Below are 144,179 nucleotides of genomic sequence, written 5' to 3'. Positions count from 1 at the left end.
TCCAATTACTTGCATTCCCAGGTTGTTTTCGAGTTTAGATCAGTTATTACTTGGTCTTGTAGAACATAAAAATAAAGTGTTCTCTATGTATCAGCCCCTTTTTAAAGAATGTCCCTTTGTCGCAGGTAGAGCCACTGCTGCCAGCAGGCGTCCATAGCCTCGACAGGGTTACCTATTATCCAGGAATGATCCTTTATCCTGCCTCAGTTTCTTGCAACTTTTTCAGAAGAATTATACCTTTCTTAATGCTTTTTTTTTTTTTTTTTTTAAATAAATCCTCAAAAGAACAATGTCTTGGTTTGGTGGCCAAATTATGACACAGTCATTCACTTGATTTATACTTTTGCTGAACAAGCTGGCTCGTGATGAGACCCCTTGTCTTTTGATCGCAACAATCTTGAGTCGTTGCCCTGTTTTGGTAGACAGTTTTGGCAAAGTCAGCAAGTTATAATATCTGTGATCATGATAAGTCGGCTCATGATGAGACCTCTTATTCTTCAAGATATAGCATCCTTTCGGGTTATTCTCCTGAATCGTTGCATTCTTCTTCAGCAGGGAGGAAGTCAAATTCTCTTTCCTTAAGAAAGTTCTGGACGACAATGATAGGGCTATTTTTGATAATGGTTGTTTTCACAGAGAACCTTTATTCTAATATTGATACCTTTTATTGTGCTGATCTAACATGAATTCCTCACTGAGATAGCTTTCTTTAAAATTTTCTGGGTTTGAATTCTAACACCATCTTTCGGGTTAAAGATCTATTGACAATAAAGACCGAATTCCCACAAGCTTAGTTGTTCACAAGAGCCGAAATTCCAAAATCTTTAACAGAGACAGGGTTTCTTTCGCAAACGTCAAATATTGCTTTGCCAGAACAAACTTTTATTTGGGAGAGGCAACTATTCTCTGGGGTTATGTAGAGAATATAACTAACTTTGCCTATCAATTATTGGAAGCAAAACTAATAACCTAGCTAAACTACTCCTACTCCTATTCTAATTATGTGCAGGAAATAGCTAAGAGAAATGGTATTTCCAGTGGAACCAACGATTCATTATTATTCCTAGTCGCATAGATTGCCTAAGCATAAAAAAAATGAATCGAATTCCCCATGGATAGGACTTGTTGTTTAAGGGATAAGGAATCATGAATCCAGTTGGAATCTTGTTTGATTTTATTTCCTTGTGATAGGTTTCTTCCAACTGAATACCTATCGGATCGCAGAAATTGGGATGAATTTCTTTTGTGAATGGGTGATCTTTCGATGGAAAGGACAGCAAGCCAATCCGTGAGATATGTTCTTTGATTTTGGTGGCTTGTGACCCGTCGATTGTTAATTCTGAGTGTTTAGCGATCTCGTTTGAAATGAAAGTTTTTATACATAAATCGCCAAAATCTAATCTATCAAAATTTTGGAGTTTTAAAGAGAGATTCGATTTCGTACACAAAGAAAATAAGTGAGAAAGAAAAGATTGGGTAGCTGTATATACAGTGGGGTCGCACGTCTGGGAGTTATCTGTAACCTTCTGCTTTTCACAAGAACTGGTCGGGTTCTGTGAATCAGGATTTGAATGATGATTGCGATCGGGGATGGAGATCTCCTCTGGATATGAATCGTAGATAGGAGCATCGTTGTGAATAGTAAAATCATCCAAATGGGATTTTGCTTTGAGATGAGGGTCAGACATAGCAGTTTCTGATCTAAGATGTTTCTTATAACCAGACCCTAGTTGAGTTACTTGCGACAATTCAATATCATCATAAATATCAAAGCAACTATCACGAAAGATTTTACAATTTTCCCTAGGTTCCTCTTTTTCATTATATGTTTTTAGACAAGGGAGATGAGGCAGCTCTTGTTTGATATGAATCGTAGACTGTGATATAGTGGTCTCTTTATTTTGGAAACCCAGTGATGTCTCGTTTGAATAGCCCTCTGTTGGAATAGACTTGATACTATGAGGGAGAAGATTGTCATTACAAAAAACATCGGGGTAAAGAGAAAAATGTCGATCTGGAACAATGTATTTAAAATCATCAAACAAATCTCATTCATCAGATTCACAATAAGCATCGGGCTTTAGATCGTACCTTTTTGCGTCGATACTTTTCGAAAGAGAAACAGTAGGTGGATCTAACCTTGGCACCAGGAGTTGTTGATTTGAAATGATGTTGTCTGACTTTACATTAAAGTCAACTTCTGATGTCAGGGCACCTTCCCCTTCAGTACTTTCGCCTGTGTTTTCTGATGTTAGAGCATGCAAAACTCCTAGGCTAAATTATGTCTGATCAGGTATAGGAGGTGGGAAACACTCATCATAATCTGAAGATTCTTCATCTGTGAGTTCATCTTCAAGATCATATTGTAGACATTTAAGATGAAATCGTATATTGAAATCCCTTACGGGCTCGTCTTGTTTCTGCAGATGGTCGATCTCATCGTATACCTGGTCGTATTCGTAGCAATCAAATTCCAAGATGAAAGCTCTAACGAGTTGGTCCCAGCTGTGGACTGATGCAGCGGGGAGTTTTCTGCACCATTTCCTAGCTTCTGCTGTGAATGTGAGAGTGAAAATCCTACATAAAACGCCTTTGTCAATTTTCTGAATATCAGCACTAGAGACTCTATGGATGAACTGTAAGGCGTGATGAAATGAAGAAGAATTATTCTCGCCATTAAATTTTACCTGAGATAATAGTGTTACCACGTCCGGTGGAGTGTTGGAAGATGTAGGAAGCTGGATGCAACTCCAAATGGGAATTCTGTGAGTAGACATCCTTTTCCAGGACTTCTAGTTTTAAACATGTCCCAACAGACAATATGCTCAGGCCCTCCTTCTAGCGCCAGAAATGTTGAGGGCCCCGAGGTCGGGTCAACAACAAGGGGGATACCCACCCGGTCCGGAACCTGGTTAGCGGCTCCTTGCCCGTTTGGAGTAGCGGGTCCGACTGGGGATAACGGGACCAGTTTCCCGATGTATGGGATGTGTATGTGTGTGTATGTGGAATTTTAGTAGGTTACTTCTAAGAAATGTTCTAAAAGACTACTGTAAATTTATCTTACAAACTTGAGCCTAAATTACCATAATCAAATGAAAATAACACACAGAATTTACATTAACCCGGGATGTTTCTTTTTGTCATGCGATCTAGAGGATTTCTAACAGCAGCTGGTAATAAAGATCATTCAACTGATATCAGAATATAAATCAATAAAGATAACCATTCTGCATAAGAAGTTAGACAGAGCGGTTGTGAACAACACATCGCATAATTAAATCATTCGCATATTAAACATGAATAGACAAATCCACCGTACAGAAGTGCCAAATGATAACTTATATATTCATACATTAACATGCAAACAATATCAGCTGTATATCGTTTTAAGAATACAAGCAGAAATTAATCAAGAGATAAAAGTACCATTTGAAGACTAATTCTTACCCATAGACTTCAAACAATAACGATCTACCTCTACTTGCTTCTAACATCTACCAAGAGTACAGAAGTGCAACATCAGTAGCAGACATAAGAATGCAAACATAAATAAATCACGATCCTTCCATTCATCAAAACCTCCTCTGAGGGTGCAGAAGTGCATGTTCTGAGGACAAGTTTTTGACAAATATCTGGACCCTTCTCCAATGAAATGAGAAGGGTTGAAATACTACTATCTAATCCTAATAATAGTATTATTACAAAATTTTAGGATACGGCTCTCAAATGACCGTCCTTTTTCTAATTCTGTAAAACAAAAAGAAAAACAACTTTCTAATTTGAAATTACTTCTTAATCTGGTCTCTGAAATTGCAGTTTTCAAGCATGGGCTTGAGAAGAGTCGGTTGGTCGACTTCTGTGCTTAATTGGGCTGTGAAAACGGCATCCATAAGAGCTGGCGCTACTTTCTCGGCCGCGTTCATGATACACCTTACTATCATGCATTGGCTGTGGGGCTTAACTAAGTAAGTCCAGTAACTTTCCCAGTTTAGCCTCGATAATGCCCGGATTGTCTCCCCATTTGCCTGTGCTTTCTGCTTCCATTCAGCCTCCAGTTGCGATGCGATTGGTAGGTACCCTGGAGTGGATTCTGAAACTAAGTTGGCCCTGTGTAAATTTTCATTTACACAGTCGATAAGTATGTTCGCCTGCGTAGCCGCTGACTCTGCTGTCTGCTCCGCCTTTGTGATTTGCTTGTCCCACTTGTTAAAGAGCAGTTCTTTATGATTTTCATTAATCTTGGGTGCCCCTGCTCTTTTCCCTTCCTCGTCATTTTGCCAAGCCAGATACTCTGTTACTCTTTTGTTGGCCTGGTCATAGTCGTTCCGTAATTCCACCACCTGGCTGGTGATCTTGTCGCTTATTTCACAAAACTCCCTCCATTGTGATATTTTGCACACCATTTCCTCCTGTTGCTGTGACAATTGGTCGTTCAAGTCGATGGACTCTGAAATAAACTCTGTCAGCTTCGGTTCATCCTTATGCATTTCTTGCACCGTCTGCAGCTGTTTTTCTTTTTCTTCAATACTTCTTTGGTGGCTCACCTGCATCTGGCGAAAGCTTTCTTGTAATTCTTCAAGCTGCTTGGAGGCTTCAGCGTTCTCATTGGCTTGTCGCAACTGTTGTTGCAGCAGTTGTATTTGACTTTCACGTTCTTTTAGAAGCTATTGAACTTCAGAGGCCTTGTCGATAGTTGCAGAAGCATATGCTCCCACAATTTGAGACAATTTCGCGAGATTTTCTGTTGGATTGTTATTCGGGTCTTTCCACAAGACATCTAGGTGTTCAGCATTCTGAGCCAGTGCATTTTCAAGCTTCCTTTTCTTTCTTTGTCTCCTCACAACTGCCTTGTGCTGTGGACTGTAAAATATGTCCAGTGGAGGGATTTCTTCTACGTCGAGTAGAAGTTCTGAGGATGGAGCGATAGGGAGATGCTCCGTCTCTACGGTACCACTGACTATGGTTGAGAAGACCTCTTGCACCACCTGAGTATTGCTCACAGGTGTTTGCGGGACTTGGCCTTCAAGATTTATCAGTTCATTGAAGGTCTCCCATTCTTTATCCATTTCTGCTGTAACCAGAGGTGCTTCAGTGACGGGAGGGGGAATTCCTCTTGGTGGCGAGACGGCAACTTGCTGCTGAGCCATTGAACTTGACTGAGTCGTGTCTTTGATTGTTTCTTCGTTCTTGTCTTCTTTGTGGACAGACTCTTCAGGATCTGGAGATATTTCTTTTACGGCACTGGAATCAGATTTGGAGGCGTTGGAGTGTTCACTGAGGCTGACGCTCGGAGTTGGTTCTCTGGTGGCCACTCGCAGTCTTTCCAGGGGAATGTTAGCCAGCCTTCTTTCTCTATACAACTTGAATTTCTGGAGGTTGTCTGGGGACAACCTTGACTGAGCTTCTTGCAAAACTTCTTTGATCGAGTTCTTACTCTGAAAGAGGTCGTCAAACGGATCTTTCTGTCCAGAGAACACACTTATCCTGACGCTAGTTGTAAATTCCTGGGCGACTTTATTTGGGTCGAATGGCCTTGGTGGGAGTTTAAATAGCTGGAGACACGTCACATTCTCCACCTCACCAAAAGCGTGTCCCACATCGAATAAAGAGAAGGCCCCACATGTGACGGGGAATGGAGGCCAAATGGCCTTCTTTTTGTTCTTTAGGTCCTTAGTTAAACCACCTTCAGAACAAGTCTGATAAGCGATCTCTCGGGCCAACAATTTATCTGGGATGTACAAGGGTAGGACATGAGGAGGTACTGTGCTTCCAAAAACTCGAATGTAGGTAAACCATTCTTCTCCAAACCATCTTGCTACGAAGGTGATGTCGTTTTGTGCTTCGGGAGAGCATCTCGGAGGGTCTTTATCATATGTCATTCTATGGATGGGCAGTATGAGCCCGTGGCAAATCTGGTAAAAATGGGGGGCAAACTAAGAATCCCACAAGAATTTATGGTAGACATGAATGGGTAATGGGTCATGGGTAGTCCATTGCCAGCCCATAGTGGGGAATTTAGACACATAACAGATAGAGTCCATTATGTAGGCAGACATATAAAAAGGGGGATAAAACCTTTGGCAGAAGGATCTTTTAGAACGATAGTGAAGAATGGCCGTGTATAGAGTGTCAGAAAGGATTTTGGCCCAATCTATTACCTCGGAGTTAGTCGCAGCATCAATTAACGATAGCCATTCAGATGGAAATTTATTGATATCGGGCTTACCGAATAGCCTACAGAGCATGGCTGCAGCAAAACAATACGGAGAAGTAAGGGAACCGCTACTATACATACCGTTCTTATCTTTCTTCAGTGGTTCATCCCTTTTCGACCATTCTTTGGTAGTGTCTGGTAGGTCCGGATTCTCTGCTGCGAACTTCCTAACAAAATCTGCATTGTAGATCGTTTGAGGTTCGGGAAGGTGATACATGAGCTTCAGGTCTTGAGCCGCGAACGATCCTACGAGCCCATGTCCTTTAACTTTGAATTGCCTATGATGCAGCTCTGCGTCATCTAAAATCCACTTGATCATGTCTGTATACGGTAGGATCTTCGGCCTTGATGCTATTCTGTGGAGGAAAGAGCACGCTAGATCTTCCAGGGATGCTTCTGAAGAGCGTGGTGCATCTGTGACAACAGCAGTTGCCTTGATTATTCTAGGGTTCTCTTCCTCCAACAGTCTATACATGCCTTCCCATGTGGAAATTCCTGCATCTTTATTGCATGCAGTATCTGTGTAAAGGGGCGCCATCTCCTTGGTCTTTTCTCTTGTTTCTGAGCTCTGAGCTTTGTTCTTCTTCCCCATCTTGCTTATCATTTCTGTTTGATTTTTGCCTTCGCACTTCGCTCCTGCAGGTTATGAGAGAAATGGAAAGGTTAATCAAAAAGGTGATGGGAGAGTTTTGGAATGCAAGAGAAAAATCAGATACGCCACCTTATGTGAAGTAAATCCGCATTAAGGCACGCATCTTTATGCCAGTTAATAACTGACAACTAATTCATTACTAACATTAAAAGCGCAATAATTTCCAAGTCAGGTTATAGTAAGTGGATTTTCTTTGGGTGGTGTGCCCGAAGGAGTCATATCAAGGTGCTTTTATGACTTGCCAACGCATCCTGCATGCCGCGCGATCGCAAACGGTAGCGATCGCAATATCGCATATCGCAACATCGCAGCATCGCAACATCGCGGATCGCAATGGTACCCCGCCTCATTTCTGCGATGTGCGATCGCGCCATCGCAATATCGCAAATCAGCGGACTCGTAAGCTTTTGTCTATGGATGTTAACGTATTGCGATGCGACGTGGTTTATTAATGCCGAGATGATGTGTATATTGGCCTTTAGAAGGGAAATGCGGGCGTTTCTTACCCTTTCGTGCTGCGGCCTTGAAGATTTGCTTTTATGAACACAGGTTTAGGCTTAAGTTGTCCAAGAAACCTTTCCTAAGCTGATGCTTGCAATTTCAAAAGAAATCTTTATTATTATTATTTTTCTTTTTTGAAATGTAACTAAGGGTCCCCATTCATTCTAGCATCGTGGTCGATACTAGTTTGAACAAAGGGGGGGTTGTTGCTGGCCATAACAATTGGCGATTCACTTGGGAGAACCAGTTATCTCTGCTCTTTTTCTATTGACATTTTCAGACCCTTTTCGAAAAAATTTCTCAGGGAATTCGAACTTTATTATAAAAGGATAAGGCAAATAATACTTTAAAGCGTCAATGATGTTTTGTCTTCGCCCCATTCTATTCCAATTACTTGCATTCCCAGGTTGTTTTCGAGTTTAGATCAGTTATTACTTGGTCTTGTAGAACATAAAAATAAAGTGTTCTCTATGTATCAGCCCCTTTTTAAAGAATGTCCCTTTGTCGCAGGTAGAGCCACTGCTGCCAGCAGGCGTCCATAGCCTCGACAGGGTTACCTATTATCCAGGAATGATCCTTTATCCTGCCTCAGTTTCTTGCAACTTTTTCAGAAGAATTATACCTTTCTTGATGCTTTTTTTTTTTTTTTAAATAAATCCTCAAAAGAACAATGTCTTGGTTTGGTGGCCAAATTATGACACAGTCATTCACTTGATTTATACTTTTGCTGAACAAGCTGGCTCGTGATGAGACCCCTTGTCTTTTGATCGCAACAATCTTGAGTCGTTGCCCTGTTTTGGTAGACAGTTTTGGCAAAGTCAGCAAGTTATAATATCTGTGATCATGATAAGTCGGCTCGTGATGAGACCTCTTATTCTTCGAGATATAGCATCCTTTCGGGTTATTCTCCTGAATCGTTGCATTCTTCTTCAGCAGGGAGGAAGTCAAATTCTCTTTCCTTATGAAAGTTCTGGACGACAATGATAGGGCTATTTTTGATAATGGCTGTTTTCATAGAGAACCTTTATTCTAATATTGATACCTTTTATTGTGCTGATCTAACACGAATTCCTCACTGAGATAGCTTTCTTTAAAATTTTCTGGGTTTGAATTCTAACACCATCTTCCGGGTTAAAGATCTATTGACAATAAAGACCGAATTCCCACAAGCTTAGTTGTTCACAAGAGCCGAAATTCCAAAATCTTTAACAGAGACAGGGTTTCTTTCGCAAACGTCAAATATTGCTTTGCCAGAACAAACTTTTATTTGGGAGAGGCAACTATTCTCTGGGGTTATGTAGAGAATATAACTAACTTTGCCTATCAATTATTGGAAGCAAAACTAATAACCTAGCTAAACTACTCCTACTCCTATTCTAATTATGTGCAGGAAATAGCTAAGAGAAATGGTATTTCCAGTGGAACCAACGATTCATTATTATTCCTAGTCGCATAGATTGCCTAAGCATAAAAAAATTGAATCGAATTCCCCATGGATAGGACTTGTTGTTTAAGGGATAAGGAATCATGAATCCAGTTGGAATCTTGTTTGATTTTATTTCCTTGTGATAGGTTTCTTCCAACTGAATACCTATCGGATCGCAGAAATTGGGATGAATTTCTTTTGTGAATGGGTGATCTTTCGATGGAAAGGACAGCAAGCCAATCCGTGAGATATGTTCTTCGATTTTGGTGGCTTGTGACCCGTCGATTGTTAATTCTGAGTGTTTAGCGATCTCGTTTGAAATGAAAGTTTTTATACATAAATCGCCAAAATCTAATCTATCAAAATTTTGGAGTTTTAAAGAGAGATTCGATTTCGTACACAAAGAAAATAAGTGAGAAAGAAAAGATTGGGTAGCTGTATATACAGTGGGGTTGCACGTCTAGGAGTTATCTGTAACTTTCTGCTTTTCACAAGAACTGGTCGGGTTCTGTGAATCAAGATTTGAATGATGATTGCGATCAGGGATGGAGATCTCCTCTGGATATGAATCGTAGATAGGAGCATCGTTGTGAATAGTAAAATCATCCAAATGGGATTTTGCTTTGAGATGAGGGTCAGACAGAGCAGTTTCTGATCTAAGATGTTTCTTATAACCAGACCCTAGTTGAGTTACTTGCGACAATTCAATATCATCATAAATATCAAAGCAACTATCACGAAAGATTTTACAATTTTCCCTAGGTTCCTCTTTTTCATTATATGTTTTTAGACAAGGGAGATGAGGCAGCTCTTGTTTGATATGAATCGTAGACTGTGATATAGTGGTCTCTTTATTTTGGAAACCTAGTGATGTCTCGTTTGAATAGCCATCTGTTGGAATAGACTTGATACTATGAGGGAGAAGATTGTCATTACAAAAAACATCGGGGTAAAGAGAAAAATGTCGATCTGGAACAATGTATTTAAAATCATCAAACAAATCTCATTCATCAGATTCACAATAAGCATCGGGCTTTAGATCGTACCTTTTTGCGTCGATACTTTTCAAAAGAGAAACAGTAGGTGGATCTAACCTTGGCACCAGGAGTTGTTGATTTGAAATGATGTTGTCTAACTTTACATTAAAGTCAACTTCTGATGTCAGAGCACCTTCCCCTTCAGTACTTTCGCCTGCGTTTTCTGATGTTAGAGCATGCAAAACTCCTAGGCTAAATTCTGTCTGATCAGGTACAGGAGGTGGGAAACACTCATCATAATCTGAAGATTCTTCATTTGTGAGTTCATCTTCAAGATCATATTGTAGACATTTAAGATGAAATCTAGGTTTTCCCCTCATGACAACTCCTGGAATCCACCAGCCAAGAATAAGAGAAAGGTGAATGACATTGGAAAGTGGTGTAAGTTTCATGAAACTCCCACTCACAACGCAAGCAAATGTAGCACAAAGCAGGCACTGGTGGCTGAGATAAAACACTGAGACATAGATTCATGCTCTAATTTTGAACCGAAACCTGACAAGGAAACTGATAAGGGAAGAAGATCAATCACGCATAACCCACTATGACAGTAGCCACCACAAAGCTCCGAAAGGTATAGCCTGAGAATATAGAGGAGAGGGAGTGCCTCTTCTACTCACAGATGTGGTAAAGGGTTCGTCGGTGCATTTCATCATTGACAGATCCATAAGAACTTTATCTCAGTTAAGGTCATTAAGAGGTTGAAGCTAGAAACAATTCCAGACCCACATTTGTACACCATCAGGTGGCACCACCAAATGTGAGATCTTTGTGTCAGCCAATAATGTCACTTGCCTTATAGAATCAAACCCTTTGCAAATGAGGTATTGTGCGATATTTCTCCTCTGGAATTTTGTGATGTTTTATTACCTCATCCATACCTATGGAAGCATCATGTTGTATATGAATCCAAACCTCTTTTTTTAATTATTACTTTGGGCTATAAATTGTAGAGGATACCATAGGTAGCGTGTCCTATGGAATTTTTTATATCTCTGCTAAACAATGAAATAATATCATTTCCCATACCGGGAAATTTTTCTTCCTCATGATTTGCCCTAAGAGCAAGAGGAGGATTGTGGCCACATCCAAAGCCTCAAGGAAGGGATCCCCCACATGGTAGTATCAGATGGACAAGGTCATGGAGGAGTACAAGGACACATTCACCTCATGCACAAGGGTGCCCCTAAACTGTCAGGTCAAGCACTCCATCAATTTGACCCCGAGCATGGCGCTACCCAATGGACTGATCTACTGATGCTCTATTTTAGAGAAAAATGAAATCCAGAGGAAAATTTAGGATTTTTTGTAGAAAGGGCACATCGAGTCAAGTTCATCACCGTTTGGGAGCTCGATCATGTTGGTACAGAAGAAGAATGGAAGCTGAAGTTTCTGTATTAACTATCGAGTGATGAATAATATCATTGTCCAGAATAGGTATCTAATCCAACAGATTGATGACCTTCTCGACTAGATCAATAGGGCGAAACATTTCAGTAAGATTGACTTGAAGTATGGTTATCATCAAGTACTAATTGAACCCTCTAATGTGTGGAAGACTTCCTTCAAATCCAAGTAGGGCCTTTTCGAATGGTTGGTCATGCCTTTTAGGTTGAAGAATGGATGACATATTATGGCCCTTCACCAACTTGATGGTGGTATTATATTTGGATGACATCTTGATCTTCATTCAGAGTTGGGAAGAGCACCTACACCATATTCAACAGGTCCTCCAAATGTTCCGACAACACAAATTGTGTGTCAATTTGGAGAAATGAAATTTTCTTATGAACCAGGTTCAATATCTGGGGTACATAATTGATGATAGGGGTTTGCATGTGGCCTAAGCCAAGATACAAGTTATTTGGGATTGGCTAGCCCCAACCAATCTAATAGAGCTCTGCATCTTTCTGTGTCTTGCTAATTTCTATCGCAGGTTCATGTTGGGATTCTCTCATATCATTTGACCTTTTCGTCTAGTCACCAAGGGAAGAGAGAAAGAAAATTTCCTTTGTTCTGAATCCCAATAGAAGATATTTTCTAAGTTGAAGCATTACCTCTATTCTGCACCAGTGCTCACATTACCAAACCTATAACAACCATTTGAAATTGAGATAGAGGCCTTCGATTATGCTATAGGTGCAGTTCGTACCCAACAGGGGCATCTGGTGGCATATCATAGTGAGACACTTTTAGATACTGTCCAAAATTATCCCACCTATGACAAAGAGATGTATTACATTATGCAGTCATGCCAACAATGCAATAATTACATTATGGGGATGGAAACAAACATCCACACAAACCACCAACCTCTATAATTCATATAGACATAAAGAAAGTTGTAGAATGATCGCCATAAATAATGGTCCAAATATCCGTAACAATTCCATTTGAACATTAAGTAGAAGAAGGGAAGCATTAATAATGTTGTAGACTACCTCAGTTCATCGTCAGTTATGGCACTGACCATTATCCTTGACTCTTATGGACACAAGACTTCGGGATGGCCGCATCTTTACAAGAGTGGTCCAAAATTCAACACCACATACCAGATGCTCTTGGAAGGAAAGCAAGTTCTAGAATTTCTTATCTAGGAACCACTTTTCTACCACCTGGCATACCTCTGTGTCCCTTTGAGTGAGTGTGCCAAGATGATTTTGGAGACACACTGGGTTGAAAAAACAACTGCAGTGTTGTAGAAGTATTTTTATTAGGAGAACATTCAACAAGATGTTGGGAAGTACATCATATCCTTCATTGCCTGTGCTAGTTCCCAACCTACAATGAAGAAGCAGGGCATGCATACTCTTCTTCCTACTCCTATCCAACCCAAGGAATGAATCTCCATGGATTACATGTTGAGCCTTCCTTTTACCAAGCATGGAAATGAATGTGTTTTTGTGGTCGTCAACAAATTCTTTAAGAAGGCCATTCTTGCGGCTTGAAAGAAGAGTATCACCAAAGAAGACACTACCAAACTCTTCTTTGAATGATTATGGGTACACTTTGGTATCCCATAGTCCATTATCACATATCAGAACATCTGGTTCCTAAGTACATTCTGGCCAAGCCTTTGGTCATTATTGGATACCAAGCTCACTAAGTCCATGGCCTTCCACCCCTAAACTGATGGTAAAACAAATGTCATCAACGGGATGGTCATCCACATCCTACATATGTAACACCCAAATAATCCACACACATGGGATGAAATCCTACCCTATTTCTAGCAAAACTACAACAAAGCTCTCAATACTCAACTGGCCACAACCCCTTTCAAGTGGCGTTAGGATTCCAACCACTATGTTCCATTGATGTTGCCATACCACTTGCATCTACTCAGGCAGATTAGGCTCATGTCCATTATGAATCTGACAAAGATACTAGCTTCCTTGAATGCATTCAGTTCCATGACATATTGGATGTAACCAATGCTAAGTAAAAAGAATGTCGTGATGAGCATTGGGTGCCACACAAGTTCGAGGTGAGTGACAAAGTTTGGTTACATTTGCAGAAGGAGTGCCTCACTAGGGCCTACTGCAAGCTTTGTCCACTCCGATATGGGCCTTACACCATAAAAAAGGTTGTAGGAGATAATGCTTCTGAGCTCACCATTCAATTGTTCCTTCTCCTACACCCAGTATTTAATGTGGACCGACTGGGGCCATACTTTACCCCATTGCTAGATATATCAAACATTGTTGACCAACTAACACCAAATGAGCTCAACCCAAGCTATCTCAAACATGAAATGACTGATAGGATCGTGGAAACATATATCAAAAGAAATTTCAAGTAGAAGATCCAACTATATCAAGTTTCCAAAGCAATCCAACTCCTTCACCAGGGACAGTGGCTCACCAGAAACCAGGTTCAACAAAAATTTCCTCACCTCATTAAGGTTGTGCACGCAACGGGGACCATTGATTCCTAAGGGGGGAGGAATAATCTAGGTGGATATTGGTGACCACCCACCTATTCCACCTGGACCTCCAGTTGGTTTCATTAGTTTCATTGCTTATAACGCAATTTACTATTTTTAGCAGTTTTTTCGGTCCTGAACTTCCGAAGCTATTTTTACCCCATAAAGAACGTTTTTTTGAGGTCTGCAGTAGGCCTATGGAAATAATCAAGCACTTGTGACAAGTATCATAGTACTAAGAGAGATATTTCTAACAAGGTATCGTATGTGCCAAATGGAGATCATATGACCAAGTTATGAACCTGGGTATTCTCCAACTAACCCCAACATGGCCCATAAACTCTTGGTGTTCCATCTCCTAGGATTAGTGTTTTGGTTGTTTAGGGTTTCCATTTGTTGTTAAATAATAAAAAGGCCCTTGAGCCTCAATGTAACAAAGTTCAAAGGCATGTAACGACCACATCTCTTCTTAGAGATAAGCTACCATTGCTCGAGCTAGTTTGTTTCCATTTTGCTTGTAACAATTTTTAGTACTTTCTTATTAATGAATTGAAGTTATGTTTTTGTTGTGTCTCTCTATTTATGTTCATATCTTTATTTCATTTCATTCCTTCATAAATCAAAGCGGTCTACTCTTTCTTTGTTTTTTTGTGCATGTCCCCAATGAAGTTGAGGTATAAGGAGTCAGGGCTCAAACTGGTTGAACCTTTACAAGACCAGCCTCACCAACCCCAATGATCTTCCATGGCAGAAGAAAAGAAATATTAGGGATTAGGAGATCCTTTCAAAATATTGCTCGAAGAATCCCTCGAGCTATAACAAAACCCAATGATGGACAACCTTGCCCAGATCCTTTGGCGGATGTCCACAGGTGATGCATCTTCATCCAAAAACCACTCTAGAGGAACCACTCCCTTTAAGGTACACGTCAACTTTGACATTCCCATATTTGAAGGCTAGATAGATGAAGATTTCATATATAGATTGTCAAATCTGTCAGAAGGATATTTTTCATTTCATGATTTTTCTAATAGGGAAAAGATTACTTTTGCACTCCTCAAAGTCACCCCCCATGTCCAGGAATGGTGGAAAGCCTATTGTGAGCAGAAGGACAAGAGGGAACCCTAATTATTTTCAGCTGGACCAACTTGGAATTCTTTTCAAGAGGCCATCAAGGAACAATGTTACCTTGTCAGGAGATATGAATACAGGTACATATAGTGGACAATGTTGTAGAAGTAGAAGGATCAAGATGTGCATGAGCTAACAAATCTTTTCCATACCCCATGCAAAAAGTTAGGTATCAAAGATTCTAAGAAACATCTATTGCTTAGGTACCACAATTAATTTCACAAATACATTTTGGAGGAAATGGAGTTCCTAGACATCTCCTCGCTTGGTGTAGCATATCGATATGCTACCAAGATTTAGTAGAAATTGAAGCAGAAGAACCAAAACTTTAGATCTATGAAACCAAAGTAGAGCAAAGGCGCTCCCACACCACAGATCAAAGGAGAGAACTAAGTTGTGACCCCCCATGACAACTCCTTGAAGAAACAAGCCAAGAATAATGGGAAAATGAAGAAGGACAACGACAGGCGGTGTGAGTTTCATAAAACTTCGACTCATAAAGAAAACAAATGTCGCGCTAGGCAAACGCTGGTTGTTGAGCTAAAAGACTCAGAGTTGGATGCATGCATTGATTCTGATCTTGAACCTGACAAGGGAACTTACAAGGGGAATAATATCATTGACACAAAAGCAACTGTGACGGTAACCACCACCAAGCTCCAAAATGTAGAACCTGAGGATCCAAAGGAGGGGGAGCACTTCTTCCAATCGGAGATGTGTGTAAAGGGTTTGCTGATGTATTTCATCATTGACAGTGGGAGCTAGAAGAATTTGATCTTAGCCAAGGTAATTAATATATTGAAGGTGTAAATAACATCGCACCCATAATCATACACCATTGAGTGGATCCACCAAGGGCGAGATCTCCATGTCATCTAGGAGGGTCGCCTATCTTATAGCATCAAACCCTTTGCAGATGAGGTATTGTGTGATGTTTCTCCTCTGGAATTCTGTGATGTTTATTAGGTCATCTATACCTATGGAAGCGTCATGTTGTATATGAATCCAAACCTCGTTATGTTACTATAAATTTGGGTTAGAAATTGCACATGAGTACTATAGGTAGAACCCCCTATCGCCTTTTCTTTGATATTGGCTAAAAAATGTAGTAAGATCATTTCCCAAACTAAGAAATTTGTCTTCCTCATGATTTTCCCTCATAGAAAGAGAGAGATTGCGGCCACATCCACAGCCTCCAAGTAGAGCTCCTCCACATGGCAACAGTAGATGGACAAGCTCATGGAGGAGTAAAAGTACTTCTTCACCTCACTCACAAGGGTGCCCATACATTGTTAGGTCAATCACTCCATCGATTTGACCTTAGGCACTCTACTACCCAATGGACCGATGTAACAATCCTATGTTTTCGAGAATGATGAAATGAAGAGGTAGATTTAGGAACTATTGTAGAAAGGGCACAACAGGCCAAGTTCGTCACCCTGTGGGAGCCTAATCATGTTGGTACAAAAGAAGGACATAACCTAGATGCTCTTTATTGACTATTGGGCACTAAATAAGATCATTTTCTGGAATATGTATCCAATCCCATAGATTGATGACCTTTTGCACTAGCTCAAGGGTGCCAAATATTTCAGAAATATTAATTTGAAGTTCGATTATCGACAAGTACCAATCAACACCTCATTTGTGGTAGCATATTTGAATGTCATGCCAAATTTGGGAAGAGAACCTACACCATATTCGACAGGTCCTCCAAACCCTCTGACAACACAAAGTGTGTGTCAATTTGGAGGAATGAACTTTTCGTATGACCTAGGTTCAATATTTGGGGTACATAATTGATGAGTGGGGTGTGCATGTGGACCCAACCAAGATATAAGTTATTCAGGACTGACCAACCCGAACCACTCTAATAGAGATCTGTACCTTTCTGGGTCTTGAAAACTTCTATCATAACTTCATGTTGGCAATATCTCATATCACTTGGCCTTTGAGTCAATTCACTAAGGATAGAGAAAATGAAATTTTCTTTTCATCTAAATCCCAACATAAGGCATTTTCTAAGTTGAAGCATCACCTCTTCTTTGCACTAGTGCTCACATTAGCAGCCCTACAAAAACCATTTGAAATTGAGACCGATCCTTTTAACTATGTTAATGGTGTAGTTCTTACCCAATAGTAGCATATCATAGTGAGACACTTTTAGATACTGTCCAAAAGTATCCCACTTAAGAAAAAGAGATGTATTCCATTGTACAAGCTTGCAGAAAATGGAAGCATTACATTCTAGGGAAGGAAACGATCATCCACACAGACCACTAGTCCTTGTAATTCATAAAGACACAAGGAAATTTGTAGAATGATTGCCATTAGAAATGGTCCACATATATACAACAGTTCCATTTGAGCATTAAGTACAAGAAGGGAAGCACCAATAATGTTGTAGACTAGCTCAGTCGACTACCGGTTATGGCACTGGCCACTATGCTCGACTCTTGTGGACATGAGAATTTTGGGATGGTCACATATTTACAAGAGTGATTAAGAATTCGACACCACATACCTAATGCTTCTAGAAGGTGAGAAAGTTCCAAACTTTAACCTCTTGGATGCACAGTTATGCCACCCAGGAAGCCTTTGTGTTCTTTCAATTGAGTGTTCCAAGATTATTTGGGAGGCGCACTACAGTTGGGTCACGACATATTGGGATAGAAACAACTGTGGTACTATTATAGAAGTATTTTTATTGGTCTAACCGTCATTAGGATGTTGGGAAGTGTATCAGATCCTACACTTCTTGTGCCATTACCAAACCTACAATCAATATGCAAGGCCTGTATACTCGTCTACCTACTCCTAGCTAGCCCTGAGAATCCATATATATGGATTACATGTCGGGCCTTCCTTCTACCAATCACAGGAATGAATATGTTTTCATGGGTGTCGACAGCTTCTCTAAGATGGCCATTCTAGTGGCCTGCAATAAGAGTGTCATAACAAAATCCACTTCCAAAATCTTATTTGAATGAGTATGGGTACACTTTGGGATCCCACAGTCCATTATCACAGATCAGGAGAGTAGGTTCCTAAGTACATTCTGGTCAAGCCTCTGGTCATTGTTGGATACTAAGCTCACTAAGTCCACGACCTTCCAACCCCAATCTAATTTCCAAATAGAGGTCGTCAACAAGATGGTCATGCACATCCTACGCATGTACCACTCGAAGCATCCATGCACACGATATGAAAGCCTCCCCTATTTCCATCACAACGACAAAAAATCTCTCCACAACTCTAATGAGCCTCATCATTGGGTAACTATATGGACCTTAATTCACCTCCTAGCTTAGTCAAATCAACTCTTCTCACAATTTATTACATCTTTTGATTATATTTTGTTTAATGAGATGAGTCAAAGTGAGATATTATGCCAAGTGGACTAATGTGCATTGAATGCATGTTTGTGAGAGAAAATCGTGGAATTTTGGCAAGATTAAAGGCTAAAACTCCAATGGGACAAGGAAGAGAGATTGTAGCAGATAAATCCTCCTCATTTACTCCTCCCTCATTTGAATATTCCTCCATCAATCAGACTAGCTTTGAGTACAAGCAACCAAGTCATTAAGATCAAAAGGAAGCTGAGCAAGTGACAGTCAAAGAGTTAGTTTATCTTGAGTTTGGGAGCCGAGCCTCCCTAGATTTAAGGAATTCATTGGAAACTTCAATTGTATAAATAAATAGGCCTAGACCCTCATTAGGATTCAAATTTTTGTTGTGAAAACACTACTTATTTTTGAGCTCTAGACTTGTGGAAGACATTGCTATGTAATTTCCTGTTTTGATAAGGAGAATGAGATTTTTCTTGATCCACTGCTAAGTTAAATCAGAGGCATGAATCTCTTTGGTTAGGGCCCAACCCTAGAAGGAAGGGCTCCTGTTCTTGTATATGTATGCTTAGATTTATTTCGTAGATTCATGGTTAAATTTTCCTTAGAAGAATTTCATTGCATGTAGTGTAGATTCGATTAGTTTGTTTATTAGTTTGCTTCCATTTGTGATTTACTTCAACAGTAGTTTATAAGAGATAAAGGACCATTGAAAAGCTTCCAATAGGTGTTTTGGCCTCACTTCTTCCTTCAGGGATCATGATTTGAGGAAAGGACTACTATGCAGCCCCAAAAAGACAGAATTCTACTTTCTCATAGAATTTAGAGTTTTCTGTACTTAAGCCAGCATTTGATCAATTTGCAAGAGTAGGACCTAGTCATCATTTCTTCCATCTTCAGACTTAAAATAGATCTCATCAATGATTCCATCTTATTCTGTAAGTTTTCCTCAAGCATGAAGTAGACAACTTCATTAAACTCTGTTTTCCTAGCTTAGTGAAATTCTCCTTGCTTACATGATTTTTGGGAAATTATCAATGTTTGATGCAGTGCAGGTGTTTCAAAAGTAAAGAGAGATCTGATAGCCATCAACCTCCTTCAAACTTGATCCATCCATGGTCTTTACTTTCTTTTACTAAGTCCCTCACCAATTTCATCAATTTACAAGGAAACTTCTCCAAGCATGTTGAGCAAATCCAGCCACCTTCCAACCTTTGTTTTGAGTTATGAGTGATCCTAGGAATTGTCTCACCTCATTCCATCCACCAACCACCTTCCCTAAGCCTTCCCTCACTTTTACCACCCATCATTTTTCTCTTGGCTGTCTCTTGTAGAAATACGGGGAATCCTGTAAGTTTTTAGGACATCTTATAGCTTTTCCTGTAGTGGCCTATTTTAAGGCCGAATTGAGGGAAAAGCCTCTAGGAAGCTAGACAAGGTCACCTAAGGGTATTCCAAACCTCCCAACCATCCACCAGCATTCCTAAGCCACCTGACACATCGCCAAAAGAGATTAGCCTTAACACTCTTCCATAAAAAAGATAAAAAGAAAAATAGATTTATTCTAGTCATTTACATGCACAGTAGTAATGTTTGATGTTTTGAACTTACATGCTTGGTACAAAAGAATTTCATACATGATTAACTTACCATTCTTTCTGAAGTAGAGTTTCTTAGTATTTAGTTAGAAAATCGTGTGATTTTAGCATTGGATTTTAGTCCTTTACCTTATTGCAATAGACAAGCTTTCTCTTAGAGTAGATTTCTTTTTCCCTCAGCAATAATCAAGCTTCTTCTGAATCCATAGAAGTCTGGCTTGAAAAACCCTAGTGGTTTATCGCCAGCTAAATAGTGACAAAAGGGTAGAACCATCACCTTTACTTGTGTATACAACACTATCACCTCCAAGTTTGTATGAACCCCAGGTTGATAAAGTAAAGCTGGTAGCACCAAGAGTTGCAACATTCTTGCTGCAATATTGGTGCTCATCACTTTTTGGCGTCGTTGCCAGGGAGTTGTCTTAGTAATATGTGATTATTTCTTTCTTTCTTCCATTCCTTGTTTATGATATTCTGTTATTAGTTTCATTTCTGCAAGAGTAATTTAGTTGCTTTCTTTTCCATTCTGCATTCTTTTCTTTGCTTTCCATTCTGCAAGTAACATTCCATGCAAATAGTTAGTTTTCATTCAATCATTTAATTTTCATTCAATTTGCAATTTCAATTCTGCAATCACTTTCAAAGTTTGATAAAAACTGAAAACAAAAAAAAAACATTTCTTTCATGCCTCGTAGGAAAAGGGATAACTTAGGGAAATTTTTTCCAAATAACCCCACTGCTTCAAACAGCCAACCTTCCCTCCTCTTCGATGGTTGTGAATTGGAGGAACCCTTAGGTGAGCAACCTGAAATATTTAAAGAACCTACAGGTGAAGAAGAAGAGGAAGAACCCATTCCTACCGATCCAATCTCTGAAAATAGAAATGACAGAGGAAATAGGGAAAGAGTTGAGGGTGCCTTCCCCATCGGGGAAACCAACGAGGATATTAAGATGAAGAATATAAGCCCCTCTACCCTTCCTCATTTCCATGGCCTGACCACAGAAGATCCAAACACTTTCTTGTTTGAATTTGTTGTCATATTATGAACCTATGACTACACCAATGATGAGAAGAGGTTGAAACTATTCCCATCCACTCTCAAGGATGCAACTTTGCGCTAGTTCATGGTTTTACTTGGGGATGGCATCACCACAGGCTCAGATGCAGCAAGCCTTCAAAAACAAGTATCAAGACTATTGTAGGTCTACAGACACTAAAGAGGAAATTTTTAGGATGACCTTAGGGCATGATGAATCCCTAGAGGATTATGAAGAAAGATTCCAGCTTAGCTACAAAAGGGCCAGATGCACACTTGACCCTGAGTCACTGAAGCTAGTCCTTCTTAGAGGAGTAAGGGAAGATCTTCTAGACACCCTAAACTTGTTAGCAGGAGGGGACATCTACCAGTTACCCTATGAGGATATCAAGACTATCTTTACAAACCATTCTAGGGCAGCTAGGAAAAAGGGTAGGGGTAGTCAATCTATGATTAGTCCATCCTCTTCCAATGCATCCGTCAAGGGTGAAATTGGAAACATGCTGGAGGATTTCAAGAGTGACATGCTACAAACCCTTGCCCTATAGATGGACACTATTCACATTAAGAGAAAACAGGAGGAAGAAGAGAGAGCCTTAGCCATTTTCTACCCTAGGTGCACCAGAAGGCACCCTAGGAATGAATTTCCATTGAATTCGATTGAAATATACTCAGTCTGTGAAGAAAACCACTCCACAAACAAGTGCCCTTCTCTACCTGGACTAAAAGTTGTATATCAAGGAGCTGAAGGGGTAATTGAACAACTCTACTACATAAACCAAAGGAGACCCCATGGGCCTAGGCCATACTAGCAGGGCATGTAAGGGTCATACCATGCATATTAGAACCCCAAACAGACCACATCCATTCCTTCTTAGGGACCCCCTGCTCATCCTTCCTAGTCTACACGTCCTCCTTGGTCCTTTGCACCTCAGTATCATTCCCAGCCAACCAGCCAGTCATTTCAACTATATGATCTGCCACAACCTCAGTGGAATGCACCACCCCAGGGGTGGAGGCCCCCATACAACAATGCTCCAAATTTATTACTTTCGCCACCTGCTCAACCATACCTTTTACACTTTTCTTCACCTAAACAACCCCAAATGCCTGCCCAGCCAAATCCGAACCCAAACAACAGATAGGCACAACCAGCATATAGTGGAGTGACATCCTATCCATCTTATGGTGTGGAAATTTAGGAAATCAACCTGAGATCTGGGAGAGTACTCCCAAACAACCAACCTCTACCTCCACCTAGGGAGGTGGAGGAAGAAAGATAAGAAAGCACCCTTTCCTAAGAGATTAACCCAACCACTCCAGCCCACCCCAGAAGAGACTGAACTTCTCAAAGGTTTGAAAAATATGTGTCAAAATTTCACTTCTCCAAGCTATAAAAGATGTTCCTATTTACAACAAGTTGATCAAGGAGAAGTGCTTCAAGCATCTAGGGAGGTGAAGAAGAGATGTCCCTACCATTAATGTCATTGGACAGCTTTCCAACTTAATGCTGGGGCAGGTAATATGCCCAAAGTATTTGGACCCTGGAAGCCTTATAGTAGATGTGAAGATCAATGGCACCATTGTCCAGCACACTTTGATTTATCTTGGGACTGCCATTAATGTGATGACCAAGGACACCATGCTCAATCTCAACCTCCAAGGTTCATTGAGAAAGACCACAAAAATCCTACAACTTGCAGACCACTCCACAGTGACCCTCAAGTGGATTATGGAGGATGTGATGGTCTCCATTGACTCTTGGGAATACCCTACAAATTTCCTAGTTCTCCAACCTAAGGCCAAGCTTACTGGTTACCCTCTCATCCTTCAGAGGCCCTAGCTAGCCACTGTTGATGCCTACATTAGCTACAGGGACGGAAATATGACTATCAAGAATGGGCATATCTCCAAGCAGTTAGTCCTATATCCCCCTACTCATCCATCTCTAGAGCATGACTTACCTTTATGGCTAGAAGAGGAGGAAGAAGATGAAGTTTATTTTGCCTAACTCTATACCTTAAAAACAACCATTGGGGGGGGGGGCACAACCAGATGAAGATGATTTGATTGAACACATACTCCAAAGTCCAACTCCCAGTACATTGTCCTTAGAAAAAGTAGTAAAGGAAACCTAGAACAACCATCAGATTGATCTATTCTTAACCGATTCAAACCCTATTTGTATCAAAACCATAGAATTCGGCCCTGAGAGAACTTTGAAAATCAACCCATATCTTTTTGTTCATGAAGAAGAAACGTTGTGCAACATGCTAAAGGAACACCTGGATGCCTTTCCTTGCAGTTACAAAGAAATGAAGGGAGTGCACCCCTCGGTGCGTATTCACCACATTTATATCAAAGAAGTTTGCAAACCAGTCCGGCAACCCCAAAGGAGGATGAATCCATCTCTCAAAGATATAGTCAAATAAGAACTGCAAAAGCTGCTAGATTCAGGATTCATTTACCCTATCTCCGACAGTGAGTGGGTTTCTGCTTTGGTGTTGGCTCCAAATAAAAATGGTAAGTGGAGGATTTCTATCGATTACAGAGAGTTAAACAAAGCCACAAAGAAGGACTATTTCCCTCTACCTTTCATTGACCAAGTGTTAGATGGCCTGGAAGGGAATTTTTTTTCTCTTTCCTAGATGGATTCAGCAGGTACAATCAAATCTAGATCAGCCCAGAAGACCAGGATAAAACCACCTTCACTTGTCCTTGGGGTACTTTTGCCTATAGGGTCCTTCCTTTTGGGCTATGAAATGCTCCTATCACTTTCCAAAGAGCAGTCCTGAGTATTTTTTCCGAGTTAGTCCATGATGCAATAGAGATTTATATGGATGATTTTACACCTTATGGATCTGATTTCCAGGAGGCTCTGTCCAACTTAGGTAAGGTGCTAAACAAATGCATTGAAATGAACCTGTCTCTTAGTCCCGAAAAATGTGATTTCTTGATGATTGCAGGGACTGTGCTAAGTCATTCAATATCCCAGCAAGGACTGCAGCTGGAACCAAACAAAATAGCTATCATCCAAAGGGTCCCACCTCCATAAAAGCAGAGAGATGTCATAATTTTCCTAGGGTTAGTTGGATACTATCAAAGGTTTATAAAATACTTCAACAAGTTATCTTCTCCTTTATTTGGGTTGTTGGCCAAAAACCCTGAGTTTGTATGGTTAAAAAGTTGTCAAGAGGCCCTGCACACCCTGAAGGACAAGTTATCCACTGCACTGATTCACCGAGGCCCAAATTGGGCCCTTCCTTTTCATATACATGTTGATGCCTCACATAAAGCCATAAGAGCAGCTCTAGGCTAGATAGATGAAAAATTCCCTTATGCCATTTAATTTATCAGTAAGAATCTGTCAAAGGCTGAACTGAACTACACAGTGACCGAAAAGGAGATCCTGGATGTTGTGCATTCATTGAACAAATTTAGGCATTACATTACAAGTTATCAAACATTTGTACATATTGACCATGCTGCAATCAAATATTTAATGAATAAATCTATAGTGAATTCCCGGATTATTAGATGGTTACTTTTATTACAACAGTTTGATCTACCCATTATTGATAAGCCTGGCAAGGAGAATGTTGTTACAATTTTTTTTTTCTAGATTAACTTTGTCTGTAGATGAGGAAGGAATGGTTGATGATCAGTTACCAGATGAACACTTATTCGCCATTTTAGTTCTCTCTCCATGGTTTGTTGACATAGAAAACTATTTGGTATCTGCACAATTCCCACCGAATTTGTCCTCTAAAGAGAAAAGAAAGATTGTGAGGAAGAGAACCCCATTCACTTGGATTGGGGGAAACCTCTTGAAACTAGGCCCGGATCAAATTCTGAGAAGATGTGTTAGGGAGGAGGAAGTCTTTGACATCCTTCTGACCTGTCATGATGGTCCTTTTGGAGGTCACTTTTCAGCAAAGAGGATAACATTCAAGGTGTTACAAGCTGGTTATTATTGGCCCACTCTTCATCAGGATGTGAAAATATATACTAGTTAGTGTGATCGGTGCCAAAGGATGGGAAAGCCTACTCCAAAGGATGAAATGCCTCTACAACCTCAAGTGGATTTTGAGCCATTTGACAAGTGGGGCATGGATTTCATTGGACCGATTGACCCTCCTTCCAATAAAAACTAGTACATCATTGTGTGCACTGACTATCTGACAAAGCGGGTTGAAACCAAGGCAATCAAGGCAACAACAGAGAAGTTGGTTGAGTTCTTAAGGGAAAATGTCTTTTACAAGTTTGGGTACCCTATAGAACGGGTCACTGATCAAGGTAACCAGTTTACATCCAACATGATTGATGAATTGTTAAGACAGCACAAGATCAAGCATAGGACCTCCACTCCCTATCGCCCACAAGCCAATGGGCAAGTGGAGGTGACTAAAAAAGCACTAGAGGGCATCCCAACTATTGGCTCGAGGGGGCCTGACCTAGGTTCAGTGTTATTTAACCTAACAAATCCCTACGCTACTAGCCCTTTCTGAATTAGCCCATGGACAACGGACTGAAGTCTCACCCGAAGCAGTATGGGGGGATGCTGGAACCAATTTCATGTCCTGATATGGTTGTGATGTTGTTTGATTCCCTCTATCCCTGCCTTTGAGCAGGTCGGTTTGCTCTAGGGCTTGGAAGACGAGCCCTTTCTTTCATCCTTCAATACCTCCATGAAAGGCTATGATCGACCTTCATGTAGCCCTAGGCTGCTGTTCAGGTACTTTCGCACTGCTATGGGAGTGTGTCGTGCAGATTCCCCAATTAATCTAAGTGACTTGCTTACCTTATCAAACAATTATAGGTAACATCACATAAACAGATAATCACAAATGTGTTCAATCATTCACAGTAATTGCATTCATTCGCGCATCACATAAGCATAATAAAGGAAATTCATACATAACATATCAAGATGCATTAACAGAACAAAGACATGGGAATTGCTAAATATTTTTCTTTATTGATATATTCCAAGTGTTTACAAACTCTGTCCATGCTGCGCACATAGCTGCAGGGGTCCGCGCACTCATCTGCGGACTTATAGCCTAGGCCTCTGCGCACTCAGCTGCAAAGCCTCTACCTATGCTACAACCCAAGACTTAGACTTCTTACTTCAAAGCTACAACTCTCTTACATTGTATGTCTCCAAAACTACTTAGAGATTAGCTCTTTTTATACAATCCCATGGTCTGCGGACCATGGGTAGATCTCTTACAGCCAACTTTACTTTACAAAACTAAGGGCAGACTACCCTTTATGACACATAAAACCTTCACACTCCGTGACCATAAAATGTGGAGATTTTACAATTTTATTATAAAATTTGACTCAAACATGGGCTTTTAGCCCCGAAACTGCCCTTGGGGGATCCTGTTCCTAACAGGCCCCCAACACAAACATCGTGACTCACCCTAGAGTCACTCAGTAGGTGCGGAGATCTTTGCACAAATTCCCTCCAACTCGACCCATATGAATGCTACCTCAGCCGTGCACTGAGCTGCCACCTGCTTCGCTTCTTCCATTGTTTTCTCAGTCACTGCTCCTTCGCTATTAGCCTGAAGTTTTTGTTGCATTGCTTGCAGAGTCACAAGCTTTCCTTCAATATTTCCTGTGACTACATAAGTTTCCTCCAACCCGGGCTTTAGTCTTGCCTTCAACACTACTTCCTTTTACAGCATTGCGTCCACCTTTTCCTTCAACTGCTTGGCCTCCTGCAGCTTGGCTAGCCTCTATGTCAACACGACAGTGTGTGCTATGCCCTTAACCTCATCATAGCGTTTTTGTAGCTCGCGTGCTTCCATCTCTAGCCGTTGTATATTGGGGTCCTCCTACAAGCTTGTTAGGACCTTAGATGACGACTCAAACAATTGTGTGCAGTCTGCTACTAAATTCTCCACCGCCATTATTGCCTCTGTGACAGTGGTCGCCCACTGTTCCTTTACTTCTAGTGGTGTTGAAGGCTGTGCCCTCAACTATAACATTGTAATTTGCAGGTTCAACTCCAACTAAACCCACACCATCTCAGTCTGAGTGTCACACACCCCTGTGGCCAACTTGCAGATGCGTACCTTGACTGGCTCTTCCTCTGGAATGGCCAATTCTAGGACCATTTGACATGCCTCCTCAACAACCTGCATAATCCTCCTACTTTGATTGGTCGTCTTGGTCTCATCGGCGATAGCAACATTTCTCTTTATGGCCATCTACTCATTGTTGATCCATTGTTCACTGATTACCTAGAGGGCGTGATGCTCACAGGTCCTCAGCTCTACAATCACTTTTCCAAGTCCCAATCCTCAAGCTTCAGTAGGGGCACTCATGCCAAGCATGGACTGTTGAAAACAATTTCATCCGGTAGCAAAGGGGTTTGCAGGGGAGTCTTACTCTCATCAATGTCCTTTGGGACCTTGGATTTAGGCTTGTGCAGAGGGACATACTCCAGAAACTACATAATAGGGTTTGCACCCTAGGCTTCAACTTCCTCCACTTTCGTTCCTACATCCTCATCATCCATCGGGATGTCTTCGATATCTTCCTCCTCTGGTTCTGGGTTTATATCTTTCCTTTCTCCTGTGCAGTGGGCTTTGGTGGGTTTCTCCTTGGCGATGCATGCACCAGTATGGTAGGATGCTTGCCCTTCTTATCCTTCACAGTCTCCTTAGTTGGGGTTGGCTTCGGTCTTGGCATTCTTGGTGATTTAAGGACCTTTGCCAATAATTTGGCCACTTCCAGAGAAGCTACTTCTACCTCTCTTTCCATTTCCTATCCCAGCTCCTCTACTACTTGTTCGATATTTATAATCTCAGCAGGTTCTTACAAAACGCTTTCTAACAGTGCTCATGATGTCTCTGGCAAGTTTGCAAATGTGGGAGTCTTTTTGAAAGCCTTGAAGAAGTCTCAGTCCATAGGTGTCTGAGAGCTCAACAGCTCAATACTCAAATTGCCAAGTGTTTCTTGCTGGACAACCACTTGTGATTTATAGGGCATTTCGAATTCAAATCTAACTGTTCCCCCCAAAATTGGTTGATTAATGCTGGATTGGTGGCAGATTTTCAAGGATCTGAGCCATAAATTTTGTCTTAAATGTTGGCTGCCCCACCCCATTTGACCTCACTTCTGTCGTCAAATCATGAATAGTAACTATAATGACCACTTTGTGATCAACCTACGCGATTTCTCCCTGGGTAGCACAGCTCCCTCTGTATTGTCACGGACTCGGTGACACTTCCTTGCTTTGCACCATCCTCCAATCGTGCAGCTCCCCAACTTAGGCAGTTTAGTTTATAGTCTCGTGCCTCCTTTTAGCTTCTTGGAGTGCTAAGACTGTGTTACCTTCATTTATTCAAATGGCCAGACCTTCGATGTATGGCTTCAAGTGACTACCATTCACCTTTCCTGGGAAGGGTTCTCCATTCAACTTGACTAGTTGTACTGCTCCTCCCTCAGTAATTTCCTTAATAACATAGGACACTAACCAGTGCATTCTGAACTTCCCTGGAAATTTATCAAACTTACTATCATATAAAAAATCCAGGTCATTTACCTTAAATGAGCTCAGCTTAATATGTCGATCATGTCATGCCTTTTCACGCTGCTTTTGGACCTGTTCGTGAAATCCAGTGAAAAATATCTCTTCCTCAAGTTCATCCAGTTGTTCAAGCCTTTCCTCTAGGGCTGCATGATCCATCATACCTGTGAGAGCTGTTATGCACAAAGTAGGTATGATTTATTCCATAGGCATTACTGCTTCAACGCCAGAAACAAGTTGGAAGGGGGTTTTTCCAGTCAACTTTTTGCATTTCGTTCGATAAGCCCACAATACTGCAAGTATGTGTAGGTCCCAATCACTTTGCTAAGCATTGAAAACCTTAGTTAACGCGTTTTCTAGCACTTTGTTGAATGCTTCCACAGTCTCATTAGCCTGCGGGTGATAAGGTGTGCTCTTCTGGTGGTATACCTGAAATTCCTTGGTTAGCACACTGATCGTTTCATTCAGGAAGTGCATACCATGATCACTCATCAAGATCTTTGGACAACCAAATCGCATTAGGACATGCTCAAATAGGAACTTTGCAGTAGTCATGCCCATGCAATCCTTCATGGGTTGTGCCTCTTCCCAACGAGTCAAATACTCCATCGCGGTGATAATGTACATTGCTCCCGTCTTTCCCTGGGGCTAAATGGGGCCCAAAAATTCTATCACCCATTTCTCAAAGGGTTGCAACGTCATCTAAGGATTCAAAGGCATCTCATCCCTCCGCGATGGCTTGCCAATCCTTTGACAGACATCGCACACCTTGCAATATGCTTTTGAGTCCTAATGGAGGGTTGGCCACCACAACCCTGCACGTAGAATCTTCTACACGGTCTCTCTCCCTCCATAATTTCCTCCCGCAGTGCCCCCATGAGAATCCACGAGGATGCTACTTCTTTCAAACTTAGGTACATATCATCGCAATATCTCATCAGACCCCATTTTTTATAGATGCCTAGCTATGGCAGAGAAATCTGTCGCGCGCACTACTAATTCCTTCTTCAGTTGGACAATGTATCTTTCTGGTCCAGTACCTGTCATTAGGAAATGTATTATATCCTCAAAATGACCATCCATGATGCACACTACAAATAGCTGCGTGTCAGGCAATCCCTCCTCCAAATTAGTGTGCTCTTCCCCTATTTCGATGTGCGACAGATGGTTTGGTCCTGCGTTCAATGGTCCAGTCTTCACAACAACTTCAAAATCATACTCCTGGAACAATAAGAGCCACCTGCAGATTCTCCCCCCAACACAAGCTTATTGACTAGGTACCTCAGCGCAGAGTGATTTGTATACATCTTAAAATGGCCTCCCAGCAAGTAATGCCTAAAATTATGGAGCGCATACACCATAGCTAACCCTTCGCATTCGATAGTGGTGTTAGCGCTTGGAATTCACCTAGGCTGAGATAGACAAACTCTCAAGGCTACATCAAACCATTTCACCTCGTAGCTAGCCCTACGAGGTATGAGAAGGCTCTCTCGGGTCAGATTTGATAGATCTTATAATATAATAAGCTGACCAATTAGGATCAAAGATATTAGGCTAGTAAATTGATAAGGGGGGTTGATTTAAAGATTTTTTGGGTTTTTGGTGGCAATTGGAGGGAGTGCAATTTAGGGTGCGGGGATTGGGCACAGTTTTTGCAGGTGGGTCTTTGGGGCAAGGTAGGAGTTTATGCTGATGCCTTTAGCTGAAAAAGATGATTAAGGAAGAAAGAAGAGAAACTAAAGAGGGCGAACAATGAATTCGAATCCTCTCTAGACAGTGGAAAACATAAATTTTAAACAAAATTGAAAGCTGAGCATGGCATGCATGAATTCAAACTTTATCACTTCTTTTGTTTAAATAGCAGCAAGAGATTAAGAAATGGAACACATAAACACACTTACAATAACAGTAGGAGACACACCATCAACATAATAATCCACAAGAATCCACAATGAAGTCTGCAAAATCCTGGCCTTCCTTTTCCTCAAATTGCAGAGAATACAAGTCAATAATACAATAGCACTTCTCCCTCTAGAGTCCAACCATCAAAATGAGAAAGAGAAGGCATAATATAGAAGGTCAAACCTCTTTCCCCACCTCTAGGGGTTGAGCTCAGCTTCCTAGGAGCTGTTGTAACTAATTCTAAATCAGTCACTAGATAATAGACCAGCTCAACAACTTACCTCTAAAACTTAGGAAGCTTATCTATGCATTAAATATTCACTATTTACATCAAAGAAGCTTCTAGAAGTGGTAAAGAAGAGTAAAAGTATCTAATGCCATGAAATTTACACAATAATCCATCATTTACATGCCCAAATAGTCAACCAAAGTGAAAATAGTGCTTTTCTGGCCGAACTAGTCAAAAATTGGCAAATCTGGAGGTTTTGGTCGCGCCCCTGGAAGTTCTGGTCGCGCCCCTTTGCAGCTACTTTTGAGTAGGTTCCACTGATCCAAATCAGGTGCAAGATGGCTCATTGGAAAGCTTAGCCTGTCTACTTTCCATCCCAAGTGGAATTTCTGGATTTGGTGTTGATTTGACCCCTCAAAAACCATGTCTCCCAAGGTCACTTTCTGCAACTCAAAAAGTGGGCAGAAAGTCATTTTTAAGGTGTATTTTGAGCTTTTGGAGGCTCAAAACTCAAAATTAGGCTGCCCCCAAGTACTGGTAATTTTTCTTTTTGCATGCCCTTTCCAAAAATGCCAAGTTTGCAAAATTCCGAGCAGCCCTTCAAAATGGTCTCACCCGGGGTGAGACCAAACCGTGGGCAAAACCTGTAATTTTACCAAAAATTTGCAAAATGCTCCAAAATTCTCAAAATTTTCAGATTTTGATGCTAGATCAAGGCTGATCAGTACCATGATGAGTGAGGGATGCCTCAGCCAAGATGCGGAGTGGATTTGTCCTTTTCTTCTTCTTCCGGGCCTCTGACAGCTCTCTTTGGAGAATTTTTATTCTCGCCTTGCAAACATGTAATCTTGCCCAGTAGTGTGTCTTCATGTTCCGGAGCAGCTTGTTGTCACGGTTTGCCTTGTCTAACAGTCCCTCCAAGCGCCAATTTGCTCGGATGAGCAATAACTCTCTATCCATGGGCAGTGGGTCCCCAGGCCTCCTGCGATTGATGACTCGGTCAAATCGCATCCTCCATAACTCATCCAACTCCTTCTCGGTCTCCAGCTGTTTGGTCCGCTGCTCTAAATAAGTGATAGTCCACTGAGCCATCTCAAGCTTCCGCTGCAACACAAGGTTCTCTTCCTTGAGCTCATAGAAATCTGAAGAGGAAGGAGAATGAGCATCACGACCAGTGAAATCATCATGTGCCTCGCCAACTGCCTCATCCTCAACCATGGGCTGCTTGCCCTCTCGTACTGCCTGTGCCGATGAAGAAAGCGAGGCCCCTTCCACCTGATGTGGAGATAACACTCGCTGCTCTGATGATGAAGACGAGACCTCTTCCACTAGCTGTAGAGAAAGTACTCGTCGGGCTGCTGCAAATAAGGTCCTGTGACCTCTCTGATATGTGACCCGAGGAGAAGAAGCCATGTGTCTCGGGATGCTGGTCTCGGGCTGATGTGATGGCCCTCCCTCCTCATGAACTGCCTCAGGCCCTGAATGTGGCTGTGTGAAAACATCTCGGGAGATGAAATCCGCCCAAGGGATGCCCTGCTGGCTCAGCTGATGGGAAACTATTAACTGAATAAGACCATGATGGCATAGGCTCCGGAGCTGCTGTACTGGAGTCTGTCTCCGAAAGGTAGTGGCTATCCTCTGAATGTCATGAAATAAGAATGCCGAAATGTTCATCATCCTCACTCTGGTGAAGTGCATCATCATGCGGATATGACAAGAAAATACTCGTGAGAATCTCCCCTCGCATGTGAAGTAGTGCATAATGAGTCTCATGGTGTCTATATACTCTGCTCGGAGGAACTTGATAGGAAAGTTCCTTGTCAAGTGATGCACATGGGCAGGCCTAACATATGGCTCATAGTATACCAGGTCCACCCACTTGCGCTTCGGCCACACCTCACCCACATTGGGTATCCCGGTAGCATCTGTGATAGCCTCTGGAGAAAACACAAAATTCACCCCTGCAAGGGTGACCTGCCTGTCATGGAGATGGAGGACAAACAACCGGGCCAAGTCTCTGTGATGCTGGATGTGTGACAGCCTCTCACAAAACTGAAAACAAGCCATATGCTGAAAACAAGACACTGCCAATGGGCAAGCCTGCAACTCTGTCAATGATGTGGGCTCTTCCCTCCTGTGGTGACCACCCTTGCCTCCCCTACGAGGCCTCTGCTGTATCTCAATCTCAGTAGATGATGATCGGTCATCACCTTGCTCATTAGTCTCAGTGGTTGACATGGTGTTATTGAGCAAGGTGGAATAAATAAGTCAAAATGACCGCTGCCCTGCCTGCAAAATGCTGTGAAGTATGCTGTTTTCAAGGGGAAACATCATGAGGGATATGTTAGGGGAGGGAATTTACATATAGGAAAGGGAAAAGATATATATATAAGCAGGGAATTCTGAAGGAAAACATCACATAATGCTAAACATGTCATTCCATCTTTCATCATTTGCAAATGAATACTGTATTAGGGAAATATGTTTTATGATCACCAAGGGAAAGGACAATATAGATTTTTCATCATGATGGAAGGAAGGATGTCATGGGCATAGGGGGATAAGGCAGCATCAAATATCAACATTTAACAGGCTGCTCATTACATTTTGTCTTTGAATGTCTATTAAGAGCATACTCTGTTTTTTATAACTTTTAGAATGGCCATTCAATGCTTTTGGGAAACAGTGATTTTGTATGTTTGATCACCAAGGGAGGGAAGGGTTACGGTGATAGGTTTGCAATGGAAATAGAGTATGATGTCTTGTGAGTTAGGGAGATGAGGGGATATAGAGAAATAGGTTTAAGGAGACAATAAAACCCATCACCAAAATCTGCCAAACAATTTTCATAACAGCAGTTTTTCCATGGTGCTGGCAGTTTCCATCATGCTTTACCATAGGGAATTAGGGTTTCACTATGTGCTTTGATCATAGGGAGGGACATTCAATTGCATAAGGAGTTTTAATGAAGGGAAATGCAATTGAATTAGGGTTTTAATATAAGGAATGGATAGGGAAAAACAGAGTTTTATGGATAGAGAGATGATACCATGCTAATGAGAAACCCTAACACAACAAAACTGTTTCCTTTGACAATTATGCAGCTGTATTTTTGATGAATTTTGTGATGACTTTAACACAGCTTTGAATCTTTGACATATACACAGCAAGATGACACTTTTCTTTATTTTTTATAAGGCTATGCAAATGACATTTTCACTGTTTTTACAATTTCTTATGTGCATGCCTTGTCATCACTTTTTATTTGTTTTTTTTTTATAATGTTTCTTTTTCATTTTGCTGTGTTTTTATACATGAATTGCTGTGTGTAGTAGTGCTTAGGGTTAGAGCATGATACATGGTAGAAACAGGGTTTGGAATAGGGTTCAGGAGGGGTTAGGGTTTCATGGAATTTGGGGTAGGTTTTGAGTATTTTCTTTGCAAATGAGATTAATAAAAATGACATCCTAACACCTGTGATTTTATATTGGGAAAATGAATGGAGGGACTAAGGAAAAAATTGCCTTGAAAAACAAACATACTACCTAACATTAGCATGCAAAAACATCAAGTCATTTTAACCTATTTCCTATGGATTTCCTTGCATAAAATCATGACCATAATCTTCTTTTGCAACCCCAACACCATTACACAAAACGTGGAGGAGGCATACCTTTAAAAATTGGAGTGAATTTGAGTGAATTTGAGCGTTTGGGAGAGTTTTTAGGGCGGGCAGACTTTTTGGTCGCGCAAGCTGCCAGTTTGGTCTCACCCCTCCGTTTGGTCGCGCCTGTGTAATTTAACACAGCGCGTTGGCCTTTTTTTGGTCGCGCCCCTCCGTTTGGTCGCGCAGCAGAATTACCCTTGTAATTTGCAGAATTTTGCCCGAGTTGCCTCCTCTTGCCTCTAACATGAATTTTTGACCTTCATATGCACAATAAGAGTAACTAAAGAGGGAAAATTGCTTTTATAGGTTCATTTCAAAAAAAATTTAACTTTAGAACCCACTTTCTAATGTTTCCACTTGGACATTCTTTTTTAACACTGTTTTGGAGTCATTTTGTCCTGAAATGAGCCTTTTGATGCGTTTAACTCCTTTCTTTTTGCAGGTTGACCGCCTGAGGGACTGTAGTGAAGGAACCAGGGTTATTGCCGGCACTTTTACAAATTTTTGAGAATTTCTTTATTTTTTCAAAATCCACATGACCTTGTAATTAAAAACAGTGTTTTTAAATCCAAGGCATAGAATGAGCTGTAGCTGAAGAAGATGACAATGAAACATATGTACAAAACTCCTTCCGGCTTGCTGGGCATTTACTGACCATGACTCATGACCTTAAAATGATTTTGACTCAAAACCCTAAACCTAAGACCATGGGACTTTAAGACAAAAACAAGAACAAGCCTGACTCAATTATATTGTTGTATGACCTGATCCAGCAAAGCCAAGAAGACAAAGACCAGCTCCTCCATTCAGTGTTATGGCATGCCTAGCGGGATGCAAAACTGACACTGATGAGACACCTATAAATGCATATGCAAAGAGTTATTGATCACTGATGGAGGGCTCAAGACCGACACTAACATTGGCTCCAATGGGGATGGTAGCTCCTTGGAGGTGCCAAGAACCTCAGACCTCTTGGGAGAGCAGACCAGTGCTTTATTCATTGGGCAATGGAGTCAACTAATAGAAAAAATAACCAACTCAAAAAGACTTTATTTGACTTGACTATAAACTGAAAACTTTGAAAGGACTATGACTCAAACAAACTGACTTTTTGCAGAAAATAAACAAACTGAAATCCCACACCAACCAATCTTCATGCTTGGAATTATAGCCTTCACTTCGGGCCCCAAACCAAGAATGAAAGATCAGTTCACGCTTGCTGTAGTAAAGTAAAATGATATGTACAATGAAGATGATTTAGAGCAGCATTGTTCAAACATGATATCTCTTGAGAAGCCGGCCATTCACCGACCCACCGGGACATTCATCTCCATTCAACTCCTTAAGAAGGAAAGCATTAGGACCACGATATGCAGCAATCTTAAAAGGACCTTTCCACAGATTATCAAACTTACCGTGTTTACCTTTGTCCTCGTTTCGAGCATCCCATCTCAAAACAACATCTTCTAGTTGAAAATTTTCTGATTTTGCCTTCTTATCATAAATCTTCTTGATACGTTCTTGCAGCTTCAAAGAGTTTTGGAGGACTTCTTCCCTTGTTTGCTGTAGGTGGACCATTTGACTGATTCTCCGTTGCATTGGATCCATGTCTTCTCCCGTTTCTTGGATTAACTTTGCGACTGGTACACTAAGTGATGTAGGAAAAACTGCATCAACCCCGTAAACAATCTCAAATGGCGACATTCCTATTGATCTCTTTTGGCTCACCCGATCAGCCCACAGTGCATTGACCAACTTCTTGTGCCAACTTTTCTTGTTGATCTCCAGCATCTTTTTGATAATGTTTACTAGTGATTTATTTGATGATTCGGCCAGCCCATTACCTTGCGGATGATAAGCGGTGGAGTGACCCAAACTGATATTGTACTTATAACAAAAATCCACCATCTTATTTGACTTGAAAGCAGCTGCATTATCCGTGATCAATTTGAATGGACAGCCAAAACGGGACAAGATATTAGTTTCAAGAAAGGAGATAATTACCGAGTCTGTGGCCTGTCGAGTAGGAACTGCTTCTATCCACTTGGTGAAGTAGTCGGTAGCAGTCAAAATCCATCTATGCTGCCCGGATGAAGCTGGGTGTATTTCACCAATGAAATCAAGGCCCCACTGCTGAAAAGGCGCACTAATTTCCACCGGCTTGAGTGGCAATGGCTGCAATCTTTGTTTCCCTTGAAATATTTGGCACTCATGGCAGCTCTTCACCGCTTTGTATACATCAGAAAAAAGGGATGGCCAATAGAAACCAGCTCTCAAAATCTTGTTGGCTGTAGTTTTCCAAAATAAATGACCTCCACAATCACCTTTATGGAAGTCTTCTACCGTTGTTTTCGCTTCTTCTTCAACCAAACAATTCAGTAGGATGCCTCCGGGATCTTTCCAATACAATGCTGATTTCATGATGCAAAATTTAGCGGCCTTCAATTTCAAAGTCCTTGCTTTGTTCTTTGACATTCCAGGAGGCGCGACACATTCTGAAGTACATATACTATATCAGTATACCAAGGAGAATTAATGAAAATGTCTGATACCTGAACCGCTGAATTTTCTCCTTCACCATCGGACAAGGCTGCAATCAAGTTGATGTCAAGCGCATGTAGGTTTGTTTCAGCCATTAGTTTAGCAAGTCCTTGTCCTTTAACCAGCTTGGTTGGCTTGATTTCAACATCATACTCCAAGAGAGCAGCAATCCACTTGCCTCTCCTACCTTCCGGCTCTGTTTGTACCAAGACATCCTTTACCGCTGCACTAGGAACATAAGCTAAGACATGAGAATGAAGAATATAAACCCGGAAATCTTTCAATGCTTTAATCAGGGCCAGCGCTTGTTTCTCAATGATGTTATAGTTTAATGCCCCATCTCTAATGATCCGGCTGAAAAATGCAATTGGCCTTTCAACACCCTCTCTTTTTTGCATCAAAACTGCTGCTAGTGTATGCTCGGAAGCGAAAGAAAACAATATGAAATCCTGAGTATAATCAGGGCTGATTAAGGTCGGGGCTGAAGACAAGATTACCTTGATTAAGTTGAAGGATTTGACTGCCTCCTCAGTCCATTTGATCTCGCTGTCCTTCCGAAGCATGTTAGTCATTTCTCTTAAGTGCTCTGCAAGATTAGGAATGAAGCGACGCAGAAAATTCAATTTACCATTAAAAGATTGTATCTCCTTCTTGTTTCGGGGCTGTTCTAGCTGCTGAATTGCCTCCACTCTTGCGGGATCAATACGTATACCATCTTTGGAAATGATATGTCCCAACAATTTACCTTCACTCATGGCGAAGAGACTCTTTTTTGGATTTAAAGAGATGCCATATTTTCTGCATTTTTGAAAAACTTTCGTCAAATGAAAAAGATGCTCCTCATCGGATTTAGAAAATACCGTTAAGTCATCAAGATAAACAACTAAAAATATGTCCTTTTCATTGGCAAAAGCCATGTCCATAGCTCGCTGAAATGTTGCACCTGCATTCTTTAAACCAAAAGGCATTTTAGCATAATGAAATGTTCCCCAAGGTGTAGTGAAGGCTGTCTTATCACGGTCATCCTCATGGACCAGGATCTGATTGTAGCTGGAGTATCCATCCAACAATGACATCTTGGAGGCACCTACTACTCGCTGCAATATGTGATCCATCTTTGGCAGCGGATAGTTATCTTTGAGAGATACCTTGTTCAAATTTCTAAAATCTATGCATAACCGAATCTCACCGGTTTTCTTCCTCACTGGCACTAGATTAGAAATCCAATCTGAAAAGCGAACGGGAACTATAATTCCGGATTGATAAAGTCTATTTACCTCTTTTTCAATCAAGGGCAACAACTTGGGATTGATCCTCCGCAACTTCTGCCGAAAAGGTTTCTGATTTTGTTTGATTGGAATAGTGTGTTGAATTATGCTTGTATCATAAGTCTTTAGATCTGAATAATCCCAAGCGAATACATTAGTAAATGATGACAGCAATCTAATGTATTGATTCCTTACCTTGGGTGGCAGGGCCTTCGATAATTTCACCATCTTTGGATGTTCCACTGTCCCAAGGTTGACATCTTCCACACCTTCTTCGGTTGGCATCAAAGTTGGCTTGCGAGCCACATCGTCTTGATCAAAAAGCTCTTCTAAAGGAATCAGTCCCTTTGGAATATGATTGTCTTTCAGCTGCAAAACATCCATTTGATTTATTCCTTCAGGCTCCATGTCAATTGAGATTTCTTCAAACTTTCCTTCTCCATGCAAGAAGTCTTTGATTTCCTCATCATCCTGAAAGACTTGCCAATTCCTTTGGTTGTCCGGGATTGTGGGGCGGTGTTTTACATAGATTTCAAACTTGTTACTCGAATTCATTGGTATCTTTAAATTGCTTGCTGCCTTAGCCAAAGCATCGGCAACTCCATTTTGTATCCGGGGTATGCATGTTAAAGTATGCTCTGAAAACCGCTTCAAAATATCTAGAACAGCATTGCGATAAGCCCGCATACGAGGATGTTTAGCTTGAAATTCCCCCTTTACTTGTTTGATCACTAACTCGGAGTCGCCATAAAATGCTATCTTCTTTGCTTTTAATTTCCGGAGGATTTTCAAACCAGCTATAAGGGCCTCATATTCAGCTTCATTATTTGAACAATCAAAAGCCAATTTATAAGAGCAAACTTGTACCTTAATTGGAACTTGTTTAGAGACTGAAAATGGGCTGCGGATCCATACGCCAATGCCTGCTCCATCGCTGCCCACTGCCCCGTCGAAATCCATGGTCCAAAGACCATCTTCATCATCATCCAAGGGCTGTACTTGTGATGTTGTTTCAGTCATGACTTGCTGTCCATTTATCTCAGCAATTGACTTTATGACAGCAGCCTTTTCTTTGCTTTCCGTTCTCAATACTTCTCTAACATCTTCAGCAATGCCTGGGATATCTTCTATCTGAACTAATTGACTATTTACTTCATTAAAACTATCAGCAAATAAAACATAGGACTCTAGATCTGTCTGTACATAGTTTACAGGATGATTTACCGGTTTTTCCTTGCTTGTAATCATATACTTCATCTTTTGCTCTCGATAGACTTTCCTCATTTGTCCAAACACCGGAATAGTGGCATATGAAAAGTCCAGCTGTAAAGTGCCTTTGAGTTTTGATCCCCATGACCTTGAAAGAAGCATGCCAAACCTTGGCGGAATGTCCGCTACTACCACATCCATCAAGAGATTCTTTGCGGGAATTTGATCCAAGCTAACAACTAAATCTTTAATCAGACCGATGCATCTAACTCGGCTGGAATCAAATGAGTATAGATCATGGTAGTTACGAGTTATATCAAGTCCCAACTTCTCCATTATTGCCTTGGGCATTAAATTGTGTGATGCTCCCGAATCGAACATAGCATTATGAAGCACATAATCATGAATTCTCAAGCTGATATAGAATGGCGGGACATCGCTTTCCGGTGACTCACCATTGAGAGCTGGCCCAAAGATCAATTCCGGCTGATCATCCTCCACATTAACCGCATCTAACATTGGATCAGTATTGAACATCTTAGAAATTTGTGCTCTGTAAGTAGTGTTCTTCATGACTTCAGTAAGTGGAATGGACAATTTCAATTTTGAGACTTCATTCTCAATGCTGAACGCTTGACTTCTTTCACTTTCTTTGGCCGGATTATCTCTTTTTTCTGCTCTATCTTTAGGTACATTTGATGGCTGATCCATCTTGTTTGCTGGAGCTGTTGGGGCTGATGAAGAATCCATGATTTCTTTACCTTTTCTTTGCGGAACAGCAGCACCATTCTTTGCCGCATTTTCTGCCTTCTTTTGAAGTGGATGTATAGGTACTGTTCGGTTTCTCAGCTGTCTCTCTTTGCCTTGTTGAGCTGATAAGGCATTTAGATAACCTCTTTGATATTCCTCAGACTCATCTTGAAGTGCCACATCATTAGATAGAATGTAATGCTCATCTTGAGGTGCATAAGCATTACTTACCAGCTCGTCTTCTTCTGTGATGTAAGTGGGCATGTCATCGGGAGTGAAAAAATGATTTTCTTCACCGGGACCTTCACCCTCATCTTCAGATTCTTGAGTGACATAGTTTTGCTGAAATGGGGGTTGGATCGGTTGCTGTACTACTGCCTCTTGTCCTCGTGGCTCCCGCTGTTTTATCCTATATTGGGGCTGCTGCTGTTGGCCTCTAAAGTTCGGATTTCGAACTTGTGGTTCCGGTTTGCCAAGACTGAGATTTTGGAGTGCCTTTGACATCTCTTCCATTTTCCGAATAACTTGAGAAGTGGATGCTACCTCCTCTTTGATTGTGACCTTCTTTTCCGCCTTCATTCTTGCCCTTTTGTCATTCAAATTAGCCTCCACACTGACTGCAATTTTCTGCATTTCCTCCAAAGTAGGAGGATCTCGGTCCCGCAGTGAGTAGGCCATCTCCGGATCGAAACCATCCGGGAACTTGAGCAAGGCAGATTTTCGAGAAGGCTTAAGATCATCTGGTATAGCATTATACACTGCATTGAATCTTATGATGTAGTCTTGAACGGACTCACCCGAATTTCTCTTAAGGTTGTTATATTCGGCATTGATTTGCAGCGGATCCTTTCTGATTTCCCATCTGTCCAAGAATTGTGTTTGAAGTGCTTCCAAAGAAACAATACTATTTGCTCTCAACCCTCTGAACCATTTCCGGACCTCTCCTCCAAAAGTCTGAACGAACAACCTCATGGTAACATCTTCCTCATCCAATTCATACAGATCAAAAAAGGTAGTCATCCGGTCAACATGCTGCTGAGCTGAGACACTCTGTGGAGTGCCATCAAACATTGGTATCTTGCTCTGGTAGTCAGCTGGCATGTCATGAAGGTTTGCAGGGAGAACAAGGGGAGCAAATCGGGCAGCCATGGCTCTAGGCGGGGGAGGTGGAGGAGTAGAAGGAGTATGATGAGGAGGAGGTGGAAGTATAATAACAGGGGTTGTGATAAGGGGAAGGGATGTTGGCGGAGATAAAGGTGATGATGGAGTTTGAGGTGTAGATGGAGGTGAACCAACAGGGGTATCGGGAAGTGTAACTATAGGCGAAACAGGTGAAATAGAGATGAAAGGAGGGAAAGAAGCTCGATGAGCCGTGAGGGAAGTTTGAAGATTTTCAGCTTGATCAATAGTAGACCCAATATGATCAGATATGTTTTCAATAAAATCAACAAGAGTTGAAGCATGTATACTACTTTGAAGATGCCGCAAAATATAAGATTCAACCACTTTGTTATGCCTTTCGAGGTCAATCACAGCTGCAAAGTCAGGATCAAGAACCAAAGTATCGAGTGCACTTTCAGATTTAGATTTAAACAATGACAATTCAAAATCCTCGTCGAAATCAAGATCTTCAAAATATTTTATTACAGCAGGCGATGAATTAGATCTAACAATCAATTTTGAATCAGAAGCCAGCTTGTAAATACAAATAAACGAGGAAAGGAAAAACCACTCAGCCAAATGGAAACTCTTAACTTATCATCTGAAGCTTAGAGTCCATAATGATACTGGGATAAAGATGTCAGTGAAGCGCTATGTTCACAAATCCCACGGAGATAGACTGAAGCAGCGTTTATCTACTAACGCTGATGTAAAACAAGAGCGTTTTCAAAGGCTTCTGGCGTAACTTCAGGCTCCGTCTAAGACTTATGAAACAACACACTCAATGAGCAAAGATTTAGATGTTCTTCCCCAGTATGGTCGCCAATATGTTAGCGCTTGGAATTCACCTAGGCTGAGATAGACAAACTCTCAAGGCTACATCAAACCATTTCACCTCGTAGCTAGCCCTACGAGGTATGAGAAGGCTCTCTCGGGTCAGATTTGATAGATCTTATAATATAATAAGCTGACCAATTAGGATCAAAGATATTAGGCTAGTAAATTGATAAGGGGGGTTGATTTAAAGATTTTTTGGGTTTTTGGTGGCAATTGGAGGGAGTGCAATTTAGGGTGCGGGGATTGGGCACAGTTTTTGCAGGTGGGTCTTTGGGGCAAGGTAGGAGTTTATGCTGATGCCTTTAGCTGAAAAAGATGATTAAGGAAGAAAGAAGAGAAACTAAAGAGGGCAAACAATGAATTCGAATCCTCTCTAGACAGTGGAAAACATAAATTTTAAACAAAATTGAAAGCTGAGCATGGCATGCATGAATTCAAACTTTATCACTTCTTTTGTTTAAATAGCAGCAAGAGATTAAGAAATGGAACACATAAACACACTTACAATAACAGTAGGAGACACACCATCAACATAATAATCCACAAGAATCCACAATGAAGTCTGCAAAATCCTGGCCTTCCTTTTCCTCAAATTGCAGAGAATACAAGTCAATAATACAATAGCACTTCTCCCTCTAGAGTCCAACCATCAAAATGAGAAAGAGAAGGCATAATATAGAAGGTCAAACCTCTTTCCCCACCTCTAGGGGTCGAGCTCAGCTTCCTAGGAGCTGTTGCAACTAATTCTAAATCAGTCACTAGATAATAGGCCAGCTCAACAACTTACCTCTAAAACTTAGGAAGCTTATCTATGCATTAAATATTCACTATTTACATCAAAGAAGCTTCTAGAAGTGGTAAAGAAGAGTAAAAGTATCTAATGCCATGAAATTTACACAATAATCCATCATTTACATGCCCAAATAGTCAACCAAAGTGAAAATAGTGCTTTTCTGGCCGAACTAATCAAAAATTGGCAAATCTGGAGGTTTTGGTCGCGCCCCTGGAAGTTCTGGTCGCGCCCCTTTGCAGCTACTTTTGAGTGGGTTCCACTGATCCAAATCAGGTGCAAGATGGCTCATTGGAAAGCTTAGCCTGTCTACTTTCCATCCCAAGTGGAATTTCTGGATTTGGTGTTGATTTGACCCCTCAAAAACCATTTCTCCCAAGGTCACTTTCTGCAACTCAAAAAGTGGGCAGAAAGTCATTTTTAAGGTGTATTTTGAGCTTTTGGAGGCTCAAAACTCAAAATTAGGCTGCCCCCAAGTACTGGTAATTTTTCTTTTTGCATGCCCTTTCCAAAAATGCCAAGTTTGCAAAATTCCGAGCAGCCCTTCAAAATGGTCTCACCCGGGGTGAGACCAAACCGTGGGCAAAACCTGTAATTTTACCAAAAATTTGCAAAATGCTCCAAAATTCTCAAAATTTTCAGATTTTGATGCTAGATCAAGGCTGATCAGTACCATGATGAGTGAGGGATGCCTCAGCCAAGATGCGGAGTGGATTTGTCCTTTTCTTCTTCTTCCGGGCCTCTGACAGCTCTCTTTGGAGAATTTTTATTCTCGCCTTGCAAACATGTAATCTTGCCCAGTAGTGTGTCTTCATGTTCCGGAGCAGCTTGTTGTCACGGTTTGCCTTGTCTAACAGTCCCTCCAAGCGCCAATTTGCTCGGATGAGCAATAACTCTCTATCCATGGGCAGTGGGTCCCCAGGCCTCCTGCGATTGATGACTCGGTCAAATCGCATCCTCCATAACTCATCCAACTCCTTCTCGGTCTCCAGCTGTTTGGTCCGCTGCTCTAAATAAGTGATAGTCCACTGAGCCATCTCAAGCTTCCGCTGCAACACAAGGTTCTCTTCCTTGAGCTCATAGAAATCTGAAGAGGAAGGAGAATGAGCATCACGACCAGTGAAATCATCATGTGCCTCGCCAACTGCCTCATCCTCAACCATGGGCTGCTTGCCCTCTCGTACTGCCTGTGCCGATGAAGAAAGCGAGGCCCCTTCCACCTGATGTGGAGATAACACTCGCTGCTCTGATGATGAAGACGAGACCTCTTCCACTAGCTGTAGAGAAAGTACTCGTCGGGCTGCTGCAAATAAGGTCCTGTGACCTCTCTGATATGTGACCCGAGGAGAAGAAGCCATGTGTCTCGGGATGCTGGTCTCGGGCTGATGTGATGGCCCTCCCTCCTCATGAACTGCCTCAGGCCCTGAATGTGGCTGTGTGAAAACATCTCGGGAGATGAAATCCGCCCAAGGGATGCCCTGCTGGCTCAGCTGATGGGAAACTATTAACTGAATAAGACCATGATGGCATAGGCTCCGGAGCTGCTGTACTGGAGTCTGTCTCCGAAAGGTAGTGGCTATCCTCTGAATGTCATGAAATAAGAATGCCGAAATGTTCATCATCCTCACTCTGGTGAAGTGCATCATCATGCGGATATGACAAGAAAATACTCGTGAGAATCTCCCCTCGCATGTGAAGTAGTGCATAATGAGTCTCATGGTGTCTATATACTCTGCTCGGAGGAACTTGATAGGAAAGTTCCTTGTCAAGTGATGCACATGGGCAGGCCTAACATATGGCTCATAGTATACCAGGTCCACCCACTTGCGCTTCGGCCACACCTCACCCACATTGGGTATCCCGGTAGCATCTGTGATAGCCTCTGGAGAAAACACAAAATTCACCCCTGCAAGGGTGACCTGCCTGTCATGGAGATGGAGGACAAACAACCGGGCCAAGTCTCTGTGATGCTGGATGTGTGACAGCCTCTCACAAAACTGAAAACAAGCCATATGCTGAAAACAAGACACTGCCAATGGGCAAGCCTGCAACTCTGTCAATGATGTGGGCTCTTCCCTCCTGTGGTGACCACCCTTGCCTCCCCTACGAGGCCTCTGCTGTATCTCAATCTCAGTAGATGATGATCGGTCATCACCTTGCTCATTAGTCTCAGTGGTTGACATGGTGTTATTGAGCAAGGTGGAATAAATAAGTCAAAATGACCGCTGCCCTGCCTGCAAAATGCTGTGAAGTATGCTGTTTTCAAGGGGAAACATCATGAGGGATATGTTAGGGGAGGGAATTTAGATATAGGAAAGGGAAAAAATATATATATAAGCAGGGAATTCTGAAGGAAAACATCACATAATGCTAAACATGTCATTCCATCTTTCATCATTTGCAAATGAATACTGTATTAGGGAAATATGTTTTATGATCACCAAGGGAAAGGACAATATAGATTTTTCATCATGATGGAAGGAAGGATGCATGGGCATAGGGGAATAAGGCAGCATCAAATATCAACATTTAACAGGCTGCTCATTACATTTTGTCTTTGAATGTCTATTAAGAGCATACTCTGTTTTTTATAACTTTTAGAATGGCCATTCAATGCTTTTGGGAAACAGTGATTTTGTATGTTTGATCACCAAGGGAGGGAAGGGTTACGGTGATAGGTTTGCAATGGAAATAGAGTATGATGTCTTGTGAGTTAGGGAGATGAGGGGATATAGAGAAATAGGTTTAAGGAGACAATAAAACCCATCACCAAAATCTGCCAAACAATTTTCATAACAGCAGTCTTTCCATGGTGCTGGCAGTTTCCATCATGCTTTACCATAGGGAATTAGGGTTTCACTATGTGCTTTGATCATAGGGAGGGACATTCAATTGCATAAGGAGTTTTAATGAAGGGAAATGCAATTGAATTAGGGTTTTAATATAAGGAATGGATAGGGAAAAACAGAGTTTTATGGATAGAGAGATGATACCATGCTAATGAGAAACCCTAACACAACAAAACTGTTTCCTTTGACAATTATGCAGCTGTATTTTTGATGAATTTTGTGATGACTTTAACACAGCTTTGAATCTTTGACATATACACAGCAAGATGACACTTTTCTTTATTTTTTATAAGGCTATGCAAATGACATTTTCACTGTTTTTACAATTTCTTATGTGCATGCCTTGTCATCACTTTTTATTTGTTTTTTTTTTATAATGTTTCTTTTTCATTTTGCTGTGTTTTTATACATGAATTGCTGTGTGTAGTAGTGCTTAGGGTTAGAGCATGATACATGGTAGAAACAGGGTTTGGAATAGGGTTCAGGAGGGGTTAGGGTTTCATGGAATTTGGGGTAGGTTTTGAGTATTTTCTTTGCAAATGAGATTAATAAAAATGACATCCTAACACCTGTGATTTTATATTGGGAAAATGAATGGAGGGACTAAGGAAAAAATTGCCTTGAAAAACAAACATACTACCTAACATTAGCATGCAAAAACATCAAGTCATTTTAACCTATTTCCTATGGATTTCCTTGCATAAAATCATGACCATAATCTTCTTTTGCAACCCCAACACCATTACACAAAACGTGGAGGAGGCATACCTTTAAAAATTGGAGTGAATTTGAGTGAATTTGAGCGTTTGGGAGAGTTTTTAGGGCGGGCAGACTTTTTGGTCGCGCAAGCTGCCAGTTTGGTCTCACCCCTCCGTTTGGTCGCGCCTGTGTAATTTAACACAGCGCGTTGGCCTTTTTTTGGTCGCGCCCCTCCGTTTGGTCACGCAGCAGAATTACCCTTGTAATTTGCAGAATTTTGCCCGAGTTGCCTCCTCTTGCCTCTAACATGAATTTTTGACCTTCATATGCACAATAAGAGTAACTAAAGAGGGAAAATTGCTTTTATAGGTTCATTTCAAAAAAAATTTAACTTTAGAACCCACTTTCTAATGTTTCCACTTGGACATTCTTTTTTAACACTGTTTTGGAGTCATTTTGTCCTGAAATGAGCCTTTTGATGCGTTTAACTCCTTTCTTTTTGCAGGTTGACCGCCTGAGGGACTGTAGTGAAGGAACCAGGGTTATTGCCGGCACTTTTACAAATTTTTGAGAATTTCTTTATTTTTTCAAAATCCACATGACCTTGTAATTAAAAACAGTGTTTTTAAATCCAAGGCATAGAATGAGCTGTAGCTGAAGAAGATGACAATGAAACATATGTACAAAACTCCTTCCGGCTTGCTGGGCATTTACTGACCATGACTCATGACCTTAAAATGATTTTGACTCAAAACCCTAAACCTAAGACCATGGGACTTTAAGACAAAAACAAGAACAAGCCTGACTCAATTATATTGTTGTATGACCTGATCCAGCAAAGCCAAGAAGACAAAGACCAGCTCCTCCATTCAGTGTTATGGCATGCCTAGCGGGATGCAAAACTGACACTGATGAGACACCTATAAATGCATATGCAAAGAGTTATTGATCACTGATGGAGGGCTCAAGACCGACACTAACATTGGCTCCAATGGGGATGGTAGCTCCTTGGAGGTGCCAAGAACCTCAGACCTCTTGGGAGAGCAGACCAGTGCTTTATTCATTGGGCAATGGAGTCAACTAATAGAAAAAATAACCAACTCAAAAAGACTTTATTTGACTTGACTATAAACTGAAAACTTTGAAAGGACTATGACTCAAACAAACTGACTTTTTGCAGAAAATAAACAAACTGAAATCCCACACCAACCAATCTTCATGCTTGGAATTATAGCCTTCACTTCGGGCCCCAAACCAAGAATGAAAGATCAGTTCACGCTTGCTGTAGTAAAGTAAAATGATATGTACAATGAAGATGATTTAGAGCAGCATTGTTCAAACATGATATCTCTTGAGAAGCCGGCCATTCACCGACCCACCGGGACATTCATCTCCATTCAACTCCTTAAGAAGGAAAGCATTAGGACCACGATATGCAACAATCTTAAAAGGACCTTTCCACAGATTATCAAACTTACCGTGTTTACCTTTGTCCTCGTTTCGAGCATCCCATCTCAAAACAACATCTTCTAGTTGAAAATTTTCTGATTTTGCCTTCTTATCATAAATCTTCTTGATACGTTCTTGCAGCTTCAAAGAGTTTTGGAGGACTTCTTCCCTTGTCTGCTGTAGGTGGACCATTTGACTGATTCTCCGTTGCATTGGATCCATGTCTTCTCCCGTTTCTTGGATTAACTTTGCGACTGGTACACTAAGTGATGTAGGAAAAACTGCATCAACCCCGTAAACAATCTCAAATGGCGACATTCCTATTGATCTCTTTTGGCTCACCCGATCAGCCCACAGTGCATTGACCAACTTCTTGTGCCAACTTTTCTTGTTGATCTCCAGCATCTTTTTGATAATGTTTACTAGTGATTTATTTGATGATTCGGCCAGCCCATTACCTTGCGGATGATAAGCGGTGGCGTGACCCAAACTGATATTGTACTTATAACAAAAATCCACCATCTTATTTGACTTGAAAGCAGCTGCATTATCCGTGATCAATTTGAATGGACAGCCAAAACGGGACAAGATATTAGTTTCAAGAAAGGAGATAATTACCGAGTCTGTGGCCTGTCGAGTAGGAACTGCTTCTATCCACTTGGTGAAGTAGTCGGTAGCAGTCAAAATCCATCTATGCTGCCCGGATGAAGCTGGGTGTATTTCACCAATGAAATCAAGGCCCCACTGCTGAAAAGGCGCACTAATTTCCACCGGCTTGAGTGGCAATGGCTGCAATCTTTGTTTCCCTTGAAATATTTGGCACTCATGGCAGCTCTTCACCGCTTTGTATACATCAGAAAAAAGGGATGGCCAATAGAAACCAGCTCTCAAAATCTTGTTGGCTGTAGTTTTCCAAAATAAATGACCTCCACAATCACCTTTATGGAAGTCTTCTACCGTTGTTTTCGCTTCTTCTTCAACCAAACAATTCAGTAGGATGCCTCCGAGATCTTTCCAATACAATGATGATTTCATGATGCAAAATTTAGCGGCCTTCAATTTCAAAGTCCTTGCTTTGTTCTTTGACATTCCAGGAGGCGCGGACACATTCTGAAGTACATATACTATATCAGTATACCAAGGAGAATTAATGAAAATGTCTGATACCTGAACCGCTGAATTTTCTCCTTCACCATCGGACAAGGCTGCAATCAAGTTGATGTCAAGCGCATGTAGGTTTGTTTCAGCCATTAGTTTAGCAAGTCCTTGTCCTTTAACCAGCTTGGTTGGCTTGATTTCAACATCATACTCCAAGAGAGCAGCAATCCACTTGCCTCTCCTACCTTCCGGCTTTGTTTGTACCAAGACATCCTTTACCGCTGCACTAGGAACATAAGCTAAGACATGAGAATGAAGAATATAAACCCGGAAATCTTTCAATGCTTTAATCAGGGCCAGCGCTTGTTTCTCAATGATGTTATAGTTTAATGCCCCATCTCTAATGATCCGGCTGAAAAATGCAATTGGCCTTTCAACACCCTCTCTTTTTTGCATCAAAACTGCTGCTAGTGTATGCTCGGAAGCGAAAGAAAACAATATGAAATCCTGAGTATAATCAGGGCTGATTAAGGTCGGGGCTGAAGACAAGATTACCTTGATTAAGTTGAAGGATTTGACTGCCTCCTCAGTCCATTTGATCTCGCTGTCCTTCCGAAGCATGTTAGTCATTTCTCTTAAGTGCTCTGCAAGATTAGGAATGAAGCGACGCAGAAAATTCAATTTACCATTAAAAGATTGTATCTCCTTCTTGTTTCGGGGCTGTTCTAGCTGCTGAATTGCCTCCACTCTTGCGGGATCAATACGTATACCATCTTTGGAAATGATATGTCCCAACAATTTACCTTCACACATGGCGAAGAGACTCTTTTTTGGATTTAAAGAGATGCCATATTTTCTGCATTTTTGAAAAACTTTCGTCAAATGAAAAAGATGCTCCTCATCGGATTTAGAAAATACCGTTAAGTCATCAAGATAAACAACTAAAAATATGTCCTTTTCATTGGCAAAAGCCATGTCCATAGCTCGCTGAAATGTTGCACCAGCATTCTTTAAACCAAAAGGCATTTTAGCATAATGAAATGTTCCCCAAGGTGTAGTGAAGGCTGTCTTATCACGGTCATCCTCATGGACCAGGATCTGATTGTAGCCGGAGTATCCATCCAACAATGACATCTTGGAGGCACCTACTACTCGCTGCAATATGTGATCCATCTTTGGCAGCGGATAGTTATCTTTGAGAGATACCTTGTTCAAATTTCTAAAATCTATGCATAACCGAATCTCACCGGTTTTCTTCCTCACTGGCACTAGATTAGAAATCCAATCTGAAAAGCGAACGGGAACTATAATTCCGGATTGATAAAGTATATTTACCTCTTTTTCAATCAAGGGCAACAACTTGGGATTGATCCTCCGCAACTTCTGCCGAAAAGGTTTCTGATTTTGTTTGATTGGAATAGTGTGTTGAATTATGCTTGTATCATAAGTCTTTAGATCTGAATAATCCCAAGCGAATACATTAGTAAATGATGACAGCAATCTAATGTATTGATTCCTTACCTTGGGTGGCAGGGCCTTCGATAATTTCACCATCTTTGGATGTTCCACTGTCCCAAGGTTGACATCTTCCACACCTTCTTCGGTTGGCATCAAAGTTGGCTTGCGAGCCACATCGTCTTGATCAAAAAGCTCTTCTAAAGGAATCAGTCCCTTTGGAATATGATTGTCTTTCAGCTGCAAAACATCCATTTGATTTATTCCTTCAGGCTCCATGTCAATTGAGATTTCTTCAAACTTTCCTTCTCCATGCAAGAAGTCTTTGATTTCCTCATCATCCTGAAAGACTTGCCAATTCCTTTGGTTGTCCGGGATTGTGGGGCGGTGTTTTACATAGATTTCAAACTTGTTACTCGAATTCATTGGTATCTTTAAATTGCTTGCTGCCTTAGCCAAAGCATTGGCAACTCCATTTTGTATCCGGGGTATGCATGTTAAAGTATGCTCTGAAAACCGCTTCAAAATATCTAGAACAACATTGCGATAAGCCCGCATACGAGGATGTTTAGCTTGAAATTCCCCCTTTACTTGTTTGATCACTAACTCGGAGTCGCCATAAATTGCTATCTTCTTTGCTTTTAATTTCCGGAGGATTTTCAAACCAGCTATAAGGGCCTCATATTCAGCTTCATTATTTGAACAATCAAAAGCCAATTTATAAGAGCAAACTTGTACCTTAATTGGAACTTGTTTAGAGACTGAAAATGGGCTGCGGATCCATACGCCAATGCCTGCTCCATCGCTGCCCACTGCCCCGTCGAAATCCATGGTCCAAAGACCATCTTCATCATCATCCAAGGGCTGTACTTGTGATGTTGTTTCAGTCATGACTTGCTGTCCATTTATCTCAGCAATTGACTTTATGACAGCAGCCTTTTCTTTGCTTTCCGTTCTCAATACTTCTCTAACATCTTCAGCAATGCCTGGGATATCTTCTATCTGAACTAATTGACTATTTACTTCATTAAAACTATCAGCAAATAAAACATAGGACTCTAGATCTGTCTGTACATAGTTTACAGGATGATTTACCGGTTTTTCCTTGCTTGTAATCATATACTTCATCTTTTGCTCTCGATAGACTTTCCTCATTTGTCCAAACACCGGAATAGTGGCATATGAAAAGTCCAGCTGTAAAGTGCCTTTGAGTTTTGATCCCCATGACCTTGAAAGAAGCATGCCAAACCTTGGCGGAATGTCCGCTACTACCACATCCATCAAGAGATTCTTTGCGGGAATTTGATCCAAGCTAACAACTAAATCTTTAATCAGACCGATGCATCTAACTCGGCTGGAATCAAATTAGTATAGATCATGGTAGTTACGAGTTATATCAAGTCCCAACTTCTCCATTATTGCCTTGGGCATTAAATTGTGTGATGCTCCCGAATCGAACATAGCATTATGAAGCACATAATCATGAATTCTCAAGCTGATATAGAATGGCAGGACATCGCTTTCCGGTGACTCACCATTGAGAGCTGGCCCAAAGATCAATTCCGGCTGATCATCCTCCACATTAACCGCATCTAACATTGGATCAGTATTGAACATCTTAGAAATTTGTGCTCTGTAAGTAGTGTTCTTCATGACTTCAGTAAGTGGAATGGACAATTTCAATTTTGAGACTTCATTCTCAATGCTGAACGCTTGACTTCTTTCACTTTCTTTGGCCGGATTATCTCTTTTTTCTGCTCTATCTTTAGGTACATTTGATGGCTGATCCATCTTGTTTGCTGGAGCTGTTGGGGCTGATGAAGAATCCATGATTTCTTTACCTTTTCTTTGCGGAACAGCAGCACCATTCTTTGCCGCATTTTCTGCCTTCTTTTGAAGTGGATGTATAGGTACTGTTCGGTTTCTCAGCTGTCTCTCTTTGCCTTGTTGAGCTGATAAGGCATTTAGATAACCTCTTTGATATTCCTCAGACTCATCTTGAAGTGCCACATCATTAGATAGAATGTAATGCTCATCTTGAGGTGCATAAGCATTACTTACCAGCTCGTCTTCTTCTGTGATGTAAGTGGGCATGTCATCGGGAGTGAAAAAATGATTTTCTTCACCGGGACCTTCACCCTCATCTTCAGATTCTTGAGTGACATAGTTTTGCTGAAATGGGGGTTGGATCGGTTGCTGTACTGCTGCCTCTTGTCCTCGTGGCTCCCGCTGTTTTATCCTATATTGGGGCTGCTGTTGTTGGCCTCTAAAGTTCGGATTTCGAACTTGTGGTTCCGGTTTGCCAAGACTGAGATTTTGGAGTGCCTTTGACATCTCTTCCATTTTCCGAATAACTTGAGAAGTGGATGCTACCTCCTCTTTGATTGTGACCTTCTTTTCCGCCTTCATTCTTGCCCTTTTGTCATTCAAATTAGCCTCCACACTGACTGCAATTTTCTGCATTTCCTCCAAAGTAGGAGGATCTCGGTCCCGCAGTGAGTAGGCCATCTCCGGATCGAAACCATCCGGGAACTTGAGCAAGGCAGATTTTCGAGAAGGCTTAAGATCATCTGGTATAGCATTATACACTGCATTGAATCTTATGATGTATTCAAAACTGGACCATACAGACTGCTTAGTGCTAAGGGTGCAATGCATCTCACCTATCACATGCAAAAAGTGTGATGCATACTGGAAAGCCCTTCTGTAGGGTGCGATGAGCGAGAGCAGACAAATGGCAGAAGCTGTTTGCTAGGTGGAAACCCAGAGAATCTTCTAGAAGCTGTTCATTCGACACTTGCCTCTCTAAATTCACCTAGGGATGAGTAAGAGATCATGAAATCTCCAAGTGGAACCAAGAAATATCAGAGAGATGACACTAATCAAAATCCCAGAAGCTGACTCACCCACCTGCAAACATCTATATATGGATCCCTCATCCTAGAAATCCAAAGGCTGGAATTTTGTATTTTGTAAGGAAGTGCTATTGGTTTCTCTGTGAAACATTGTATTGTTGGGTGATCTAAGCTTTCCATGAGGTGAAGAGGGCTTTCATGCTCGGAGGATGGTGCTGGGTCAGACCAATGGGTTGTAATCCTCTCTTCTACTATTTCTATCAATAAAGCTATTTGAGTTTTCCTCCATATTCTTGTGTATCTCTGAATCTTGTATTGATATATGCATTTGTATGGTTAACATACCTCTGATCCTATATTGTTTATGGTTATAGATCTCTATGCTTTGATGGTATTATGCTACTTTGACTCTACAGGTGCTCTTTGAAGTGGGACAAGTAAGGAAAGAGTGGTGAAGTTCTGTCAAAGGGGAAAGGAAATAAGCAAGGAGCCAAGCGAAAGACTGAGGTTGGTACTGTCTGCTTCTTTCTCATCTATCTCATAAAGGAAAACATGAGTGACTTTAGTTTGTTTGTTTCTAAGATAGCTACCCATCTTAGTGGGACTAGCAGCTCTAAATGGACACTAGTTTTCCAGATAACAAAATGGCGACCACACTGGGGAGCGAATAGCTTGTTTGCTTGTTTATATTTTTTTACTTTATAAACTACAGATGGAGCTTGAAGTCAAGCCAGCTAGCCTTCGAACTGCATTTGCTATGCAAGTGAAAAGTAGATCAACGCTGCTTCAATCTATCTCTAGGTTTTGTTTATAAACTGAACAACTGACTTGTAAACATCCTAAGTGCCCTGGTGGTAGCTCAAGTAACCTCATTAAATCAGCCCCTATACTTTGTGTTTACTAACTATCATTAACTCAGCCTAAATCCCTGAACTAAGCTACAAACTATGACCAAAAACCAAGTTAAAGTCTCGTCCTTGGACCATCACACTGTCTCCTTTTGATAGTCTGGATGCGTCGCACCTCCCATATGCAGTAGGTGAGATGCATTCCTGTTTCCTTGTGTTACAAGTGCGATGATCAGATAAGACTGTTTATGCCTCCACATTTTTGTTTTTTCTTCCTTCTCTTTAGCTTTATTCAGGAGTTTTGCTGTCTGTGATCAGTATACCATTGTTGAAACTCCCTTCCTTTGCATTATTCAGCCTCCATTGTACAAAGAATTGTGAATGTTTTTATGTATTTTTCGCCATTTACAATTCTCCTTTACAAAAAGTAGCTTAATTGAACTGTCGTCTTTTGATTTGGAAGTGTCGCAAGTGTCATTTTCAGTCAAAGAAAAGAATCCTACTCTTTTTAATGGTCGATTACACTGTCACTCTTGTATTTGATTTGAATTAATAGTATTTCAAGTGTCGAAAGAAGTTTTCAAATTGAAGATGAAAGTGTCATCTTAGCCTTCCTTTCGTTCTTTAAATTCAAAATCGCAGTGTTGTCTTAGCCGTCCTTTCGTTTTTTGAATTCAAAATCGCAAAGTAGTCTTCATTTCATTTTTGAATTCGAAATCACGAAGTATCGTCTTGGTCTTCCTTCTATTTTTTGAATTTGAAATCGCAAAGTGTCGTCTTCGTCTTCCTTTTGTCTTTTGAAGAGAAAATTGTTAGTACTGTCGTTTTGAGAGAAAAGATAGTTCAGATTTGTATTTAGCATTCTTTTTGTCACTCACACATTAAGAGAGCTGAAAACAAATACATGCATGTGCATTTTAATTTAGACTGCTTGTTAATTTTGATTTAGGACAGTGCATCTAGTGTGTGCTCTCTACTCTATGTTGAAAGAATTTCGATTCTCTTTCCTTAGTAGCTAGGATTTTCATTGCAAAAAGAAGAGTAAACGATTGTTTATCATCTTAGATTGCATATTTAGGAATTGCATATCTACATCACGCGGTGAACCTTAAAGGAAAACTTATTAAGAAAGATCAACTATAAAATAAATTCAATGAACATAAAAATGCTTTGGAACCTAACGCACAACATTTAGAAGTCTAGGCTAGAGACGTATTCCGGCGTCATAAAGCCTGGTAATTATCACTTTCATCGTAGGTTGGGTGATTCCTCCTCTTTGAGATGACAAGTGCCAGTACGGACTTGTGCTCCCACGTACCGTCGAGTATATATTGGGAGACCACAATAGGCTACATCCTTTATCCTTAGGAAGCTGTGTCTGCCACCCTATTGATTGCAATGCACTGAACACAGCATTCGGGAAGATTGACTGCTGTACTATAAAAATTATTCTATAGTTTTGTGATTGGTTTGGTAATCCCTTTGTCTAGATTTCCAAAGCAGTCACTTTCGTTTCTTTTCAGACTCCTTAAAAAAAACAGGTCCATCTGAGCACTTGTCACTTTAGGGTCATTAAAAATTGAAGTCGACTAGAGTCATCTTTAGCTTTTTCTTGATTCTTAAAAATTGAAAAAGCAAGTTGTGTCAAAGCGTCTAAAATTCATTTAATTCGAAATCACTTTTTCCCCTTTTTATTTGAGGTGATCAAGTAATCCACAATCGTGGAAGAAATTCAATTTAAAACCCGTCGTTCGAGGAGACTAATGAGTCAACCATCTTTGACTCCGAAAAAGAAACCCTTCCGGGCCAAGCGAACTCGTTTAATTGGGTCAATGTCTCCTGGTTTTTTTGAAACTTGTGTTTCAACATCCTCAAAGACTCTAGTTACTCCAACCATTTATGGTATCCTTGCCCCTACAGAAGAAGTTCTGCAGTCACAAGAGGACATTAGAACTGATCCTAGTGTAATGGTAAACACTTCTATTCTTGAACCGGCTCCATCTAGGGTTGATTCGGAAGGTGTCACCCCTTCAGCATCTGTCGGTGTAGAGTCCATACCTTCTTCGGCACCAGAAATATTTTACGGACCTGACAGTCTACCTCTTCCACCTGGACTGATTGCTATAGAAGAGATTACAGAGGATCTTCCATCCAGTACTCCATCTCATTTTCAAACTGGGATCCACCTATATCCTTCTACTTCAGAAGTTAGTCTCCCTTCATCACAAGTTCCTGTAGAATCGCTAGGAAGTTTTTTGGATAGACACGATATGTTTGGACAACGATCGACATCTAAGACTGTGTCGTCTGATACAGCGGTAGCAGAACCTCCTGTTGCCACTGTAAAAATGTTCACTGGTATACCATCTGTCCCAACTAGATCTCAACCGCTAGAGGAAGTTCACCCAGGGACTGTTTTGACAGTATGGTCTGTTCCTGTTTGTTCGTCTGGAATAATATCTTGAATTTCTTATGTTGAGTCTCAGCAAATTGATCCTTTGCAACAGTATCAATTTGGGCAGTCTAGTCTCCAAAGGCCAATCTTTCCTTTGAGCACTGGATTACCGCCGTATGGGGGGTAGTATGCCCTTTCATTGTTCCCTCCGGCAGAACAACCATATGAGAGTTCACAATAAAATTTGGGTCAAGTCGGAATCACATCCAGTGGTTGGGTGCCAATATTGCCTCAAAAACCAAGAGTTGTGTACTCAATGCAACCATGTCTACCTATGTCGAATATCCCCACTACAACGGCTATTGTGATGGTGTCGCAAGTACAAGCATTTCCTGTTGTATTCCAACCTCAAGTTTCTCAGGTCGTAATACAATAGCCTCTTGTCTCCATGACACAACCACAATCGCCAATTGGTGGCTCCTTAACTGGAGCGACTTAGGCTCAAACAGGTACTATTACCCCTCATCTTGGTCAAACATCTAGTATTGGGCAACAACAAATGGTTTCACAACCATGGCTGGTGCAACATCAACAACCACAATTCTAGCAAGCTTACCAAGGACCTGAGCAACAAAACTTTTCCAGTAATGGGCAGCCGTATATTCAAAACGATTATCATCAATCATATCAAAATGGTTATGCCAAGCAACCTTATCAAAGTTACCAGCATCAAATACATTGTGCTGGTATGCAAAGACCCACAGCTCAGGTGATCCCATCTTATCTTGGGTATGCTTCACCGAACCTGTATCAACAGGTGCCCTTTGTGGCAACTTTGGAGTTACCAAATCTAAATCGACTAACAAACGATCCAATTGCTTATGCCCCTGGGTGGCCGGCAATTCCTCATAAAATTCCGTCAGATATTCCTAAATTCAATGGAAATCCGGGTGAAGATCTGTCGAATCATGTGATGACCTTTCATCTATGGTGTTCGTCCAACACTCTCAATGATGATTTGATTAGGCTTCCCCTTTTTCAGCGAACGTTAACTGGTCTAACAACAAAATGGTACATTGAATTTCCTAGAGTTTCATTCGATAACTTTGGCACCCTTTCCACCACCTTTTTAACCCATTTTTAGTTAGCAATAAGGTACGAAACAGGAATGAATCTTCTTACCAATTTCAAGAAGACGACATCCACTCACATATCTAATCATATTCATGAGTGGCGACGTCATCGTAGAATGGTAAAAACATATGTTCCTAATTAGCTGATAGCTGAATGGTTTATTAAGTCATTGTTACCTTCTATTACAGAAGATGTGGCAAAGGGAGGAGTTGTCAATGAAGAGAAAGTCATTGCTCGTGCGCAATATCTAAACTTGATCTATATTGAGTCTAGCACGCTCTATGACAAAATCCCTGATGCTCCTAGACCAGAGTTTTCCGTTCCTCCTCCTCCTAAATCAAACAAAGACTCTCATGCTGACGATGGCGTGATAGGTACGACTAGCATGAAAATCACAAAGGCTACATCAAATAAAGCCTGTACAGTTTCTAGTCAAAATGCAAATGAATAACTTCTTGCCTTGGAGGTTAATGCTGTGTCAATCGACAAAGGTAAAGAATCGAAGCAACCAGGAGGCAAGAAGAAAAATAAAGGGAAAAAGAAGAAGCAGGATGAGTCATCTCCTGAAAAATCTTTTGCAAATCCTTCTGGGCAAAGGAAACCTCCTTTGGGATGTCAGATATGCGATGAGGATCATTGGATGAGAGATTGTCCACATAAAACTGAAATTAAGAAATTCTTTAAGAATTCAAAAACTTTAGCGGTATTGACTGATTCGTTTCCAAACCCAGAAACCAATCTGGTTGCTAGTGACAATGCTTCCCCATCCAAAGTGCTTATGTTGTCCATTTCAAAACAGCAAAATGATGCTTTGATATCGACAAGGAATAAAGATTACGGGAATCCATAGCTGTCGAACAACAAGGCTACTGATCAACCTAGTAATTCGACAACAACTTCGATAGAAGTTGTGCCACCCATCATTCCTGAGCTAACGATAAAGCTGCCAAAGGGAATAGTACACAAATCGACATTTAATCCTCATGCCAAGTAGCACAGAATTATAATATAGTAGAGGACCTGGCCCAATCACCATCCATTATGTCGACACTTGAGGTACTGCAAAATTGCCCCTCCCAAAAGTAGGCTCTATTATCAGAAATAGGTGGGATTGGCCCAGCGGATTCCAATCTCGTGGCCTTTAATCATAAAGGATATGAACCTCAGTTACCAGCTCAACTCCCTTTCCTCATTCAAGTGAAAGCCCTCAGCAAAATTGTTCATCGACCAATTATTGTTGAGGGGGCATCTACATGTATTATGTCAATGAGTTGCTGGAAAACTTTAGGCTCACCACCCTTGTCACGATCATCAAAAACGTTAAAAGAATTTGATGGATGGACATACACTCCATACGGGATTTTAAGTAACTTGCAAGTTGAGCTAGGGAGAAAAATAGTAGAAATTGATGTTGAAGTTATCGATGGAAACCTCGATTACAACATCCTACTGGGAAGGCCATGGATTTATGCCATGGACACTATTGTGTCAACATAATTTAGAAAGATTGCATTTCCTTTTCAAGGAGGAATTACAATTGTTGACCAACAAACCTTTTTCCCCAACAGTTCACAAATTACGGGAAGCATCCCAATGATCCACGGAAGCTCTCAGTTGCTTGAAAATATCGGAGTAGGCCTGCTAAAGGACCCTACATTGATGGGTACTTTTTCACTACCGCCTCCAAACAATCTGGCGGAAGTGGCCACAGTGGGAACTTGCAATATGGTATCTTCTATTCAAAACATGTCCGAACACGATGTGAGCATCGATCATCACCAGGTATTGCCTAGTAGAAATATTGTAGCAATCAATGTTCTCGACATGGGAGGAAAACCCAAATCAACGCTCATCGACCGTTTGGGTAGATAGGTCTAAGTAATATGGTACCTCTTCAGATCCTTGGTCGCATGTACATTCTACAAATGAAGGAATTGTTCAGTCAATGATGATAGAGGGGGCGCCATGGGAAGATTATCAACATCATTCCCATCTTTTGGATTACAACGAAGATTGCTCTAGCGACCTTAATCATCCTTTAGTTTTTGATTTTCTATCAAATACTATAAATACGGTGGATTCTGAGCAAAATCTATCCAATATTGAAGAAACTATCGCCATAAATATCTCGACCAAACCAGATGTTATAGAGAATATTCATGTCGGCAAATCTTGTTCTTCTTCAGAATTGGAAGTATATTATGCTCTCTTTTGCGAGTTCAGATATGTCTTTGCATGGTCATATGAAGAAATGCTAGGCATTGACTTGAGCATAGTTGAACATGAAATTAAGATGTATCTAGATGTCAAACCCATACGACAACGACTTCGGCAGGTGCACTCGAAGAAAGCCGTTGCCATCAAGGTAGAATTTGAAAAGCTTCTACATGCTAGTTTCATTTACCCGGTTCCTCTAACTGATTGGGTATCGAACATTGTTCCTGTGATGAAAAAGAAAGGAACGATTAGAGTGTGTGTCGATCACAAGGATGTAAATCAAGCTTGTCCAAAGGACAACTACCCTACACCCTTCATCGACCAGATAATTGATGAATGCGCCAGATGCGAAATCTTTTCATTTATGGATGGATTTTCAAGGTATAATCAAACAAATATCCACCCACGGGACCAGTTAAAGACTGCATTTATTTGTCCGTGGGGCACATTCCCGTATCGCAAGCTACCTTTTGGTTTAAAGAATGCAGGGGAAACCTTTCAGAGGGAAATGAATTATTCCTTCCATGACATCAAGAACATTGTTCAACCATACCTCGACAATCTTCCAGTTCATTCGTGAAAGCGGACCGATCATCCGCAACATTTGAGAGAAATATTTCTACGTTACTAACACTACAAGATATGACTCAATCTGCACAAGTGTGTGTTCTATGTCGGTTCTGGTCATTTACTTGGCTTTGTAGTTTCAAAGGATGGGATTCGCCTCGACCTGTGTAAGGCTCAGACAATCATCGATCTGCCTCCACCTTCAAATTTGCTTCAGATTCAGAAACTCCAAGGGAAAGAAAACTTTCTAAAGGTTATACGTGTCTGTTGAAAAAAGAAGTACCCTTCAACTGGGATCAGGTTGCGCAAGCTTCCTTTGATGCTCTAAAGGAATCCCTAATAAAATCATCATTAATGTACGCTCCTGATTATCAAAGAGACTTTAACCTGTATCTGGCTGCAGCAGATACGACCATCACAATGGTTTTAGTTCAAGAAGACAATGGAATTGAACATCCTGTCTATTATTTAAGTTGAAACTTAAATGATACAGAAAGCAAGTACACCTATGTTGAAAATCTGGCTCTCGCAGCTGTTCAAGCAATACAGAGATTTCAACACTATGTTCTCTTTCGAAAAACTACCATTTTCTCATATTGCAACCCCATGACTTACATCTTGTCGCGATAGTTGCTTGGGGGAAAATATTCTAAGTGGATAGAAATTTTTCAAGAGTTTGATCTTGAATTCGTAAAATCCAAATCAAAGAAAGCTCTGGTTTTTGTGGAGTTACTATGTGACTTCCCATCATCATCCAACGATTCAACATCGAAAGCAATAATCGTGGATGAATCTTTGTTTCTGATATCTTCAAGCGATCCATGGTATGGAGATATAATCATCTATCTCCAAACCCAAACATATAGGTCTAATACCTCTCACTCAGAACAATGACGTACTCGATACCAAGCAAAAGGCTACATGATCGTCGGTGATACACTTTACCGTCGTGGTATCGATACAGTTCTACGAAGGTGCCTCATCCATGAGGAGGCCGAAAAAGTCCTGAATGATTGTCATTCAGGTGAATGTGGTGGGCATCTATCTGGTTATGCTACGGCACAAAATATTTTACAAGCAGGATACTTCTGGCCAACAATGTTCAAGGATTGCATAACCACAGTCAGAAATTGCCATGCTTGTAAGATATTCGACCGCCAAACCAGAATACCACCCGCACCTCTGCAACCAATAGTTTCTGTTGGGCCATTCGCCAAATGGGGCATAGATTTCATGACATGTAACCCCACCTCGGCCGAGGGGCATGGGTATATCATAGTCGTAGTTGACTATTTTACGAAATGGGCCAAGGCGATGCCTACATTAAACAACAATGGCAAAACGACTGCTCTTTTCTTTTTCAATCATGTAGTCTCCAGATTCGGTGTTCCACAAGCTATAGTCACAGATCATGGATCGCATTTCTGAAATCACATGATGGTTGAATTGGCTACCAAATTAGGACTGTCCCACGACAGCTCTACTCCATATTATCCGCAAGCTAATGGGCAAGTTGAGGTGATCAACAAAGTCCTGAAGCGCATGCTGCAAAGGATGATTGGAGTCCATAAACGGAGTTGGCACCTAATCCTGTACTCAGCCTTGTGGGCATACCAAACATCGGTGAGAAATGCGACTGGGTTTACACCCTTTCAACTAGTGTATGGCTTGGAAGTGATCTTACTAGTTCAGTGCGAAATTTCGTCCCTCAAGCTCACAGTCGACTTTCTCCCCGGAACTTCAGAGGAGGAGGCTCGTTTCTTGGAATTAATCCAACTAGATGAAACCCATCGTGACGCTACCTTGGTTATCGAAGCACATAAGAAACGAGTCAAGGTGCAGTTTGACAAGAATGTGAAACCCCGTGCCTTCTTAGAAGGTGACCTGGTCTTACTTTACGACTAGGAATTTGATAAATTGGGAGCAAATAAGTTCCAGTATTTGTGGATGGGTCCCTATATTGGTAAGCAGGTATTAGCAAAAGGAGCTTGCGAGCTAGTATATTATGATGGGATTCCACTGTCACAACCCCGAAACGGGTTGTACCTTAAGCATTACTATGCTTGACTCAGCGTAGTAACCTCTTCATATGCTTTTGTTAAATTTTTGTTTTCGTTAAGAGTGATCGTTTGGTTAGGTAATCCACTTTTGCATTTTCTTACAGATGTCGAACCTATTGGAATCATTTGTTGGATACACTGACGGAGCAAGTTGTAGTACGCGGAACCTATCTTCTGCAGTCTGGGCCATCTTTGATCCAAGTGACGAGTTAGTGATTTTCAGAGGGGTATGCATTGGTCGATCGACGAACAACATCATTGAATACAACATGTTGATAGAACTCTCTGATGCCATCGTGCATGGCATACGTCGACTTGTCGTCAGGCTAGACTCACAACTTGTCATTATACAACTTATGGGCATCTATTCTGTTCAGAATCCAGCTATCTATCCTATGTTCCTAAAGGTCAAGATTTTGGAAAGACAGTTTGATTCTATTCAATATCAACACATTTCCAGAAACTTAAACACATTAACTGATTCATTAGCAAATTATGTGTTGGATAGACATTTGAAACATTGATAAAAGAAAAGAATTTCCTCAATATTTGCATCAAGATCATATAACTTAACCAAAATAAATCTCTGAAAATAAAAAATATATCTAACTGTTTATAGTTTGTACATAGTGTTCTGTGTCCAAGACAAAATCAGTCATATTACCCAAAAACTCAAAATGCAAGGGGGCACCCTAGTCTAATGGTGCTGGTGATAACAAGTCACCACTTATGCAATCATGCGTAAGAGCCTAGTCCATCAGCTCGGCATGCCAATGGTATGGCGTTGTAATCTCAGAGGCAACTCATCGGTCCTCACATCTGGAATACCAAGGGTGAGACCCTCGATCTGATCCTGCAACACTGCAAGAGTCTCAGCTACATCCAGATCACGAAGGATGGCCCTCCCTATAGCCTCTCCTGCTGGAATGGCAGCTGCTGCTCTTAGGTGCACTGTTGGTCGCACTGGCCCGATATCTGCATGAGCACATGAGTTTTGATTAGTCTTGATAAACATTTAAAAAACACAAGAACATTATAAAAGCAATAAACAGAGATATGGTCAGAAATTTTTACCTATGACACCCCACTGCTCGCCAGCTGGCAACACCAAATCTAGGTCACCTCGGAAATCCATCCCAGCATACAGACACTCGGCATAAACCATCTGATAATGGTTGAACCACTCGAAGAAGGCATCAGAGAAGGAAACCTGTGATTGACCAGCATGTCTGGCCATAAGGTCAACCCATTTCTGCATCCGTGGCTCAGTCGATGGTGGCAAACCGAGTGAAATGTACTGTGGCTGCATCAGTGGGATCTTCTCCAAGGCGAAAGCGGTCAAAATAGAACCATAGCCAAATTTCTTGGATCTTTCGTTTTTCACCTTGGTAAGATGTTCTTTTATCACTAGAATTACTGCATCACACCAGTTGAATACCTTTGGTTCGAGGCATTCCAAGGCGTACTGCATATAAGACCTGTTGACCAAGTGAAGGGCCATGCTACCAGCCAATCTAACAAAGGTGAATAAAATAGTCCTCAAGGACCGATCAGTGACATCTCAGATAATAATCTTGCCGTCCCTGCTCAGCTTAGATCCTTCTCTACAATATCGGTGAATATAATCCCTCACGGATTCACCCCCACGGGCGGAACCTGATAGTGAGAGAGGGGCACCATGCCTCGATAAACTGGTCAGGAAGTAGATGTCCTCAATATTCAAGGGATGGATTTGCCTCTAATCTGGAACACTTGGTTGGTAGGATCCCATGCATCGAGGAAATATTGCAACAAGTTGATTTGTTGCATCATGCTAGATATGCAAAAGAACTTGAGCAAGCCACAGTTCCGCAATGCAGTTACCGTACCCAGATCATGTAAGGAAACCATGTCCTCTTCTTCATGCTCACATTCACACCATGTAACAACCATTTTTCTCTGATGAATCTCTGAAAAACAAATAATAGAAGAATTAGGATCCTGATTTGGCAAAAAACAGGGAAAATTTCCATGAAAAATCAGTGCAAAAGTTTTCCTCCTTGCGCCCATCGCACCCTAACTGTGTACTGGGTGGGATGCATACTAACTAGCCAGTGGACAACCTATTATGCATCACACCTTTCGATGTATACTAGGTGCAATGGGGACAGCACGAATTGTTCAAACCCTAGAGGCTCAAAAAAGCAGGAAAACATGCTCAGAATTCAAAAAGGAAAGAATGCAATTGAAGAGCTCAGGTTTAGCTCCTACCTAGTCCAGACAGCGCTAGAAATCATCCACAGAATCTCCCGGAATCAACTGATGAAAAGCGAGGGGGAAAACACCTCCAGAGCTCCAACAATCCCAAATTCAAATGAAATGGTGAAATGAGGGGTAAAAACTACTTTTAAGTTACTATTCACGTAATTCAAGTAGGGTATTAGTTTTTTAACTCATTTTTCAAGCATGTATTCTCATTTCTAATCAGTTTGATGGAGCGATTGAACAAGTAGTACGACCGTCAAAATAACATAGTGTTAACGGTGAATCGAATATCAATGACCATTATCACGAGCAGTTTTACGCGAAGTTTAAGCTCATTAAAAAATAAACCTAGTAATGAGCATATGTTCCACCAGAGTTTAAGCTCATTAAAAAATGAACCCACCTCCAGTAAATAACCATTGCAATCGCATTATTATCATATTTTGAGACTTGGTCGTGTTCTTACCATCACCTCCACTCCTTTTTAGTCAATCATATGCCTCCATTTGATTGTTTACCCCTTTTGAGGAACAACTACAATTAGTGATCCTATTAGCCACCTTCTTTACACTGCCATGATTGAAAAAGTTCCAAACCTTACCTGGAACCAGTTTCTGTCCAAAAACATCACTCGTTCCTAAAAAAACAAGTCTCCTTTAAGCTCTTTTCATCTGACTCGTAAAATATGAAAAGATTGCCAAGCAATTAGCCTCTCTAGCTCGTTAAAGCGATCAGAAGTGTTATCCCTTCTCTAGATTTTAATCTTTTTCGACCTGAGAGATCATTACACAAAAATATCGAGCGCTTGTCTTGTTTGGCTCGTTAAAACTATCGAAAATTCATCCATTTGATATTATTTTACACTTTTTCGGACTTAAGGGATTACATTACGAAAAAGGAATATTGGAGTTTCCTTTCTTTCCTTTCTCAGACTCTCTAAAAATGAAAAGGACCAAGTTATCTTTGTCGTTAAACTCATTAAAACAATAGCGACAAACTTGTCCATGCAAGCAAGGGCGAGTTTCACTGTCACTAGACTGGTTAAAACATAGCGACGAGTTTACTCGAAGGGAAAATTATAGAATAAGCATATGTTATCCTCCTCAAGCTTGACAAAAATAAAGAGGTACTAGTCAGAAATGATTGGGGAAAAATTAGGAAGAAAACTTGAAGAAACTTTATTGGTAGCAGGTTGCTCTTGAACATGACACTTTCACTCCATCACCATGATTGAGTCGGGTTGGGTTAGTTCGCCGGTCATATTACCATTGGTCCACCGTACCATCCATTTTCTGGGGTTAATGCTACCAATCCATTTCAGTGTCACCAATATGTTCAAGAGAAGTCACTTAGAGAATTCACCAACCTAGCTTGTGTCTCATCCGTTGCAATACCTTCACGCTTCATTCTTTCATGACCGCCACCCTAAACCTTGTATCATCAGATCATTTCACCTCCACAAAATCATTTGCTCCGCTCCGTGTCGTAGATGTGGGATTCATTAATACCCTCCTACAATGAGTCACTTCTTGTCGACATCAACTCATTATCCAAGAAGTCCACCTAGGAACAACCCTTTCAGTACTTTGAAGCTTGCATGACTCAACGAAAAGTTTCTTACTTCTGGTGACAGGTTTACATTAATGGCCTTTGACCGAAAGATTTTGCATGGCGTTCGACATCAACTCATGTATTCACACCACGTGAATTGTACTACAGTACCTTGAGGGTCATTATCATTATCGATGATTCCTCTCATTCTTATTAACAACTTACATCATTGGCTGGTAATCAGGCGATGTCTTTCCATGTTCGACGCCAGAACATATTTTCACATGGATCAGCTTGTACTTCGAGCAAAGATTGAACGAGTTTTGAAGACCCCAGATCTAGTTTCATCCATCCGGGCTAGGATATATTCAAGAAAATAAAAACATCAAATGTACATCATTATTGCATAGATAATCATCCAAGCCAAAGGATGATGGCTCTACCAGAATCATTAGTCTCCCACACAGACGGTTGTCTGTCCTATGAACATGAAAATGAATTTATAAAGCTGAGCATGGGAATGCCCACCTCAGCTAGATCATGAAAATATTATGAAGATAATGTATTGTATTGTATCTTATTACAAGTCACCTTCCGGTTCGAAAAACCTTGGATCCTCATGATAAAGCATTTCACCCGACATCAAAAAGATTTACGACCTCATGCTTCAGGGGGCAACTGTTATAGACATATTTGGGCACTGCAATCCCAATCACATATGTCCATAAACCAAGGGCTTGTAAGTCCCTAAAAGTGTTGTTTCATGCCCTAAAGGAGCAAGGTCAGTTGATTACATCATCTCCCAGAAGTTCTCCCTAAAAAACTACACAGAACTGGTCAAAACTGGACCATACAGACTGCTCAGTGCTAAGGGTGTGATGCATCTCACCTACCACATGCAAAAAGTGCGATGCATGTTGGAAATCCCTTTTGTAGGGTGCAATGAGTGACAACAGACAAATGGCAGAAGCAGTTTTCTAGGTGGAAACTGAGAGAATCTTCTAGAAGCTGCTCATTCAACACTTGCCTCTCTGAATTCGCCCAGGGATGAGTAAGAGATCATGAAATCTACAAGTGGAACCAAGAACTATCAGAGAGATGACACTAATCAAAATCCCAGAAGCTGACTCAACCACCTGCAAACATATATATATATGGATCCCTCATCCTAGAGATCCAAAGGCTGGAATTTTGTATTTTGTAAGGGAGCGATGTTGGTTTCTCTGTGCAACATTGTATTGTTGGGTGATCTAAGCTTTCCATGAGGTGAAGAGGGCTTTCATGCTGGGAGGATGGCACTAGGTCAGAGCAATGGGTTGTAATCCTCTCTTCTACTATTTCTATCAATAAAGCTATTTGAGTTTTCCTCCATATTCTTGTGTATCTCTGAATCTTGTATTGATATATGCATTTGTACGGTTAATATACATATGATCCTATATTGTTTATGGTTATAGATCTCTATGCTTTGATGGTATTATGCTGCTTTGACTCTACAGGTGCTCTTTGAAGTGGTACAAGTAAGGAAAGGGTGGTGAAGTTCTGTCAAAGGGGAAAGGAAACAAGCAAGGAGCCATGCAAAAGACTGAGGTTGGTACTCTCTTCTTCTTTCTCATCTATCTCTCATAAAGGAAAACACGAGTGACTTTAGTTTGTTTGTTTCTAAGATAGCTACCCGTCTTAGTGGGACTAGCAACTCTGAATGGACAATAGTTTTCCCGATAATATCTAGGCATAGCCTTTGATAAACTTTCTGTAATATCTGGTATGTCCCAGGGTAGCGCGCAGCTACTTCATGCTCCTCGGTGCTTCCAAGTTCAATATCACTGCTATCTTTGCGGGATCTACCATCAGTCCCTATCTGCAAACCACATGCCCTAATAGGTTCCTAAAAGGAACACAAAATAGACACTTCTTTAGATTGAGCATGATGTGGTATCTTTGACTGGTATCCAGTATCAGGCGCAAACTCACTACATGGAATTTAACCAGTCTAAACACAATCCAATCATCAAAATATACCTCCAGGAACTTATGAATAAACTCCTTAAACGCAGCAACGACTATGCGCAAGGAGATCACAGGCACATTCTTCAATCCAAATGGCATTATAGTGTACTAAAAACAACCCCGCTTAGTCGCGAAGGTTGTCTTGCTCCTTTCCTCTGACGCGATTTTGATCTGGTGGTACCTAGAGAACCCTTCAGTGAAGGAATATGCTTCCTGGCCACCTACATTATCCAACACTTCATTAGTGAACAGAGTTGGGAAAGGATCATGTACACAAGCATCATTAAGATTTCTGAGATCCATGCATATCCTTATTTCATACTTCTACTTCTTTTCCCATACCACCATTGGACTTACCCAGTAATATTCTTCCATAGGTTCAATGACGCCTGCCGAGAGCATCTTGTCTAGCTCTAAGCAGACCTTCTCCTTATATTTCGGTTTGAGACGGTAAGGTCTTTTCTTAACTGGCTTCGCATCAGGCTTTAATGCGATCTTCATCATACCTAGGTCCCCGATCATCCCCTTCAAATCTGTGAACCTAGTAGGGAATAAATGCTGGTATTCGCAGAGCAATTCAGTGGCCTTATCCACCATCGCGTCATCCCAATAGTCTCCAATCTTCACGAATTTGGGTTCTACCTCTGTACCAATGTTTACTTGTTTCATTTTCAACGAAGAAGTTATATCAGGGTTCTCAATCTATGGTCCTTTAACCTCATGCTGATCTTTTATTTCCAGAATGTTTATCTTCTGCAGATCCTCGTCCTCTTCTTCAACAGTTAAATCATAACATTCTAGCGCGTCATTCAGCTGAGTAGCCCATTCAGGCTGAATCAGGTTTAAAGGATCCTGTGGTATCCTAAATATTTTTTCTTTCAACTCTTGTAGTGCTTCATCAATACTATCAAACCCATCCTCAAAACTGAATGTCATCATGAATCCTTTGCACAGGATATCCCATTCTCTTGTCCCATGGCAGAGCTCGGTTTCTACATACCAGTTCATCGGGACAATATCTAGTGTGTGATAGAACAAGTGCACCCATTCATTTTGGGGCTTTTCTCCATAAGCCTGGGTCCATTTGGCCAAATGCGCGTGTGAATCATCCTGCCCATCATACTTGTCTGTCATTCGCATCTTAGTCTTCTTGAATCATGTTCTCATCATCCTCCTGTTATAGACATATTTGGGCACTGCAACCCCAATCACATATGTCCATAAACCAAGGGCTTCTAAAACCCTAAAAGTGTTGTTTCAAACCCTAAAGGATCAAGGTCAGCTGATTACATCATTTCCCATAAGTTCTCCCTAAAAAACTACTCAGAACTGGTCAAAACTGGACCATACAGATTTCTCAGTGCTAAGGGTGTGATGCATACTGACTGCAACACTGGCCAGGTGTGATGCATACTAAAAGAGCCTTCTGTAGGGTGCGATGGGCGAGAGTAGAAAAATGGTAGAGGCAGTTTGGTAAGTGGAAACCCAGGGAATCTTCTAGAAACTTCCCCTGTGACACTTGCCTCTTTGAATTCGCCCAGGGATGAGTAAGAGATCGTGAAATCTCCTAGTGGAACCAAGAACTATCAGTGAAATGACACAAATCAAAATCCCAGAAGCTGACTCACCCACCTGCAAACATCTATATATGAATCCCTCATCCTAGAGATCTAGGAGGTTGGAATTTTGTAATTTGCAAGGAAGTGTTGTTGGTTTCACTTTGAAGACATTGTTGGGTGATCTTGCTTTGTATGAGGTGAAGAGGGCTTTACTGCTGGGAGGATGATGCTAGATCAGACAGCTTGGTTGTAATCCTCTCTTCTACTACTTCTATCAATAAAGCTATTTTAGTTTTCCTCCATATGCTTGTATATCTCTGAATCTTTTATTTGTATATGCATTTATATGTTTAATGTACATCTGATCCTACATTGTTTATGGTTATAGATCTCTATGCTTTGATGGTATTTTTATGCCTTGAATCTATAGGTGTTCTTTGAAGCAGGACAAGTGAGAAAAGAGTGGCGAAGGATCTATCAAAGGAGAGAGGAAACAAGTAAGGAGACTAGCAAAAGACTGAGGTTGGTGCTCTTTGCTTCTCTCTCATCTATCTCTCATAAAGGAAAACACAAGTAACTTTAGTTTGTTTGTTTCTAAGATAGATACCTGTCTTAGTGGGACTAGTAGCTCTGAATGGACACTAGTTTTCCAGATAACAAATTGGCGACTCCAATGGGGATCGAATAATTTGTTTGTTTTGTTAATGTTGTTTTCTTTATAAACCACAGATGGAGCCTAAAGTTAAACCAGCTAACCTTCGAACTCCTTTTGCTGTGCAACTGCAAAGTAGATCAACGCTGCTTCAGTCAATCTCCGGGTTGGTTTATGAACTGAACATCTGACTTGCAAACATCCTAAGTTCCCTGGTGGTAGCTTAGATAACCTCATTATATCAGCCCCTATACTTTGTGTTTACTAACAATCATTAGCTCAGCCTAAATCCCTGAACTTAGCTGCAAACTGTGAGTGAAAACCAAGCTTAGTCTCATCCCTGGACCATCGTACTGTCTCTCATTGGCAATCTGGATGCATCGCACCTCTTGTGTGTTGCAGGTGAGATGCATCCCGGTTTCCCTGTGTTACAGGTGCGATGATTGACTTAGACTGTTTCTACCTCCAGATTTTGGTTTTTTCTTTGTTGTCTTTAGCTTTATTCAGTAGTTTTGTTGTCTATGATCAGTACATCACTGTTGAAACCATCTTCCTTTGCATTATTTCAGCCTCCACTGATAAGGAATTGTGAATGTTTTTAATGTATTTTTCATCATTTACAGTTCTCCTGTGCAAATAGTAGCTTAATCAAAATGTTTTCTTTTGATTTGAAAGTGTCGCAAGTGTCATTTTCAGTGAAGAAAAAGAGTGTCGTATAGTCTTCCTCTTTTAGATAGTCGATTACACTTTTTCCATTGTATTTGATTTGAATTAATAGTATTTCAAGTGTTGAAAACAGTTTTAAATTTGAAATCACAAAGTGTCGTCTTAGCCTTCCTTTCGTTTCTTGAAGAGAAAATTGTTGGTATTGTCGCTTTGAAAGAATATAATTCAGATCTGTACTTAGTTTTCTTTTTGTCATTCTCACTTTAAGGAAACTGAAAAACAATACATGCACGTGCATTTGCATTTAGACTGCATGCTGAAATTTATTTAGGAAAAGTGCATCTCGTGTGTGCTCTCTACTCTATGTTGAAAGAATTTCATCTCTCTTTCCTTAGTAGCTAGGATTTTCATTGCAAAAAGAAAGTAAATGACTGTTTATCATCTTAGATTGCATATTTAGGAATTGTATATCTACATCATGCGGTGAACCTTAAAGGCAAAATTCTTAAGAAAGATCAACTATAAAATAAACCTCAATGAACATAAAAACGCTTTGGAACCTAATGCACAACATTTAGAATTCTAGGCTAGAGATGTATTCTAGCATTGTAAAGCTTGGTAACTATCACTTTCATCGTAGGTTGTGTGATTCCTCCTCTTTGAGACAAGAAGTGCGAGTACAGACTTGTGCTCCCATGTACCATCGAGTATATATTGGGAGACCACAATAGGCTACATCCTTTATCCTTAGGAATCCATGTCTGCCGCCCTATCGATCGCAATGCACTGAACACAACATTCGGGAAGATTGACTACCATACTGTAAAAGGTATTTTGCAGTTTTGCAATTGGTTTGGTAGTCCCTCTATCTAGATTTCTAGAGAAGTCACTTTCATTCCTTTTCAGACTCCTTAAAAGAAAAGGTCCATCTGAGCACTTGTCACTTCAGGCTCATTAAAAATCTAAGGCGAATAGAGTCATATTTAGCTTTTTCTCGACTCTTAAAAATTGAAAATGCAAGTTGTGTCAAAGTGTCATAAAATTTATTTTAATCAGAATAATGTCACTATTCCATTGTTGATATTAGGTTGAGGAAATGGAGTCTACCAATCAAGGATTTTCCCTTGGGAGAAATCCTAGTCCCTTCTCCTCTTGGGGGGATGTTGGTGCTCCACACATGGCCACATTGTCCCTTCCAAGACTCACAATTGGCCTGCAAGTATGGCATTTCTCGACCTCTGTTGTTCAAAACACCACAATTCCTTAGCAATCAACTCAACAACCAAATGATCCTGAAGTCACTCCGCCACCTTCTACTTCATTTGTTTCTCCCTCTCCTTCTTCCTCTTCGCTTAGTGAAACTAGTAACACTAAAAACCAAGTAACTGAGAAGAAGAAGAAAGGGAAGGAGAAGAAGAAGAAGAAGCCAACATTGAATGGCGGCAACCATGCATTATCTGGCGAAAATCTACACACTGCACCATCCAAACCTAAATCTGCATGTGTCATTTGCAAGGTATACCACTATAATCGAGATTGTCCCTGCATCCCACGGATCTTGAGGGACTAGTCTCCCTGCTTGCACAATCCGGTGTCTTCAACCTCTGACGATCACGTTGACAGCACACCATCAACTAGTGAAAATGAAGTCAATGGACAAAAAGGAAGATCTAGATTTCCTTGTAGGTTGTGTAAAGGCGATCATGCCCTCCATCGTTGTCCTTTCCTGGACGAAGCTAAAAGAGTCTTGGATAATCGTCCTGCCTCACCGTAGTGACTTCCTCCTAGATACAAGAAACTCTTGCCAAGTCCAACACTAGTTGAAAATCTGACTGACACACCTTTGTTGTTGGTCGAAGCACCTATCATTGAAGATAGACCCTTTGAGTCCACACCGGACCAAAGTCAACAGGGTCGAAATGGCAGTCAACCTAGTCTTTTCTTCGGAAGGTCCACCTTCAAATGATATAGTCACCAAAGAGGATGAGAACGACACCGTTCAAATTCTTTTCGTTAACACAGAATTCGATGAACATGGGGGAAATATACCTATTCCTTTACTGCAAGAAGGAAGTTTGTCAAAGATTTATTCGGTCATTTATTCGGTCCCTCCTCCAAGTAATCTAGTCATTTCCTTTGATTGGAATCTACTAGGGAGACCTCGCCTACCATCTAATGTACCATTCCGAATCATAATACAAGCTTACAGAATGATCATGGTTGGTACTATCATAGATGAAGGGGCTTCTGTGAGTATCCTTTCCTCAACTGCTTGGAAAGCGCTTTGTTCGCCATCGCTTCTGCCTGAGATTTGAAATCTGTTAGGCTTCAACAAAGGAACCAGTCGACCGTTAGGGATCCTTCCAAATTTGCCTATAACTTTGAGAAGGAAAACCGTTCATCTAAATGTGATGGTAGTCCAAGGGCCTCTAGATTAAAATCTACTCCTTGGGCATGACTACATTTATAGCATGGGAGCTATTGTTTCCTCACTCTTTCGAGTGATGTGTTTCCCGCATGAAGGGAAAGTGGTTCAACTCATAGACCAGCTTTCATTCCCCAGTTCAAACACAGCTACTAGTAAAATTCCATCCCTAATTGGTCTTTTTGCATAAGGAATGTCTCATCAACCTCCAGTCCGTCCACCTGATGAGTGAGAGTGATTCGGTGAATGTGACTAAACCCAGGAGGCATGCGCCCTGGTCTGCTTCCGCAGGAAAACCCCAGATATAAGGTAGGTTTCCGCGTGGGATATATGACTAGTCTGATACCCTTGTCCGTTTAGGAAAATGGATTTAGACTGGAAAGGGATTCCCCCATCAAAGGTTATGTGACTGGCACTAACAATAGCCACCTTTGTCCATTTCGATGGACATCGCCAAGGAAGTGTTTTGTCTGCTACGCGGATGGAACAATCTTGCTAATGCAAGAACTTCCGTATGGTAACCTAGAAACTCTACTTATACCTGGGGGCATGCAAACCTTTTTGCATGCAAGTGAAAAGCGACCATTTATTTTCTTAGTTTCTAGGCTCTCAACCCTTTAAACTCATAGGTTGGTCATTCCTAGCTTGCATAACAAAAGGCTTTGGAGCAAAGTTTCAAATGGGGCAAGCTCCCTAAAAAATGAACCTATCGATGAGACATCCTTATTATACGACTGGCACGAGTAGCTTTACACGAAGTTCAAGCTCGTTAAAAAATAAACCTAGCAATGAGAAAATGTTCCCTCAGAGTTTAAGCTCACTAAAAAATGAACCCACCTTCGGTAAATAATCTTTACAATCGCATAATTATCAACTTTTGAGCCTTGGTCATGTTCTTACCATCACCTCCACTCATTTTTAGCCAATCATACACCTCCATTTGATTGTTTACCCTTTTGAGGAATAGCTGCGACGAGCGATTCTATTAGCCACCTTCTTTACACTGCCATGACTGAAAAGTTCCAAACCTTACCTGGAACCAGTTGCTATCCAAAAACATCACTCGTTCCTCAAAAAACGAGTCTCCTTTAAGCTCTTTTCATCTAACTCATAAAATATGAAAAGATTGCCGAGAAATTGGCATCTCTAGCTCATTAGGGTGATCAGAATTTCCATCCCTCCTCTAGATTTTAATATTTTGGACCTGAGGGATCATTACACAAAAATATCGAGTGCTTGTCTTGTTCGACTCTTTAAAACTATCGAAAAGTCATTCCTTTCGTATTATTTTATACTTTTTCGGACTTAAGGGATTATATTATGAAAAAGGACTACTGGAGTTGCCTTTACGTCTTTTTTTAGACTCTTTAAAATTGAAAAGGACTGAGTTATCTTTGTCATTAAACTCATTAAAACAATAGCGACAAACTTGTCCATGCAGACAAGAGCAAGTTTCACTGTCACTAGGCTCATTAAAACATAGTGACAAGTTTGCCCGAAGGGAAAATTATAGAACATGCATATGTATCCCCCTCAAGCTTGACAAAAATAAAGAGGTACTGGTCAGCAATGACTGGAGAAAAAGGGAATAAAACTTGAATAACTTCATTGGTAGTAGGTCGCTCATGAACATGACACTTTCACTCCATCACCATGATTGAGTCGGGTTGGGTTATTCCTTTCACTGGTCATATCACCATTGGTCCACCATACCATCCATTTTGGGGTTAACGTGACCAATCCATTTCAGTGTCGCTGATATGTTCAAGAGAAGTCGCTCAGAGAATTCACCAACCTAGCTAATGCCTCATCTGCTGCAATACCTTAACACTGCATTCTTTCATGACCGCCACCCTGAACCTTGTATCATCAGATCGTTTTCACCTCCACAAAATCATTTGCTCTGTTCCGTGTCATAGATGTGGGATTCATTAAGGCCCTCCTACAATGAGTCACTTCTTGTTGACATCAGCTCATTATCTAAGAAATTGAATTAGGGACAACCCATTTAGTACTTTGAAGCTTGCATGCCTCAATGGCAAGTTTCTCACTTCCGGTGACAGGTTTACATCAATGGCCTTCGACCGAAAGATTTTTCATGGTGTTCGACATCGACTCATGTATTCACACCACGTAAATTGTACTGCAGTACCTTGAGGGTCATTATCATTATCGGTGATTCCTCTCACACCTGTTAACAACTTACATCATTGTCCAGTAATTAGGCGATGTCTTTCCATGTTTGACATCAGAACATCTTTTCACATGGATCGACTTGTACTTTGAGCAAAGATTGAATGAGTTTGAAGAGCTCGGATCTAGTTTCATCCATCCAAGCTACGATATATATTCAAGAAAATAAAAACATCAAGTGTACATCATAGCTGCACAAATAATCATCCAAACTAAGGGATGATGGCTCTACCAGAATCATCAGTCTTCCACACAGACGATTGTCTGTCTTATGTACATGATAATGAATTTATAAAGCTGATCATGGGAATTCCTGCCTTAGCTAGATCATGAAAATATTATGAATATAATGTATTGTATTGTATCTTATTACAGGTCACCTTCCAGTTCGAAAAACCTCGGATCCTCATGATAAAGCATTTCACCCAACATCAGAAGATTTATGACCTCATGCTTTAGGGGGCAACTGCTATAGACATATTTGGGAATTACGACCCCAATCACATATGTCCATAAACCAAGGGCCCATAAACCCCTAAAAGTGTTGTTTCAAACACTAAAGGATCAAGGTCATCTGATTACATCATTTCCCAGAAGTTCTCCCTGAAAAACTATTCAAAACTGGTCAAAACAAGACCATACAGACTACTCAGTGCTAAGGGTGCGATGCATACTAACTGTAACACTAGCCAGGTACAATGCATACTGAAAGAGCCTTCTGTAGGGTGTGATGGGCGAGATTAGACAAATGGAAAAGGCAGTTTGTTAAGTGGAAACCCAAGGAATCTTCTAGAAATTTCCCCTATGACACTTGCCTCTCTGAATTCGCCCAAGGATGAGTAAGAGATCATGAAATATCCAAGTGGAACCAAGAAATATCAGTGAAATGACACAAATCAAAATCCCAGAAGCTGACTCACCCACCTGCAAACATCTATATATGGATCCCTCATCCTAGAGATCCAGGAGGCTGGAATTTTGTAATTTGCAAGGAAGTGTTGTTGGTTTCTCTTTGAAGACATTGTTGGGTGATCTTGCTTTGTATGAGGTGAAGAGGGCTTTCATGCTGGGAGGATGATGATGGATCAAACAGCTTGGTTGTAATCCTCTCTTCTACTACTTCTATCAATAAAGCTATTTGATTTTTCCTCCATATGCTTGTATATCTCTGAATCTTGTATTTGTATATGCATTTATATGTTTAATGTACATATGATCCTACATTGATTATGGTTATATATCTCTATGCTTTGATGGTATTTTGCTACCTTGACTCTATAGGTGTTCTTTGAAGCAGGACAAGTGAGAAAAGAGTGGCAAAAGCTCTATCAAAGGAGAGAGGAAACAAGTAAGGAGACTAGCGAAAGACTGAGGTTGGTGCTCTTTGCTTCTCTCTCATCTATCCCTCATAAAGGAAAACACAAGTAACTTTAGTTTGTTTGTTTCTAAGATAACTACCCATCTTAGTGGGACTAGCAGCTCTGAATGGACACTAGTTTTCCTGATAACACCTCCTACATTCACGCCAATCATCAAAGCTTCCCTTATGTGTACCCCACCATCTTGCGGGCGTAGCACACAGTGCCTAGTCCAATGCTTAGAAGTGTTGCTTTTCTGGTACCTCTCTTTCAAATGCATCCAAAAATACATCTACCTCATTCCAGGCCATCACAAGTAGGCAGATTTCTTACCTCTAAGGACACATAGCGAAGCGATCAGGTCATCATGTTACAATTCAGCGTAGTTACTTCATGTAACCAATTCTGCCATCATTCTAACTCTTCATCGGAGTCCAAAGTGCAGGAACTCTCACGATCCCAGAAATCCGCACATCTGCAGTGAGATTCACCCAATCTTGCTCTTGCACCGTTATCTTATAGATACAGTCCAAATCATCATCACTCTCATAATCACGGACTAGTTCAGTATAACGCAATCCCTCTTCAGGATCTAGAGGTACTATTATGCATAGCGAATTCTTCTCAAAGATCATCTTTTGCTTCTTTAGATTGATTACCCCGTTCATATCAGTAGTCCAGTAAATTCCTAGGAGCGCGGGATAGGGATTGCTGTCATCCACTATCTCTATTACTTCAAAGTCAGCCAACGTGCTCGCACCTTCAATATCCACAGTCACCCCCTGCAGTCGCCCCATGGGGATGATCTTATGCTGATTGGCCATCCTTAGTTGAATTGGAGACCATTGTAGCACGGGTCTCCCCATTCGTTCCCAAGTCTGCTTTGGTAGGATGTTCACATCTGACTGTAGGTCCAAAATAACTTGATCCATTTCTTACTCTCCTATCCGCGTGGTCAGTCTCATCTCTCATCCCGTTCTTGTTTTATTCTTGCCAATCTTTCGTACTACGTGTGGCTCACCCAGTGCGGTTCCAATGCATCTATTGATGAGCTCTTGTAATGCTTTCACAAACTTACTATCGTGCAGTAACTTCATGCAAGTCTCCAAGAAGGTTGTGAGCATAGAAGGGTCCATCTCCTGATCAGGATTATCCTTGCTTCCTGAGGTGGAGGCCTCAGCAAAGCTCTTCTTAGCTTCCATGAAGGTTTCACGTGCGCGCTCCAAATCGAACTTAGCCTCCTTCACCAGAGCTTTGTGAACCCATGTACTGTCTTCTGGTTGTTTCCCCTTGTCATCTCCTATCATGATTCCACTTCTGAACACTATATTTACATTTGGATCCTCTTCACGCAGCTCAGACCTCGTCATCTGTAGGTTCTGAGTCGCAGAGGTGGTAGCGCCCCTTTGTCACGTATCCTAGCTATTAGCATAGGACAGCCTTTCGTTTCATGATCAAATAGCATGAAATACTTGCATGATGGACATGTTGGGTTAGTGCAATCACAGGCATAGTGTCCTGGTCCTCCGCAATTGTAGCAAATCAACTATCCCCGACCTCTACCATGTCCTCCCCTGCCTCAGCCTTTTCTGTGCCCCTGAAATCCTGCACATGCCATCCTTTCGCTTTGTTCAAGGGTGCATGTTTCGGCCTGAACCCTATAGGCGGGTGTTCTATCCGTCATAAACTCATAACTCCTGCAATTACACTCATCATATCCTACTGACCTACAAAATTACAGAATAGTTTTTGCAGTGTCTGTAGAAACTTTTGTAACAAGTGACAATTATTCGTGGCATGTTTTCCTACTACCTGAAAAATAGCGCACCATAATGCAGGCCCCGTGCTTGGTCTTGCTTGAGCTTATATCCCTTGACCGATCTTGCTGCTCCTTTCCGTACTTAAGCTACTTGGAAATTACCTGCACAAACAAAGAAACAAAAAAACATCAAGGCAGAGGATAATGATCTATTGCTTATAAATAACATGGAATTGAGAACATGATATACATATGAAAACATTAACCTATAACACAAGCATAAGGAAATCGTCTTGAAAACCTATTAATAAGAAGAAAGATTACAACCCATATGAGCTCGATCCAATGACACTCTTCCAATTCAATCCCTCTTCACCTCATGACAAGCAAGACACTCCAACACTATTACAATACTTGCACTCAATTCTAATCTCATATCACCAGCATCTCCTTACAACTCAATATTTTTCAGCCCCTGACCTCTTGGATGAGTGATCTATTTATAGGTGATTGAAGGAGGTTATGCCATCAATGGTGATAATGAATGCCTTTCTAAATTTATAAATCAGTTCCATAGAAGAAGGGATAGGGGATTGATGTTTCCTAATTCCCTTCCTCATCCAAATGTGATCTTAAAGGTGTAGGTGGCATTGAGAAACTTCTAGAGGTTTCCAATGGATAAGGAAACTTCAAACCCTCATGTAAGTTTGCTAAAATTCACTCAACGTAGGCCAAAGAGGGACTAAGTGCACTACATAGAACCCTACAGTGTATGGTTTGCATTGTAGTGCACCCTAATGAAGGCCTACTTGCGCTGATCTTCTTAGAGGTAGTTTTTGGATGTTTTCAGTGATGGAACTTCTTGGGAAGTGAGGCATTCTGATGACTAACTTCTTTAAGGCATGTAACAAATCTACTAGGGGTTGATGGGCCCTAATAGTATCGATCTGTAATTTGGGGTTTATGTGCCCAAGTGGATCTGCAATAGTTGCCCCCTAAAGCATGAAGTCGTAAATATATATGTCGGGTGAAATGCTTTATCATTAGGAGAGGAGGTTTCAAAACGGAAGCTGACCTGCATCAATTACAATACATATATCATGATAATTTGATCTTTTCTCATGATCTAACTGAGGGAAGGCATAACCATGCTTAGCTTATAAACTTTCATTACATGTACAAATATGGTCATCTACAGATATAGACCCATGAATGGTTGACCATTAATGTAAGGCCATTGTACATTTCATTTAGTACTCGTGAAAATATTGTAGTCTGGATGGATGAAACTATATCTAGGGTCTTCAATCTCATTCAATCTTTTGCTCAAGTACAAGTCTAACCATGTGAATAGATGTTCTGAAGTTGAACATGGAAAGACATCGTCTGATTACCAGCCAATGATGTAAGCCGTTAATAGACGCGAGAGGGATCAATAATGTTAATGATCCTCAAGGTACTATAGTACATTTTGCATGGTTTGAATAAATGATTTGATGTCGAATACCATACAAAGTCTTTTGGTCGAAGGCCATTGATGTTAACCTATTGCCGGAAGCAAGAAACCTTCCATTGATGTATGCAAGCTTCAAGGTACTGAAGGGGTGTTTCTAAGTCAACTTATTGGATGATGTGCTGATGTCGACAAGAAGTAACTTCGTCACAGGAGGGCCTTGATGTATCCCACATCTACGACGTGAAATGAGGTAAATGATTTTGGAGATGAGAATCGACTGACGACACAAGGATTAGGAATGCCGGTCATGAAAATGAAGGTTTTTGGTATTGCAAAGGATGAAGTTGAACTGAATGACTTCTCTTGAACATGTCAGCGACACTAAGATGAATTGGTAGCATTGACCCGCAACAAAGTAATGGATGGTATTATAGACCAATGGTGTGATAACCATCAAGCTTAATAACCCAACCCACATAGTCATGGTGATGAGGTGAAAGTGTCATGTTGAAGAGCGACTTGCTACCATAAAGTTTTCTTGACTTTTTCCCATTTTCCCCGGTCATTGCTGACCAGTACCTCTTTATTTTTTATCAAGCTTGAGGAGGATAACATATTCTTGTTGTATAATTTCACCCTTCAGGTGAATCCATTGCTATTTGATGCTTTAACAAGTCTAGCGAAGGTGAAACTCGCCCTTGTCTAGAAGGACAAGTTTGTCGCTATTTGATGTTTTTAACGAGTTAAACGACAAATACAAATTAGTCCTTTTCATGTTTAGAGAGTTTGAAAAGGGACGAAAAGGAAACTCCATAAGTTCTTTTTCATAAAATAATCTCTCAAGTCCGAAAAAGCATAAAATAATACAAGAGAGATATCATTTCCAATCCTTTAACGAGCTGGAATAGACAAGCGCTCGACAATCTTTTCATATTTAAAGAGTTTGAAAAGAGTTTAAAGAGGACTCCATTTTGAGGAACAAGTGGTGTCTAGGATAGCAACTGGTTCTGGTGATATTGGAACTTCTCAAAACATGTTGATTTATGTGAAGAGGCTGGCTAATAAGACCACTCATTGCAACTGTTCCTCAAAAAAGGTAAAACAACCAAGTGAAAGCATATGATCAGCCAAAGAGATGGTGATGATGGAATGAAACAACCAAGGCTCATCTAATAGAAAACGCCAATAGAATGGAAATCTCAAGGGTTAAAAATGGAAATGGGTTCATTTTTACACAATATTGAACCATAGGGAACTATGCTTGTATTTAGTTTCATGTTTACACAATCTTGAAACGAAAAACTATGCTTGGATTCATTTACATGCCCCCAGCATGATGAAAGGAAGAGTCTTCTATAACCAGATGAAAGTCACTGCGGTCAACCAGGATGGTTATCCAACACCTTTTTGGCTTTTTCCAGATAGGGACAAAGGTGAATGGGGTGATTCCCTTCACATAACCTATAGTGAAACTTAACTTTACCACTAGGTGCATGCCCCTCAAGATTTATTACATTCACCTAAGTAGACTACTCATGGCTATCGGGTGAATGGAATGAAGGTTCTTTTACGAGATCAAGTGAAAGACTCGACTGCGATTTTACGAGATATAATCAAAGACTCGACTTAGAACTTTGCTCGAGGGGACCTTGTTTAATTTTTTAATGAGCTTGACACAAGACAAGGAAATATGCTCAAATTCCTTGTTTCATTTTTTAACGAGGTTGACACACGACAAGAAACTATGCTCATATTCCTTGTTTCATTTTTTTAATGAGGTCGACACAAGACCAGGAACTATCCTCATCACCTCATGACAAGCAAGACACTCCAACACTATTACAATACTTGCACTCAATTCTAATATCATATCACCAGCATCTCCTTACAACTCAATATTTTTCGGCCCCTGACCTCTTAGATTAGTGATCTATTTATAGGTGAGTGAAGGAGGTTATGCAATCAATGGTGATAATGAATGCGTTTCTAAATTTATAAATCAGTTCCATAGAAAAAGGGATAGGAGATTGATGTTTCCTAATTCCCTTCCTCATCCAAATGCGAACTCAAAGGTGAAGGTGGCATTGAGAAACTTCTATAGGTTTCCAATGGATAAGGAATCTTCAAACCCTCATGGAAGTTTGCTCAAATTCACTCAGCGCGGGCCAAAGAGGGACCAAGTGCATTGCATAGCACCCTGTCAGTGTATGGTTTACATTGCAACGCACCCTAATGAAGGCCTATCTGCGTTGATCTTCTTAGAGGTATTTTTGGATGTTTTCAGTGATGGAACTTCTTGGGAAGTGAGGCATTTTGATGACTAACTTCTTTAGGGCATGTAACAACTGTACTAGGGGTTGATGGGCCCTAATAGTATCAATCTATAATTTGGGGTTGATGTGCCCAAATGGATCTGTAACAGCTTCCCATATAGTTTTTACAACGAAATAGAAATTGGTATGGATCCTCATTTCCCAAGCCTTTGAACAAAGGTCGCTTCACTAAATTTTCCATACTGAACTGCGGTGGAGGCAGAGGTGGTACGTGTGAAGTTGGAGGCAATGGTGGTGAAGTCAGAGGTGCTGTGGGTGGAGTTGGTATTTGCAGAAATCCTTGTCTTATTAACTGAATAGCACTTTGTGGATAAACCTTCACTATCCCTTCCTCGTCACCTTATGGAGGTGAAATCAATGGACTAGACTCCGGACCCTTTTTTCCTTCGTTCCTGTAAGTTTTTCTGCTTCGTGTAGTTCCGAACATCAAGGTAGCTATATAATTTGTTTTTTGCACAATAGTATTTTACTCCATGTATTCAAATATTTCACGTACTTACCTCACGGTCCTTTGAAAAAGCATCACTTCGCCTCGTTGTAGCTAACTGAGGTTTCCATCGTGAACTCAGTCACAAACCCTCCTATGACACGATTGAGCCAATGATCGATAGCATGGGTGATCTTGTCCTCCGATGCTTCCAATTTTTGTACTAGCTCTGGGGTCCAAACAATAGGACCGTCAAGTTTCCACCTTCCTTAACTGTTTACTAGCTTCACAATCCACTCGTATAGCTCAATTGGGAAGGAGAAAAAAAAGATCTCGTGGATCTCTTTATACAGGTATCTGTCCAACCACTATTCCTTTGTCATTCATGGGTTTTTTTTCTCCTGCGCCGCGAATTCGTGGATCCTCCTATCCAATGAGTATCTGATCTCCTTCTTAGTTGGATTCTAGTGATACGAGATCACACATCTTTGATGTGAATTCCGATCTTGGAAACAGAACCATTTGTTGGCTTGAGGGGGCCTGACTCAGGTTCAACATTAATTAGCCAAACAAATCCATTCACTATTGTCCCTTTTGGCATCAACCCATGGAGCGCGGAATGAAGTCTCACCCGAAGCAGTATGGGGGGATGCTAGAACCAAGTTTCTGCACCCAAAGATGGTTGTGATGTCGTTTGATTCCCTCTCTCCCTACCTTCGTGTAGGTTTCTTTGCTCTACCGCTTGTAAGACGACCCCATTATTCCATCCTTCGATACCTCCACGAAAGGGTATGATCAACCTTAATGCAGCCCTAGCCTGATGCTTAGGTACTTTCATGCTACTATGGCAGTGTGCCGTGCAGATTCCCCAATTAATCTAAGTGACTTGCTTATCTTATCAAATAATTATAGGTAACACTGTGTAAACAAATAATTGTAAATTCAATCACTCAACGTAATTGCATTCATTCACGCATCACATAAGAATAATAAAGGAAATTCATACACAACATATCAAGATGCATTAACAAAACAAAGACACATGAATTGCTAAATAATTCTCTTTATTGATATCTTCCAAGTGTTTAAAAACTTTGTCCACCCTGCGCACATAGCTATAGGGGTCTGCGCACTCAGCTGTGGACCTCTACCCTAAGCCTCTATGCACTCAGCTGTAGGGCCTCTACCTACGCTACAACCCAAGACATAGACTTCTTACTTCAGAGCTACGACTCTCTTACATTGTATGTCTCCAAAACTACATAGACCTTAGCTCTTTTTATACAATCCCATAGTCCATGGACCATGGGTAGATCTCTTATAGCCAGCTTTACTTTAAAAAAATAAGGGCGGACTACCCTTTATGACACATGACACCTTCACGCTCTGCGACCATAAAATGCAGAGACTTTACAATTTTATTACAAAATTTGACTCAAACATGGGATTTTAGCCCCAAGGCTGCCCTTGGGGGATCCTGCTCCAAACACTAACCAAAGTGGTTAGCAGCAACAAAAAAGATTGGGAAGATAGCCTCTAGGTAGGGATCCTTCACACGACAAGAATAGATGGACAAGTTCATTGAGGAGTACAGTGAAATATTCACCTCACCCACAGGGGTACCCCTACACTATCAGGACAACTAGATCTGACTTAGGGTGTGTTGCTACCTAATGGAATGATCTACTTATGCTCTATTCTAGAAAATGATGAAATAAAGAGGTAGATTCAGGAGCTATTGTAGAAAGGGCACATCAAGCCAAGATCATCACCATGTGGAAGCCCGATTGTATTGGTATGGAAAAAGGACAAAACCTGGAGGCTTTGTATTAATTGTCAGGGTTGAATAACATCACTATCTAGAACAGGTATTCAATCCCATAAATTGATGACCTTCTAGACCAGATCAAGGGGGCTAAATATTTTAGCGAGAATTACATGAATTTTTGTTATCACTAGGTACCAATCGAACCATTTTATTTGTGGAAGGTTGCCTTCAAATCCAAGGAGGGCCTTTTCGAATGGATGGTCGTGCCTTTTAGGTTGACAAATTCCATCAAAACCTTCATGAGGATGATGGATGACAGCTTGTGGCCCTTTACCAACTCGTTCGTGGTAGTATATTTGAATGACATGTTGAGCTTTAGCCAGAGTTAGGAAGAGCACCTACAACATATTCAACAGGTCCTCCAAACCCTGCAACAACACAAATTGTGTGCTAATCCTGAGAAATGCATTTTGGGTATGGCTCAAGTTCAATATCTCGAGTACATAATTGATGAGTGGGGTGTGCATTTGGACCTAGCCAAGATACAAGTTATTTAAGATTGGCCAAACCCAACCACTCTAATATAGCTCCGCAACTTTCTCAGTCTTCTCAATTTCTATCGTAGGTTCATGTTGGGATTCTCTCATATCACTAGGCCTTTAAGTCAAGTCACCAAGGGTGGATCGAAAGAAAATTTCTTTTGGTTCAAATCCCAACAGAAGTTGTTTTCTGAGTTGAAGCATCGCCTTTTCTTTGCACTATTGCTCACATTACCAAACCTATAGAAACCATTTGAAATTGATACAAATGCCTTTGACTATGCTATTGGTGCATTTCTTACCCAAAAGGAGCATCCAACGACCTATCATAGTGAGACACATTCTGTTATTGTCTTAAAATATCCCACCTATGAGAAAGAAATGTGTTCCATTGTGTATGCTTTCCAAAAATGGAAGCATTACATTGTAGGGAAGGAAATGATCATCCACACACACCACCACCCCCTAGAGTTCATATAGACACAATGAAAGTTGCAGAATGATCACCATCAAATATGGTATAGATATCTGCAATAGCTCCATTTGAACATTAAGTATAAGAAGGGAATCACCAATAATGTTGCAGATTGCCTTAGTCGACCATCGGATATGGCACTGACCACTATGATCGACTCTTGTGGACACGATACTTTGAGATGGTTGCATATTTACAAGAGTGATTCAGAATTAAGCACCACATACTAGATGCTCTTGGAAGCAAAGAAAGGTCCAAACTTTCACCTCTAAGACACACTGTTATGCCACCTGGGACACCTTTTTGTTCCTTCAAGCGAGCATGCTAAGATGATTTGGGAAGCACACTATGGTCAAGTCACTGGAAAGTTTTGGGTAGAAAAAATAGTGGAAATGATGCATAAGTATTTTTATTGGCCGAACCTTTGATAGGGTGTTTGGAAGTACATCAGATCCTGCACTTCCTGCACCATTTCCAAACCCACAATCAAGAAACAAGGCCTCTATACTCCTCTTCCTACTCCAAGTCGTCCTTTGGAATCCAACTACATGGATTACATGTTAGACCTTCCTTATACCAAGCATGGAAAAAACTCTATTTTCGTGGTCATCAACAAATTCTCTAAGATAGCCATTCTGGTGACCTACAAGAAGAGTATCACAATAGAGGTCACTACCAAATTCATCTTTGCGGGAGAATGGGTACACTTTGGGATCCCACAGACCATTATCTCAGATTAGGACCTTTGACGGTGGTCGACCTGCCAACATTCAAGGGATCTCCCCGATATGAAGTCCCAACTAGACCTCACATTGTTTGGAGTAGGAGTCTCAATAGTGGGTGGTAATGTAATTTCTTGACTGTGGAAGCATGCAGAGATAAGTATGATAAATTTGGGTGAGAGAAAGTGTGTGACCCTGCAGAGATTCAAGTGTGATGCATGAAGGTTCCAACACACGAAGGGAAAAGGAAGTGCAACCGTTGGAGGCCTATAATAGTACGGATCTTGAAAGGAACAAATGAACAAAATGGAATCACAATCTAAAATGAAGAATAGACCTCAAATTAAAGTGATGAGTTAATCCATCAACATGCATTCAATAAGATTCGTACAAATTCAAACAAAATAGTTCATAATCATATGCATAATTTAAATGATATACATTTCCAATACAATAAGAATAGTCCTACTATATTAATAACATATGCATTAAAGTGTGTTAGCTCTGATTTTATTATTATAAGTGAGACTTCCATCCATACATACACCATTGACGACCACTAGCCCCAATAGTGGAACATTATAGTTAAGAACACATGCTCCTCCAAAGAAGTATACTCGCTCTACTTTATGGAGAAGCCAAGGCTCTTCACAATACTTCCAATCTCTTTCTAAGCCTAAGCCTAGCCAAAATCTTTGCTCTCAAAATCCTATTACATGAGTTATGAGGTTCTATTTATAACAAGAGGAGGTGACTCTTCAACTCCCCTTTGTGACCTTTGGGCTACCCTCATGACTCTTCAACTTATTCACAAAATACCACATTACATGACGACTTTTCATATTCCAATATTGACACTTGGAATTTCACTTACAACATAATTACAAATAATATTACATTTTCCATTCATACCCATATAAGAAAAAATAGGGTAGAGGCAGCCTAACAAGACACAACACTATGATTCTGAAGCTTGGGGGAAGTTTAGCTCGCAACCTCCACTTGTTGCTTCTCAGTTGCATATCGATGCCAAGATTGGTACTATGTGATGGTGTCCCCAAACTGCTTAACAATGTCTTTCTGAAAGCGGACACTGGCATCCATGGCATCTGGGTACACTGTCTTAGAACCTGTGTACAACTCATTCTAAAGCATGAGAAACATTGTCTTGACCTTGACCAGACCACTAATGTACTTCTACATGTTGTGTGCATTCAAATCCAATTATTCCATGGTGTCTTCTTGTCTTATCTTCTCCAAGTACTCATCAATCTCTTGCCAAACTTGCTTCTTAGCATTGGTGAGGGAAACGATTGATGGGATATGGTGTTTTCTCACCAATACATCAAAATTATTGTACAATAACACATATGAGGCCTATGTGCTACTAATGAATAAGGTGAGTTTCTCATTGTTCTGAATCAAAATTTGAACCTTCTCTTTCTCGAGCTCTGCCTGTGGCTTCATCTTCTTCATGAAGTCAAACGGGGCCCCTTTGTGCCACATTGTCCACTCTTGTACATCGGCAATGGAAACATGTATGTTTTTTAGAGTCTGAACAAACTCTTTGCTATATTGTTGTATGCCATGCAAATGAACAACTACTTTATGCATGGTGACACATCCTGCATAAAGATTTCACAGCGTTTCTCCAAGTGCCAATACTTCAACAAGTATCACTGTCCTCATCTCTTCCAATGTGGAAAATTAAGTTTGCATTGTTTCTCGGAGTTGTTCTACCTCTTGCCTGGCAACCTGCAAGTTCTTAACCATTTTCTTATTCTCGGTTATCAAATAATTAACATTTGATCTTGTCACTCCTACTGTTAGGCCCCTATACTACTAGTGTAACCCCTTATTGTTATTAGTATAACCCACTTATTATATTGATGTACCCATGTAGTGCCCATATTGTTACTATTGTGCCCCATAGAAGCCCACTATTGTTATTATTGTGCCCTTACATTATTATTGTTATGTCAGCTCTGATTATGTTATGACCCCTTAGACTCCTATATATAGAAAGGAGGTCTTTTCATTTGTATCATCGAAGAATTATTCATTTATGTAATGTAAAGGAGGTTTCCCCCTCGAAGAAGCTGAATTCTAAAGCGTTGATCTATCTTTTCTATCTTTTCTTGAGCTGGTTTCATAACACCTACATAGGTCAAGATGGCTTCGGAAATGGCAGTTGGGTGCTTCCTTGTGTCTGACACTATCATCCTTTCTTTGATGAATTCAGGTGATGCCTGATCATCCAGAAAGTGCTTCCTCCGCACTTGTACAATCATCTTCTGGAACTCATCGAATGATAAATTGTACACTTCCATGAATGGATCATCATTAAGGAGAAAAACATCTCCTTGCTCGCTCAAGGCTGGCTACTAGAGGTGGTGGAGACTGAGGGATGACCAATGGTGCTTTCGATGTTAGGTTAGTGTCTTCATGTTAAGACTCTTGTTCCAAATTCATGTTTGTCACTTCAATCAATTGCTCAATCTTCTAAGAAAGCTCCTAGTCATGCATCTGTTCACCTTCCTCCTCATCTGTTAGATGTTCTGTCTCATCAACCTATATCAACATTGTTTCTTCTGTCATTGCGACTTTCATTTATTCTTCTGCCTCCTTTTTCTTCTCTTCTCATTCTCTCCTGCCCAACTCCTGTTCTTCCTTCAGCTTCTTCTTCGTCTCCTATAGCTTTAGTTCTGCTTCCTTCAACCTCTGCTTTTCTCTCTTCCTCCATTCCGCTCTCTTCATCCTTTTCACCCTCTTTTCTTCTGTTTCCAAACCTACCTTTGTGATGATAGGATCTGCCATCATTTTCCAGCTTTTCTCTCCCTATAGATCGTCAAAAATATTCTCAAAGGACACGGATTCTCAATTTCTTAAGGCATCCACCACTATCAGTTTAATTTGGCCATGGTGGCCTAGGTGTTGGTTTTTTCCCTCTAATGAACACCAGTATTGCAGCAAGAATGATGCAACTCCTGGGGCTACAAACTTTAATTCATTAACCCGGGGTTCATACAAACTTGGAGGTGACAGTGTTGTATACACAAGTAGATACAATGGATTCACTCTTTTGTCATTGTTGAGCCGGGTGATAGGCCACTAGGGCTTCTCAAACTAGCCTTCTATTGATTCAGAAGAAGTTTGATTACTAATTGAGAAACGATAATTTTACCCTAACTGAGAGAATTGAAATGCTATCTACTGCAGTAAAGAAAGACTGAAATAGATGCTCAAAACACATAACTCATCTAGCTATTTGTTAAGATACCTTGCTTTAGAAGAATTTTAAGCTAACAAATGTGATATCCTAACTAACCTAAGCATGTAATCTATTCTAATCAAACACTTAACGGATGTGCACATGAATAAGAATAATAACCTTTTTCTTTTTGTCCTTTTTGTGAAACACGAATGCTAATTATTCTTGATTGTACGACAGGTGGGTTAGGTGTGGAAAGAGATGGTTGTGATGGGTTGGAATGCTTGGGAGGCAAGTAGGGGTATTCTCCTATCTTTCTTAATGCATTTCTCACAAATTGGGCTCAAAACAGGCCACTACAGGTCATCCTACAAGATGTCTACAGGATGTCCTAATTCACCTACAGGATCCCCTGTTTTCCTACAGGAACAAGGTGAAAGCATAAGGAGTGATTTGGACAGTGGTATGGGGCTTAGGGAAGGTGAGTGAGGGAAGGAATAAGGCAAGGAAGTGGTTAGGACTCCCTCAGAACTCAAACCAAAGTTGTATGATGGTTGGATTTGCTCAACAAGCATGGCAAGTTGTCCTTGTGAAATGATAACTCAGATTATGGACTTAGTGGCTTTTGGCGATCATGGATGGGTAAGGTTAGGCTGAGGCTACTGATATGAGGTCTTCCTATACTATTGAAACTCCTGCAATATACACATCATTGTTGGCATTTACCCATAAATCATGTCAAAACAAGAGAGGTTTACATCAACATAGGAAAGTAGAATTTCATCATTTATTTGCCTAGTTCATGCATGGAATAGCTGAAGATATCAGAAATGACAACTGTACCTATCTTTGAAAACTGAAATATGCTGACCTAGTTAGTAGAAAAACCCTAAATTTCATAAGAAACCAACATTCTGTGTTTTTTGGCTAAATGAGGGATTTTCCTCAAACCATGGTCCCTGATGGGAGGAATGAGGCAAGATCGACTTGTTATCATCCTTTTTGGTATTTCATTATCTCTCTAAAGCTACTGTTAAATATATGCACAAATGGAAGCAAACTTATAAAATTCACCAATACTTGTAATGTAACAATGTCAATATCAATTCAACAAGTAATCTATGAAATAACCTAAGCATACAAGTACAGTAAGAGGAACCTATACTACTAGGGTTGAGCCCTAACCCAAGAGCTGCAGCCCTCTAAGTCAACTCAATGTTGGATCAAGGGAATGCTCATTTTCATTAACATATCAAAAAAGTACATAATAGTGTTTTGTCACAATCCTTCAAATCGGAAGTGCTTAGTTCTCTTGCCTAAAAAATCCAAATCCTAATGAGGTTCTAGGCATCCTTATTTATACAACTGAAGTTTCCAACAACTTCCTTAAATATAGGGAGGACTAGCTCCCAATCTCAAGATAAGCTAGTTCTTAGCTATCACTGGCTCAGCTGCCAATGATCCTCATGACTCGACTGCCTGCAACTCTGAGATAGTGTGATTTGATTGGGGGAACTTCTAATAAGTGAGGGTTTAATAAGGAATATCCATCTCCTATAATCTCTCCTTCTTGTCTCTTTCGAGTTCCTGTACCTTAATTAGCCATATTTTTCCATAATTTGCTCTCAAAAACCTGCAATCAATGCACATTATACCACTAGACATAACATCTTACTTTTACTCATCTCATTAAGAAAATATAATTAAAACATGTAAGGAATTATGAGAAGAGTTGATTTTAGTAAGCTTGGAGGTGTATTAAGGTTCATATATTTACCCAATGATGAGTCTCATCATCACCCCCTACTGAAAGTGTTTCTAATCCTCTGAGCAACTCAATCTATGTCCATGTCCTTCATTGCTCTGATGGCTTCCCTAGCATCCCATGCTTCTGTTGTAGTCTCTTCTTCCTATGAATAAAATCCTACCTTCCTCTCTATCTCTTCCCCTTGCTTTCTTCTTCTTCTTCTTTCCTTCCTTCCAACATTTCCAAAAGCAATGGTGGACTAAGCTGATGATACTCTTAAATGGGTGATAATATGGGCTCATTTTACCTCCTAACCTAGTCAAATCAACCATTCTCTTAGCTTATTGTATTATTTTCTGATTATATTTATGCTTATGGAGTGAGTTGAGTTAGTTATGATACCATGTGGTCTAACATGTGTTTAATGTAGATTATTGATGAATTTTGAGGTCAAAGTCAAGGATCCAGTGGAAAAATGGCAACAATAACTCGGAGTTATTGGTAGCTTTAGTTGTATAAGTAGAGAGGCCTAGGGCCTCACTAGGGTCGGATTTTTGTTGAATTTTTGCTTATGTAAACTCTGCTCAACTTTGAGCTTATTATTTGTGACAGTTACATGTAATCTTGCTATTGTTTTGATAATAAATATGGAATCCTTTTTGAGCTAGCACTGAGTTACCTCAGAGGGTTGAAGCTCTTGGGTTAGGGCCCAATCCAAGTAGCCAAGCTCCTCTTTACTTGTATATGTATGTTTTATTTCAGTTTGTAGATTAGGTTGTTGTTAGATATATTTCTTTTATGGTTAAGAATAGGTTGCTTTTGATGATTTAGTAGTTTGCTTCCATTTGTGCTTTCTGTAGTAGGTTTAACATTGATCAACAAAGATTCAAAAGTCTAGCAATAGTGCATTGGCCTCTCTTACTCCCTTTGGGACCATGATTTGAGGCAAAGATCCTCTTGCTGCCCCAAAAACATAGATTTTCCTCATGCATAGGACTTCTAGTGTTTGCAGCTTTTGAGTAGGTTAATAGTCCAGCTTTGCTTTGCTTTAGATCTTCTTCATCATGCTCACTTCTTCATTTGCAATAGTCTTCTTTCATGCTTTCCTTTCTTGTAGTATTTCTCAGCGTTTCTTGTCATAGATCATAATTTAGACTAGTTTGATGCAAAACTCTGTTTTTCTAGATGCACTCATTTCATTGTTGGTTTGATCTTTTTGGTTGACTGTTAGTGCCTTTGTAGTAGATCTCTTCTAGTAGCAGGTCAGCCTATCAGCCATCCCATCCTCCATCTGATCCATGCCCTACAGGTCACCCAAGTATCACCTCAATTCTGCCTTAGTTTTTGCATTTTCCATAGAACTTCTTCCTCTCTCCTTGAGCAAATCCAATCATCTTTCTCTCTCCTGGTGGTTCATGGTAGACCATAGGCACCCTAACACCTCATTTCAACCTTCATCCACCTTTTTCACCCCTTCTCACACCCTCAAAATAGTGAAAACTTCTCTCGGCCTCCTCTTGTAGGCCTCCTATAGAACATTGTTTTTCCTCCTATAGATTCCTTGTTTTCCTCCTGTAGATTTTCCTATAGGCCTTCCTTTGAAGGCTGAGTGTGGGAAAACCCTCCAAAAGGCCACTTGAGACCTCCTAGGACCCATCCACACCATCCTACATCCTCTCAAGTACCAAAGCCGCCCTTCAATGCCACCTATTCGCTGCCACACTCACACACAATAAATTACATGCATATCAAATTCACATGAAAATACATAAAAATCCAAAAATATATTTTTTTGCTTATTTACTTCCAAAAATAGCATAGTTAGATGTTTTTTACTTCCTTGAGTAGGTAATCGCATTGCTTTCATGGTTTTCATAGTGTTTTCTGTAAAAGTAGAATTAGTTGGTTAATTAGGGTTTACTAGGTTTGCTTTACATTTCAATCTCTCTCCTTTCTGTAGTTAGAATAACATCTATATTTCTTTCCTTTCATCACATGTAGAGCTTCTTCTGGAATCCATAGAAGTTGGCTTGAGCTCCTAGTGATCTTGTGCCGGATGACCAAGTGACAACCTGCAGTGAGAACTAGTACTTGTGCATACAACACTGACGCTTCCAAGTTTGTTACAAACTACCAGGTTGATAAGACTAAAGTAGGCAACCCAGGAGTTGTAGCATTATTGCTGCAATACTGGTGCTCACCACTTTCTTTTGTGCCATTGTCGGGGAAGTGTTAGAGTATTCTGTGATTACTGCTTTCTTCTATTTTCTATTGCAACATTATACTAATAGTTTATTTCAGCAAAAGTAGATTAGTCATTTCCTTTCTTTTCAAGTTCTGCATTTCCTTGCTTTCCTTTTCAATTCTACAAATTTCTATTCAGCAAGTTCATTTCAGTTAGTTGCAATTTGTTTTGTTCAATCAATTTTAGTTTTGCAAGTACTATCAGTGCGGGGAAAAAGAAACAAAGACCAACCAAAAATATTTCTTTTCATGCCTCGTAGGAATAGAGATAACCCAGGAAATTTTTTGCCAAACACCCCCACTGCTTCACACAGCCAACATTCTCTCTTCTTCAGTGGCTGCGATCAAGAAGAACCCTTAGGTGAACATCCAGACATATTTGAAGAACCTATAGGGGAAGAAGAAGAAGAAAACATTCCTTTGAAGCCAATGGTTGAACATAAAAATGCTAGGGGGAATGGAGAGAGAATAGAGGATACCTTTCCCATTTGGGAGACCAATGGGATCACCAAAATGAAGAATATAAGCCCTTTCGCCCTACCTGATTTCCATGGTCTAACTACGGAAGATCCTGACACCTTTTTTTTTGAGTTTGCTATTATCTGTTGAACCTATGACTATGCAGAGGATGAGCAAAAGTTGAAGCTGTTCCCTTCTACTCTCAAGGATGTAGCACTACGCTGGTTCATGGGATTACCTAGCAATAGCATCACAACTTGGGCTCAGATGCAGCAAGCCTTTAACAACAAGTATCAAGATTATTGTAGGTCAAAAGATACTAAAGAAGAAATTTTCCGAATGACTATAGGAAGTGATGAGTCCCTGGAATATTATGAAGAGAGGTTCCATCTCAGTTACAAAAGGGTTGGGTGTACACTTGACCCTGAGTCTCTGAAGTTGGTCCTGCTTAGGGGAATTCGGGAAGTTCTTTTATACACCCTCCATCTACTATCTAGGGGAGACATCTACCAACTACCCTATGAGGACATAAATACTGTTTTTAGAAATCATTCTAGGGTAGCCAGAAAGAAAGGTAGGGGGAGTCACCCCATAGCTAGTACGTCTTCCTCTAACTCATCCATTAAAGCAGAAATTGGGAACATGCTGGAAGACTTCAAAAGTGAGATGCTACAGACTTTTGCCATGCAAATGGACACATTACATATCAAAAGAAAACAAGAGGAAGCAGAGAGGGCTTTGGCCATTTTTTTCCCTAGATGCACTAGGAGGCATCCTAAGAATGAATGCCCATTGAACTCTATATATGTTTGTTCAGTCTGTGAAGAAAATCATTCTATAGATAAGTGGCCTTCCTTACTCAGAATTAAAGTTGTATATCAAGGGGCTAAGGGAGTCACTGAACAACTCTATTACATAAACCAAAGGAGGTCGCATGGACCTAGACCATATCAGTAGGGGATGCAAGGGACATCTCAGGCATACTACAACACCAACCAAGTCACTTCCATACCTTCTTGGGCCCCCCCTGCTCATCCTTCCTGGTCCACACCTCCTCCTTGGTCCTTCACATCTGCATATCATACCCAATGAGCCACCCATTCATTTCAATCCTATGCTGAGTTGCAACCTCAGTGGAATGAATCTCATCAAGGGTGGAGGCCCAAATACAACTCTCCTCCCTCTCTTTTTCCTCCACCACCTGCCCAACCACAACTGTTACCTCCTGCTCCACCAAAGCAACCCCAAATGCCTGCCCAGCCAAATTTGGACCTGAAAAACAAATAGGCTTAGCAAGTGTATAGTAGGGAACCATCATGCCCAACTTATGTTGTGGAGATTTAGGAAATTAACTTGCGATCTAGGAAAGTTCTCCTAGATAGCCAACCTCCACCGAGGGAGGTTGAGGAAGATAAAGAGGAAAGTGAACCTAAAGCAAATCCATCCTTTCCTGGGAGACTATCAACAATAGTCTAGCCTACCCTAGAAGAAACTGAACTCCTGGGACAATTGAAACATTTATGTGTGAAGATACCACTTCCCCAAGCCATAAAATATGTGCCCATCTACAATAGGTTGATCAAATAGAAGTGCTTTAGGCATCTAAGAAGGCATAAGAGAGATTCCCCAACCATCAATGTCATAGGGAAACTGTCTGACTTGATGTTAGGGCAGGTAATCTGTCCAATTTATTTGGACCCTAGAAGCCCAGTAGTTGATGTCCACATTAATGGCACCATGATCCCACACACCTTGATTGATCTAGGAGTTGCCATTAATGTGATGACAAAGGACACAATGCTCAAACTCAACCTCCAGGGCTCCTTGAGAGAGACCATGATCGTGCTACAGCTTGCAAACCACTCCACCATGACCCCTGAGGGGATTGTGGAAGATGTGATGGTCTCCATTGATTCTTGGGAGTACCTTCTGATTTCTTAGTTCTCCAGCCAAAGGCAAAGCTCATTGGGTATCCTCTCATTCTGGGAAGACCCTAGTTGACTACTGCCGATGCCTACATCAGCTATCGAGCTGGGAACATGACCATAAAGAATGGGCATATGTCCAAGCAGTTAATTCTATATCCTCCTACCCCACCCTTGCTAGAACATGATCTACCTCTTTGGTTGGAGGAGGAAGACGAGGATGAAGTCAATTCTGCACCACTTTGTGCATTATAAATCGCCATGGGGGGGAAATTGCAAGATGAGGATGACATGATTGAAAATCTAATTTAGAATCCACCTCCTAGTGTATCACAATTAGAGGACATAGTAAGAGAAACCCAAAGAAATCCCCTCAACTGATCTCTGCGTGGCTGACTCCATTCCTCTCCGTGTTAAGAATATAGAGTTCAGCCTAGAAAGAACCTTGAAAATCAATCCATTCCTATCCACTTCCTAGGAGAAGGAACTGTGTAGCCTGCTGAAAAAACACCTAGAGGCCTTTGCTTGGAGATATAAGGAGATGAAAGGGTGCACCCTTCAGTATGCACTCATCATATATACATCAAGGAGGATTGCAAGCCAGTCAGGAAGCCTCAAAGGAGGATGAATCCAACACTTAAAGATATTGTTAAGGAAGAACTGTAGAAATTGCTTGATGCAGGATTCATCTATCCCATCTCTGACAGTGAATGGGTCTCTCCTTTGGTGCTAGTGCCCAAGAAAAATGGTAAGTGGAGAATCTGTGTTGACTATCGGGAATTGAACAAAGCCACTAAAAAGGACCATTTTCCTTTACCTTTCATAGATCAAGTGTTAGACGGTTTGGCAGGGAAAAAGTTTTTCTCTTTCCTAGATGGGTTTAGCGGGTACAATCAGATTCAAATCAGCCCGGAAGACCAAGATAAGACCACTTTCACTTGTCCTTGGGGTACCTTTGCATACTGGGTCCTTCCTTTTGGTTTGTGTAACACTCCAGCCACTTTCCAAAGAGTGGTACTAAGTATATTTTCTGAATTAGTTCATGATGCAGTAGAGATATACATGGATGACTTTACTCCTTATGGTTCTGACTTTTAGGAAGCTTTATCTAATCTAGGAAAAGTTCTAGACAAGTGTATTGAAATAAACTTGTCCCTCAGTCAGGAAAAATGTGAATTTTTGATGATTGAAGGGACTGTGCTAGATCATGCAATATCTCAAGAAGGACTGCAGGTGGACCCCAACAAAATTGCCATCATCCAAAGGGTCCCACCTCCTCAAAAAGTGAGAGATGTTAGAAGTTTCCTAGGCTTAGTTGGGTATTACCAGAGATTCATTAAATATTTCAGCAAGCTAGCCTCTCCTTTGTTTGGCCTCTTAGGTAAAGATGTCGAATTCATATGGTTGGAAAACTGTCAATAAGCCCTAGATACCTTGAAGAGCAAGCTCATGACTGCCCCAATTTTGAGAGGCCCAAACTAGGCCCTACCTTTCCACATTCACATAGATGCCTCGAACAAAGCAATAGGAACAGCCTTAGGACAAATTGATGAAAAGTTACTGTATGCCATATAATTTATAAGAAAAAACTTGTTAAAGGCAGAGTTAAACTATACAGTGACCGAGAAGGAACTCCTAGCTGTCGTGCATTCCTTAAACAAATTCAGACATTATATCACAGGCTATCAAACTTTTGTGCACACTAATCATGCTGTAATTAGATTCTTAATGAACAAACCGGATGTAAATTCTTGCATTATTAGATAGTTGCTTTTACAGCAATAGTTTGATTTGACCATTATTGATAAGCAGGCTGGTAAAGAAAATGTTGTTGCTGACTTTTTGTTTAGAGTAAATTTGCCTGCAGGTGAAGAAGGAATGGTGGATGACCAAATTCCAGATGAACATCTATTTTCTATCTTAGTACTCTCTCCATTGTTTGCCGATATATCAAACTACTTGGCTTCAACACAATTCCCACCACACCTGTCCTCAAAATAAAAGAGCAAGATAGTAAGGAAAAACACCCCTTTCACCTGGATTGGGGGCGATCTCTTCAAACTTGGCCCAGATCAGATCTTGAGAGGATGTGTCAGGGAGGAGGAAGTCTTTGACATCCTCCTAACCTATCATGATGAGCCATGTGAGGAGATATACCAGCCAGTGTGATCGGTGTCAGAGGATGGGGAAACCTACTCCAAAGAATGAGATGCCCATGCAACCTCAAGTGACCTTTGAGCCATTTGAGAAGTGGGGCATGGACTTTGTGGGGCCTATCAACCCTCCTTCAAAGCAGAAACAGTACATCATTGTGTGCACCAATTACCTAACAAAGTGGGTAGAGAGAAAAGCAATCAAAGCGGCGACAGAGGAAAAAGTAGTTGAGTTTTTGAGAGAAAACATATTCTATAAGTGCGGGTATCCAAGAGAGTTAGTCATAGATCAAGGTAGTCAGTTCACTTCCAATTTTATTGAAGACCTGCTCACACATCATAGAATCAAGCACAGGACTTCGACCCCTTACCATCCACAAGCCAATGGGCAGGTGGAGGTCACTAACAGAGAATTAGAAGGGATCCTGACAAAGGTAGTGAGAAACAACAAAAAAGACTGGGTGGACAGATTAGTTGAGGCCACTTGGGCTTACAACACAACATGGAAGACCACCACAGGGTTCACACCTTATGAGCTGGTCTATGGGAAGAAGGCTTTGATGTCAATAGAATTTGAATTCAATACCCTAAGGATGGTAGCTCAACTGGACCTAAACCTCATCCATGCACAGAAAGAAAGATTGCTTCAGCTCAATGGATTGGATGAACACAGAATGCAGGCCCTTCTCCATAGAGTGGTAGTTCAGCTTTAGAGAAAGATATGGCATGACAAAAATATCAAGGAGAAGCAATTCTAAGAGGGAGATTGGGCACTACTCTATGATTCAAGATACAAAGATTTCAAGGGCAAGCTAAGGAAAAGATGGCTAGGACCCTACACTGTGGAGAAATGCAATGACAATGGTTTAGTTCTAATTAGAACCCTTGATGATGAAGCCATCCCCATGCTTGTCAATGGACATCGGTTGAAATTCTACAAGAAACCCCTCTCCAAGTGAGAGTTCATTGAAAATTTGAATAAGACAGTGATGGTAGTGGAGCATGTCTTAGCCTCCACTTCACCCACTCACTGAAGAAAAAGAAAAAATAAAAAAATAAGGACTCAAGTGAAAACCTCCATGAGGCACTTGAGTCCCATCATTGTGTTGAAAACCTCTTCTGACACGGCCTAGTAATGTCAAGAAAAAAGAGAAAAAAATAAGATCCCTGGGTGAAAACCTCCTTTGGAGGCGCCAAGGGCAGGCCATTAGGGTGAAAACCTCCCTGAGGCGCCCTAGTTGTTTTCAAAAAAAAAAGGAAGAAAAATGAATTTTCATTTGCATTGCAGGTTTGCAGGAGGACTACAGGAAGCAACAAAAGATGCTAAGGGAACCCTTAAACCAACACTAGCACCTATCCTACCTTCCCACACTTTCTCCATCATTCTTGGCATTTCTTTCACCTCATTGTGCTTCTTTTTCAAGAACTATGTTTTCTACAGGAGGCTCCTGTAGGAATTACAGAGAGCCAGAAATGTGTATAAAAGGCAGTTTGAGGGACAGGAAAGCTTCATAAATAACCTATAAACCCTCCTACAGTCTTCAAACTTCCTTGCCATCATTTCCAAGCCTGCATCACACCCCAAGCATCATTCTTCTTCCTGTTCAAGAAAAACATAGAAAAAAACAGTTTTTCAGGAAAAAAAAAAAAAACAAAAAATAAGAAAGGAAACAACACCATCCACCTCACCTGAAGCCTACATGTTACCTCTCCATCTCTATCTACATCTCTGGAATCATCCTCACAGCTCCAAGCAAATGCTGGGGATTCAAGGGGAGAAGCAACTATAAGAGCTCCTATAGCAACTCCTGTAGCATCTGATCCCATTAAAATCCAGCATCAGTAGCAAGAGAGTGCAAACATGAAGGTTGAAGAAGACACCTGAAGCTCAGATCCAGCTAGAGAAGAGCCTTCACAAGACATAGCCACACATCAGTAAGAAGATAACATGCACCAAAAGAAACAAAGGCATGCAGCAGAGAGAGAGAGCCACAACACCTCACAACAAATACATTCAGATCTCAGGTAAGTAACTAACTCGCTCCTCTGTTTGCATTTGTGTAATTAGAAGTCATGCAAAAGTAATGAGATGGTTGAGGTTGAATGAGGGAAAGGTGGCCAGTTAACTTGGCCACCTTCATCTAGTTGACTCTACTCATCCGAAAATGTCACCCACATCTGCACATAGTCAACTCAAGAAAGATGTCAAGGACAGGTAGTGGAGGAAGTGTGAACTCCGATGCAATCATGAGGGATGATTACGAGGAGGGGCCATGATGACAAAGTAGGTGGGTACCAATGGTCTGAATATAGCCAACGTATACTCTACCAGCGCACCCTCCATCACCGGAAATATCCATAAAGGGCAATAAGTACTCCTCTCTGAGCACTCTCACCACATTTTCCTTCATTCTCTCCTCGAAACTCAGCTACAACAGTTTCTTTGTGCCCCCGCAGCCTCGTAACCATTGTTCTCCATTGATCTCTCCCATATTCCTTCTCTCGGTGTTTTCTACAAGAGCACCTACAAGAATTCTACAGGAGGGACAACAGGCTTCTACAGGAGGGGAAATGAGTTGTTTGAAGGGAGAAAACACGAGTTTTAGCACGATTTTCAATCTGAAGAGGTAGGTTCCATGCATGACCCCATTGAATATCAATATCTACAAGTAGTGGTTTCAAATTGAGGAGGAAATAAAGTCTTTAGGAAAGGAGAAAATACACAAGAAAATTTTTCTGCTTACTTAAAAAAACACAGTCTCCTCTGTTTCTCTATTTTTCTCAAAAATTGTTGTCTCCATCTCCATATTTGGTTTCCCAAAAGAGTACCAACAAAATGATAGGAGGGTTTATGAGAAAGGAGCCCACTAACTCCTCCAGGCTCCATGCACATCCCCAAGTAGTGGACATATTCACAAGAGAAAACTGGATGAACTTTTTTGAGAAATTCCGAGGGTTTGATGAGGAGATTGCCCAAGAATTTGCCCACTCTTTGGTCCCTCACACTAGAACACATGCCACTGTCACCTTTAGAGGTCTTTCCATGGACATAACCCCTGAATTTATCAGTAGGGTCACTACCCTTCCTCTTGGGCTGCCTTGGAGTAAGGATGAGAAGCCAATTGGCTAGGCTGCTAAGAAAAACTTTTTCCAAAACAATGAAACCCCTGTAGAGGATAAAAATGGCATTAGAAGCACTAGCATACCATATCCTTGGGATGAGGTTAGCTACCAAATAATCAAATATATTTCCTGTGAGGGGAGGTACAACATTGTCTATGGTTACCACTTTAAAATCTTTCATGAATTAAGGTATGGGATGGACACTCTAGCACCTCAGAAGCTCAACATCCCCTACTTCCTCTTGCAGTCCCTCATTAACTCCAGCACTAAGGTTCAAGTAGGAGATTCAGAGTAGCTAGCTGACCATGGGTTAATCAAAATTTTAGTGGAAGAATCCCTCCATACATTTACACTCCCTATAGCATGGGAAATCTTCCAAAACATGATAGCTAAGGATGACATAAAAACCCTAACCTATGATATCAGTCCTATTGGCAGTCAGGAGGAAGAGAAGTAAGGGGGATAAGGTGAAGCCACTGGTGGCTCAACAGAAAAAGAAAGGAAGAAGGAAGAAACTAAGATAGAGGAGGGGAAAGCTAAATAAACAGAGCAGGAAGGAACAAAGACAGAAAAAGGAACAGAAGGAGGAGAGAAAGAGGCAGAAAAGACAGAACAAGGAGAATCATCCCCTGAGACTCTAGAAAGAGAGTCAACAACTGCTCTCACTTCCCTCAGTACACCAATCAAGCCAAAAAAAAAGAGGAAAAGGTAGGCCTCCATGTATTTTAGGGCTAGGAAGAGCACAAGAATCAAAACAGGGAAACCTAAACCCTCTTCAAAAGTGCCAATTAAAATTGAAGATTCACCCTTTGCCCAAGGAAAATAATCCCCTTCCAAGGCACCTATCACATATGAAAGGGGGACTCCTAGATCTCCCACATGGATAGAAAAGGTAGAACTATAGGGCGCAAAAATAGTCCTACAGGAGGCTCAGACAGTTCTACAGGAGACACTGTCAAAACTACAGGAGACCCAAGAGCTTGAGAAAGGAATGGAAAAACAGCCACAGGTAAAGGAGGAAGAAATAGAGCTACATGAACATGATCCCCGACCTAGTGTTGCCTCCTACTACAACCTTCTGGAGGGAGGAAGAATAATTCCACAAAAATTTTCAATTCCACTATTCTTTGAATTAGAGAAAGAGAGAATAAGAACAAATAGGTGGATGCAAATAGCCAAATCCAAAGGAGTTGAGGATATTGGCCATATGGAGAACAAACTCAAAGAAATGGGTAGAAAGTTGGGTGCTATCAGACACAGGGAAGAAATTACAAGAAGCCACCTTGAAACTGAAAATGAATTGCTAAGGAGGCAGCTGCAAGAGAAAGAGACCCAACTAGCATGCATGGCCAGTTTATCCATGGAGGCATTGCATGTAGAACACTAGCAAAATCCTATGGCCTATATCTCAAGGACCAATGGTTGCAATTTCAGATAAATACTTTGGCACAAAGAGGCACAATGCCTTTCCAAGATTACAAGCAGTTTATGGACCTGTGTGACCAAAGAGTATCAGAAGATAAGGCAAAGATGGTAGAATTCTACCTACATAACATGGCCCTCATAGACATGAATGTGTGGAACCCGAATGCCAGGCTAGGGGACCTGCAACTAGTGGCCATGGCCTCATGGATGAACCATGAAGATTTGAGGGTAGCAGAAATAAGAAGGTTGATGATAATAGAGAAGAATGAGCCATTAATGATTAGAGCTAAGCCATCATATCCCATGGTACTCATCAAAACACATAACCTTCTTGCCAATAATCCTCAGATTGCCCCTAGATATATAAGTGATCAGGCACAACCCATTGCACACTTTGAGGATATGTAAAGGCTACTTTGGGATGACTATGTGCATGCATGCATGAAGAGATGGAACACCTTACCACATAGTCTGTAGATTAAGGAATATCATTCCCCCATGAGGATGAAGGAGGCATTAAGAAGAGTGCCACTGTACAAGCACTCCATGCAGAGGCTAAAGGTCAACTGGATTGGCCTCAAATTGAGTCCCCCACTTCTGTTAGGCATGCTAGAAGATAGAAGAGAAGAAGAAGAAGAGGAGTAGTGGGAAGAGATAGAAAGGAAGGAAGGATTCTATGATGAGGAAGAGGAGACCACATCAGAAGCTTGGGATGCTAGGGAGGCCACCAGGGCCATAAAAGATGAGGAGATGGACTAAGTTGCTTAGAGGATGAGCAACACTTTCAGTAGGGGGGTGATAATGAAACTCATAAATGGGTAATTATATGGGCTCATTTTACCTCCTAACCTAGTCAAATCAACCATTCTCTTAGCTTATTGTATGATTTTTTGATTATATTTATGCTTACGGAGTGAGTTTGAGTTAGTTATGATACCATGTGGTCTAACATGTGTTTAATGTAGATTATTGATGAATTTTGAGGTCAAAGTCAAGGATCCAGTGGAAAAATGGTAGCAATAACTCGAAGTGGAAAAAGGAGTGGACTTATAGGAGGGAATCCCCCTCATTTATTACTCCTCACTTCAAATTCCCCTTCATTCAGCTCGGAGTACAAGCAGCCAAGTCATGCACTAGAAGGCAGCTGAGAAAGTGGAGGATGACTGATGATTATCTCGAGTTTTGGGAGCCAAGCCTTCCTAATTTTAAGGAAGCTATTGGTAGCTTCAGTCGTATAAGTCGAGAGGCCTAGGGCCTCACTAGGGTCTGATTTTTGTTGAATTTTTTCTTATGTAAACTCTGCTCAACTTCGAGCTTATTATTTGTGACAATTACATGTAATCTTGCTATTGTTTTGATAATAAAGATGGAATCCTTTTTGAGCTAGCATTGAGTTACCTCAGAGGGCTAAAGCTCTTGGGTTAGGGCCCAATCCAAGTAGCCAAGCTCCTCTTTACTTGTATCTATATGTTTTATTTCAGTTTGTATATTAGGTTGTTGTTAGATGTATTTCTTTTATGGTTAAGAATAGGTTGCTTTTGATGATTCAGTAGTTTGCTTCCATTTTTGCTTTCTATAGTACGTTGAACAGTGATCAAAAAAGATTCAAAAGGCTAGCAATAGTGCCTTGGCCTCTCTTCCTCCCTTTGGGACCATGATTTGAGGCAAAGACCCTCTTGCTGCCCCAAAAACACAGATTTTCCTCATGCATAGGACTTCTAGTGTTTGCAGCTTTTTAGTAGGTTAATAGTCTATCCTTGCTTTGCTTTAGATCTTCTTCATCATGCTCACTTATTTATTTGAAACAGTCTTCTTTCATTCTTTCCTTTCTTGCAGCATTTCTCATCATTTCCTGTCATAGATCATAGTTTAGACTAGTTTCATGCAAAACTCTGTTTTTCTAGATGCACTCATTTCACAACTGGTTTGATATTGTTGGTTGACTATCAGTACCTTTGCAGCAAATATCTTCTAGCAGTAGGCCAGCCTATTAGCCATCCCATCCTCCATCTGATCCATGACCTACAGGTCGCCCAAGTCTCACTCAATTCTGCCTTAGTTTCCTGCATTTTCCATAGAACTTCTTCCTCTCTCCTTGAGAAAATCCAATCATATTTCTCTCCCTTGGTGGTTCATGGTAGACCATAGGCACCCTAACACCTCATTCCAACCTTCATCCACATTTTTCACCCCTTCTCACACCCTCAAAACAGTGAAAACTACTCTCGGCCTCCTGTAGAATGTTGTTTTTCCTCCTGTAGATTGCATGTTTTCCTCCTATAGATTTTCCTGTAGGATTTATTTTGAAGGCCAAGTGTGGGAAAAGCCTCCAGAAGGCCACCTGAGACCTCCTAGGACCCATCCACACCATCCTACATCCTCTAAAGTCCCAAAGCTGCCCTTCAGCGCAACCTATTCGCTGCCACACTCACACAGAATAAATTACATGCATATCAAATTCACATGAAAATACATAAAAATCCAAAAATATGTTTTTTGCTTATTTAATTCTAGAAATAGCATAGCTAGATGTTGTTTACTTCCTTGAGTAGGTAATGGAATTCCTTTCATGGTTTTCATAGAGCGTTTTGCAAAAGTAGAATTAATTGGTTAATTCAGGTTTACTAGGTTTGCTTTACATTTCAGTCTCTCTCCTTTCTGTAGTTAGAATAACATCTATCTTTTTTTCCTTTCATCACATGTAGAGCTTCTTCTGGAATCCATAGAAGCTAGCTCAAGCTCCTAGTGATCTTGCACCGGCTGAACAAGTGACAACCTGCAGTGAGAACTAGTACTGGTGCATACAACACTGACACTTCCAAGTTTGTTATGAACTATCGGGTTGATAAGAGTAAAGTAGGCAGCCCAGGAGTTGCAACATTACTGCTGCAATACTAGTGCTCACCATGAGCCTCAAGCCAATCCAATTGACTTTGAGTCTTTGTAGTTCCTTCTTATACATTGGGGTTCTATGTAGTGCCTCTCCCTTTCTATCAGGAGAATGATATTCTCTAATTTTTAGGTCGTAAGGCAAGGTGTTCCATCTCTTTTGGCATGCTTGCTAGCTGTCATCTCCTAGCAATTTGAACATGTCTTCAGAGTGTGTGACTACATTTTCTTGTACAACAAGCTACCTTGGTGCAGGATTGGGATCATTTGCAATGAGGTTGTTGTCATATTTCTTCTTTTCCATTCTCTTTCTCATCCTCTTCTTTGTATCTTCCTTCCTCTTCTTTTTATTCCTCTATTTCTTCACTCTGTTCATCTGTTTCTTCTTTTGTTTCCTCCTCTATCTCTTCCTCATTTTCCTCCTCTGTTTCTTGTTCAATATCCTCCTCTATTTTTTCTCCTTTTTCCTCTTCTATTTCTTCTTCTCCCTCACTAGAAGTAGGGCTTCTGTCATATTCAATAGCTTTGATTTCTCCTTCTGCCTGAACGTCTGTAAATGTTGTCCATGCAATAGGGAGCCTTATGTTTTGTAGAGCATCTTCAAGGATGCGTTTGATCAACCCATGATGGGCTAGCTGCTGATGTTTTCCCTCTTGTACTTTGATTCTCATGTCTATCATTGATTATAGAATAAAATAGGGTATACCCAATCTGTTTTGAGGAGTTGTGTTCTCTCCAAATATCAGTTCTTGGAGGAGTCTGAAGTGGTATCCATACACTACATTGTATCTCCCTTCACATGAAATGTGTTTAGTGAGGTGGTAATTGACTTCATTCCAAGGGTATGGAATTCTTTCCCTCCTAACCCCATTTTTGTCCTCCATTGTCTCTTCTCCTTCCAAAAATAATATTTCCTTTGCAAGGGTGTTGTTACCCTTGTCTTATTTTCTCCATGGTAACCCTAAAGGGAGTGTAGAGTGATTATGCTTCTAACTTCAGGGGTAATTGATACGGATAAGCCTTTCACCACAACACTATCATTGGTCCCTAGTGAGGGGTATGAGTGAGAACACAGAGGCAGAACAAAGTTACAAGGTCAAGCAGATCCACTGATGATGAAAACAAATTTGGAGATTCAGGCTATGAGGTGACGATGCGACATGAAGATTGTGGGAAGTCAAAGAATGGAACAAAGAAGGAGTTGCATGTTCTGAAGCATAAACTCAAGGAAGAACATGAAGCTACACAAACAAATGAATGACTTGTAGCAAGAACAGGAATAGCAGTGGGCACAACATGCACTCACCGAAGAAACTGCACCCATACAAGTTATAGATCTATCCTAGCAGCTGGCACAAAGAAGACATGGTGAGTAGTGTTGTCATTGTGCGTACACATGTTATCCAATCCATTGAGCACACTCACCAAGGCGAAGACAACAAGCAAGTCCAACTAGAGCTGACCATGTACTTCGGCAAGTTGATGCGCATGACCACCAACACACACTTCAAGATCAGCACGAACACTATGCATCAGTGTTTTTTTGGTTCAACCACACCTAAGATTACCATGCGCATGCTATCAGACGAGCTAGATGAAGGAGCCATACCAATGCACCAGATGCAATGGAGGCAAGAGTTTGTTTCCGCAAGATGTCACCATGGGGTACATGCACACTATCATGGATGACCAAGCCTGGCATCATCTCACCACCTTCACCATCACAAGCACATTGTTGAAAAATCTATGTCATCCCAACAAACCAAGTGTCAGTGATGTATTGCATGGCTTTCTCAAGTCATTTCGTCTCACATGAGCACATGTGCATTGTAATGTAATGTCGTGTCAAGTGGAAGTTCAAGTGTCAATAGTTGAATGTAATAGTCATAGAGTAGATGAAGAGTCATGAGGGTAATTCAACTGTCACAAAGGGAAATGTCAAGGGTCACCCCACCCTTTTTTATAAATAGTCCCTCATAATTCATTGTATAGGATTTTGGTCAATGAAGATTCTGATAAGACTATCTTGGAGAGAGCTTGGACATTATTGTAATGTGCCTTGTCTTGTCCACTGCACGGAGCTAGTACATCTCTTTGGAGGAGCAAGCAAATGTGGTTGTAATATTCCACTGTTGGGGCTAATAGGTGTACATGGATGTATTGTATGATTTGAACTTACACTTCTTTATATAATAAAATCCAACACATTTCATGCATATGTTGTATTTTATTCCAGTTGTCTTGTTTACTCTAAATGACATATATATTTTCTTTCTTACACACACATGTATGGAATGTTATGTATGAGCATGTATGAATCTTTCTTAAATGTGTTGATTGGTTTAACCATTACTTTGGATTGCCATCTAAATTGCTTTACAACTTTTGATGCATCTTCGCTCGTGTGTTCCCTTTCCATCCGCATACTGCTACAGGCTGCCAAGGGACACACCCATCTCAACCCACATGTGTTAGAACCTCTTGTGCACCTTCATTGAATCACCACATCAGTCACACCCTTGCTACTAAAAGATTTATCTTACTTGCCTCTGTGCAAAATCACAGTTAAGGCATTGCCATGCGACCCATTGCTGGAACTCCTACACCAAATGGTCTGAGGTCTAATTGGGACTTCTTACTAGTGATATCCCCTGACATGTTGGCGGGTCCAACAACATTAACATTTTGGCACTAGAAGGAGGGCCAGATGACAAGCTGAGTCCTCACATCTGTTTTGAATCTCTACACATCTATCATGACTAACTACAGAGTTGCTCTTCCAAAATGTATGTCTTATGGAAACGATTTCATCATCTCGGAAAAGCTCTCGGATAACTTGTCTCATAAAACATTTTATGTTGGAGGCTACATATCCTTATTTCTTTGAAGAATATGAGCTGTGACTGTTCATCTACATGCTTCAAGGGCACCCCATGCACTGTTGTGCCACGTTGCCCCAAAAATCTATTCATTCTCTTGCTCATCTAATTTCTAAGATAGACCGTGCTTTCCATCACTTTACCTGGAAAGTTCTTTATCAAGAAATTATGAAATTACGAAAAGCACCCGATGAATCCATTGATCAGTTTTACACACGCTTTTGTAATCTTGCATACCGACTCCCTGAAGACAAAATTGATTGGGAATTTATCGATGGGAGATTTAAGTATCTTCTTCACATATCTAAAAATCCACAATTCTTGAAATCACTCGAATCCCACGCATACTCCGGTGATGGAACTTTGTAATCACAGGTAGGCACAGTTGCTGTCACAAGTGACTATCTGCCTTCACCTCATCAAATAGCTCCACCACCGTGGAGTCAGGTGGGAGATCATGCACACACATCTATTGAATTGTCACATCCTCCTGATGAGCCTCATCATTGGGTAATTATATGGGCATTAATTCACCTCTTAGCTTAGTCAAACAACTATTCTCATAACTTACTACATACTTTTGACTATATTTTGTTTATGAGATGAGTTAGAGTTGGATATTTTGCTTTGTGGTCTAATGTGCATTTAATGCAGGATTAAGGGAGAAAAGCAAGGAATTTTGGCAAAGACCAAGGTCAAAACTCAAATGTATCAAGGGAGAGGTATTATAGGAGGTAAATCCTCTTCATTTACTACCCCTCCATTTGAATATTCCTTCATCATCTCGAAGTGCAAACAGCCAAATCATGAGGACTAGAAGACAGTCGAGCAAGTGAAAGACAAAGCACTAGTTTATCTCGAGTTGGGGAGCCGTGCCTCCCTAATTTTAAGGAAGTCGTTGCAGAATTCAGATGTATAAGTAGAGGGGCTGAGGACCTCAGTAGGATTTATATTTTGATTGTAAAACTCTACTCTATTTTCGAGTTGCAAGGCTTGTGACAGTTTTTGATGTAATCTATTGTTTTGGTAATACGAATGAGTTTTGTTTTGAGACAATGCCGAGTTACCTTAGAGGGTTGAAGCTCTTGGGATAGGGGCCAACCCTGAATACCAAGGATCCTCTTTATTATACATGTATTCTAGTATAGATTCATAGCTTAATTGTTCATTTGCTTAGTAGATGCATTTCCATTACAGCAGTGTAGATTAGGTTGGTTGTGTGATAGTTTGCTTCAATTTGTGCCTTCTTTCAAGTAGAAGCTTAGAAAGGAGAAAAAGGATCACCACAAGGTTGTTAGCATGTGTCTCAGCCTCACTTCCTCCCTCTGGGACAATGACTTGAGGAAGGAACCCTTCAGCAACCCCAAAAACACAGATTTCTAGTTCTTGTATGAGATTTGGCGTTTGTTGTCTTTGATTTAGTATTTGGTTCATGTTGCAAGACAAATTTCATTGTTATCTTTTTCCATCTCCATTTCTACATTAATATCTCACTCATGCTTTCATTCCCTTCAGCAACTTTCTTCATGCATAATATAGGCAATTCATTCACACTTTTCTAGTTTATGAAAATGTATCTTGTTGCATAGTTTTTTTTGGAAGACACACATGTTTTATGTAGAGCAGGTACTTCAAGAGGAGACCAAGACTTCATAACCAGCAGCCACCTTCCACTTCATCCACCTTAGCCATCCCTAGTTTCATCACCATGCTCACTAGTTTTTCATCATTTTTCATTGAAATTCCCCTAAACACATTGAGCGAATCTAGCCATCTCTTATCTTGGATATTGATTCCCGAGTGATCCTAGACCTTCTAATGCTCCATTCCACCCATCACACTTCTTTCCTAAGCTTCCCAACACTTACAACGCCTCACAATTAGCTCTCGGCTATATCCTATAGGTTTCCTATAATTCCTACAGGATCATCTTGTAGGATTCTAGTACATCCTGTAGGTTTTCCTGAAATGGCATGTTTTGAGGCTAAATTGATGGTAAAACTCTAGGAAGTCACAAAAAGCCTCCTAGGACCCCTCCACACCATCCAACCACTTCATAAACCTTTTAGTCATCCTCAAACACCTTCCATCCACCTGTCACATCCACAAGAACAATTAGTTTGCATACTTGATTTTGCCTAAAAAAACTAGAAAAGTGAAAACAGATTTAGTTTAGTTTCTTTTCTTGCACATTAGTATGGTTTGATGCTTTTTACTTCTGCAACTTAGATAGTATCTTTTGTTTATTTTTGATTTAGCAATTCTGCTTAGCATAGATTCTTAAATGGTTAATTAGGGTATGGTGTGGTTTAGCATTACATGTTGGCCTTTTCCATTACTACAGTAGAGTAATTCTCTTAGAATAGATTTTCCCTTCTTCCATCAAAGAATCAAGCTTCTTCTAACTCTATAGAAGTTTGGCTTGGAACCCTAGTGATCTCTTGCCAGTTGAACAATGACAACAGGAAGAACCATCACTTTTACTTGTGCATACATCACTGTCACCTCCAAGTTTGTACGAACCCTGGGTTGATAAGTAAAGATGGTAGCCCAGGAGTTGCAGCATCCTTGCTGCAATACTGGCGCTCATCACTTTTTGGCACAGTTGCTATGGAGGTGTTTGAGTAGAATGTGATTATTGTGTTCTTTTCTTCTATTTCTTGTCTTCAATATTCTGCCACTAGTTTATTTCTACAAAAGTAATCTAGTTGTTTCCTTTATTTCAATTTGCATTTCCTTTCCATTCTACAAGTAGGATTTCAATTCAGCAAGTAGCTTTTTCATTCTGTCAATAATTTTCATTCAATCAGAAATTTCAATTCTGCAATTACTTTCCAAGTTAAAAAAAATAAATACAAAACCACACCAAAAATATTTCCTTTCATGCCTCGTAGGAATAGGGACAACTTAGGAAATTTTTTGCCAAATACCCCTACTACATCCAACAACCAACCTTCTCTCTTCTTCGGTGGTTGTGAACTAGAGGAACCCTTAGATGAGAAACCTGACATATTTGAAAAACCTATAGGGGAAGAAGAAGAAGAAGAGGAACCCATTCTTATTGAGCTAATGGCTGAAAATCGAAATGACAGAGGGAATAAAGAGAGAGTTGAGGGTTACTTCCCCATTAGGGAAACCAATGGTGACAATAAGATGAAAAATATAAGCCCCTCTGCCCTACCTCATTTCCATGGCCTAACCATGGAGGACTCCAACACTTTCTTGTTTGAGTTTGTTGTTATATGCTGAACCTATGGCTATACAAATGATGAGAAAAAGTTAAAACTATTTCCATCTACCCTCAAGGAAGCAACATTGCGCTGGTTCAAGGGTTTACCTGGAGATAGCATCACAACTTGGGCTCAGATGTAGCAGGCCTTTAACAACAAATATCGGGACTACTATCGGTCAAAGGATACTAAAGAAGAAATTTTTAGGATAACCATAGGCCATGATGAATCCTTAGAAGACTATGAAGAAAGATTCCAGTTCAGTTACAAAAGGGCCAGGTGCACACTTCACCCTGAGTCACTAAAGTTGGTACTAGTTAGGGGAACAAGAGAAGATCTTTTGGATACCTTACATTTGTTAAAGGAGGAGATATCTACAATTACCCCATGAGGATATCAAGACTATCTTCAGAAACCATTCAAGGGCAGCGAAGAAAAATAGTAGGAGTAGTCAACCTATGGCCAGTACATCATCTTCCAATTCATCCATCAAGGGTGAAATTGGAAACATGCTGGAAGATTTCAAAAGTGAGATGCTGCAAACCCTTGCCTTGCAACTGGACACCATGAACATTAAAAGGAAGCACCGGGAAGAAGAGAGAGCCTTGGCCATCTTCTATCCTAGATGCACCAGGAGGCATCCTAGGAATGAATTTCCATTGAACTCTATTGAAATTTACTTGGTCTGTGAGTAAAACCACTCCACAGACAAGTGCCCTTCTTTACTCGGACTCAAAGCTATATGTCAAGGAGCTGAAGCGGTCACTGAGCAACTTTGCTACATTAACCAAAGGATACCCCTTGGGCCTAGACCATACTAGTAGGGCATGCAAGGGTCATCCCATGTATATTACAACCCCAACCAAAGCACAACTATACCTTCTTGGGGACCCCCTGCTCATCCTTCCTGGTCTACACAGCCTCCTTAGTCCTATGCATCTTAGTATCATTCCCAGCCAGCTAGCCAGTCATTTCAACCTTATGCTCCGCCACAACCTCAGTGGAATACACTACTCTAAGGGTGGAGGCCCCAATACAACAATGCTCTAGCTCTATTGCCTCCACCACCTACCCAACCATAGCTCCTACACTTTGCTCCACCCAAGCAACCCTAGATGCCTGCCCAGCTGAATTTGAACCCAAACAATAGGTAGGATTAGTAAGTATACAGTGGAGAGACATCATATCCAGCTTATGTTGTGGAAATCTAAGAGTTTAACCTGAGATCTGGGAAATTTCTCCCAGATAACCAACCTCCCCCTCCACCTAGGGAGGTTGAGGAAGAAAGAGAGGAATGCAATCTTAAAGTAAATCCACCCTTTCTTGAGAGATTAGCTTGACCACTCCAGCCTACCCTAAAAGAGATTGAACTTCTGGGAGAATTGAAAAATCTATGTGTAAATATCCCCTTTCTCCAGGCAATAAAAGATGTTCCCATTTACAATAAGTTGATTAAGGAGAAGTGCTTCAAGCATCCAAGGAGGCGAAAAAGGGATGCCCCTACCATTAATGTCATTGGGAAACTGTCTGAATTAATGCTGGGGTAGGTAATATGTCCAAAATATTTGGACCCTAGAAGCCCTGTAGTAGATGTGCACATTAATGGCACCATTGTCCCACACACTCTGATCGATCTTGGGGCTGCCATTAATGTGATGACCAAGGACACCATGTTCAAGATCAACCTCCAAGGTTCATTGAGAAAGACCACAACAATTCTGCAACTTGCAGATCATTCCACAGTAACCCCTGAGGGAATTGTGGAGGATGTGATGGTCTCCATTAACTCCTGGGAGTACCCTGTAGATTTCCTAGTTCTCCAGCCCAAGGCTAAGCTTACTAGTTATCCTCTCATCCTTGGGGGGCCATGGTTGGCCACTACTAATGCTTACCTTAGCTATGGAGCTAGGAATATGACCATTAAGAATGGGCATATGTCCAAGTAGTTAGTCCTATACCCTCCTGCTCAACCTTCTCTAGAGCATGATTTACCTTTATGGTTGGAGGAGGAGGAAGAAGATGAAGTTTATTCTGCCCAACTTTATGCTTTGGAAGCAACCACAAGATGAGGACAACAAGATGATGATGACTTGATTGAACACCTGCTCAAAATTCCAACTCTAGGTCCATTACTTTTAGAAGAAGCAGTAGAGGAAACCCAAAACAATCATCCAACTGACTTATGCTTGGCCGATCCCAACCCACTCCATGTCAAAACCATAGAATTCGGCCCAGAGAGAACCTTGAAAATCAATCCATCTCTTTATGCTCTCGAAGAGGAGAAGCTATGCAACATGTTAAAGTAAAATTTAGAAGCCTTCACTTGGAGTTACAAGGAAATGAAGGGAGTACACCCCTTAGTGTGTACTCACCACATATACATCAAAGAAGGTTGCAAGCCGGTTCAACAACAAAAAAGGAGAATGAATCCATCTCTTAAAGATATAGTCAAAGAAGAACTGTAAAAACTACTGGATGGAGGATTCATTTACCCTAACTCCAACAGTGAGTGGGTCTCTCCTTTGGTGTTAGTTCCCAAGAAAAATGGTAAGTGGAGGATTTGTGTCAATTACAGGGAGTTGAACAAAGCCACAAAGAAGGATCATTTTGCTCTACCCTTCATTGACCAAGTGATAGATGGCCTAGCAGGGAAAAGGTTTTTTTGTTAGGCTCCAACCCTAACCCCCTTATTTATGTAATAGGATCGAGTCATAGTTATAGTTAAGTAAAGATTCAATAAAGCCCATATTAATAATTGTAAGTGGTTGACCCGCATTTAATGAAGGGACCACAGTTAGTTGCAAATGGGCCATGGTATTAGATAGATGGTATTAATAAGAACCATGGTATTGCATGTATGAATCCTATATAAAGGATAGAGACTCCCCTCGAGGAGCATCATGTCTTATTTTGTAATTGAGCTCAGCTCTATTGGAGGTTGCCCCCTCGAAGAGGCAAGTGAACATTGCTTTCTAAATAATAAAATACTTGTTGTTATTTCTCATTGTTCTATGTTCTCGGTATATTTCTTCATATATTTGGTATTCTGGTATCTTCTTGCAGGTTAAGAGCATAAAAAGTGGTATTAGGGCGCTTTCCAAGGCCAGTGGGATCTCCAAATTTTAGTAATTTATTTTTTTTGGCTAGAGACGTGTTTTGGTGTCTTTAAACCACGGGATCTGTCGTTGAGCGCATTAACCTACGGATCTGGGGAGGCATGCAAATAGGAAATACAAGAGGTGGTCACGCTTGTTGGACTCCCTTGTAACCCCTGTGGGTACCCCTTTGAGTAGTAGCGCATTAGACAGAACCGTGCACGGACTGTCTTCCAAGTACCCTCTAGGTATATCGGAAGCCCCCTAGCTCCCTTGAAACCTCACCATAGATAAACCATCGGCCGTCTTACTGCTACAGTACACTGAGAACAACACTCGGGGAGATTACTCATGTGTACAATAGGGTAGTCAGGTTGTACGGCTAAGGGTACAGTTGATCCTCCTTGGTTAGTGCCCTGAAAGATTGGGCCAAGTACTACTGTCAGACCCTTATGTATATTGAGATTTATAGCACCTGACACTCCTGGAGACCGTAGTTCCCTTCTCTATCTCTGGATCACACATCATCTTTGCCAGATCAGATCTTACAGGTGGGGTTTTCTCACAGCAGCAACAATCAATTCTGTCGTTCAGATCTATCAGATTAGCCATTCAAATCTATTAGATCCATCAGATCCATCAGATCCACCATCCAGATCTAGTAGTTTGGGCTCTATAGCCATCGCAACAATCAGATCCACCATTCAGATCTGACTAATTGTGTGGGTTCCTATACCTGGGCGTGATTTTTGCAGGACTTTGGACAGCATTGAACCCCCTGGGACACTGATTGGAGACTTAGCCCATAAGAATTAGGTCGATGAGCTAAGCAAGGTGGTAGCATTCAATTGTTAGTGCCAAAAATTTTAGGCGGTCCCTAATTTCAAGTACATCGGATCCGTGCATGGTACAAACTAGAGCTCAAGCTATGGCCAATGAGAGGATTGACAACCTTGAATAAAAATTGAAAGATGTACTATTGCAGCTAAAGAACATACATGAAACACTCTCAAAGGGCAAGATGGAGGAACGCGTGGAGGCATATATTGGCAATGAAAACATTGAGGGTGAGTCTAGCCAATCTCTTCACCTCTTTGGCACCCACCAACAATCACAGTCGCGACCACCCAAGCTGGACATGTATAAATTCAATGGCTCTCACCCGGCCACATGGATAGCACAAATGGAGCAATATTTTGCACTGAATCACATCATGGATGATGCGACTCAGCTTAGTGTGGGTAGCATGTACTTGGACAATGAAAGATGGCAATGGTGGCAATGGCATCAACATTGCTATGGAAGGCCTTGACTTGGAAAACATTCAAAAAATCTCTTACAGATTGCTTTGACCATGAATCTAACTTTTTGAGTTGACTCACTAAGCTTTGACAGACAAGAACAGTGAATGAATATATTACAGCCTTTGAAGCCTTAGCTTTCCACACAGGAGGTCTACACAATGAGTTCTACTTGGAATGTTTTGTCAGTGGTCTCAAAGAAGCCATACAAGCCCACGTCTGATTGTAGCACCTTATCTCATGGTTGCATGCTTGCAGGATAGCTCGTGAAGTAGAACGTGCATTAGTGGCCTAGTCCAATTGCCCAAATTTCATAGCCAAGGGTCGCCCCAGCCAGGCACAAAGCACTACCCAAACACTCAAGGTTCAAAAGGTGTCAGTAGCAAAAATGGAGGAAAGAAGGAAGAAAGGATTGTGTTACTACTATGATGAGAAATACTCCCCCAGGGATAAATGCAAGGAGCCCAAATTCTTTCAAATTGATGCTACTAATCACAGTTCATCGTAGGAATCCCCACCACTTGAGGAACTAGAGGAGGAAGAAGAGGACAATCAGCAGGACAATGTACCTGAAGAACCAATTATCTCGCTGCATGCTTTGGTAGGGATTTCTTCTCCCTAAACTCTCAAAATCAAAGGTTTTATTAAGCATCGCCTGGTAGTAGTCTTGATTGATAGTGGCAGTACACATAACTTTATCCATCAAAGAGTTGCGGAAGAAGTGCATTGTTTTGTTCGAGCAGTTTCTAACTTCCAGGTCCAAATTACTGATGGGGGGACAATGAAATGTGAAGGTTGCTGTGAAAATGTCAAACTGCAAATGGGGGATTATCAGTTAAAGACCCACATGTTTTCCATAAACATGGGAGGGTGTGACATTGTCCTAGGTGTTGAATGGCTTCACACACTTGGCCCAATCACAATGGATTTCCAGGAGTTATATATGAGCTTTAAGCAGAAAAACCACACACATACCCTCCACAGACTCCAAGCGGGAGCTCCCTCTATCATCAGCTCACATAGGAAGGAAAATGGTTAAAAAAGGGCCACCATGGAGTTATAGCCCAATTTAATGCCATCCAGGCCTTCAAACCCAATTCGCTTCATATTCATCCTAAGATGCAACAGATCTTAAACAACCATCTACCAATCTTTGACAAGCCTCACGAGCTTCCACCCTCGAGAGGGGAACATGATCATAGCATTACTTTGGTCCCAGGGGCCCAACCACCAAATGTGTGCCCATATAGATATCTGTTTGCCCAAAAGAATGAAATTGAAAAAATCATCAAGGAACTCTTGGAAGCAGGCGTCATTCATCCCAGCATTAGTCCTTATTCATCACTGGTGGTCATGGTGCTCAAGAAAGATGGGGAATGGCGTATGTGTCCAGACTTCAGGGCCCTCAATAAGTTGATGGTCAAAGATAAATTTACCATCCTGTTTGTCGATGATTTGTTAGATGAACTAAATGGGGCTCAATTCTTCACTAAGCTCGAACTTCGCTCGGGCTATCACTAAATTCGCATGAAAGAAGTAGACATTCCAAAGATTGCTTTCCGAACTCATGAAGGCCATTATGAGTTCCTGGTCATGCCATTTGGCCTTTGTAATGCCCCATCCAATTTTCAGAGCCTTATGAACCACCTACTCAAACCATATCTCAGAAAATTTGTCCTTGTTTTCTTTGATGACATCCTCATCTATAGTTGCACCTAGGCCACACATCTTCAGTATGTAGATTTGCTCTTGCAACTGCTCCGCAAAAATAAATTATTTGTCAAGATGTCCAAGTTCTCTTTTGGCATGGAAGAAGTTGAGTATTTAGGCCACATTGTGGGGCGTGAAGGTGTCAGGGTGGACCCCAAAAAGATCCAGGCAATGCAGGATTGGCCCCAACCAGAGACCTTGAAGAGCTTGAGAGGATTTTTGGGTTTCACAAGCTACTATCGCAAATTTGTCCGCACTTATGGTCGCATTGCTAGGCCCCTCATTCAACTCCTCAAGAAAAATTCATTCCTCTAGAATGATGAAGCACAGCAGGCCTTTATATCTCTCAAACATGTCATGTGTTCCACTCTAGTATTAGCACTACCTGACTTCACCAAATATTTTTTGATTGAATGTGATTCTTCTGGTACAGGTATTGGGGTAGTCTTAATGCAGGAAGGTCGACCCTTGGCCTTCATGAGCCAACAACTAAGTGGGAAGAATATGGGACAATCTACCTATGAGAAGGAGATGATGGCCATCTTACATGTAGTAGATACCTGGCGACCATACTTATTGGGGCGACGTTTCCAAATCCGCACAGACCATTAAAGCCTTAAATATTTTTTGGAGCAACGCCTATCCTCACCACAACAAAATAAATGGCTCACCAAAATTCTGGGATATGATTATGAGATAATTTACAAGAAAGGGCGTGAAAATATTGTAACAGATGCGTTATCATGCCAATTGGAGGAGGAAGGTACCCTGCTTGCAATTTCCCTTCCCATTCTAGACTGGATTGAAGAGGCTTGCAAGGAATGGTTTTCACATCCCTGGCTCTCCCAACTCATTAATCAATTGCATGCGGCTCCAAATTCTACTGCGGGCTACTCGTGGCATGATGAGATTCTTCGCTACAAGGACAGAGTCGTAGTATCACCAACATCCACCCTCAAAATCCACATTTTGGCAGAGTTGCACTCATCTCCCACTGTACAACATTCAGGCTTTCAGAATGCGTATGCTCGCACTCGAAGATCATTTTTTTGGATAGGCATGAAAAAGGACATTCTTACTTTTGTAGCGAAGTGCGACGTTTGTCAGTGCCACAAAGGAGAAACAGTCAAATCCCAAGGCACATTATAGCCATTTCCCATCCCGACCTCAATCTGGATGGAGGTTTCTATGGATTTCATTACGAGCCTTCCAAAATCAGGAAACAAGTCAGTCAACATGGTGATTGTGGACAGAATTTCTAAGTACAATCATTTTTACACCCTACCCCACCCTTTTACACCGACTTTGGTCACTTAATCTTTCATGGATTAGATCTTCAAATTGCATGGCATGCCCACTTCCATTGTGTCTGATCGTGACCCGATATTCACTAGTAACTTTTAGCAGGAACTCTTCCGGCTAGAAGGTACCCAACTACAACTCAGTACTTCCTATCATCCACAAACTAATGGTCAAACTGAAGTAGTCAAAAAATGTTTAGAGACCTACCTGAGGTGTTTCACTTCAGAAAGGCAACATCTCTGGGTACAGAAGTTACCTCCAGCCGAATGGTGGTATAATACCAACTATCATGCCACCACAAAAATGACTCCATATGAAGCAGTTTATCATCAACTCCCTCCTTCCCTTACTTCTTATATCAAGGGATGCTCGAAGGTACAAGCAGTGGATCAACTCCTACAAAACCGGACAACCATGCTGGCCCACCTTAGAGAGAATCTTCATCAAGCCCAAAACCATATGAAGCAACAGGAAGATCAACATCGCTCAAAACAACAATTTCAAGAAGGGGATCGGGTATTTTTGAGGCTGCAACCATATAAGAAAATATCACTCAAAGACAAGGGTTGTCAGAAATTATCTCCAAAATTCTACGAACCGTATCAAGTACTTCAGTGCATTGGAGAAGTCACCTACAAGCTAGCTTTGCCACCCATTGCAAAAATCCATCCAGTCTTCCATGTCTCATGCCTCAAGAAAGTGATTGGGAACCATTGTAGAATTCAAACCAGTCTACCTGAAGTGGATGAATAAGGGTCAATCTGGCTCCAACATGAGCAAGTTCTTGACACACGATAACTGCACCTACGTGGCCGCACAATCAAAGAAGTCCTCATCAAGTGGAAAGACACCTCTTTGGAAGATGCGACCTGGGAACCAGCTACTATCCTTCAGCAGAGTCCACAGCTTCAGCCTTGAGGACAAGGCTATTCTTATGGGGGAGGGCATGTTAGGGTCCAACCCTAACCCCCTTATTTATGTAATAGGATTGAGTCATAGTTATAGTTAAGTAAAGAGTCAATAAAGCCCATATTAATAATTGTAGGTGGTTGACCCTCATTTAATGAAGGGACCATAGTTAGTTGCAAATGGGCCATGGTATTAGATAGATGGTATTAATAAGAACCATGATATTGCCCCATGGTATTGCATGTATGAATCCTATATAAAGGATAGAAACTCCCCTCGAGGAGCATCGTGTCTTATTTTGTAATTGAGCTTAGCTCTATTGGAGGTTGCCCCTTGAAGAGGAAAGTGAACATTGATTTCTAAATAATAAAGTACTTGCTATTATTTATCATTGTTCTATGTTCTGGGTATATTTCTTCGCATATTTGGTATTCTAGTATCATCTTGCAAGTTAAGAGCATAACATTTTCTCTTTCCTAGATGGATTCAATGCGTACAACCAAATTCAAATCTACCCAGAAGACCAGGATAAGACCACATTCACTTGTCCTTGGGGTAATTTTTCCTATAGGGTCCTTCTTTTTGGCCTATCCAATGCTCCTGCCACTTTTTAGAGAGCAGTGTTGAGTATTTTCACCGAATTAGTCCATGATGCGGTGGAGATTTATATATATGATTTTACACCTTATGGCTGTGATTTTCAAGAAGCCTTGTCTAACCTAGGAAAAGTACGGTACAAGTGCATTAAAATGAACCTATCTCTAAGTCCTAAAAAATGTGAATACTTAATGACTGCGGGGACTGTGCTAGGTCATTCAATATCTCCATAAGGACTACAAGTGGACCCAAACAAAATAGCTATCATTTAAAGGGTCCCACCTCCTCAAAAGTAGAGAGATGTCAGTAGTTTCCTATGGTTAGCTAGATACTACTGAAGGTTCATAAAAGACTTCAACAAGTTTCCATCTCCTTTATTTGGCTTGTTGTCCAAAGATTCTGAGTTTATGTGGTCAAAAATTTGTCAAGAGGCCTTAGACATTCTAAAGGATGAGTTAACCATTGCACCAATTCTCCAAGGCCCAAACTAGGCCCTCACCTTTCATATTCATGTTGATGCCTCACATAAAGCCATAGGAGCATCCCTAGGCCAAATAGATGAAAAATTGTCTTATGCTATATATTTTATCAGTAAGAACTTGTCAAAGGCTGAACTAAATTATACAGTGACCGAAAAGGGACTCCTGGTTGTTGTGCATTAATTAAACAAATTCAGGCATTATATTAAAGGCTATCAAATATTTGTGCATACTGACCATGCTGCAATCAAATATTTAATGAACAACCAAATGTGAATGCTCGAATTATAATATGGTTACTTTTATTACAATAGTTTGATCTAACCATTGTTTTTAAGCCTGGTAAGGAAAATGTTGTTGCAGATTTTTATCTAGGGTAGATTTCCCTACAAGTGAAGAAGGAATGGTGGATGACTAGTTACCAAACAAGCACTTATTTTCTATTTCAGTTCTCTCTTCATGGTTTGATGATATAGAAAACTATTTGGTATCAAGATAGTTCCCACCAAACTTGTCCTCCAAAGAAAAGAGCAAAATAGTTAGGAAATGCACCTCCTTCACTTGGATTGGGGGCAATCTTTTCAAACTTGGCCAGATCAAATCTTGAGAAGGTGTGTCAGGGAAGAAGAAGTCTTTGACATCCTTCTTACCTGTCATGATGGGCCTTGTGGAGGTCACTTTGTAGCAAAGAGGACAACTTTCAAAGTGTTACAAGTAGGCTATTATTGGCCCACTCTTCACCAGGATGTGAAAAAGTACACTAGTCTATGTGATCAGTGCCAGAGGATGGGAAAGCCTACTCCAAGAGATGAAATGCCTCTGCAGCCTCAAGTGACTTTTGATCCATTTGAAAATTGGGGCATGGACTTCATTAGGCCTATTGACCCTCCTTCAAAGAAAAAATAGTACATTATTGTGTGCACTAATTATTTGACTAAGTGGGTTGAAACCAAGGAAATTAAGGCAACAACAGAAGAGAATGTGGATGAGTTCCTAAGGGAGAATGTATTCTACAAATTTGGGTACCCTAGAGAGTTGATCACAGACCAAGGTAGCCAGTTTACCTCCAACATGATCGAAGACTTTCTCATCCATCACAAGATCAAGCATAGGACCTCCACTCCCTATCATCCACAAGCTAATGGGAAAGTGGAGGTGACCAACACAGCACTGGAGGGCATCTTAACCATGGTGGTGAGTAGCAGTAGGAAGGATTGCGCAGAGAGGCTAGTTGAGGCCACTTGGACCTATAATACCACATGGAAGACCACCACTAGATTCACACCCTATGAGCTTGTCTATGGGAAAAAAAGCCTTGTTGTCCATTGAATTTGAATATAACACATTAAGGATGGCAGCCCAACTAGATTTGGATCTCAATAGTGCACATAAAGAGAGATTGTTCCAATTGAATGGTTTAGATGAATTCAGAATCCAAGCCATCCTACATACAGAGGTAGTTCAACTACAGAGGAAGATCTACCATGATAAAAATATCAAGGAGAAGTAATTTCAGGAAAGCGATTGGGCATTGTTATATGATTCTAGGTAGAAGGACTTCAAGGGCAAATTGAGGAAAATATGGCTCAGACCTTATGTTGTGGAAAGATGACATGATAATGGTTCAGTGCAAATCAGAACCATAGATGAAGAAGCCATTCCTTTGCTTGTTAATGGACACCGGTTGAAAATGTACAAGAGACCTTTATCAAAACAAGAGTTTGTTGATGATATCAATAAAACAGTGATGACAGTGGAGCAAGTTCCATCTCCTCCCTCATCAAATCACTAAAGAAAAAGAAAAATAATAAGGACTCAGGTGAAAACCTCCATGAGGCACCCGAGTCCCATCTATGGGTTGAAAACCTCTTGAGGTGGCCCAATGATGACAAAAAAGAGAAAAAAAAAAACAAAAACAAAAAGAGAATAAGAAGATCCTTGGGTGAAAACCTTTGTTGAGGTACCCAAGGAAAACAGCTAGGGTGAAAACCTCTCTGAGGCAGCATAGTTGTTTTTTCAAAAACAATAATTAAATAAATAAAATTTCATGAAATTTCCATTTGCAGGTGGGCGAGAAGGACAATCAAGGAGCAAAAGAGGATCCCAAGGAGACCCCTGCCACTCACATATTCATTTTCTTCACTCTTTACCATGCATCCCTCCATCATTTTTCTCATTTTTCCACTCCATTGCTTTGATTTATGCAAATACTGTGTTTTCTACATGATCCCCTGTATTCCTACAAGATCCCCTGAAAACCTACAGGATGATCCTGTAGGAATTATAGTGACCCAGAAATCCTACAGGAAGCAATCTGAAGGCATATGATGGACTTTTTAGGTCCCTAAAATTCACCCCATCCACGATCTAGCACCTCACCTTGTCCACCATCATCATCCATGCACTCACAATTCAAAAAAAAAAAGATCAGTTTCAACAGTTTTTCAATCTTCAAAGAAAAAAAAGGAAACAGAGAGTAGTAAAGAGCATCACCTAACTATCCTTTACTCTCCACACTCCCACTCCTACTTTCCATCCATGTCACCATCCTCACAACTCTAGCAAGCAAAATGATAAAAGAATTATGAGGGAGGAGTAGCTACAAGACATCCTGTATGAAATCCTGTAGCATCTTATCCCACAGAATGCCAATCACACCAGCAACAAGTCTTCACCAGGTTGATCCAGGAGCTCCAAAGTAGCAGCATCAGATCTTCAACCACAAATACCTACAAAAACAGAGAAACCATTAGCAGACAACAAGACGAGGAAGAAGAATGGCATGCAACAAATATACACAACAACACCTCTGGTCTTCGACAAACTGCAACATAGCATTGAAACCACAGGTAAGTATCCCGCTCGCTCTCTCATATGAATCATGTAGTCAAAAGTTGTAAGGGTTTTGAGATAGTTGGTTTATAAGTGAAAAGGTGGCCAGTTAACTTGGCCACCTTCATTCAATCAGCACATGCACAACCAGGTGTCCTCTCACACGTGGCTGCAATCAACTCAAAGAGAGAAGGAGTATGACAAAAAGATGTTAAACTACATATTTACGAGGTGGGAGCTGATTACGAGGAGTGGGAAATGATGAGGTGGTAGTGGGGACCAACAGTCCAAAAATGGAAACGTTCCTTTGCTTCCAACACATCACCTCACCCTGAATCACCATAAGACGAAATAAAACATTCCTATGCATTCATGCATTTCACCTCCTCGAAACTCCCTCACTCAAGTCGCTCTCATAACCCAGGCCACCCACCGGAAGCAAAGATTAATCGTTCACTGCACAGGAATTCCTACACGATACACAGAGACTGTCTACAGGATGGCAAAGAAGAGTTTAGAAGGGATATCACGGGAGTTGGCCACTGAAAATAGTCTAAAGAGGTAGGATCTAAAATTACCTTACCCTTTGCAAGTAAATGAAACAAGGATACTCTAAATTTGAGTGAATTTAGCAACTGTGTGAAGGAAATTAAAGACACAATCATCTCTGTTTTACTCCTGCATTTGAAAAGTTGTTTCAACGCTCTCATTTTCTCCTCAAGCTTCACCAACAATATGACAGGAGGGTTTAATAGGAGAGAACCCACAAACACTGTGAGAATCCAACAACACCCCCAAGTGCTTGAAATCTTCACAAGACATAATTGGATGGGGTTTTCTGAAAAATTCAGAGGGTATGATGATGAGGTGGCTCAAGAATTTTCTCTCTCCCTCACTCCACACACCAGAATACATGCCACTGTTGTAATAAGGGGCCTCACTATAGATCTCATCATACCCCTGAGGGTATGATGATGAGGTGGCTCAAGAATTTGCTCTGTCCCTCACTCCACACACCAGAAACATGCCACTATTGTGATAAGGGGCCTCGCTATAGATCTCATAAGTAAGGTCACCACACTTCCCCTAGGAGTCCCATGGAGAAAATAAGACAAAGGAGATAGCCAGGTTGCCAAAAGAAAATTCTTTTTAGAAGGTGAGGAACCTACTGAGGACAAAAATGGAGTAACAAGGGAAAGTCTGCCATATCCATGGGATGAGGTAGGCTACCAACTAATAAAATACATCTCATGTGAGGGTAGATATATTTTTGAAAGGAGTTCGGATTTTCCACAGTGCTCATGTTTAGTAGTCGACGTTTCGAGTCTGAAACTAGATATAGTTTTGTCTATGGATATCATTTCATGATCCTTAAAAAATTAATATTTGGAGTAGAAACACTCCCTCACCAAAGGCTTAGCATACCATATTTATTGCTTCAATCACTCATAGACTCAAGCATCAAAGTGAAGGAGGGGAATTCCCAATAATTAGCTCACCATGGGTTGATTAGGATCCTCATTGAAGATTCCCTCCAAAACCTTATAACCCCTATAACATGGTCAGTTTTCAGAGACATGCTAGCAGAGGATGACATCAAAGCTCTCCCTTATGATGTTAGTCCTACTCTCAGTGAAGGGGGAGATACAGAGCAAGATAAGGATGAGATGGATGAAGAAGGAGCTGACATAGAGGAACATGATGATGATGATGAAGAAGAGGGAGAAGAGAAGGAGAATGATGAAGAAATGGAGGAGGAAATTAAGGAGGAAACTGATAGAGATGATGAAGATCTACAAGAAGAAGAAGATAGGAAAAAAAGAGAGGAAGAAGGCAATAGAACAGAGGGGATAGAAAATAAGGAGGAGTCACCTAGGGTGTCTCTAGAGGCCACTAAGAGAGAGGCAACAACTTCCCTTACTGCTCTCAACACCCCAATCAAGCAAAAAGGAAAAAGGTAGAGGCAGACCCCACTATATTTCAGGACAAGAAAGAGCACTAGAATAAGGCAGGGGAAGCCACAAAGATCAACCAAAATTCCTATCGAGATTGAAGATTCCCCTACACAAAAAGAAAAAATTCCTTCCCCTAAGTCCCCTATTAGCTATGTAAGGAGGCCTACTACTAGATCAACTTCCTCAAAGGGTAAGGCAATCCTACAGGATCCACAACAAAATCTAAAGGAAGCAAAAACAGTCCTATAGGATACTCTGTTGAATCTACAAGAGGCACAAAAATTGGAAAGAAAGGTAGGGGAGTAGCAAGAAGCTAAAGAGGAGAAATCAAGGACAAAATAACCCATCCCACAACCTAACCTAGACTCCTATTACCGATTTATTGAAGGAGGCAGGGTCATACCTCAAAAATTTGCCATCCCACTGTTCTTTGAGCTTGAGAAGGAGAGGGCCAGAACTCACCAATGGATGCAGATCGCCAAATTGAAAGGGGTAGAAGACATTGGGAACATGGAGGAGAAACTCAAAGAAATGGGTAGAGAACTAAGTGGCTTAAGGGATAGAGAAGCTATAATGAGAAATCAGCTAGAGACAGAAAATGCATGGCTGAGGGGACAACTACATGAAACAAAGAACCAACTAGCATGTATGACCAGCCTTTCCTTTGAGGTAATCTAGTGTAGGATGCTAGCTAAATCCTATGCTCTCTACCTCAAAGAACAATGGCTACAGTTTCATATTAAGACACTAGCACAGAGGGGAACCATGCCATTTCAGGACTATATGTAGTTTATTGATCTTTGTGATCAAAGTACACTAGAGGATAGGGAAAAAATGGCTGGGTTTTATTTACACAAAATGGCCCTCACAGACATGAATGTATGGGACCTTAATGCCAAGCTAGGAGATCTACAATTAATGGCTTTGGCATCATGGATGAACCATGAAGAGTCAAGAGCTGTAGAGATGAAAAGGATATTGGCAAGAGAGAAAACTGAACCTCTTTTGATTAGAGTTAAACAATAAAATCCCATGGCCCTCATCAGTACCCATAATTTGATTGCAAATGATCCTTGCTAGGCACCTAGATATCTTGCTGCCCAAGAGCAAGCAATTTCACATTTTGAGGACATGTTTAGGTTGCTAGGAGATGATAGTATACATGCTTGCCTAAGGATATGGGACACACTGCCATACATCTTAAAGATAATAGAATATCACTCCCCTTAAAGGTTGAGAGAGGCACTCAATAAGACACCTATGTAGAAGAAATCTATGAAATGGTTGAAGGCCGATTGGATAGGCCTAAAACTCAGACCACCACTACTCTTGGGGATGCTAGAAGGGAGAAAAAAAGAAGAAGAAAAGAGGCAATGGGAAGAGGTAGAAAGGAAAGAAAGCTTCTATGAACAAGAAGAGGAGACCACAGCAGAGGCATGGGATGTCAGAGAAGCTACCAGAGCCATGAAGGATATGGATATTGGCTGAGTTGCTCAGAGGATGAGCAACACTTTCAGTAGGGGGGTGACGATGAGCCTCATCATTGGGTAATTATATGGGCCTTAATTCTTCTCCTAGCTTAGTCAAACCAATTATTCTCATAACATACTTCATAATTTTGATTATATTTTGTTTATGAGATGAGTTAGAGTTGGATATTTTTCTTTGTGGTATAATTTGCATTTAATGCAGGATTAAAGGAGAAAAGCAAGGAATTTTGGCAAAGACCAAGGTCAAAAATCGAATGAATCAAGGGAGAGGGATTATAGGAGGTAAATCATCCTCATTTTCTACCCCTCCATTCGAATATTCCTCCATCAGTTCGGAGTGCAAACATCCAAATCATGAGGACTAGGAGGTAGCCGAGGAAGTGAAAGACAAAGCACCAGTTTATCTCAAGTTTGGGTGCCAAGCCTCCCTAATTTTAAGGAATTCGTTGGAGACTTCAGATGTATAAGTAGAGAGGCCTAGGACCTCAGTAGGATTCAGATTTTGATTGTAAAACTCTACTCTACTTTTGAGCTATAATACTTGTGACAGTTTTTTATGTAATCTGTTGTTTTGGTAATAAGAATGAGTTTTGTTTTGAGCCAGCACTGAGTTACCTCAGAGGGCTGAAGCTCTTGGGTTAGGGCCCAACCCTAGCAGCCAAGGCTCCTCTTTATTGTACATGTATGCTAGTATAGATTCATATCTTAATTGTTCATTTGCTTAGTAGATGCATTTCCATTACAACAGTGTAGATTAGATTGGTTGTGTGATAGTTTGCTTCCATTTGTGCCTTCTTTCAAGTAGCAAGTTAGCAAGGAGAAAAATGATCAGCACAAGGTTTTCAAAAGGTGTCTCAGCCTCACTTCCACCCTCTGGGACTATGACTTGAGGAAGGGACCCTTCAGTAGCCCCAAAAACACAGATTTCTAGTTCTTGTATGAGCTTTGGAGTTTGTTGTCTTTGATTTAGTATTTGGTTCATGTTGCAAGTCAAATTTCATTTTCATATTTTTCCATCTCCATTTCTGCAATACGATCTCACTCATGCTTTCATTCCCTTCAGCAACTTTCTTCATTCATAATATAGGCAGTTGATTCACGCTTTTCTAGTTTATGAAAATGTATCTTGTTGCATAGTTCTTTTTGGAAGACACACATGTTTTATGCAAAGCAGGTACTTCAAAAGAAGACCAAGAATTTGTAACTAGCAGCCACCTTCCACTTCATCCACCTTCGCCATCTATTTTTTCCCACCACCCTCACTAGTTTTTCATCATTTTTCATTGAAATTCTCCTAAACACATTGAGCGAATCTAGCCACCTCTTATATTGGATATTGACTCCTGAGTGATCCTAGACCTTCTAATGCTCCATTCCACCCATTGCACTTCTTTCCTAAGCTTCCCAACACTTCCAACACCTCACAATTAGCTCTCTATTGTATCTTGTAGGTTTCTTGTAATTCTTATAGGATCATCCTGTAGGTTTCTACTACATCCTATAAGTTTTCTTGAAACAGCCTATTTTGAGGCCGAATTGATGGGAAACCTATAGGAAGTCACAAAAAGCCTCCTAGGACCCCTCCACACCATTCAACCACTTCATAAACCTTCTAGCCATCCTTAAACACCTTCCATACACCTGTCACATCCACAAGAACAATTAGTTTGCATACTTGATTTTGCCTAAAAAAAAAAAAAAGTGAAAACAGATTTAGTTTAGTTTCTTTGCTTGCACATTAGTATGGTTTGATGCTTTTTACTTCTGGAACTTAGATAGTAGCATTTTTTTATTGTTGATTTAGAAATTCTGCTTAGCATAACTTCTTAAATGGTTAATTAGGGTATGGTGTGGTTTAGCATTACATGTTGGCCTTTTCCATTACTACAGTAGAGTAATTCTCTTAGACTAGATTTTCCCTTCTTCCATCAAAGAATCAAGCTTCTTTTGACTCTACAGAAGTCTGGCTTGGAACCCCAGTGGTCTCTTGCCAATTGAACAGTGACAATAGGTAGAACCATCACTTTTACTTATGCATACAACACTGTCACCTCCAAGTTTGTATGAACCCCAGGTTGATAAGTAAAGCTGGTAGCCCAGGAGTTGCAGTATCCTTGTTGCAATACTGGCGTTCATCACCTCCCACCCCACCTACTCTTGAGATTTGCATAGATTTGGCTTGCAAACCTATTGGTTGTCATGTGGAATCGTTCCCTCAACCTCCATCCTTGCGTTTTGTTGATGCTTCGGATTGTGCTTTCATGTGTTCGCCCATTCCAGCCTCCTCAATTGTTGTGAACAAGGATCAAGTTGTCAACGGAGTTGGTGTTATGCAACTGACATATGCCATCATTCATGATGAGTGTGTCTGGGAATCTAAAGAAGAGCTTGCGGTGAAGGATGACTCCCTTCGAGCTGTGCCTCATCCACTTCATCATCCCTTGTGATTCTACCACTGTTGATTTCCCCTGTGAAAACCCATTTCCGGATGTTTCTACTTCTGATCATTCATAGGACACCTTGGATGTTAGTCTGTCATTATAGTGTGGAGAGGACACATCTTCCTCAAAAAATTTGTTCAATTTGTCATTTATCTTTCTTGAAAACATAGAGGGTGAACCTCTTTGCTTCTCATCTACCCGTCTACTTGATTCATGAAATGATGAGGATGCTGATAAACATCCTAAATTTTATAATCTTGGTTGTCATGATCTATTCACTTCCTCATCTGGTCACGATGTTGATTCAGCTATTGTTAACCTATCCAAGACACTAGTCTACGATGATCTATCTATCAATGAAGTTGAAACCCCCTAGACTATCGAGGCACTTCATCCTGAGCTAATGGTTATGTAAGCTCCTCGCTATCATATGGTTGGTTTCACTTCTAGTTAGGAAATTTTTTAAACATTCAAGGCTCGTCATCACTCTCGGCTTTGCACTAAAGATCAACCAAACACCCATATTTTGCTTCCTCCACTAAAACTACACAATCCCATCGCTCATGCACTAGAGGAATCTTACACATCAAGCACACATGCAAAACACAAGTGGTCTACTTTTCTCACATTTGTTTACATGTCACGGTCAAGAGAATGCATACACTCAACATCTGCATGTTTGCTTTCGGAGTTTGTTTGTCTTCACTGTTACATATTTCTTGTTTGCTGGTTCACACAACTGTCTTTTTCGCGAACCATGCCTTCAGCAATATGGGTTAACCAATACATCGGTGGCTGCATTGGAAGTATCACTTCATGTGAGATGACCCATGCACTGTTAGCTTAGGAGTAGGAGTAGTGTTTTCTTTTGAGTTGTTTTCTTGCATGCTTGTTTGCTTACTTTCTTTGTTTGTTTGTCTACTTGCTCATTTGTTTACTTTCTTTGCTTTCACTTTTTCTTCTGCTCTTGCTTTTGTTTGTTGTTTGTTAGTTCACTTGTTTCATTTCGTAGGATATTTTCACATGAAACTACACATGACTCTTGAAGCAAGCTGGGTAAAGAACAGAAGGCCTTGTGCTGCTATCACTACTTGGTTATATGTCAGCCTGCCTCTGTATGAAGAACTTATTACTTTTAGTCCGTGGTACATTGAATGAAAATACGCATTGTTCGAGGTGAACCTTGGTGAAAACACAATGCTTGCGTGCTAACTAGTGGCACCTACTCTAATCGGTTGTTTTTAGGTTAACCCTTGTCAGCTCAGTCAAGTAGAGTAAGGTGAGGGGGAAAACATTAACAGGTACGTCAGAGGTATAATAAACTACTTCTCTACAGGAACAACCTTTTCTGCTCTCAATAAGTCAGGATCCCTCTTCCGCCTCTGAAATGAATAAGTGCTATGAACAGTTATGAAGATGAAAATGAAAAAAATGAAAAAGTGAAAAAAGTTTGAAAAAAAAACAATGATGAAAATGAATGAGGCAAAAGAAGAGAAAGGATTCATGTGCAGAGAGGTGATGCAAGTAACTCTCTCTGGGCATTGACCAGCCTCACTGGCATCAGAACCATGCTTATTTTCCTATGTGACTCCATCGGGGTACTATCCGGGCCTGGTAGCAGTGGAGAAACACCAAAGATGAAACTAAGACTCTGACGACTATATTGCTTGTGCACCAATATACCCCTCAAACCCAATCAAAAAAATTGTGTTTCCTTGGCTTGGAATGTGTGTCAATCGATCAAGAGCTTGGAAGATGCTACATCTTACAATCAAGCTAGAGTGGAAACCAAGAGGAGATGAGAACTGAACAACAATTTCAGAGGTGTTAGACTTGATTTTCACGAACAAGGTCCATTCAGAGAGTTGGAGTTCTACCAATGTGTCGCCAAGTGTTTTAGCAGCTACAGACACCCTCCAAAATTTTTCCTTGCCTTCATTTTGGAGCCTCCCTTCCAACTTTTCATATCAGCTTGCCTTGCTTCATCAAGTTGACAAGCTTCAGTGTTTCGTTTGCATAAAGGCAGCCTGTCATTCATAGTTGGATACATTCACCTCACAAGATGACCACATGGACTTAGTCCAGCTATAGGCTAAGCATTTCCCCCAAGAAATTGTGCAATTATGGAGGGAAACCAGCCTTCCCTCCAGAAATTGCGCAATCCTGTCTGGCAACTTGCTGGGCTCTAGAATTGCACAATTATGCCAATCGACCTGTTGGGCCTTGAAATTGTCATTCACTTCCATTACATTTTCACTTATATTTCCATATTTTCACCTTCACTCCACCTCTATTTCATTACATTTACCTCCATTTCATTACATTTACCTTACCATTATCATTATTGGGTCACATTTATGTTTCTCCAAACTTTATTAATTTTTAGCATTTTTAAATGAATTTATGGTTAAAAATTAGAAAATAATGTGCATATACTTATACTTGACAAGTGAGATGAGATTGTTGACATGTGTAGGTCAAAATGAAGCTTTTAAAAGACCTTTATGTGGCCTCCCAAAACCAAATTCTAATTTGAGTGGAGAAGATCATGGGATCATAAGGATATGTGTCTAATTTCCTATTTGTATTGAAACTCTAAGAAGACATGTGTCTTATCATTTCCTATTTTGATTGTAACTCTAGAGATATAGGGAGAGATTCATGGACTCTCATTAATGAGATAGCTTCTCATCTTTTTGTATAAATAGGGGAAGTTTTCTCCTATCAAGAGGGGTAAAAAGGAGGAAAAGAAGAGAAAGAATTATAGAATGTTTTGTAACAAGGCTTGAGATGGAATGGGATGTAAAGTGAAGAGATATTGATGTAATGAGATTAGGAGTGTATATTTCCATTGTGTAAAGTTTTGAGTTTATCAATAAAGAAGGTTCTTTTCTATTATTAAATTTTAGGATGTGAGTTTTGCAAGTTGGAATGCTATTGAACAATGGAAGGGCCCCCACAACCATGTGCATCTCTTTGTAAATTTGTAAGATTAATTAGTTTGTTTTACTTTGATTCATGCAAATAGTTTAGCTTTCCATTGCAAATGTTATTTTATTTTTCAAATGTATATTTACCTCACTGTGTAATTTTATGTTTCCTAAGAGCATGTCAAGAAAGTAGTGTTTTATCTAGTTTCTAAAATTAGATTTCTTGAAGCATTAGAGCATACAGTGACTTAGTTTTCTTTCACATGTCTTTAGAATGATTTCTTAGATTCAACTTTACATTCACTGTTTAACCCTATGTTTTCCAAAGAGCTTCTCAAGAAGGTAGCATTAAGCTATTTTCCAATATTGGTTGCTTGAGGCATTAAGAATAAACAATGATTTAGTTTCTTTCCTTATGCTTTTGCCATGCTTTTTAGATTAATATTTCATTTATTGTGTAATCTCATGATCAGCAAGTCCAAGAAGGTAGTTCTTCCAATTTGGGTTGCCTAAGAGGCATTAGATCACATAGTAGCTACAAGTTTTGTTTTCCATGCTTTGATGATGCTTTCTTATATCACATCTAATGTATACTCAATTGCTTAAGTCATTTCAAGAAGATGATTTTGACATCTTCCTATATTGAATGTTCACAATAGTATTTGACCATGCAGTAGTTCATAGTTGTTTTTATATTTCTTGCTTTCATTTCATAGAATAGGATTAGTTTTATTTTTGATCAAGAGTTTTCAAGGATAGAATAGGAAGTGATTTCATTTTCATCTTATCAATGAATACAGTTGTATCTAGAATAATGCTTTACTTTTCATAGACACGGTGCCAACCTAGATTAGACTAACCATTTAATATTTTGATTTGATTTTATGCAAATTAAGTTAGTTGAAGTACATTTCCTTTTCTTTCTTCTTAGAAATTAGTTTTTATATTAAACATCCATTAGACTTAGTTGATCATTGACACTTAACATCCATTAAAATCATTAGGCATAATAGACAAAACCCTCAAAACAATATAAAAACATACTCAACAAAGTAAGAAACAAGGTTAACTAAGCACATATTGTGCACCACACTTCATCAGTTTACTAACGCCAGTCGATAATTTATGTTAGCAATTTAAAACATTAAATTGACTAAACATTTTGGCACCATTGCCGGGGAAGTGTAATTAGGATACCTTATTTCTTACATCTAAAAAGAAAAAGAAATCCAAGTATGCTCTCTTCTTGCGCCTTGTGCGACCTGGAAGATCAAAAAGGAAATTGAATAAGTTAGCTTTGCAATTTTGTAATAAAATTCATAAATCTGAAAAATGACTAGGAGATCTAAATTGACTATTCCTTGTTAAAAAAAAAAAAAAAATGCCTAAATTTTGATCTCCATTTCAATTTCTCGTCTCAAATCTTCTTAAAACAAATTATTTTTCTTTGTTTATTAAAAAAAATAAACCTAGTTAATTTATTTATCTTTTTTTTTTAAATTGCTAAATAAAACCTTTATTTTTAAATTAAAAAAAAAAAAAAAAAAACAAAAAAAAAAAAAATTAAAAAATATTCATTTAAAAATATATAAATAAAAAAAAAAACCAAATTAAACAAAAACAATTAAAAAATAAAAATAAAACAAATATCGAAAAAACAAAGAAACATCTTTAAGCCGGTGCTCTGCTTTTGAAGCCAGACTAGACCTGCATTTGAAGCCGGTGCTCTGCTCTGGATTTCAAACCCTTGTATGTCCTGAAATCTTGAACACGAAGGGAGGTTGAAAAGGCCATTGAAACTAATTGGAGAGGCGGCACAGAACAGAGGGAAAAATCATGGCAGAAGCAGCAGCCCGTCTACACGCAGTTAGAGAGAAGTTGTGGCTGCTCATAGAATTTCTGCAAGAATTTCCCAAGACACTCATGAACCAGTAAGCATAACCAATAGCAAACTTGCAATTAAAAAAAATCCAACCACAACAATTGTTTTTTGTTGCTGGAGGATCACAGAAAATGTAACTGTTTTGACACACAATTTTAAAATGAATTTTTTAGCAAACATAGGCGAATTAGAAAAATCCAAGACATGGGTTTTTTCGAGAACATGGTGAATTAGGTAACCCAAAAACGGTTTTCCCCAATTCACAGTAATTTTGGCGAAATTTAGGGTTCTTTAGAGCTTCATTTTTCATATTGCGCGAGAAAAAAACGATTTGTTTTGAACTGTTTTAACATGGCAAGTTGAAAGCAGAAAAATCCAAGTGAATAACAAAATCTGCTCCACATGGCATGTGGTCTAAGAGTCCAATTTGATTTAATAAATTTGATTTTAGAAGAATCCAAGTGAATAACAAACTCTGCTCCACATGGCATGAGGTCTAAGAGTCCAATTTGATTTAATAAATTTGATTTTAGACACATATGTGTCTCATTCCCTATGTGTCTCATGATTAAATATTAAATATTAATAATAATAATAATAATAAAATCTTTATTAATAATTTCTTTTGGATAAAGAAAATTTAAAAAAAAATAATTAAAAATTATATCTATATATATATATATATTGCTATGATGCAATCAATTTTTTTGAAGCAATTTATAAAAACGAAAAATACTTGCAAAATTTGATTGAAATAATTTTTTTGTACAAGTACTTTTTCATATTTTTGCAGCGCAATTGGAAAATTATTTAGAAAATTTCTGAACATTTGACATTAATATTGTTGCTATGTATTTTTCTATGAAGTTTTAACTTGCAGGACACAACAAATATTTGTGATGCCAATTGTTTTACTGAGCACAATGCATGAATTCATTTGACAATAGGGAGTTGATTTATTTTTCATGGTTATTTCTTAAGAATGGATTGTTATCAATATCATGAATTGGACCGAATATAAAATTTTTGATTTTTCTTAATCTGTTTCATTTGACATTCAATTTTTGCGTAAAAATCAGAAAGAAATTAGCTATTTCTTTTTTAACACACTTATGTTCTTTGTGTCAAGTTTTTTTTGCAGGTTTAGGATGATTGAATGATCAAAAAGGATATTAAATTGTGACGACAATTGGTCTTCAAAAGACCAATCCCATGAGAAACATAAGAACAAGTCCAAGTCCATATTCATCAAAACCATTACTCTTCGTCCCTTTTGAATTATAAATCCAACCAAGCAATTTAAAGAAAGCCACAATTATTTTTCCCAACAAGAGTCAGTGGTTCATTTTCCTTCATTCACATACACTTTCCGTCTACTCCACAAATAAAAGCAAGAATCTTACTTTCATGCTTATTACCCATTGTCATTATTATTTTCCATTGTCATCTTCCATTTTCATTTTCTTTTTCCTATCTTTTTCATTTCGCAATTAAACCCTGCTTCAATGTAAATTATTGAGTCCATAGTCCTTTGAGTCTAAAATCCTTGCAAAAACACCTTCAGGCTTGCATGCCTTAATGGCAAGTTTCATGCCGACGAACAATTGGAATACATTAATCTCCCTTGTTCATCGGATCTTCTAGGTACTCGACAACAGCAAAATTATTCATACCTACCAAGATGTGTTTGGGCATCTTGACTTTCATTGTCATCAATGGTGAGAGTTCTCGTGTTGACTAGTGGCATCCATTAATGGCCACTAAGTCAACAAATTCCTACTATGTTCGACATCAGAACATCTATTCACATGGCAGGAATTATGCCAATGGGTTTTAAAGACATGAAGACTATCATTTTCAACATTTTGGAGCAAATGTAGAAGACATGCAGCTGCAGAATCAGATGACAGCTGCAGAATCAAATAACAGCTACGGAATCAAATGATAGCTGTAGAATCAAATAACAACTGCGGAATCAGATGGCAGCAACAGAATCAGCACTACTCCACAGCAGATTCAACGAAAAGCAATAAAAATTCATTTTGACTCTTTTCTCCATGACTTGTCTAGCCACTTGAAGAAGATTATGATAAAAATTTTGCAGCCACCACACATGCAGTTCATCCATTTTAAAAGGGTAAGTTAAGGTATGTCATATTCTAACTTTTTACCATAAAATTCCTTGAAAAGCTAGAATGATAATTTTTGGAAAAAAACATTTCTCTTCCTCATCTCATAAAATTTCCAATATCATCAATTTGGGGGGGGCGCGGGGCGGGATACATTCATATTCATATTTTTCCATATTCATATCACATTCAAAAGAAAACATACTTTCAAAAGATATTAACTATTACATTATTGTTATGAACATACAAAGGATTTTCAAAAGTACTAAAAAGATAATTAGATACAAACACAATCATGGTTGTCACACAAGAACAAACTATGATGCAATCCAATAAAGATATACTTTGCAACAATAATCAAATTATCATTATGCAAAATTCAAAGATAAAAAATGATTGCAACAACAAAATATGGTTGTAACACAAGAACTAGCCACATTACAATTCAATTAAAAGACTTTGCAGAAGTATGAAGTTACCAAATGATATCATGCAAAGTTAAGCCAAAGCTCAAGGATAAAAAAGAATTAATGTAATAGATTGCATGAGGACATGCAATAGCTTTAGTTGGGGGGTATGTTGGGCCTTGAAATTGTCATTCACTTCCATTACATTTTCACTTATATTTCCATATTGTCACCTTCATTCCACCTCTATTTCATTACATTTACCTTACCATTATCATTATTGGATCACATTTAAGTTTTTCCAAAATTTATTAACTCTTAGCATTTTTAAATGAATTTATGGCTAAAAAATAGAAAATAATGTGCATATGCGTATACCTAACAAATGAGATGTTATTGTTGACATGTGTAGGTCAAAAGGAAGCTTCTAAAAAACCTTTATGTGGCCTCCCAAAACCAAATTCGAATTTGAGTGGAGAAGATCATGGGATCATAAGGATATGTGTCTTATTTCCTATTTGTATTGAACCTCTAAGAAGACATGTGTCTTATCATTTCCTATTTTGATTGTAACTCTAGAGATATAGGGAGAAATTCATGGACTCCCATTAATGAGATAGCTTCTCATCTTTTTGTATAAATAGGGGAAATTTTCTCCTATTAAGGGGGTAAAAAGGAGGAAATGAAGAGAAAGAATTATAGAATATTTTGTAACAAGGCTCTAGATGCAATGAGATGTAAAGTGAAGAGCTATTGATGTAATGATATTAGGAGTGTATATTTTCATTGTATAAAGTTGTGAGTTTATCAATAAAGAATGTTATTTTCTATTATTGAATTTTAGGATGTGAGTTTTGTGAGTTGGAATTCTATTGGACAATGGAAGGGCCCCCATCAACTATGTGCATCCCTTTGTAAATTTGTAAGATTAATTAGTTTGTTTTACTTTGATTCATGCAAATAGTTTAGCTTTCCATTGCAAATGTTATTTTATTTTTCAAATGTAGATTTACCTCACTGTGTAATTTTATGTTTCCTAAGAGCATCTCAAGAAAGTAGTGTTTTATCTATTTTCTAAAATTGGATTGCTTGAAGCATTAGAGCATACAATGACTTATTTTTCTTTCACACGTCTTTACAATGCTTTCTTAGATTCAGCTTTACATTCACCGTTTAACCCTATGTTTTCCAAAGAGCTTATCAAGAAAGTAGCATTCAACTTTTTTCCAATATTGGCTGCTTGAGGCATTAAGAATAAACAATGATTTAGTTTCTTTCCTTATGTTTTTGTCATGCTTTTTAGATTAAGCTTTCATCTATTGTGTAATCTCATGATAAACAAGTCCAAGAAGGTAGTTCTTCCTATTTGGGTTTCCTAAGAGGCATTAGATCACATTGTAGCTGCAAGTTTTCCTTTCCATGCTTTTATGATGCTTTCTTATATCACATCTAATTTATACTCAATTGCTTAAGTCATTTCAAGAAGATGATTTTGACATCTTCCTATATTGAATGTTCACAATAGTATTTGACCATGTAGTAGATCATGGTTGTTTTTATATTGCTTGCTTTCATTTCATAGAATAGGATTAGTTTCATTTTCGATCAAGATTTTTCAAGGATAGGATAGGAAGTGATTTCATTTTCATCTTATCAATGAATACAATTGTATCTAGAATAATGTTCTGCTTTTCATCGACACAGTGCTGACCTAGATTAGACTAACCATTCAAGTTTTTGATTTGATTTTATGCAAATTAAGTTAGTTGAAGTACATTTCCTTTCTTCCTTCTTAGAAATTAGTTTTTATATTAAAAATCCATTAGACTTAGTTGATCATTGACACTTAACATCCATTAAAATCATTAGGCATAAAAAGAAAAACCCTCAAAACAATATAAAAAAATACTCAATGAAGTAAGAAACAAGGTTAAATAAGCACATATTGTGCACCACGCTTCATCAGTTTACTAACGCTGGTCGATAATTTATGTTAGCAATTTAAGACGTTAAATTGACTGAACATGACCCTCATAGCAAAAATTGCACAATTTTCCCCAAAATGGCTGCCCAACCAAGAATTTGCACAAATCTGGGCAACAGTCAGCTGCTCTGCCCAGAAATTATGTAAATCTCTTAGGAATCAAGTCTACTTCCCATCCAAAAATGCACATTTTCTCCTATCAGTAGAGTAATCTATTGCATGTGCCGCTGAGTTGACCGGTTCCCTCCGGATTGAGCGAAACTGACTTGCATGCATGGTCTGCTTCTCCAAAGGAAACATACAAAGGCATCCCTTGTTTCAAAGATCTATGTTTAGGAGTTGGAGATTACATGCAAGGATCATTTGATAAACCTCCCACCAAGTGTCGCTTTCCCTATATTTGTGGCATGCGCGTCACAACCTTGATGTTATAAAAACACATCAACCAGACGTCACATAACTCATTCCTCACATCAAACTTGCAACTCTAACATCCCACATCACATTTAGGAGCTATTGGCACACTCAGCTCAGTTATTTTGGGGTAAGCCTGCTTTCCATGACTTGTGTTGCATTTTTGGAACTTTTTGTGTTTCACTTCATATGAACGATGTCTGCTTGATTTCAGTGAACACTTGTTGTCATTTACATGTATACTAGCTTGTCCTAGCACTGTTTCAATTTTCGTTGCTATCTCACTATCGTCGCATGCATGAAATTGTTTTTCACGAATGGTCGTCGATTCAGCAACTCGTTTCAGCCACATGCATGTTGTTCCATTTTTTGAATATTTCATTCACCATTTGCATGCATGATCATTCACTTATACTTACACTCAGTATCAGCATGCATTCACACTCACATTCACGTTCAATTGCCCATCGGTGAGTCCGGGCATCCTTTGCCCGGACTCTGCCTCACCAAGAGCCTCATGAAGATAGCATTGCACAATCATGAGAGGGAAGGCTCTGTCTTCCTCTCAAGAAATGCCTATTTTTTCCCAGTGACTATTCTCTAGGACTATTTTGCGCATTTCCGAAGGGCAGCGACTGTTGGCCCGAAAAATTGTGCAATGCAGTCACTAAGCCTACAACCATTGCCAGCTTAGATTGCGCATTGCACAATTCCAACAGTCAATAGCTAGACTGGACTATGTATTGTGTAGTTCCTGCAGTCAGTTAGTCTCCCAACAGCCCATACTATGCCTTGTGCAGTCTTGGTAGTCAGTCTCCCGACCTCCCAACCAAAATTGCACAACCTTCATGATCAGTCACACATGTATGTTGCAAGTCAGTTCTCAAGGTCAATTTGGTTTTCAACTAACAGATTCCTTGCCATGAGTGTTGCCATGTCTCCAGGTATTATAGGTGTTCATCTGCCTCTTAGCATTGCAAATACAATGGTTTCCAAGATAGTAGAGTCGAAGACACCATTCAAAGCACACCTAGAGATGTAGTCGATCAAATGTCTATGAGCTTGCCTACTCACAAAGATATCAAGTTGTTCGTAGACAAGGACATCAAGATATGACAACATCCACATCATAGCGAGAATCATCATGAACAACAGCTGACAGTAGCATACCAAATGCAACAAATGAAATGAATGCAATGAATGCAAGAGGGAGGTTGTTGACAACACAGATGCGGAACAAAGTTGCAAGGTCAAGCAGATCCACTGATGATGAAAACAACTTTGGAGATTCAGGCTATGAGGTGACAATGCGACATGAAGATCGCACAAAGAAAGAGAATGGAACAAAGAAGGAGTTGCATGTGCTGAAGTAGCAACTCAATGAAGAACATGAAGTTTCGAAGACAAACGAATGAGTTGTAGCAAGAACAGGAACAATAGTGGGTGCAACATGCACTAATGGATGAAACTACACCCGTAGAAGTTATAGATCTATCCCAGCAGCTGGCATAGAGCAGACACAGTGAGCAGTGTTGTTGATCGCATGCAAGGGATTCAACAACATGCCTATCATTGTGTGCACACATGTGATCCAACCCATTCATCATACTCACTAAGACGAAGACAAGAAGCAAGTCCAACTGGAGCTAAACATGTACTTCAGCAAATTGATGTGCATGACCACCAACACAAAATTGAATATCAACATGGACACTATGAATTAGTGTGTTGTTGTTTCAGCCACACACAAGAAGACCATGTGCATGTTAACAGACAAGTTGGATGAATAACCATACCAATGCAACGGATGCAAAAGAGGCAAGAGTTTGCTTCAACAAGATGTCACCATGGGGTTCATGCACACTATCACGGACGAACAAGCTTGGCATCAACTCACCACCTTTGCCATCACAAGCATGTCAAAGAGTTGGTGTCATCCCAACCTACCAAGTGTCAGTGATGTCTTGCATGGCTTGCTCAAGCCATTTCGTCTCACATAAGCACATGTGCATTGTAATGTAATGTTGTGTCAAGTGGAAGTTCAAGTGTCAATAGTTGAATGTAACAGTCATGGAGTAGATGAAGAGTCATGAGGGTAGTTGAACTGTCACAAAGGGGAATGTTAAGCATCACCCCACCCTTTGCTATAAATAGTCCCTCATAACTCATTGTATAGGCTTTTGGTCAACCAAGCTTCCGATAAAACTATTTTGGAGAGAGCTTGGACATTAACGTAACGTGACTTGGCTTCTCCACTATACGGAGATAGTACATCTCTTTGGAGGAGCAGGTGAATGTGGCTGTAATTTTCCAATGTTGAGGCTAGTGGATGTACATGGATGTATTGTATTGTATTCTGGCTGTCTTGTTTACTCTAAATGACATATGTATTTTCTTTCTTATGCACACATGTATGGACTGTTCTGTATGAGCATGTATGAATCTTTCTTAAATGTGTTGATTAGTTTAACCATCACTTTGGATTGCCAGCTGACTTTCTTTCCATCTTGTGATGCATCTTCACTCATGTGTTCCCTTTCCATCCAAGTACTGCCACAGGTTGCCAAGGGGCACACTCATCTCAACCTACATGTGTAAGAACCTCTCATGCACCTTCCTTGACTCACCGCAACGGTCACACCCTTGCTACTAACAAAGTTATCTTACTTACCTCTTTGTGAAATAGCAGTCAAGGCATTGCTATACGACCCACTGTTAAGACTCCTACACCAAACGGTCTGAGGTATAATTGGGACTTCTTAATGGGGAGAGCCCCTGATATGTTGGCAGGTCTAGCACCATCAACAGGGTGTTTGGTAAGAATTTTCCTTGAGTATCTCCAATCTGACGAGGCATGAATGAAAATTTTCTCTTTTTCTTTTATGTTACTTTTTCAAAACTGTATGCAAATTAGAAAATAATTCTTAATTAGAAATAACATCTACCTAGACACCTCCCCGACAACGATGCCAAAAAGTGGTGAGCCTTAGTATTTCACTGAGAGTGTTGCAACTCCCAACGGCTCATCAACTCTATTTATCAACATGGGGTTTGTAAAAACTTCGAGATGATAGTGCTATATGCACAGTAGATGGGATTTCACTCATGCCACCCTCAACTAGGGCATTTGATCAATAGTGCTCCAATACCATTCCTCCTAATGAATTAGAATGCAAACTAGCTAATGAAGGTGAAATTTAGAAGCTACTTATAACTATGAAAATGTAAATTCTATTAACTTCAACTTAAAATTCTATTGAATTAATTATTCAAGAGACAAGAGTTACATTACTTGTAGAAAGGAAACTACATTATCTTGCAATCAACCATCTAGGTATCAAATCTACTTGCAGACAAGAAGCTAACCTATCAACTCATAACTCAAGATTCTATGTATCATCTATCTAGCTCACACTTGCATATCAATCAATTTTCTATTTGTGCCAAATCTGTGATAAGGGAACTAATGCTATTCTATTTTGCAGTGAAGGGAAAGGAGAGTTTGGAGTGGCCTAGGAGCTTCCCTCGATCATGGAGTCATAACTAGGAATCAACATCCTTCTAAACTGAGTCCAAATCGTAGCAAAGGTCAAAATTGGTGAAGAAACATGATGCTACAGGTGCCCTATATTGCTACAGTAAGGCTTGTAATGCTACAGGAAGGTTGTCAGGAAGGTTTAGGAGGTGGAAATGATGGGTTCATGGCATGGAATGTTGGATGGAGGTTGAGGGAAATGAATTAAGAGTGGCCAAATCCATTAACCAAGTTTAGAGCCTTTTGAAAGCCTGGTTTCCACTAGGATAGAAGCTCACATTGGTCTAGGAAAATTATCTCATGAACATAACTTTTAGGATATAATTTGGGATTCATAATAGAAGGTGAGGAAGTCCAAGATGGAGGTGGTGAAGGTGCCCTTGCATGCAGATCCAAACATCCCTGCAATCATCACATGCGTATACCCATTTATCATTGACAAAATGGAACAACTAATAGTGGAAAAGATGAGTTGAATTTTAATGTTATCTAATCTATGCCAAAACTCTAATCTAATAAACAAATAAACTCCTAAGCTACAACAAGAACATGCAAACAAGGTAACCAACATCAATCTTCTTCCAAGAAATCATAAACATAATATTTTTTTACTGTGGTTGTAAATTTTTCTATTCATGCTCCCATGACAGAGATGAGGTAGTTTTTGCAATCACAAATTTTTGATGGCTTATTCTCTAATGAAATGAAAGAAACTAATAACCACTATGAACTAAAAATAGTTACAAATACACAAGAGGGACCTAAGCCACTTGGGTTGGGCCCAAACATAAGAGCCTCTTCCTTATGGAACTTAATTAGTGATGAACCAATAAGAAACTTCTCATTATCATTGCATCAATGTCTAATACATCACATAAAAGTCAAAAATAACAGTGCCAAGTACTTGAGCTCAATAGCTACCTAGTTGAAAACAAAACTCGAATTCTAATGTGCTATTTTACATTTTTATT

This window comes from Pinus tabuliformis, chromosome 1_2, assembly GCF_031772625.1.
Source record: "Pinus tabuliformis cultivar Carrire ecotype Pingquan chromosome 1_2, CPIR1, whole genome shotgun sequence".
Lineage (NCBI taxonomy): Eukaryota > Viridiplantae > Streptophyta > Pinopsida > Pinales > Pinaceae > Pinus > Pinus tabuliformis.
Note: the sequence above shows the minus strand (reverse complement) of the source record.